This window comes from Dermacentor silvarum, chromosome 2 (genome assembly GCF_013339745.2).
Source record: "Dermacentor silvarum isolate Dsil-2018 chromosome 2, BIME_Dsil_1.4, whole genome shotgun sequence".
NCBI lineage: Eukaryota > Metazoa > Arthropoda > Arachnida > Ixodida > Ixodidae > Dermacentor > Dermacentor silvarum.
This window is the reverse complement of record NC_051155.1, coordinates 186,409,892-186,554,070: the sequence shown is the minus strand read 5'-3', so window position 1 is coordinate 186,554,070 and position 144,179 is coordinate 186,409,892. Positions and strand designations below refer to the sequence as shown.

At 45.9% G+C, this 144,179-nt stretch overlaps 1 protein-coding gene and 1 long non-coding RNA gene across 2 annotated transcripts; both read right to left on the bottom strand.

Moving 5' to 3' along the window:
• Nucleotides 1-41,186: 41,186 nt before the first annotated feature.
• LOC119441185 (uncharacterized) lies at nucleotides 41,187-49,238 on the bottom strand. Its single transcript, XR_005189812.2, has 3 exons — nucleotides 49,041-49,238; nucleotides 48,015-48,096; nucleotides 41,187-42,632 (listed from the first exon to the last, which is right to left on the bottom strand). It is a non-coding gene; the product is annotated as an uncharacterized LOC119441185 (long non-coding RNA).
• Nucleotides 49,239-51,407: 2,169 nt separating this feature from the next.
• LOC119440609 (hemicentin-2) lies at nucleotides 51,408-142,258 on the bottom strand. The gene is made up of 11 exons (XM_049662983.1): nucleotides 142,228-142,258; nucleotides 114,074-114,421; nucleotides 86,755-86,865; nucleotides 77,945-78,157; nucleotides 64,094-64,245; nucleotides 63,032-63,176; nucleotides 61,586-61,879; nucleotides 59,056-59,343; nucleotides 55,825-56,136; nucleotides 54,909-55,052; nucleotides 51,408-51,487 (listed from the first exon to the last, which is right to left on the bottom strand). The coding sequence occupies exons 1-11, from the start codon at nucleotides 142,256-142,258 to the stop codon at nucleotides 51,408-51,410; spliced, it is 2,118 nt and encodes a 705-aa protein (XP_049518940.1).
• Between the last annotated feature and the right edge of the window lie 1,921 nt (nucleotides 142,259-144,179).

Sequence of the window (144,179 nt, the reverse complement as noted above, 5' to 3'; positions counted from 1 at the left end):
GAGGTGGCAGGGGAAGGTCACTGTCATGGTAAAGACGGAGGGCCTGAAGCTCGGCAAGCGCTGGCACGTCGATGTAATATCTTGAACCGAGGTAAGATTTTGAACAGCTAAGGCGTTGAATGCGATGGAGCCAATGCCTTTAAGAATGTGGCGAATGCGTTCGGCTTCCGTCATTCCAATGTTGGCGCGGCGGCATAGAGCCAGGACATCTTCGATGTACGTGTATATGACTCTTGTGGAAGTTGAACACGCGCAGCGAGCTTCTGTTTCTCGACTTCTGAATGGCCAGATGAAGACGCGACGATTTGCCGCAAGCTCGTAGTAAACGCTGAGCAGTCGGCGAAGTCAGTTTCGTGGTTAAAATACCACGTCTTCGCAACGTGGGTCAGATAGAACGCGACGTTAGTCAACTTCTGTGTGTCGGTCCACCCATTGGCCGAACTCACGAGGTTGTAATTGTCGAGCCAGTCGTCGACGTCATCCTTGCGAAGACCCGCAAATACTGGTGAATCACGTTTAGGGCTGGTAATGGTGCACGATGTCAGTGCAGCCGATGTCGTGGGAGTGGGAGCGTTAGGGGTAGCAATAGCGCCAGCGGCCGACGCAGGGGTGCCCATAACTGTATACGGGTGGCGGGGCGCAGGTGGCGACTGGAACGTAGCTCCAGGTAGGGAAGGAACGCAGGAGGACGTCAGGAGGCTTGACGCACCTCCACCACTTTGAAAGACGGAAGACACCAGGACAGACAGTACTGGCAGACCCGTTTATTCCGCCGGCACGGCCCAGGCTTAAACACGAAGAAGAAAAAGTACAGGGATGATGATATGCAATTGAGAACAATGAAGTACGTTAAATGTGCTTACAATATATATATATATATATATATATATATATATTATATATATATATTGCTTTCTCCAGGAACCCCGATAGGAAGCTTTTACGTTTGGGCAGCGCTAAATATTATCAGAGAGCGATTGGCTCGGCGTGAACTACTTCACATATACGTGCTCAGACACCTTCTGCATTCGTTTCACCGAAAATACACTTCTACGCCTGGGATATACTTGCCTTAATCCCTACGACTGTCGGCTCTCTTCCACCTAGTATTTCATGGGTAGAGGAAACTTCATTCCGGAGAATGTGGGCTTGGGCGGCCTTTACACCTTGCGTCGCCTGGACCTGGCGTCCAGCACCTGAAGACAGAATGAAATGCACAACGAACGCTGCTGCCGCTTCTAAAGTGGACATTCACCACCTGTTCTGGCTCTGCCCAGTCACGAGAGATATTCGAGAAAGAGCAGACCAAATAGAGTTACACGCTTGGCTAATGGCGGATAAGTTCGCAAAGGCACCACAGCAATTTCTACGTGAATATTGCCTTCTCGCTTCAATTTATAAACGCATATATATGCCTTAATGCAAGCTGCTCGGGGGAAAAAAAAAGGAAAGGGCAAGTTGGGAAAAAACGTTTTCTACCGAATTCATAAAGCCAAATATTTGGGACGGTTCAATATTATGACTAAAAGCAAAACGTGGTTGCTCCTAGAAAGCAACCATTAAGATAATTCTCATAATTTAGCGCTTTGCAGGCGAGGCATAGATATTGCGGCGTATTTATCCTCCGTAACTCCTCACTCAGCATGCTAGCCAAGTTTCAATCATTTTCATAATCATCTGACTCTCTCTAGCTCGGCTGTCGCGCTGAAGGCTTGTGTTAACTGGTCGATTGCAAAGCCGGCTTTAATGGACGAAAGTTGGAGAGGTCTTCAGAAGTCTGGTACTTCTTGTCGTCTGGTCCATTGCGAATTGACAGAAATACGAGATCTTAAGCGATATCTTTGAAGTGAAAGACGTACCCCGTGGTGATGTCGAACCACAAAAGCGCCACTTCACAATCTTGGCTGCAGTCATGTAAAATCTTGAGTCGTTCCGTTCACAATCATGTACATTTTCAGTTTTATTTTTCTTCGAACTGCTAAATAGTTGTACTGATCTTCACACAAAGTATAGTAATCAGATCACTCTCATAAACAAGATGTCTCTACGCAGATCAGCACTGAACCATTAGCAAGCGATAAGATGGCCTGCTACACCTCACTCACGAAGAAACGAAACGCACGCTTTTATAACCCCTCTACGGAGAAATGTCTCTGAAGAAATAACGAAGATAACGGATGGGTGCACCATGAAATGAGCTTCAATAAACAGGCTACACGAAGCCGCGTTTCAGTCGAATGCCGAGCGCAAGAAGTTCACACGAGATAGTTATCATTAAAGGGGGAACACATAACACATAAAAGCTTCGGATGCCGCAGATCACAGGGATATATATATATATATATATATATATATCACTGCTATACCACCGTCGAGAGAGCGAGACAAAATTCAGCAGGAGAAAGTGGTTTAGGACTACGCTGCTCAAAATTGCTTCTTTGACGATGTCGCTACGCACTTTATTTTTCACTATCCTGCTCCGGCTTCCCTGTAACTTGCTACCGTAATGCGTTTTCCCCCGGATTTTGACGTGGGACTTCTACCTATCCATGTTGCCGCTCTACAGTAAGCGTAATATGTCGGTCATAGCTTTCCGAGATTGGATTACAGGGCCACGGTGAGGTATAGCCGAAGAAGAAATGACTCCGCTTTTCCGACCACGCAGCCAACGCCTGCGGGTAATCGGTGTCTGCTTTACATATTGGCCCCAGAGCGGCGACACACTTTCCTGAGCAACCGAGCTATATTGGCTCGGTGGAAGGAATTTCGTTCATTCTTTCCTCCGCCTCTCGAGAGAGAGCGAGCAAGAAGCGGTGCGGCATTTCCGGGGTAAATAAGAAGTAGTCCTCTTTTTTTTTTACACTTTTTTTTCTTCGCGACGACAAACGGTAAGCGAAGAAGTGACATAGAAGTGGCAAGATAATACTTTGCGAAAGCCTTCTTATGGTTTCCGTATAAAATCTTTTGCGAACAGAGAAGTCCGCAAATAAAGAAAAAAAGTTGGCTGCGTTAGCGCACGAAAGGAATTAAATTTTAGTACGCGCACCCATGGTTGCCATTTATCTTCCTTTCCTTGTGTGCGCGTTGGTTTGTTCGTTTTTATATCCGCGGTTATTTCTCCGTCTATTTCTTGTTTCAATAATGCACGACCTCTGGCAACATTTTCGAGCTCATAAGTACAATTTTTGTAAATTTTCGACGTGGTTTTCACTTTGCCACTTTACGTTACGAAGAACGAGGGCCACATTCAGACAGGTCATTCAGCTGCAATACGACAAAGACGGAGCTATATATATATATATTCCAGTGTGTGTGTTCAGCTTTCGATTAATAATATATTAGAATTGTGCTGGGGCCTTGCACTATTGTGTGGCCACAAGTTCGGCAACCAAAATTTTTGAGAGGCACACCCTTGTGATTGCTGCACTGTCGAAACTTAAGCTGGATCGGCGTCTGCGAGCGACCTTTACAAAGAGACGATCAGCCATATAGCTAAACTTCAGCCAACTCGCACTTTCTAATCAAATGGGATTGATTCTAGGAATAATTGGTAAATAGCGACAGATATGACAGAGTGAAATTACCGGTGAAAAGCAACTCTGGTAGACTCCTCCCGCTTCAAGAAGCAACGGAAGTCGAAGGCTTGAATGGTGAACCGAGTAGGTAGTTCCCAAAGGTTAATCATATTTTATAGTATTTGTGATACGGTAGTCAAACGCATAAGCACATTGTACAACAAGCCAGTGCCTGTGTACGGAAACATGATGCTAGTCCGCAAATCCCACATATGAGCGTCTCTGTGGCAACAACCACACCGGCATTTCTGCCAACGAACTCAGCAACATTGTAGCAAAAGGTGATTGTGTACAAACACCGTCCTGAATTGCCGCGCGCTTTTCGAAGTGTTGCAAAGAATACCTCTTGCATGTATTTGGGGAAGCGCATAAATACCACGCCGAGGCCTCCGTAATGAAATTTATTTGTGGCATAACTAGACGTTGCCGAGGAAGCAAGAATGCACCGATAACTACTGGAGCTATTTGTGCCGACGCGGTAGAGGGCCGGTGCAAGATGTATGATCAACTGCGATCGCAGCTCGTGTATGGAGCATGGAGCGTCTACGCTTTGTTACCGCAGGAATTGGGACGCTCCAGCGTACGTTGGCCATACCTCCGCGCAGTGTATGCGAAGACACGGGTGAAACAGGTGGGGGTACAGAAAAAGGCAGCGTTGTTGTAAAAATGTGGGTCACAAGCACACGCTCAAAATGGCTTCACGTTTCGCCGTGAAACATACTGCAAAACGTACGCCCCTGTCTACAAAGACATTCTGTGTTGCCATGGGAACCGTGCTCTGAAACGTCTACGCTCTACCTCGGTCTTGACGCATATGCGCGTGGTAATCGCCAGCGCCATGATGACGGCAGCTTATGTCGGATCGCAGCCTATACTAAAGCGTGAGGCAACCTTAAGCCGTATGCAAGAAGTGGGCCTCACAAATGTAGCGAACTTCATACCTGCTTTTATAGTGTTTTTCTCAGCATCGGGGACTACACTTGGGGCACAATTTAGAAAACTTTCGTTTGTGCGCTGTTTACTTAGTTTTTTTGGACCACCTTCGCCAATAATAACCCATTCATAATTATTAGCTGGCATACGCTCTTACTAACAGTTTAAGCATTAGAACTTACCGGGTCTTGATCGTTTCACAATCGCAGTAAAGAAAAACGATTTCACTTCTGATCGGAATAGCAAGAACTGGACCGTCAAAGGCCTCATTTCTTCGCAAAGAGTGTTGAACACCACTTGCCCACGTCTATCTACACCAGTACCATGTACAAAACTCTCTGGAGTGGTTCCCTTGACAGCTTCGAGATGTCTGCAGGTGATACGCACGAGCGCCTCTTCTTGGCCGCCTCCGCCTTTTAGTCCGCACCCACGTCACTTGTCTCTACAGTGCGAACTGCCGGTCGACTCGACCTTTTTACTGAATTTTGCGCCGGTGATACCACGTGATATTCTCTAGTCACGTTCTATTTTGTGATGTATATGGTTGTGTACAAATTTTAAGCTGCGTCGTTTACCTGCGCTATAGCTGACAGCACACCAAGACTGCACGGCTACTCGGGTTTTATCAGTAAAGTATTTGAAAACAGGTCCCTTTACGATCTAAACGCATACAGCTAAACATGTTTGTGCAGCACTACATTTATTGGTTTGAGATATCACGTGATATTATTATTTGTGATTACTGAAAAACTTCATGGTCGAACCATAATTGCCATCATCAACGATGGCAGCACTGCGCTGCTCCCTGGGCGTGAGGGTCAAAATGTGTGGCCCGTTGGCGGAAAAATACGGAAATACGATTTCTCGTGCAACGAGCCACCTGGTAGAGCGTTGAATACTTGAACTTTATTAACGTCACTGCACGGAATTATGGCTGCGGTGCAGCCCATGGAGCCATTAGGCCTTACGGACCCAGTCTGGCCGCCGTCACAGCATTGACCTTTTCGAGAGAAGCGCGCGTGGCAGCATGTATTAGTCATAACACTGCTTGGGAACGCGTTCATGTTCGAGATGGTTCTTAGTTGACCTGGACGCGGAAACCAATTAGTGTAATGGCTCTGCCAATGTGTGCAGGCCGGAAAGCGCGCTGGTTATTCGTTGCCTGTCGTGAGTGCGGGCCTGTGCATAAGACCCGCGAGACGCACCAACTACCATCGCCTATAGGGTACGAGCATGACAGGGAATAACAAGTGGAATGCTTTACAGGGCATTAGGTGAACAAAACGTCTTCATTAATGGTCCTGCTTTACACGTTTATCAAACTGGATCCATCCTTCAAGCAGGAAGTATTTGAGGCTACTACAGAGTAACGTTCACCAGTAACGTTCACCAGTAACGTTCAACGCCTAAGTTGCCAGAGTAAAACGCGAAACCACGTCCGATAAGACAAAAAAAAAAAGTCGCGCTGTGCGATCACGTGCTCAAGGTTATATACAAGAAAACAGGCAATATTGAACTTCTCTGCCGGGTATTAAAGCAGGCGGGGATAGTTTTGTGCGTTTGTGTGCGCGAACATGATATGGGCGAGAGAACAGACCCGATGGTGAACGCATGCCATCGCCATATTGTGAAATGACATGGTGCCTGAGCCGCTCATGCGACCCACCCAGAAGTGAATTGAATGCTTTAACGAAGTGCAAGCGTATCATGGCGTTACGAGTATGGTCAATGGACCTCGAGACTGATGCGGGCAAGCTGAACTTTTTCCATGGTCTGTTCGGGTTTCAATAATGTTTTCCCAGATACTAAAATGTAATTATGAAAGAGCTCGTCACATGTATATCAAGTGGCTCGCGCATAGCAACATTGTCAAATATGAGATTGGACTTAAAATACCTTAGCTAAGTTACGTCAAACATTACCTACTTTGCAGAAACTGATAAACAAAGACAACAAAATGCCATATTTAATGCCTATAGTTCTTTCAGGATGCCGTCGGTTCGACATAGGAGCATGTTTACCGTGGGAGACAATTAATTTTCAAAGCGTCTAATGCGGCCTTCTTTTTCGCTTTCTTCCTGTACAGTCTCCAAGTACAGAAAAATAAAAACGATTCCGAGGCACTGTTTGCCTATAGCTTTGTTGCGCAACGTGAACGCGGTGGACCCACAAGGACCCCGTATAGAAAGAGGGCGTCAGATTATATTCGGTAGCACGGGACAACGCTGTCGACATGGTTAGCAAGCAAGCAAGCTCGGCGCTAAACTAGCACGGCAGGCAACTTCAGAGGGGCGATCACCGTAACACTGAAAGCTGGAAGAGTTGAGTGGTCAGTGGGAGGCGGCTATTGTCTTGTACGTAACTTTTAATGCGAATAGCATTCTTTGCCTACTTCAGCTTGTTGCGCCGAACAAGTGGCCCAAGTTGTCTACCTGCTTGGGCCGCTGGGTATGTGCTCCTGGTTGTGATGCCGTCGTGGTCATTCCATTGTACTCATTCCAGCTTCGTGATCACACTCTCATCGTGCCGTGTCGTCGTCGTAGTCATGCCTTCTACTATCCGACCCAGTGGCCCAAGTTATCTAATACCTTGAACTACTAGGCTCGTGGTCGTCATGCCGTCGTGATCGTTGCATCGCCGTCAGTCGTTCTTCTTCATTGTACTGTAATCATACTGTCCTCACTCTATTAAGCTTATGTCACTCTTGTCATAGCATCCTCGTCATACGGTTGTTGTCACGCATTAATTATTTATACACAGACGCTATAGATAGTAAGCAGGCTCCGCTTTTCATTGTGCGCCTCACGCTGATCCCAGGCAAAAAAAAAAAAAAATCTGGCAACAAAAAAGTGCCCTTCAGGTCACGTGACTTCAAATAGTGTGCCGTCGTGAAGGGAGACACGCACAGCAGCAACCGCCGGTATAACCGAAGCAAGCCGAATAACCCCAATGAAGCATTTCTCTTGTTTAGCGCCTGCATTTGAGGCTTGGAAATTAAATTTTCTGGTTTCACCTCCTAAAACTGCACAATGGATTGTGAGGGATGCCATGGAGGAGGGTGAGTGAGTGATTGAGTGAAATAACTTTATTGAGGTCCAGAGAAGACGCAGGGGAGACCCCGCGCCACTCGGCTAGTCCCACGTAGGGACCGCCAAGCCGAGGGTACCGGAACAATTTGGACCATGCGTCCGAGTATCTTTAACGTACACCCAAAGCCCACTAGCGGCTTCGAATTCTATTACAGAGTGTCTGTGTGGGTATTTACCAGGGACCAGATCAGCACTCATTAAGTGTAATCAGATCGTTCAGAACCTTCAGTGACATGCATTGCTATTCCAGGTAGTATGTGTATATATAAATCCTGTCAAATTCAGTGAAACTGTTACTTGGAACAGCTATGCATTTGATCTCATTTCCAGCAAAAGGCTGGCTCACTTCTATTCCACAGTTGCGTCATTTCGCCTAACGTTAATAATTTGAAAGTTAATTACTGATACTTAGTTATTTGTTGTATACAATAGCATCGCTATAGCAATAGCATCGCAAAGCATCCGAGTTTCTCAAATGTGCTTGGTTATTAGAATTATTGGAATAAAGTGTTGTCTCTTACAGTAACCTTTCCCTGCCGTCATTTCCTAGCTTTAATGAGTCTGGGTGTCTTTCGTGCATTTTTCGACAGGTCTATTTTGTATCTTACAACACACAATATTTTCTAGGATGCACTGTACATACAGATACTTATACACGTCTTGTCGACTTTATCATGATACAGATACGAGATACCTGAAGAGGATCTTACGAAAGTCATTAAGATACATGTACATTCCATACCGTCCAGCCCTGCGGTCAGCAAATAAGCGTCCTCATGCCGGTTCACTGCTAGTGGAGACGATGCTTCACAAAATTCTTGAATAACAAGGAAGAAAATAAAAAAAAAAGTTTCGCGATGGGTTTAACAAGAGAGAACACATAAGCATATTTTTAAGAGGTTCCTTCAGAAAGTGCTTCAGATTTCATGTCGCGAGTTTTCTAGGGTCAGTCCTGCGGAAATACGTGACGTCGGTTACTGAGCCCCATCATCAGAAATCTCGAAGTGCAGCAGGCGGAAGTATTAACTTTTACTTACTTCAGATCCCTGGAGTTTTGGATCGTCTTCTCATGTTACCATGTAATGTAGTCTGGATGATGGAAGTACGTCAAACGATTGCGTCTGGAACTGCGCCACCTTGCGCCCGGCACCCACAATGACTGCAGTGATCGCATATCTGCTCAAGATCATGCTAAATGCGCCCGTATTTCGTGCTCAGAAATGGTTTTACGAATTTCCACAACGTTTGTGTTATGGCACGACGTGTTGTTGCTTTACTTCTCGCCGGTGTTCGTTTTCCCCGGGCTATCAGTGATATCAAGCTCGGCGCAAGACGCTCCTGCAGCGTCCAAAATCTCTAAAGTGTTGTTGCGAATTCTATAGCAATGGAGACGCATATGATCATATTGCGGCTGCGTCGCGCATAGTGTTGGACATTCTAGAATGCGCTCTAGCACAAACGATTACTCTGGAATGTCTAATGAGTGTTGTACACACACAGAACACACTTGGCCCGCGAGGTTATATTTGACGACCAACGATGAAGCTCCCCGCTATCGTTGCCCTTTAAACTTTACTTATCTTTCTGGGCACACGTTCGCCTAATAAGCAGTCAAATTAATAACTGACAGTTTCGGCCGCGTGTAATTCTTTATCGTCCCAGCACTCTGTCGTCACATAACTTCTGGCAGTCTCAAACTGTTAGGTGCAGGCCACACCCGAACACGTATTTACGTCTATTTTTATTGTCGCCTTTTTGATGCTACAAGCCATTGTGTCAAATACGGGGTCTGTTGCTGCAGTCGGGACTTATAGCCTCCTGCAACTATCCACGTATTCGCGAAGGCCAGTAGCCCATTCCTTGACAAGCTTACCATAGCCACGTCGTCCATGCGTATTTACTTTCTTAACCCTGATTTCTTTCCTTTGCAGGCCCCTTTATAATTTAAAATGCACCGCTTCGTCTTACAGCCCAGTTAATACGGATACGACGGTGCTATAGAGACCTCATGCGCACATCCCCGTGAAATTACGATTGCTTAAGGGCGCCGTAGTAAAGACAAGTGCAGACTTGCCTATGCATCTCAACTGCTCCCAAGTAATGATGCAAATTCAGATCGATGCCTGCACCACCAAGAGATGGCCGGTGAGTGCGATGAACTTGTGCAAGAAAAGTGGCGCAGCTGGAACTCGAGTTTATAGGCACCGAGTTTTCTTCCGTGCAACAGTTCTCTTCTCTTAACACAGCACGTGCGCAAGCAGAAGAAGCAGTAGAGTGGGCGCTGTATAATGAAAGCACGCTTTGTTCGACTTCAAAGAGTACTTGTTCCGGAAGCACGTCGCCGATGCCTGAATTTCTGCTTCCGTTTTCCGATAAAAGGGGGCGGAGGGCGAAGCTACTTCCTTCCCAGTCTGGGCCTTTTCTGCAGGCTTGCATAGTCATTAAATATTCTGCCCCAGAACATTTGTTTTCAGTCGTGCATGTCTGGCGGTGCCCGGGCATATTGCGGTGCCGGTGCATGCATGCGTTAGACTGAATCTTCCGCCACTTGTAGGGTCTTTTCTTATTTTATCTGCATACACAGAGCGGCTGCACCAAATCGTTCGAAAAGGACCTGCTCAGCTTCTGTCGGTTCTTGTTAGTGGAGTTAACTCGTTCTGCTAGCGGTGTCGTATGTACACCGCCGTCAGGAAACGTCGCAACCACGTGGTATGCAGGCGAAACAAAACCGCAGCGGTATTGTGACCGCGCTGTCTCCATGCATAGAGCATTTTCAGCGGAGAAAAGCAAGCACAGAAATCGGGGCAAACTCAGCGGCGCGTAATAAGGGGATATTGGCGAAGCTAAAAACTACGGTCATCACACATTGAGCAGCCGGGAGTGAAACACTGGACTCGAATAATCTCTTCCGCTGATACCGACGGCTACTGCGGGATATCAGTTGCGTTGCGTAAACAAACATCATCCCCTGTGCTTTTTGAAATTCGAGAAAAACACTAACGGAAGGCATTGCGCAACCGGAGGATGTACTATCAATGACAAAAGCAAGGAATATTTGAGAACAGGTTTTGAATAGCCGCTGGACCAGTTCTTCAAACTTGACTGTCTGAACAAAACTATCTTCAACACATCTCCTACGCGCGCGCAGTCACACCCCTTCTCTATTTCTCTCTCTTTGTTTTATGGCCGCTGTGTTTACTTTTTCACATATTTCTCTCTAACGTGGCATTCGGCCGAACTTTTAGTTCCGCCTATAGTCATTTCTAAAAAAACACTGCTAGTTTAGTGAAGCTCGCCTTGAATTTAACATAATTCGCCCTTGTAAAAACTACACAGCTGAAGTTCTAGTTCGTGGTCTCAACTAACAGCATTAGAATCGGCTTTTTGTCTGCTTCCAAGTCAACACACTGTTAAGAACAGAATAATGGGATATGAGCGAAGAAAGCGCACTGAACTTGCCAGGTTAAGAAAATGACGCGGATTTCGAGAAATTCTCTTGAACCATGCAAACAGCACGTCCTTGAGGTTGCGTTCGTTCTCTTGGTGCCTTCAAATTAGAAGATTTGTCTTATTCTGCTACGTACATAAAATATTCATGCGAAGGGAAATAAGAAAGACATTCTGCATGTTTCGTAACGCAAGATTCAGAGGAGAACAAAGATATCATAGTCTGACACGTGCTTAGAAGCCACCTGATAAGTTTTGAAAGAAGACACGTCTTAATTGTTATTCCCTATTTTCTTTTCTTGTATTGATAGAAATATATAGGCGCACGAATATGGCTTCCCGGCTACTGCTTGTGTCATGAACATGTGGCCTGGCACATGCAGACAGCTCAGCTTTCTCAAATAACAAATACTGGGGTTTTACATGCCATATGTATGATATGATTATGAACCAGGCTATTGTGAGGGTTAATTTTGACCTGCTTAATTTTGACCACGAATGATTCTTTAACGTGCACGCAATGCGCGGTACACCAGCATTCTTGCATTCCGCCCCCACGAAATGCGGCCGCTACGGCCAGGATGTGATGCCGCGACCTTTTGCTGCAGCAGTGCGACCCCATAGCCATTAAACCACCACGGTGGCTGTCTCTGCTTTTTGATCATAATAAATGTATCTCTCTTATACACTTGCGGACATCTTATTTGTAGGACGCATTTATAGTTGTTTTAATGTTAAAACAACAGTATTGGATTACATTAGCAAAATAGCTCTGAAAGCACAATGAGAAAAAAATAACGACACTACCGTACCACTTAAAATACAAGGCGACACGGAGTAAGAAAATCACCAGCCCTTCCCCTGTCGAGAAAATGGGGGTAAACGAAGCTTGCCGCATGTGTGTCTGACCTTCATGATGATTTTCTTTCTTTGTTTCTCTCTCTCCTTCTCCCTTCCTATATCTCTCTATTTGTCTTTCTCTTTTTATTTCTTTCATTCTCTCGCTATCTGTCTCTTTCTTTCTCCTTCTCTCTGTCTTTCTGTCTGTTTCTTTCTTTCTTTTTCTCTCTCTGTTTCTTTATCTATCTCTTTCTCTCTTTCTGTCTTTCTCGTTGTTTCTTTCTTTCTCTCTCTCTCCCTATTTCTTTATTTCTCTCACTTTCTCTTTCTTCCTTTCTCTCTCTCTCTTTCTTTTTTGTCCCTGGTATGTCCCCGCCAATAGCTCCGCGTCGCCGCCGCAGCGACACAAATGCGCCACCGCCACCGCACCGAGCACATCGCCGCGAAGATGGGGTGGCCGTAGAAGCTAGAGCGTCACTCCCGAAGAAGAAGAAGCGCGGAGTGAAAGTCGACGCGCCGCTATTCGAGAGTGTGTGAGACGACTTCGGTCCGATCCCGAGTATCGCGCCACCGAAGCGGCGGCTAAACGTCGGCGATTCGCAGATCTGGAATAACGAGCCCACGAAACCGAGCAAAAGCGTTTGAGGGTCCAGAAGCGTTCAGATACTTTAATGACCGAGTGTTCGTTCCTCTTTGGGCTGTCGATGATTCCGGGGTGATCTTGCGAAAAACGTGGCCGGGTCTCGGAGCATAACCTCTCAAAAACCTGGCCGAACCGAGATAAAGCTAGGTGGGGTCACCAGCTTCGCTATTTGCGCAGTCTTCGCACCACTAGTGTGAATCTGCCCCTAATATTATTTTTTTTAATGCGAAGCATTTCTTGGCGAACATTTGCCACTTTGACAGTATTTATCTATCTATCTATCTATCTATCTATCTATCTATCTATCTATCTATCTATCTATCTATCTATCTAGCCACCTACGTCTTGTTGCTCTCATGGTCGTTCCGTTAACTTGGTAGGTACCAAAATTGGCATAGTATGACAAGAGTGTATAACGAACATAAATGACAGGTCATGGCATGAATATCATGACATCTGTCATGTAGGTCATGAAACAGCCACCTACGTCTTGGTGCTCTCATGGTCGTTTCATTAACTTCGTGTGTAGGAAAATTAGCATAGTATGACAAGAGTGTATGAAGAAAATAAATCATAGGTCATGACATGAATATTATGACATGGATGTCATGTCAGTCATGAAACAGCCGGCTTCGTCTTGGTGTTCTCATGGTCGTTTTGTTAACTTGGTATGTAACTCGGGGGGTGGGGGGGGGGTTGTACATGGGTACTAAGTGAAGGAAACACTACAGGATGATGGTAGAAGTCATAGTCATGAGCATGACGCAGCAAAAATGACCGCGACTCAGCGGAAAAAGATTAACACTCAAAAACCACTGAAATGGGTTCGGACATGGGTGCTAAGTCAAGGAAACACTAAAGGATGATAGTAGAAGTCATAGTCATGAGCATGAGAAAATGACTCAGCGAAAAATAATCAGCACTCAAAAACCCCTGGAATTGGTTCAGACGTTGACACTGAGTGAAGGAGACACTAAAGATGAAGGCAGAAGTCATAGTCATGAGCATGACTCAGCAAAAGTGACAATGACTCAGCGAAAAATGATTAGCACTCAAAAACCACTGGAATTGGTTCAGACGTGGACACTAGTGAAGGAAACACTAAAGGACGAAGGTTAGATGTCATAGTCATAAGCATGACTGAGCTAAAACGACAATGACTCAGCAAAAATGATTAACACTCAAAAACCACTGGAATGAGTTCGGACGTGGGCACTAAGTGAACAAAACACTAAAGGATGAAGGTAGAAGTCATAGTCATGAGCATGACTCAGCGAAAATGACAATGACTCAGCAAGAAAAAGATTAACAGTTAAAAACCACTGAAATGGTCTTGGACATGAATGATAGATCATGGCATAAATGTCGTGACGTCCGTGTCATGTAGGTAAAGAAACAGTCGCCTACGCCTTGGTACTCCTATGGTCGTTTCATTAACTTGGTAGGCTCCCCGTGCACTGCTTTGCATAACTTCGATTCCCACAGGGCGTGGGATCTGCCGGCTTTTTTTTTACTTGGTGGTTTGTTGCCACGTATTTAGTGACAAGTCGGTGTATTGGTTTATCATTATGAGGGCATTCTAGAAAGGGACAAAGCGGGTCTTCGTTTACACGGCTACATTCACACTGTCAAATATAAGTACGGTCAATTTTGGTAATGGGGTCATTATTGTTATCGGGAGAATCCAAGTGATATATAAATAACTTAGTTGAGCTTTAAATGTCTTGACAACTCACATCATGCTTACTTTCTCGCTTACAGCTCAGCTACAGTAAGCAGAATCTCGCTCATTGTTCACTTAGGCCGGCGACGCACCTAAATTAAAACTCTGATGCTTTTGAGTATACCATTGTTCAACCAATATGATATCCGTACAGGTATGCTGCTATGAGAAGCTACTAAGATAACACCACACGCACGCACTCCTTGTACGTCGACGGAATTAAGGCTTTGGTAGTATGCGAGCGCATTAATCAAATCAGACTGGATGAGTGGCCGGCACCTCCTACTGGCAAAAAAATTCTCCTAAACACAGGGTACAATTTAGGTGCGTTCAAAGCACAATACAATAATTGACAAGTTGCTTGACCCCACCTGTGGAACTAGCACCACGGGTGCGCCAGCCACAGCACACCACTTGCTATGGACATGCCCTGGCCTATCCTCACTGCGAAGAATCTGCCTTGCTGGGCTGCAGAGCTCAGTCGTCACACTCAATGAGTGGATCATTCCCTCAACACCGCAAAGCTATATATGACAGCTTGCTCATCTATCTTATAAGAAGCAAAACCATTGACCTAATCTAGGCACCTCACCGGAAAAACCACTGGATTGTCTTTTCATACATGTACAATTTTCTATTTTTTTATGATTTAATAAACGTATTTCTCTCTCTCTCTCAGGGTACAATCAATCAGTCAATCAATTAATCGATCAAATAATCAATCAATCAGTCAATCAGTTGTTAATTATAGTGCCAAGGAACAGCTACAGAGTCTTTGTACAGGTGCACCTAAATAGTAATACACAAGGCACTATTTAGAGAAAATACAAATGTAGTAGACAAAATAGTTTATTAGTAGAGCAACAAATAGGGAAAACGAGAACGAGGAGGTATGCGTAAAAGCGAGTTAACCATACAACATGATTATCTACGCATGTGCAAAACACAGGGAATGAACACTGAAATGTATCAATACAGGCACAATGCATATCATATGTTTTTCTAAGCCAAGCCATAGCACAGTGACTACTGCAACAAGGGTGTGCAGAAAACGCGGAATGTTGCGTGTTCTACTTTTTTGGCAGGGAAAATTATACACCATCAGAAAGCTTTAGGTAATATACAGGGCCAGGAACCATTTTCTAAAGGAACAAAAGGTCTGATTTATAATGACGATTTTAGAGGTGCAAGGTGAGCTACAGGTGAGAGGGCTGGACCATAGTTGCCGGAGCGGAAAAAGCGGCGCTTGAAAATGGACATACATTTTTTCCGGAAGCATTCGATGATTTCAGAATTAAAAGAAAAAAAAAGAAAACCAAAAACAAACAAACAAAAAGTGCAGGGGAAGATAAGGTAAAAATAAATAAAATGAACAATTATGAGAAGAAGAGTGTACATAAACAAAGCGCACGGTAACTCCAAAAGAAAAAGGAGGAGAAAGGCAGTTGAATAGTATGTGATACCATGATACAACGCAAAGCTCAGAAATGACCAATGACAGCTAGTTACGAAAAATATCAAGGTCATGAACATATGCGTTATAAATACTCAGTATTCTGTGGACAGTTCAGTGTGGGTGATCATAGGCAGGCACATGGAAATGTCTATGTTCTCTAGTGACCTTACGCGAAATACGAATTATGATGTAACTGAGGAATTTGGGGCAGCTGATAATACCAGGAAGGAGTTTGAAAAGAAGCCAAAGCTCTGCGCTATCGCGTCGGCAGCGAAGCAAGGGCAATGTAAGTAATACAACAGTACTATAACAAGGTCTAGTATCCGTGTTAACAAAGCGGTGATGATATATACCTTTTCTGGGCCCGATCTATAATAGAACTATTCCATCTAAAAATACCATTCCAGACTACCGACACGCAATCGAGTTCAGGGCGATAGATTGGTTTCTGCAACTTGCAGAGAGGTGTAGGAGAATGTTCCCTCAATAATCTACAAAAAGAGCCCAGACAGCGCGTACCCCGCATTCCAACGCGTTCGGTGTGCGCAGAAAAGTGTAGGTTGTATCAAATGTTTACCGAGATCATTGATCTCACAGACCTTACACTATGGTACAAAATCAACAGAACAAAAAAAAAAAAAAGAAACGCTTGCCATTTTGTGAGTGATAGTTCTTACTCTGGTGTTAGCATCATTCAAGGTGACATAAAGAAAACAGGTCAGACTGCAGCATGTGCCAGTCACCAACAGTATACATTTCCTTAAAAACATTGATGTCATCAGTGTAAAGAGGGAAAGAAGAATGCGGAACAGCGAAAAGAACGTCAATAACAAAATTTTTGAAAAGGAGGGGTCCTTTTTTAATGACACCGCTAGTTACCATGTATAAAGAAGACATTTGATCATTGACGTTAACATAACATTATCTAACAAGACAAAGGCTCAAGAGTTTGTCAACTGTCCAGTCAGCAACAAAGTACGTAAGCTTGAGCAGAAGCAGTGATTGGCTGACTGTTGAGCTTTGTTGAGGTCACAGTAAAAAACTTGCCCCTTCTGAAGTACTCGCGCGGATATCGGCGTCATGAAACTTGCGAGATTTGGGATAATGGAGTGGCCGGTGAGAAATCCATATTGACGCGGAATCAATTAGTTCTTCCCAGTAAAAGACAATATGCTGTGAAGAGCAGGCTCAAGAATCTTGGATGTCACAAAGGTAAGAGAAATCAGGCGATAATTCGAGACATCGATTTTAGAGCCAGACTTAAGTGCAAGAAAAACACGAGCAGTTTCCCACGTGTGAGGGAAAGTGGAAGTATTAAAAGAGTTATTAATTATAAATCGCAATACTGGGCAAATATGATGCTGTAAGCTTTTATAATGCGGAGGCGATGCCATTAGGGCCACAGAATTGAGAAGGCTTCAAGCGCCTAAGGCATTCGCTGATGAGCTTTTCATCAAACAACACCACACTAGATGTAGTAACCGTCATGTTCTGTTGACTGACACAAGCGTTGAAAATTGAAGCTTTACATAAGGATGATAAATGTGCAGCAAAACCATCCGCGACTTCTTGGACTTCTACTCCGCTATAATCCGGTAGTCGAAAATAATCTCTCCACGTTTACTAGAGCACTTCCAAAATTCCTCCAGCCAGTCAGAGGCGCTCTTATTTATGAGGATACAATATGTGAGTCATGATCCCTCTTATAGACGCGTTTGCGGAGAGCTCGAAAAAAGCGAAATTCTCTCAACTCATAAGGCACTGGACATCTAGATTTTCAGCGCGCACGATCTTTATGCTTTAGGGCAATTAAAAGTTCACATGAGGTCCAGAGGAGATATTTAGAGCGATTAAGTCTGTACTGTGGAATGTATTTTCGCATACTGCTCAAAACAAGCTCCGTAAACTCATCTACTTGGTCATTAACATTGGTTTTGTTTGTAACCAGTGACCAATCGGTGGTATATAATTTTTTTTTAGGTCAGTGGGAGTGGAAACTTCTTGAGAGCTTTTTTTATGCTCTGAATGTTTTAGTTCAAGACAGAGAAATGAAAATGGAAAATTTCTTACCCGAAACATATCTACTGAGCGAGGTTGATTTCCTGTTTTTGTTTATAGGGTCGGTAACTACCCCTCGGGCTTGGTGAAAAAACGCCGTCCACGGATAGCACACGCTGCTGTGAACATTTCAGCCAAATCTTGTAGTCGTGCGCAGTGCGAGGAGCTCACAAGCGGAGCGCGCAGTCATATATTTCTCAAACACTCTCTTTCAAACGAGGCCTTCTCGTCACCCCCGTGGAAGCCGCCGGCAGCTTGCATATGCGGTAACATGCGAGATTCCCATAGACGGCTGTTATGGGCTGATATATTACATAAATCAAGAAGTGTGTTTCGATCGGAGCAGTTCTTCCTACTGTCACTGCGTTTATATTTATGGACGCGGTTTAATAAACAGGCTGCTGTAAGCGAAGGTCTGCTTTCGAATTGCGATAACAATTAAGTACTTCCGGAAGAAGCCGACATGTCGTCTGCTCACAGTCGGCCACGGCTGCCCGCCTAAAAACAAAACTTGGCAACCCTGCTTATCGGCGTCGTAGCCATTACGTCTCGCTAATAACGATTAGTTTTGAACACTCTACTAGATTTGAAGCACGCGAAACTAATGGTCGGCCCACAAGCACGCTTGCCAGCACGCGTTCACTTCTGGATACTCTTGGTTAGACACCGTGGCACACTTCGCTTCGTATTGAGCTATTGACAGCGCTTCAAAAGTGCGCAAGTTGGATGTGGCTACTATCCGTTAGTCTAGCTGGTGCAGGACAAAGCCAGCCCGCACAATGCAGCACGGTGAGACATGGAGCACGCGAGTGCGAGCGCGCACTCCAGCCCGGTCGTGCGCAAAGCAATATCGGCTCATATGCACTACAGTTGCATGTAACTGCGGTCTGCTACATAGCGTAATTATCACGACTGTCGCGGGGGGCCCGCTCGCTGAGCGGAGTGTGACTCGCTGAGTACCATATAGTTATTGTTTCAGTATACTAAGTCTATACTGAGTACAACCACGTTTGGCGTGTCATATAGGTTCCAGAATCGCAAATAGTGGCGTCTACATGAACATTCAAAATCAAATTTCAACTGCGCGGCATGGTGACGTCCAGTAGGTCGAGCGTTGTGGCCACGCCCCGCTCAGCCATAGCCTTCACAGGGCCAGGCATTGAAGAACAAGCGGGAGCACCGTGAAGGGGATCAAAGCTGATCCCCGCTTCTACTGAACACATAGAAGTAATTTTTGTTGCAAAGTATTTCTGAAACAGTCCAGTTTAACTTCAAATACATTTCTCGACGTCTTTAAAAAGTGTTTCAGAGTCCCTTTAAGAATGAAAGATGGCGATTTTCAGGCGTCCACCGTATAAAGCTTGCGTGTATTGCGACGGTTATTAGATTTATCAGCAGCTGCTAAAAAACACTGAATAGGCCGGCGCGTCGCTATGGTAACGCGGGCGTCCCAGCGTTGCGCGATTTAACTGGTGGCACAAAAGGCGTGAAGAATATTGCGGACGAGGGGCCTGTTCGATCGTCCCTTTCAACACCAGCAGGCGTACACAGTTTCTGAGCCTTCGGCTGCGCCTCCACATCCCGATTTGCACCACGATTGGAAGGTTGAAAGGGAAAGGCCAAAGCAGACTCAGGCGAAGGCATCGTCTTCTATCACTCAATCGCGGTGGCCTAAGTGACAAAAAAATAAAAAAAATAACTTTAGGAAGAAAAAAATGCTGGTTTCTTTATTCTTCATTCTGTTCTTCCCTAAAAACGAAGCAGGCAGAAGGAGAGAAAACTTTAGATTATCACAATGCCCTTTCCAAGCATCACCACGCAGAAAAATAATAAGTATAGAGGCATTCGAAACCAGCGAAAGACTGATGTCTTCTTCGGCATGTTAGGCACGTACCGCTTGCTGCCAGCAGCAACCGGGCGCAACAAAGGTGGCCAGCGAGACAGGAAGAACCGTGGGCCCTCCTTCTTAGCTTTATACCTGACAGTCTTATGCAGCATCACTTCTTTCTGCAGCCACTTCAAGTGCTTAGGTTCCAGAGCTGCTATAGTCCACCCCTCCCGCCATCTGCCCATCCCAGCACCATCCCAATAATCTTTCAATTGTTGCACACCTCGTTGCGCCGGATATCTTCTTTAGGTGATTGGCGCGCGCAGGGGAAGAAATAGAAAGCGAAAATAGCGGGCGAGCATGAAAATAGGATTGAAGGGAGCCTCCGAACCAAGAAATGCCCGCCGGCGGAGGGATCGAAGGCAATGTGTTCGGCAAAAGCGGTTTTTGCGGTCTTCCATGGTGGCTGATAGAAGACGAGAGCAGATGAAGCACGCGGTCTAGAGCGGGGGCCTGTATAGCAGAGATGACTTGGGCACAGGCCGCATCCATCAGGTCGTTGACCATTGCAGAAGGACGACGAGAGGCCACGAATTGGTACACACTCTCGGGCGCACAATTTTAATGGCAGGGACAATTTCATACAGAAAAAAAGCCAATACTTTTTATTCGAAGTTACAGTAAACGAGGATTTAGTCACCTTACAATGGCTATTTGTTCTAAGTGCGAAGCACTTTAGGGGCCCGGGCTGTCGGCGTGTAATGTCATAGCATGTCGTCGTGGTCACGTCTCAAAACAGGGTCAAAAGAAGTGCGGAATAGATAAAAACTGGTTCAAAATAAGCTGACTTGATTTAGAATAATGAGAAATATAGGAATAATCAAGCATTAAGCGCATTAATTAGCAGACACTCATGAAAATCTTGTAATGTGATCTCAAGTAGTCGTGGTCACGCGCAAGAACAAGCTCTCAAAACAGGGTCAAAACAAGTGCAGAATTGATCAAAACCGGGTCAAAATAAACTAACATCATTCAAAATAATTTAAAAATATGAATAATCAAGCATTAGGCACATTAATTAGCAGAAACTCGTGAAAATTGTTTCCCAAACACCAGTCTGGTACCAGCGCAGCGCAGAAGACGGCGCCACCACCCCACAAGCACTCGATTCCTCCTCACTCCAGCGCTACTCCCGCAGCCGATCAGCGCGCGCCGTGTGGCAAGAGAGAAGGAACAGGGCTTTATAAGCAGTTGGCCCGCTGCGCAACTTGCGTTGTGCCATGGACGCCGAGCTGCAGGCGCGCATCGAGCGACAACGCCGGCGCACCACTGCTTCGCACTTCCCTAGGTTTCACGTTAGTGGAGCTGCATTAGCGCGGGATTTGAACTACACAAGCGCAGGATTTTTTTTTTACTGCGCGTATGCATGAAGTCCGCGATTGTAAGCAACTGGAAGCTATGTACCGCAAAACAAACCATACCACATATTTTTACGTAGCCTTCAGATGGTCAGAAGCAACACAAATTCAGAAAAGCGCTTCGTGGTGTTTTGGTTGTTTCTTTTTTAAATGCGTAAGCATTTCTTTCCTACTCAACGAGGAAACCCGTACGTCCATCACGTAAGATGGATGGCTATATAGAAATTAATGTATGAAACAAAATAAATTCGAAAGGAAAAACGTTGGCCGTGGTGAGTTTCGGGCCTACAATACAACGCGCAGAAACCGGGTGTCTTACCCATTGGGCTAAACACCGTTTTTTTTTTAATTTCAAGCTTGGCTACAAGCCTAAATAGGTGTTTGTGGACACAGATCACACTTGTTTTATATGAATTAAAGCCTCGAACATCACATCTTCATCACAGTTAATCGTCTTTTACACATCACGTACTTTGACAATCATTTCCACAAGGTAATCATGCAGAGATTGTCTTTTAACATCACAGTGTTTATATGCGAACAAACTACGCCATACTGCATGTAGCCTGAGTAAAAAAGTCACAGGCCAGCGCGGCACACGCAGCACAGTCACAGGGTAAGCTGGTTGAGCGGCGCAAGAGTAGCTCCAATTTCGACACCACGCACAACAAGGTCTTCGCGGCAAAGTGTCTTCGCCTCGATTTTGACGAGAACGATCTAAACTGTCCACCCGGCGACGGCGAGCTGCGGCTGTAATGCTCTCTGCACAGCAGTCTGGTGAGCCCGATGATGCCTGGTTGTAGCCGCGCACGTAGCTCTACGATTCGCTTCTTGAGCAGCGGTTCGTAACTTGCGAGGAGACGCCATAACGTGTATCGAAGAGGTACCCAGAATACGTGGTACACATCTAACATCGGGATAACGTTCATTGTGCGCCTCGTCTGAATCGCATCTCGTCGCACGCGGCGGTTGCAGGGACGTTAACTAGATGGAGCCACCATACTGTCAGAGGCTCGGGTCGTCTGCTGCGTCTGCGCGCAGGCGCAGAGGCGCAAGGCGCGTATAAAGGGAACATGTCTTCTGCCTGATAGCAAGCGCTTGCGTGGCTCAGTGGTAAAGCACCCGACTCCCACGCAGCGGGCTTGGGTTCCATCCTGGCCGAGAGAAGGGTACTTTTTTTCGCATTTCGGGTGATAGCAGTTACGGCCAAACACCGGTGGCGGCATCATCGCGACCAGAAACGGGTATTGGAATGAGCCCATAACAGCTTACGCTGTAAAAGATGACATCCATCTGTTGAAAATCACGTTCAGGCGGTAAACAACGAATGCAATGGGAATTGAGGGGTAGGTCTATAAAGTTCTCTGTAATATATCCCAGAAGAATATAGCATTATTAGAATCAATGAAAACATGTTCAATAGTTTCAGCTTTGTTGCACAGAAAACATCTGCTTCCCCATGGCACATAAAACCCTTTTTCTTCTAACCACGTTTTAAGAGGCAAGATGCTCGTGTGAAGCTTGAAGAAAAATGTTTTAACGTATCCACATATTTTAACCCTTTTGAGTGCGTCTTGCCCACGCCCTTCTTGAAAGATTAACCGATACAATGATACAGGGAACACGCTCTTTACGACACCACCTCTGTGCAAAGCTGCACGCTCTATCAACAAGAATGACGAAACCAAGTGGGATGCAGCCCTCCGTAGCCCGCTTCTTGCAGACCAATTCTAGGCTGTCCAGCAGGCCCGCGCTGCGACCGAGAGGCTTGGCCTGTCGGTCACTACGTGGGAGCAGCCCGATTCGTGATGCGTCACGATCTGCAGGACTTCAATAAAGTTTATTCCATCTATCCATAAGAACATATCGTGCCAGCGGCACAAAACAAATGTCAAAGGAGAACATTTTCTGAGAAGGCTTTGTTTAAAGATTTGGTGATGGTGGAATAAAAGCGATCTCTAAGACCACATGTAGAGCCGACTTGGAGCATTGTAGACAACAGGAAAATTCCGATTTTGAGAAAATTTAATGACAAACACGCCACATCCCCGATGCGTTTCTGTGGTCGCGGGATGCACCTTCCGTTGGGGTGTTCCTTCGCTGAGCAAAATGCCACCGATCTCTGAGGGCTCATGCGCTTTTCGTCGCGCAACACTGGCATATAAGCAGTCGATGGGTTGATTAGGATGATAAGGAGCGATGGTTTATATGGGTCTCATCACGGTTGATAATGGTTCAGCGTGGATGAATAGAGAGAGACAGAAGAAAGGGGAACCACAGGGTGGTTAATCAGAGGGGAACATCCCGTTTGCTACCCTAAGCTGAGGAGGGATGGTAGGGGAGGTAAAGTGACACGAAAGCCGAGATAGAGAAAGAAAACGTGCACAGATGCACAATCACAGTGGGTCACTATACCGCATACAATCACTACACAGCAGAGTAGCACTTGTAGCATTCTAAACATCAGTTCATGCTAGAGCCGCTTGTCCAATTCTGCAGTCCTTAAAACTGCCACAGAGCCCTCGTCCCCCTCCGCTGCGACTGCTTGTGATGTAAGCATTCTAAAATGGTTTCCTCTGTTAAATGTCTGGCCCGAGCGCACTATCGCGATTGCGAGCGATCGCCTCTGTAAATTGTAGCGAGGACAATCACAGAAAGGTCTTGAAGAGTCTTCTCGCTACCACAGTCATCACACGAGGCGCTGTTGGCCCATCCGAATCGGAAAGCAAAAGACTTCGTAAAGGCTACTCCTAGCCATATTATACAAAGCAGGGTAGCTTCGCGTCGGCAGAGACCAGCTGGGATGCGAAGGTGAAGAGAAGAGTCCAGGTGGTGCAGCCGGTTGCTTTGAAAACTTCGTGTGTTTCAGATGCAGAACGTGATATCCCGGGTGAGTATTCGAAGTTTTCTAGCGGAATCTGTTCTTGATAACCACATCGACTCTTCTTTGTCTCCTTGTACCGCCGACCATGCAGCGTTATCGGCGTGCTGGTTGCCTATGACGCCGCAGTGACTTGGAAGCCACTCAAATGTCACGTGGTGTCCTTGCTTAGCCAAGGGATGAATTAGCTCTCTAATTTCCAATACCAGTCGTTCGTGTTGTCCACGACGCAGAGCTTATAATAAAGACTGCAGTACTGCCTTCGTGTATCTGAATGTGAACCATCTTCGAGGTTGTCCTTCAGTGATTAGACAAAGTGCAGCTCGAAGAGCTGCAAGGTCCGGACGAATAAGGTGCTAAAGAGCTATAAAGGTTTTTCATAACTGCAGAAATTCTGATAACAGAACGGAAAATTGTGCTAGTTGGTTTACACTGAGCATTGTATTTTTTATTGATATGATATAAGGAGATGTTGACGCACAAATAAGGCGCCGGCTACTCCTTAGCTCTTGAATGGGTCTAACCTACAACATACAGGGTTCAACATACAAGATAACATGTCAAACAACCGTCTCATACAAGCACTGAAACATAAAAAAATACTTCTCAAGCAACGTTTTGACAGTAACACGACAACGTAAAAAAATACGTGGTACTTACAATGAAGAAGTTGAATAACTCCAGGGCACTGAAGAAGAAAGTCTCAAAAATACACGTAGTAAAATCACCTACCAATACAGTCTCTATTCAGCGGGTGGTGCACACATCATGTAAATGCATTAACACATATAGCCACAACAGAATAGTCAACATAACATAATCCACAATCACATATACATATAGAGCGACGTTGAAAAAAAAGGAAAATTATAAGCGTTAATAACGGCCAACAATGCCGCTGTCCTCGAGAAAAGTTTTTAACGCTCTTAAAGCGCTCGTTTGCAAGGCCGTTGTTGACCCAGGGCCCAAAAGTTTCCTTAAACTGAAAGGTCTGCGGTCTAATGTCATTAGAGTTAATTTAAGTCGGCCTCTTGGTGTGTCGTGATGTGGGCAATCAAAAAAGAGGTGATGCACATCTTCATCTACAAATCCACAATCAAATTCGGGGGTTTCCGCATGGCCAATTCTATGTAATAAATGTTTTGTGCAGGCAGTGCCTTGCCTTAATTCATGAATAAGGGTTTCCATATTTCTGTCTAATGACAATGGAAATTTTAATTCAATAAGCGGATCGATATGGTACAAATTAGAGTTCTTCGAATTCTGGTCAAACCACGTATTTCTACATATACTGAAAGATGTTGCCCTTATAATGCAGCGTAATTCATTTTTTATATTGAGAGATAAATCGCATCATCTTTGAGGTGTGCTTGTCGTGCTGCTGCATCGGCTGCTGTGTTACTAGGAATGTTACAATGTCCAGGTATCCACTGAAATCTTATTTCATGCTTCTCTTGGCTTGCCTTTGTGAGGTCTCTAAGTGTTTCATATATCATACTATCACTGACTGTTTTTGCTTTTGTGCTGCAGAGTGATATTAGTGCCGCCTGTGAAGCGCTGAAAATTACCCATTTTTGCGCATCTCGTACTGAAGGTACAAATTTTTTTACCTCACATAGGATTGCGAATAGTTCAGCCGTTGTGGACGAAGTCGCGCGAGATAGCTTAAATGATTCGTGTTTATTGAGGTGCGGTATATTGAATGCTGCAGTTGACGAGGTTGCTGCACTGGAGCCATCTGTGTAGACGTGTATGTATCCCGAATACCGCCTATATATCTGGTAAAGTGCTAGTTGTTAAGCAGCTTGAATGCACATCTCTCTTTTTCTGAATATACCATCTACTGACAATTCGATTTTATTGCGATAGCAATTATATGGGCACTCCAAAGCAGACTTCTGCCGTCGGCGTCGCCATCGTCGTCGCCGTCGCCCTGAGGTTCCGTATGACGTCAACGGCGATGAAATCGTCGCCGATGATGATGATAAGTGGTTCTTGAGGGAAAGGGAAAGGTTGGCGCTATCTTCTGCAGCCCTTGAGGGAGCACGGCTCAGCGCCAACGGGGAGGGGTAAGTGGGAGCGAAAGAAGGGATAGAGTGGAGTCGCCATGGCTGGGCGAAGCAAAACCGGCAGGCATAGGCGGCACGTATCAGGCCGAGATGGAAGGCCTATCGTCGCCGCGCTCCGGACGCTGTATGTGCGAGTGAAAGGGCGCGAGGGACGCGCGCTTTCACGGGGAGCGAGCGCACGTCGGAGAGCAAACGCGCGTTCTGCGCCGTGCACCCTGAAGGGCTGCAGAATTAAGCGTCTCTTTCCTCCTTTCCATAGATAGAGAGCAAACGCAACTTTTTCCGCCGCGCGAAAGCTTGTGGGGGGATGGGAGGGAGGGAGGGTAGGCGACGTTTAGCTGCGGCACCAAATGCGTATTTATATAAAAACGCCGCGCGCGTTTGGTGCGAAGGCGGGCAAAACGCCGACGGCGTCGACAACAGTTCTGCGCGGTGCTGGTGCTGCTGCATGTCCAAGTTTATACAGCTGATAAAACTACTATCCTTACTCCGTATAATTCTCTTCTAATTTGCTATCGCAATTGGTGCTTCGCCTTTCGGGTGAAACTGCGACAAATGTTTTGGACGAGTAAGCAGCCATGGAGGATATTCGACATCTGAGTTCCAAAATTAATTTTCTTGAATTTCTTTATGAACATAACTTCTATCTCGTTTCATTATGTCTAGAGCCAATGGGTGGCTTTTATGCTGTGTTTTAAGACAAAAATAATGCCGGCATGTTTCTGTAGTTCTCATAACTGAAAACGGTGATCGACGAACCTCAGCTATTAGAAGACGGCTAGAAGTCGCCCGTGGAACTCCTAGACATATGCGTAGACCTCTAGCTAAATGGGTTTGAAGTCGCTATTCTGACATGTGCGAAAATCCGTACAAGATGGGCGCGGAATACCCAATTTTTGTCGTATTAATGCATTGAAAACCGTCAGCATGGTCGATACTCATCCACCCCATGATGCGCCAGCAAGTCTGCGAGGTAGTCACTATCGCATTCACCTCGTTTTCGAGTTTTTTTTTTTATGTGGGGTGACCAGGATAGTTGCCTATCAAGTATTATTCCAAGAAATAGATGCTGTGTGACTATCATTAGAGGTTATCCTTCCAGATTAAAAGTGAAATTTTTTAACTGCCTCCGAGTGAAGGGCAATACAGCTGTTTTCGCCTGTGGTAGAACCCTTCCTCTCTCTCTTAAAAAGAGGTTTATTTTTTTCTTTGTCGCTTCTAAAGGTTGAGACCTGCACATCCTCGCCTTTTCAAAGAAACTATACATTTACGTAACTTGGGAATTCGTCGTAGCAGCAGTGCTCAGTATTGTTTGCTTGAAAAAAAATGCTTACTGTATAACTTCCGTTGCCCTGCGCGTGCAAGATAGTGAAATCATTTCGGTTGCCTAATGTTGAAAATCCCTGCTGCCTTACTCAAAGCTCATGTAAAAATGCCGAGCAATACAGGCTTACCGCTTACCTTACGTAACACACTTGTGCATTCATTACACTGATTTATTGGCTGTTTACGCGTCACGCAAATTGTTCATCTAAAACCTTATCTTCCTTAGTGAAAATAGAATTTCCTAGAATGCACGCCCACTCTGTGAGCTCAAGCGCCTCACTCAAAGGTGTTGCAAGTCGAACTCGTTTCTGCAGTGACGCCTGTTTGATTGGTTGGCAGCGGGGATTTTGCGCGCACGAGATGAGTGAGAAAATGGATATGAGACCAATGAAATAAACAGCACCTAAATTGAACATAAAGACCTCCTAGAGTCTGTGCTAGCCAAGCACAGCCCTTCACAGAGGAAGCAAAGCTGTGTGTGTATTTTCTTGTGTTTTACTCAGCAGGAGGTAATGAAAAGTAAACAGCTTGCAATTACTGAATGCATAATAAGATCAACACGTTAATACTTTTTCACCGCGAGATCTAGTGCTGACGTTTTCATTAATTTCGGCGCGATACTTCTCATAACATTCGTTATTATTGTTATTAATACTGCGTAAACATCAATGTCGTCACCTTGTAATCTCGTATTTGCAGACTATGAATAATACACTGAATATGAGAAGGATGACACGTTCGCACAGACTCTTGGAAAAGTGGATGTGGCTAAAATGTTCGCCGCAATAAATTACAGTTAGCCTTAAGGAAATTCTGCATGTAATGTTTGTTTTAACTTAATTTTCACGCTAAATCTGTTCTTGTTGACTAGCGTTGCCTCGAAGCAAACGCATGAAAAGAGTGCTTAATTAATTTCCTTCCTTTTGTTCAAAACATCTGAACAGGGCAAAGAAAGACTATATTCACAGCAAGATCGAAGTACTATAAAACTAAGGCAAGTGCTTTTATGGAGAACGTGTTCACCAGATGCCGTTTCATAGTTGACAGTGTGTGGCGTACTGAAGGAGAAGGAGGAGAAAAGAACACGTCAATTCAACAAACCAATATTTTTTTACTTTTCTAATTCATTTTCTCCGAACCGCCCAATTCTTGGCCGCTCCCCCACGGTGGTTATGGGCCATTTCTACAGAGGATCAGCTTCATCGTAAGGGGACGCGAGTCGGCAGCTTCGTCTTCTTGCTTCTGAGCCGCGGCAGGGGGGGGGGGGGGGAGGGGGGGGGGGAGGGGGGGGGCAGGGCTGGATCTATATATTCACTGAAGCTTTGTCTCCAGTCGGTACAGGAGATTAATCAGAGGGCTGTTGGGAGATTACCATCGCGTGCGAATGGGAAAAACGCCTAATAAGACATAGGCAGGGCGTCATTTGAAGTATGCGAAAGTCAGAACAACCACACTTCGACTGACGAGTATGAACTAAAGCAGATGGGTGACTCAGTGATTTAGTTACCTGAAAATGCTCGTAGATAAGATCATTGCTTTATTTACAGGCGTCCGGAGCGATCCACCTGATAAAGAGACAATCTGAGCGCTGATGACCAATCGAAGATGGCACTCTCAACGGGAACTTTTTTCCTGTTTAAGTACGACCCCACCGCCTATCACAGCACTACCAATGTAACGCCCTTTACTGTTTTTTTTTATAATGATTACATGTTAACACCTTCTCTATAGTAGAACATGTTTTAACCAAATACCAACTTTTCTGGCAGGTGGCCCGTATGCAACCAGCAGCTCGGATGAATTTATGTTTATATTAAATTCGTATATTTATTTCAATAAATTGCAGGCCTCCTCTGCTACCAACAGAAAAGCACTGTAGCCCATTTTCTGGCACACGGAGCGCAAGCACTGGCATGTAAATTGGCATGTAAAACCCACGTGTGGGTTTTGCAAGTTACATATATTGAATATTACAAACTTGGCTTCAATTTCAATAACATTGAGTGGAGACCATTAATAATCTGGATGAAAAATGAAAAGAAACGTGAATCACTCAGACAGCACCGGCATATCTGTGGCCAAAGAGCGATCAGTGGTTAGTACGGGCACAATCTGCATAATATTATGCAGGTAGGCAAGCATGTAGGCAAGCATGTAGGCAGAAACCTTCCGTCCCTCCCGTGTATGTTTCTTTTAGGCATCGTCTTGCAAGGTAGTAGAATGATTGATGGGCGCAACTTTTGCCAATGAAGGCGTCAGAGCTTTAAAGGGCCCCAAAACCACCTCAGGTATTTTTTGAACATTTCAAGTAAACACGCCCATTGAGTTCAGAATGCCGTCACGATCAACGATGCCAAACGCTGCAGCGCTACGCGCCGCTGCGCGCCACACACAAAAAAAAAAAAAAAAAAAAAAAAAAAAAAACAATGCCGTCCTCCTCTCCTGGCCTTTCCGGTATCCCCAGCGGTCGTCACGATGTCACCAGGGCGCATCTGGTGATGTCAACCGGGTCGACGATGTCGATTGGTCGAGCAAGAACCTACGACTTCCGGTTTCTATGCTAGCATGTACGCGCGCTCCCTGCTCTTCCTCGTCGTGTTGTTCGCTTTTGGGCCCTTGCGAATCGGTATTTATAGCCCGCAACGCAAGTGCCATATCGCTCGCGTTCCAACACAGTCGTGCTTAGCGGTCTGATTAGCTGCGCGAACAGAGTGCGACCATGTTGGCCTTTCCAGACGTGCGCGCAACACAGGGCTTATATAGCGGCACGCTTCGCATAACACGGGCCGGCACCGCAGCAACAGCGGGTAGCCGAGAAGCGCTGAGTCCACGTCCACGTTACCGGCACGGTAACTCGCCGCACGCCGTTTGCCATTCGCGAGCCGCCGTTCCACGGCGGTTTTCCTCGCGAACGGTGAGATTTCCTTGCCGCACAGAGGATGAGACCGGGATTCATTTGTGCGGCATGCCTCACCACCGCTGATCGCTCGACGGCGCCGACATCGTCGCTAGGCCTTTTCCGGTTCCCTTCAAAGCTAAAGCGGACGGTGCTTCGAAATGAATTACCGACGCTCACAAGCCGCGATATTTTCTTATCGCTTTTCGCAATAATTGTACAGAAGGAAGAAAAATAGGCTGATATTAGCGGCGCCGTCGGCTGCGATGCGAGCACAGCCGAGCCGGTCGTCTCCAGTCGGTAGCCGTGCACTGCAGCTGAGCTGCAGCCGATGTTTTTGGTGCCGGTGGCGGAGGCGCACAGCTTCGCGGTCGTCGATTGGCCCGTTGATCGTGCAGCAGGCGGGGCGCCGGCCGAACTGCGGTCTACTTTGGACACTTCTCGCGCGGCAGACGTTCTACGGCACTGGAGGCCGGTTCGCCGTCAGTATATGTGCCGCTAGTGTGGACGTGCCTTAACCGGAAGTAGGCAGTCTGTTGAAAAGCGCGTTGGTGATGACGTATGTCACGTGACATTTCGAGAAGCTCTCGGCGAGGAGGAGAGACCAGCCGACGAGGAGAGTAGTGAAGGAAAGAGCGAAACGAGCGAGCGCCGTTTTTTCGATCATCAAATCGTTCGTTGTAGACTCGTGCACAACTGCAACACCACAACTAAATTTCAACCTCTGGGTGGTTTAGGGGCCCTTTAAGATTTGCTGTTCTTTGCTCAGCCAACACAAAAACGAAGGTGCTCACACCTATGCAGAAACTTTAGTATAAATTTATGCGAACAGATCGCGCTTCGACAGACTGGTTCCTCACATAGCTGCATGACACCGGTGTAAAGAGTTCAGTTGCTGATTTATTTCGTTACATATAAGTGCAAGAATTGGCAGCTATTTTGTAAGTCGGCTTCTGCTCACGCAATAACTTTTTTTAATTATAAACGAGTTTATTCGTGAGCTTGTAAGAATTAGTGAGCTGTGTGCCTGGGTGACAAGTTACTGTGGCCCCTCCAAACAACGCATCTAATGAAAGCCTACTTTCGCTTATCCAATGAAACAAAAAACGAAAAAAAAAACGGCTTACATTTGATAGGTCGAGGCAAATGCAACTTCCGCAGTCCAAGACCCGTGCGCTTGTCACGCGCATGGCTTGCAGTGTGGAAAATCACATGTGTGGGTTACCGCGGGATATACGCGAATTAGGATAAAGTAAAAGTAAGTTTTGAAGTAAGAATTTATGAAATGCACAGAAAAAATCAAATGTGGACACGACCCCGATTTGTAAACAAATATATAGGTGCACCAATGGTGGATTGTAGCTGGACAACAACAAATTGTATTGTATTGTATTATTTTGTTTTACAGTGTAAGCTGTTACGGGCTCATTCCAATATAGCCGTTTCGGTTGGCGATGTTGTTCGGCGCCACCGGTGTCCGTCGCAGCTGTCGCCAGGAATGAAAAAAAAAAAGAAGAACCCTGTTCCCGCCGATATCGAACACTGGCACTCTGCGTGGGAGTCAGCTACTCTACCACTGAGCCGCGCCAGCGCTTAGTGGCTGCGGCGGAGACAAGCCCTATACACGCGTCCTGGCGCGCGAGGAGTCGCGCGATGTCAGAAGCGCGCCGCGTAGTGACGATACGTGCACACTTTGCATTGCACATGCACCAGGTGACACGTCATGTAGCAATTGCCTAGGTAGTGGCATAAGGTAGATACAAAAATGCTAGAATGAAAAACATCTATAGCATACCCGATTAAATCAAGTAGGCTAGGTGACCATTTCTCACTGCACACTGTTTCAAAGGGGATGCCAAAGATCATCATCATTAGCAGCAACAGCAGCAGCATCGTATATAGTGCCAATTGTCATGATGATGATGATGATGATTTAATGGCATCCCCTTTGAAACGGGTCGTCAACAAATGGTCACCTAGCCTGCTTGATTTAATCAGGTATACTATACGTGTTCTTTATCCAGCATTTTTGTATACGTCTCATTAATCTTTCCTTTTTTTCCCACAAAAAATTTACCTTGTACCGCTACCTATGATTTTAAGAGATCAGGTCGTATCAATCTTTTCCATGCTTTTTTTCCCCCAGTACTCTTATCGCCTCTTGCTTATATCCCTATAGCTGATCTGCTGATGTTTCCTTCCACTTTAAACCCAAGTGCTTCTTGAAGTTGTACGTTACCTACGGTTCTCGCTGGGTGAATCCCGTCGCATTCCATTAGGATGTGTTGATGGTCTCTGGATCTTTACTGCAGCATACACATACCTCATCTAGTTCCGAATATTTGCTCCGCTATTTTAACACGAAAGTGTTTTATGCCGGGGTCCACCAAGACTTCACTGACGTATTTCCGTCACGGAAATACGTCAGCTTACAATGTACACGAACATAATACAAAGAAAGAAACCAGAAGAAAAGGTTCCACAAACATGCAAAATTTGGAAATCGAACCCACGACCTCTCGGTCCGCGACGATAGATCGCCGAGCGTTTAACCCATTGCGCCACAAACGCATTTGCAGAGAGCTACACAGACGCGCATTATATATCTAACACTCCTCCGTGTACCCGCGCTTTTGCTCGGGGCGGTGCCGCCGCCTACGAGCAGAAAAGAGAAGTACTGCATTATGACACTAACGCGCACCGACAGTGAACGCTTCGGTGGTCTCAGCACTACGACGCCTCGATGCCAGCATTCGAAGGGACGCTGGCATCAAGAAGCACTACCAACGCCACCTAGGTGGCGTTCACCGTACTCAGCACAGCGGAGCGTGGCCTCCGCAATTAGCTCTGAAAATGTTTCTGAAGTTGATCGCGGAGGCTGCAATTACGACGCGCTGTACGCGCTGATTTGACTCGGTGACGATTCAGTTACGTGCTTTGTCTTGCGCGTTGTATTAGTGTGTCAGTTACGTGCTTCGTCTTTCGCGTTGTGCTAGCGTGTGCAGCGTAGTGCAGCTTCCATATGCACGACGGTTGCTCATGGTCATCGACATTGGTAGTCGTGATGGAGGAGACGTGCCACCAGGCGTCAGCGTGGGTGCATCAACGCCTAAGGGCGCTTTAGCCACAAAACACCAATAGACATTATATATCAATGTGCAATAAACATTACACTACTTCTGTGAAGACACGTTTCACTTTCGTGTTCTATACCGATTCCTATATAAGAGGGATCAACCACATTTTTTTTTTTGGTCCTTAGGCAACCGGCTCGAGCTTCAAATAGCAAGGCACTGCCCTTTGTGTTATCGTACAGATTTTCCCTTCCAATTTCATTCTTCTCATTCGTGTAAATCTCCATGTCTTTTTTTGTTTGTTTCCAATTCTTGCATCCAATTCACTGTCTCTATTTCTCTCACTTTCTTTCTGATGACTCCTGGTTGTCTATTTACAGTTTCGATTATCTTGTACTTGGTTGTCAACTTCTTTGACCTCTTCCTTCATTCTGTGTCCACGCTTTTCATGTACAGATTCTTGTGCGCTTTAGCGGCCCATTTATTTTTATTCATGTTCCTTAGTCTTTCTTCAAAGCTAATTTTGCTGTGTGCTTCTCTGACTTCAAAAGAGGCCCAGCCCATGTCCCCCTGCACTGCCTCATTTGTGGTTTTACCATGGGCTCCCAAAGCCAACCGGCTTACTCATCTTTGGCTAAGTTCCAATCCGGACAACATATCCGATTTTAAGCCCAGAATGGCATTTGCGAACGTTAGCGCTGGGACCATTACTACTTTCCAGATTACACGCACCACCTCATACTTATACTGTGGCCCCACAGTGCTCTGTGTTTCATTATTGCTGCATTCCGCTTCCCCTTTATTTGCAGATTATCTTGGTCGTTGCTTGAGTAATTCTTTCCTTCGTTTATGTGTACGCCGATGTACTTTTATTGCTTCACTATGGGTATGACTTGCTGTTGAATTAACACAACAAAGTTACTCGTCTCTTCATTAATAGATCATAATTGCTGATTTTTCTGCGCTAAACTTAAAGTCTACATTGGTCGCTGCGTTGCCACAGATATCTTCAAGTATCTGTAAACCTGTTTAACAGCGAAGCTGTTTAAGACAGCCGTAATTTGTGGTTCGCATCAAGCAACTATCAAGAAATAAAATAAACTTTCTTGCCGAGGCGGCGATTCGAACCCGCGTACGTGCACGGTCCCAAGGCGCGAGTCGTAACCACTAGGCTATACAGCCACGCTTGCAGAGCATGCATTTATGCGAACCATATGATTGCGTTCGAGCGTCGTCGTCTTCGTCCACAGTTGGCGCGTTTGCATGTGCGCACTCTGCGAGGTGAACACGTTTTGCGCGCTATGAGAGGGACACATTCACGGAACGGGTCTGCTGGAACGCGTTGTCGACATTGCAACGCGGTGTCGATGTTGCAAGCTGCGCTATGCAACGCGCAGTGACGGCCTTAAGTCCGAGGCGCGCGAAATAAAATTATCATCATCATGAGTAAAAAGATGAAATGTTCGCGCGCACTTCCGGAAAATGCTGGGCTACGATCGCCCAGCTTCGCTGTTTCAAGCGTTGTGTGGCCGAATGTAAGGTTAAGAGTTTTTTTTTTATTATTGTCCGCAAGTAGCACAATGTCGTCTGCGTACATCAGTACCGGGACATTCTGTTGCACCATTTGTCCATTGCGCATGTAGGATAAATCACACCCTAACTTGCTGGTGTCCAGTCGTCTTTCTATACCCTTAACGTAAAGCGTGAACAACAAAGGAGACAAAGGACATCCTTGCTTCAATGCTTGGTGAATTCCCACCATTTCATTACTTTTTCGACCTTCTCATACAACTTGTACTTGGTTGTCTCTATATATTTCCCTCAGCAGCTCCACGAAATCATCATCTATGCATTCGTGCTTAAGAATGTCCTAAAACAATTCCCTGTCTACGTTGTCATAAGCTCCTTTATTATCTCGAAATGCTATCGATAAAGTTTATTTCTGAGCTACTGAAATCTCTATGCACTGAGTTAGTACAAACATATTATTCTCTAAGCTTCTGCCTGACTTGAACCCATCCTGCAGTTCCCCCAATACATCGTTTTTCTCCACGCACTTCAACAGTTCTAGTTTTATGGCTTGCATTGCCATTCTATATATCACCGACGTTAATGTAACTGGCCTGTACGAGCTCGTCTTGTCCTTATCTCCTTTGCCTTTGTAGATGAGGTTCATCTTGCTTTCACGCCATCCAACTGGAATTTTTTTTGTTCTAATCACTTCCTCTATGGCATTAGTCAGCAGTGGCTTGCTTTTTGGACCGATGTTTTTGATTAGCTGTCTTGGGATTTCATCGGGTCCTGCTGCCGTTTTATTAGGGACATTTTCTGTTGCCTTTTTCCAATAAAAGCTTTCTATGCTAAATTTTAATCTCTCAGGCCTCTCTGTTGTTGCTGGATGTGTTGTCTCAACTACGCTTTTTCTCATGCCGACGTTATCCCTAATGACGTCTGTGATGCACCGCAGCGCATCGTCTCCTTCGTAGATGTTACCGTCTTCATCCCTTATAGCCGTTTGCGAGTTTTTATTTGGAGCTCCGAGTGCTTTTATATGGTTCCAGAATCTTTTCTGGGGCGCCTTTGTCTCTTTTGTGAATGTTATACACCCGACGTTCACTTTCGCATTTAATTTTCTCTTACACGAGCTCACTCGCCACCCTTTTCCTTTCACTGTATGTGTTCCATCTAAGGAGCACCTCTTCTTCGTGTAATCCCAACTTTTTGGCTTCTCGATGAGCCCTAGATGCCTCTTTACGCTCGTCTATAGTTTGCTTTATTTCCTTGTTCCACCACTTACGTGGTTTCGTCTTTCCAATACAACAGTTGTTTTGGCATGTCTGCCTTATTTCCTGCTGTAGAACGCCCCACAGTTCCTTATATTCCCAGACTGCCGTAGGAAAGCCTCAATTTTCTTCTCTATGTTTTTTTCAATCTCTGTTATTTGCTCTTCATTCAATTTTAAAAATTCTGAGGCTGTTGGTTCGTGTTCTGCGTTGGTATCTCTCCCAAACTTTAATGCTAAACGTCTATGATCGCTACCCAGGCAATTTTTCCATTTTCGTCTATTACCATTTGGTCTAGTTGTTCGTAGACCATTTCTGAGACTAAGGCGTAGTCTATACATGACTGCCTATATCCGCATTGCCATGTTACCTGTCCATTATACTTAATCTCTCTGTTATCTACTATAAGGTTCTGTTCATCACACAGATCCAGCACTAGAGAGCCGTTGTAATCAGTATATTCATCTAAATCGTTCTTGTGTGCGTTCATATCTGCCACTAATATCACCTGGCCTGATTTACTGAACTCATTAATATCGCTTCTAATGCAATCAACCAATTCCTATTTTATTGCGATAGCAATTATAAGGACAATCAAAGCGGATTTCTGGCGTCGGCGTCGTCGTCGCCTTGAGGTTTCGTATGACGTCCAAAGGCGATGAAATCGTCGCCGAGCGCCGTATGCAGTATATGCATGTGAAAGTGTGCAAGGGACGCACGCTTTCACGGGGAGCGAACGCACGGCGGAGAGCAAACGCGCATTCTGCGCCGTGCTCTCTGGAGGGCTGCAGATTTAAGCGTCCCTTTTCTCCTTTACAATCACCATGTATATAGAGCAAACGCGACTTCTTCCTTCGCGCGATAGGCCGTGGGGGGGGGGGGGGGGGAGGGAGGGAGGGGAGGCGGCGTTTAGCTGCGGCACCAAATCCGTATCTATATAAAAAAATGTGGTTGATCCCTCTTATATAGGAATCGGTATAGAACACGAAAGTGAAACGTGTCTTCACAGAAGTAGTGTAATGTTTATTGCACATTGATATATAATGTCTATTGGTGTTTTGTGGCTAAAGCGCCCTTAGGCGTTGATGCACCCACGCTGACGCCTGGTGGCACGTCTCCTCCATCACGACTACCAACGTCGATGACCATGAGCAACCGTCGTGCATATGGAAGCTGCACTACGCTGCACACGCTAGCACAACGCGAAAGACGAAGCACGTAACTGACACACTAATACAACGCGCAAGACAAAGCACGTAACTGAATCGTCACCGAGTCAAATCAGCGCGTACAGCGCGTCGTAATTGCAGCCTCCGCGATCAACTTCAGAAACATTTTCAGAGCTAATTGCGGAGGCCACGCTCCGCTGTGCTGAGTACGGTGAACGCCACCTAGGTGGCGTTGGTAGTGCTTCTTGATGCCAGCGTCCCTTCGAATGCTGGCATCGAGGCGTCGTAGTGCTGAGACCACCGAAGCGTTCACTGTCGGTATAGTGCCTAGAATATACTTACTAGTGTGCCGACCGACGGGCGTTTCCAATGGGAGACGCTGGCACCGCCGGTGATGCCTTTCGCTGGAGCCCACCAGACGGCGACACTGTTTGGGACCGTGCTAACCGAGCGGCGCATCACGCGTCGCTTGCGCTTCGGATGCACTTCGGATGCGCGTTCGTAAGCGCAGTCGGTTGCGGCGCGTTGTAGCTTTCGAGCAAGTAGCATGTGGTGCCTCCGCATGTCATTGCTGGGTTTCTTTTCTGTGCGCGTGGTTCGCACTTGTGTCTGTTCACGGACGGAACCGAGATGTCGTCGCAGAAAACGAGGCGTAAACACAGCACCTGTTTTGTCCCATATTGTACAACTGGATAGGGCTCAAACAACGAGCAAGTCTCATTATTCAGCGCGCCTGCTGACCCAGAACGTTTTGCCGAGTGGGAGAAGAATATAAGAGGGCAGATCGAAGGCTAACTCTGGCGGCTGTCGCTTGTGAGAAACACTTTAATAATTGCTACATTGAGCGCTCGTTCAAAATTAGTCAACGGTTTTTCGCCGCCCATGAAAATGTGCCCTGTTTAATTACCGTCATTTATGGTAATTAGTTACAACTTGGTGTGAATTTAGCATTTGTGGGCATGTCTCGCATATAAAGCTTTACTGTGGAAAAAGGTTACACTTCTTCGGAAACCACATATTTATTTATTGGCATTTTTCGCAGAAACACCCGGTATCGTGTAGCGTTGTAATGATAACTGTGCGTACGCTCGTTTGTAAGTGCAACGAAATCATATTCTTTCGATTACACTTTGCACCTCAACCAACGTTCCGCAGAGCGAAACGGGCTGGGACAGCCCATTGGCGTCTGTCGCACACGCGCGCGTTGGCTAGAGACGCCGCTCGGCATAGCACGGTCCGTACGGCTATCGCCGTCTGGTGGCCGCCGGCGGAAGGCATCATTCTCCGTGCCACCGGAAAGCCCGCGGTCGGCACACTAGTAAGTATATTCTAGGCACTATACTGTCGGTGCGCGTTAGTGTCATAATGCAGTACTTCTCTTTTCCGCTCGTAGGCGGCGGCACCGCCCCGAGCAAGAGCGCGGGTACACGGAGGAGTGTTAGATATATAAGGCGCGTCTGTGTAGCTCTCTCCAAATGCGTTTGTGGAGCAATGGGTTAAACGCTTCGGCGATCTATCGTCGCGGACCGAGAGGTCGTGGGTTCGATTTCCAAATTTTGCATGTTTGTGGAACTTTTTCTTCTGGTTTCTTTCTTTGTATTATGTTCTATGACGTATTTCCGTGACGGAAATACGTCAGTGAAGTCTTGGTGGACCCCGGCATAAAACACTTTCGTGTTAAAAATTTGTCGCCGTTTCACCCGAAAGGCGAAGCATCAATTGCGATAGCAAATTAGTACAGAGCTATACGGAGTAAGGATGGTAGTTTTATCAGCTGTATAAACTTGGACATGCAGCAGCACCAGCAACGCGCAGAACTGTTATCGACGCCGTCGACGTTTTGCCCGCGTTCTCACCGAACGCGCTCGGCGTTGGTGACTGTTGCCGGTGCCTCTGGGGGCGTCTAGGAGGTTTTCGACGAGATCAGAATGGGACACTCGTCGAGCAGCGTCGGAAATCTTACCCACCTTCGCTCATATGCTCCGGTCTGGCTGTGCTACGTGGTGCGGACCGGCTATGTCCTGCACCAGCTTGACCGTCGGAAACCGTCAAATGTAACTTGCACATTTTAAAGCGCCATCAACAGCTGAATAGAAAGCGAAGTCTACCAAGGTATCTAACAAGGAGCGGCCAGGAGTGAGCGCGCGCCGGAAGGCGTGCGTGCGGTCTGACCTTAAGTTTGGCGTGGTTCGAAGCTAGGTGAGTGTTCAAAACTAGTCGAAGTTAGCCAGACCCGACGGCTACGACACCGATAAGCAGGGTGGCCAAAGTTTAATTCTTTACGCGGGCTAGATGGGGTAGCGCGGGCTTTACATGGGGTAGCGCCCACATACCGGAGACACGCCAACATGGGTTAGTCAGCATCGCAAGGAAACTCGCATGCGTTTTCTAAAGACGGGGGTTGTAAGTTAGGATTTTCAAAACTTTATGACTTGCACCACAATCTCTTCTTTTTGTCTTCTCTGCATTTATGCTCCTTTTAAGCGAAGCTTTATAGGCTCACAAGTTTCGGTGGTGGTGGTGGTGGTGGCGGTGGTGGTGGTGGTGGTGGTATATCGCGCTAAAAAGTGGGACGATCCTATAGCGATTGTGCAGGAAGGGTCCAAGCTCAATGGCACATGCTACTGTGGGCTCGGGCACCTGTAACGCACTCTTTAACTACCCTTGTCACACGTGGGACCCGAAGAGACAAAATCACCAGCCCTTCCTCTGTCGAAAAAATTGGGGTAAGCGAACCCTATCGCCCGATTCCAGCGTGAGGGTTTCCGAAGCGCAGGCGAAACGTCGGCCAAGAGCCGCGGACCCCGAGTTGCGGGAGCACGTTGTTGAGTCCGAATGTCAGCGAAGAGCCGCTGACCCTGAGTTCACGGCAAACGAAGCCGAATGCCTGCGACCATGTCGTCTTGCCACAAGCTGCGCGTACTCCTGTTTTCTCGACAGGGGAAGGGCTCTGAATTTTTAACGTATTGCTGTCGGGGCCATGCTGCCCTTGTAGCGCGCGTAGAGTTTCCAACGATTATTACAGGGAACTAATGCGCTGCTATCGTTCAGCTACCGTCAGAAAGATGGGTAGTACATGGATTTGTCCGATATTCGGGCTTGGGGCTTCAAACGTTCTTGTGGCTTCGTTTATTGCGCTTTATCTGGGCCTAAACTGGACCAAACTTCAAAGCAGTTTATACTTTCCCTCTGCAGCAGGTAATAAGACCCTGCAAGCACTCCTAATCGCTGCTAATTTCCGTGGTTCCGCTTGTCCTATGCGTTCGTGAAGTAATGGTTTCAATATCGGGCTTCTGGGCCAGAGGTCATGTGTTCGAGTCCTGCCTTCGGACAATTTTAATAATGCGTATTTAATTATCTATAACGCAGTGCTTTCTTGAAAATGACCCGTTTGCAAAGTCGCGAAGACATTTAAAAGCAATAAGGTCGAAGTTTAGGCAAATCCTTGCACTACCCATCAGTGCAATGCTGGCTGAACTGCCCTGCTAGCAGCTTTCGTAGAAACCAGGGCCACAGTTCCCTCTAGTAATTGTAAGTAGGTGTTCATTATTTTTTAGCTGTACCAAATTTTGAATGATTGCCTTTGAGAAATAGCTCTATTCTATCCCTTCAGCTATATTACTCGATGAGGCGTCGATTACTTCTACCAAAAATCAAAACGCTTAATTGAATATTTAAATTATTTACATTTTAAATAACTACAAATTACGGCACATACTTTAGTTTACGAATTGTAGCCGGTGAGTTCGCGAGCCGTGTCCACTTGGACACGCTACTACACACGTTTTCGGTGTCCTTGTTCAACATCTTCCATTCTCCGCACAATTTGTTTCATTCTTTTCTTTTTGCTGAAAGATTGTCGCCACAAATGTATACAATGCTGCACCTACCTCTCTATACAAGACGCCGGAATGCTTGATGTGCTGGTGCCTTGCTGCGTGTGATGGACAAGAGAGAGTTAGCGCAAAAATGAGAAAAGAACAGTATTTATATACTCTATTTACATTTTGAACTGATGAGCCGAAGCAATCTTCGTGTAAGTCCACAGCAGATAAATGCACCTCGCCCTCCTCTTGACGCTGAGATTAATCCTCGAACGTGCCTGACGACAATAAGTTCATGAACTCGAATTCTTGATTCAGCGTAATATTGTAAATGAAGTAGTTTGAACCTGATTTGAAGAAATCCGCGGTCTCTTTAAGTGGACAGGGCATGCAGCTGACACCAATATATGCACATGAACACACAATGCACAAACAAGTGACGGTAACCGTGACAATAAAGGTAGTTTTCACATGGCCCCAACCACACAAGCACACGCACGCAGTTGACTGTTCGAGTAGCACGTTCCTGGTTGACATAGTTTCTTTTTTGTAGGTCTCATGGCGTTCGCCGATACGTTGGGTCGGGGTTCTTTGCGTCCAAGCGGCAAACAAAGACGATGTAGAAGACGCCTCTACAATGTGTAGACGATGAAGCTCGGCAAATTAATTGCCTTAGGAAACTCCAAATTGCAGCCTCCACAATATGTGTTGGTCTCGCAATAGCAGACTGACGACACTAAAGCGAAAGCGACGGCCAGAGCCACCGAACGTGTACTTCACGTGCGTGCCTGCGGTTTCAAAGTTTTCTGTTATTAATATTTGCCTTCTCGCGCTGCTTGCACATGCTCTTCATACGCGCAAAAAAGTGTCTACATTGCGTATTCTCGACACTGGAAGCACGTAAATCAGCTCTTTTCTTGTTTTGTTTGGCTGTACACACTGTTGTAACTTCTTTAATCACCTGCTGTCATCATTGAGTCTTAGTTTCACAAAAGCCTTACGCCATGTTCCTTCTTCACCGCGGCTCTTCTCAACGGGTAAGTTTCCGCAGAATCGTGTCTAAACAGGAATCATCGGTGATGTCCCGGCATAGCGTCGGGAACTAAGGTGATGTCCTTGCTATCTCCTCATCGCAAGCACGGCATCAGCTGTGCCTTTGTTGGGTTTTCTTGCCCTGAAAAATGAAACAGGAAATGCAGCTTCTTGTGCTCCAAAAATGTTCTCGAACGACCGTGCTGAGTAGCCGACCGGAATTTTTCGAAATTGCTTGTGTATGATAGCGTCCATGATAGCGTTGCGAGAACGGCCCTCAACCGTTGTCTCCTGGGTCACACTGGTCACGTATGCGGAGTTGAGCGTGTAAAGCACTGGCTTCGATGCCCACTATTATCATTCTCGAACAAAGAACTTCTTTTGTTGCCGGAATCGCTTTAGGAGAAGGCACTTGAGGTAAAAGGTCCGTGCAACCAGAGATGCTCGGTCGTCGCAAAAGCACCATATTACTGAAAGCGTAGCACGATGTGGGTCTTGGTGAAATTCCAGTAGCTCAGGATGCGCACTTCCGTATCTGTTTTGGTCACATCATCCGAAAAACTCGAACCTGCAGGTGCGAAAAGACATTGTGAAAAAAAATTAGGTCGCAGCAATTTTTTATCTTCATTACTCGCTGTATATACTTACGCATGTTGTTTTATTCACTTTGTTTTTTTCTCCTCCTTGTTCATAGCCCATAGGTGAAGAAATTATCTTTTCTCGAGTACTGGCACTCCCACATTAGTTTAAAATACCTCGCATATATATGTGGGTACAGAAACAGTACTGTCTAAAACAGTCATTCGATAACCTTAATTGCTTCAAGTTGCAGAACACAGGCAACTGTTATTGCTGCTTACACATTAGTATTCTAAACCGTGTAACTTAGTTGCTAGCACAGGGCATGTTTTCATAAAAAGGATAGCGGGGAAAAGCCAGAGCACGAAGCCAGCGAGGCAGCACTAGTTCTGATGCAAGAAGACAAGACATGCAATTCTCGCACGATATTAATTGACAATCCTTAGCTGTATTTACATGCACTTCTGTTATAGGGTAACTAATATACCACCTTCACGTAAATTGAGCCGCGGAATAGCGTGAACATTTTCCAAGGGCAACACTGAGGCGGCATTCTGGAGCTCTTAATTCATCTGTATATAATAATTATAGATTATGTACGATGCGTGCTTACTTTCATATATGACCGAACTTAAACCAACACTGGAAACCGCAGTTAGGCTTTCCTGTCTCTACACTTGAAATAGCAATTCAAAACCGCGTGAATGCACGGCTGCTGCAAGTGTGCGCGCTGTTCAAATGCACATGTTCTGACCATTTGTGCAGATGATACTTGGCGCTTGATTATAACGAGAATTATTAGTTCCCGCTCCGTTCATATTAGTTCCCGCTACTAAAGGTCGTATTTGATGATTGGAAAGCAAAGGCAAGTGTACCGAACGTCCAAAAAAGCATCCGTAATGTGATTTAAACACAATACATGTACAGGGTGTCCCAACTATCATGCACTAAGAGTTAAAAATATGCAAATGACACGTAGCTCGATAGAACCAAGGTAATGATGTTTGCCATCACTTGGAGATACTCAGATAATTTTTTGCATTCCACCTACTGACATCATCACTTCTTAAATATTTTAATCAGATGAAAAGTGCCCATGAGAAAATTGTAGAGCAACTTGAAAAACTCCCGATACAGCTTTCTGTTGCTCGATACGTGCTGCACAAAAGTGTTCTGCCGATCGTGAAAGGAGCCCGCGAATACACGCAATGGGCCTCGAACGGCCTGTCGGGCGGTAATCTTGCGTATATTCGCGGTCTTCTTTCACACTCGGTAGAACACGTTTAACGCGATAGCGTTAAGGGCCCCATGTCGCAGAAAATCCGGCGCCGGTGTCAGCATTGGCGCCGGCGTCCGTGGCCGAGAAAATCATCCCCAACCACGCTGTGCCTCCGAATATATTTAGGTATATGTATAGCAAACGCCTTCTTATATGAAGTGCGATATATGTGGGTTATATTGCCACACAATTTTATCACTAATGTTGCTCATACCTTGTCTCACATGCTTGACAAAGCTCCTCCCCATCTTTCATTCCCCCTCATCCCACTCCCATGTGTAGGGTAGCAAACCGGTTGTGCTGAACTGGTTAACCTCCCTGCCTTTCCTTTTCAAAAGGTTAACCTTCTGCCTTTCCTTGACAAAGCTATTCCTCGGATTTTTGAGAAGGACAAACGACAAACAAATGTCATGAAACAAAACACCCACAGCGCATGTTTTTATGTTAAATATTCTCGGACTGAAATAATAAAAGTACGAAGCAAACACGGAAACTTGAAAATAATGTACACGCGGTTGTGCACAATGTCCAGGATCGGCCCACGCAAGAGGTCGCGTTTTTACTAGAAAGCTCGATCGCCTACGTGCTTAGCGTTCGCCGCCAGTGTTTGCCAGTAACCATTATTGTTGCATAAGCTGCAGTCGTCGGGAACTGTGAGAAGCAGTCAGGGATCTTTAAATGCTATCGCGTTCCCCTCTTAAAAGCGAAGCTTAAACCTCCTCCAATTTTTTTTATGTAGCACCTTTTGAGCGACAGGAAGCTGTATCAGTTTTAACGCGGCAGCGTCAAGGGCCCCGTGTCGCAGAAAATCCGGCGTCGGCGACCGGCGTGCGATGTCTGCTTAGTGGCGAAAAAAATCATCCCCAACTACCCCAACCACCTAGACCGCGCAGGCCCCACACGTGGTGCAAGGTTTTGGTGAACAAAAATTGAATTTCTCACAGTGAAATCCGTCAGAAAAATGGTAAAGTACGACTTTACCATTCGGCGTCGGATTCGCCGTCGGATTGTTTATCAATCGGCGTCGGATTGTATTTTGAATGTACGACACAACCTAATTCTTCTACGTGGAAATTCAAACACATACCAATTTTCCAGCATTTCTACCAGACCTACTGCCGCGCGTTCGGGTACCTTACTTGCGAAAATGATATCCAGATGGCGCTCGCATCCTAGGCAGGTGAAATTGGGACTTCACCTGCTAATTCGTTTTGGACACGCGCGCGCGTTGGGGCAATAGCAAAAAAATAAAACAAATAATAAAATTGTAAAGAAAAGCTGCTAGAGCCTTCACATTTCATTATAAGACCACTTATATTGCCATGAAAAAAGTCCTCCCAGCAATGCATGTCTTTTTAAAAGTGAAGCCGACTCCAAGAGGATCGGTGTAAGCTTGGTCTTTGTAAGCTGGCTTTCCCACGTTAAGTGTTGCAGTGAATGAAGCCTACTTGCCTTATGCGAACGATGCGATGCGAACGGGTCCCGATAACACTATCACGTTCTACTCTTAAAGGCGAAGCTTAAGCGTCCTCCGATTTTTTCATGTTGCTCTACAATTTTCACATTGACACTTTTCATCTGATTATATTATTTGAGAGGTTGAATAATAAATTAAGACTGATGATGTCATTAGGCGGAATACCAAAAATAATCTGAGAATCTCCAAGCGACTGCAAACAACATTACCTTGGTTCTGTCCAGCTACGTGGTATTTGCCATATTTTGATACCTTGGTGCATGATAGTTGGGACACCCTGCATACATTCACGTACCTTTATTTGGTGTTAGCTGCACTCAACAGGGAGACAGACAGAATAAAGTGGTAATCCCTCTATATCACGTCATAAAGGAGAATTTTAAAGACCACCCTCAAGATTTTTTCTTATGTTACGGAAGAATGCGATGTTCGCCTGGTCAGCAATGAGTGCGGAAACTTCTAGTCATACAATCCTTAACGCCACCCAGTAAACCAGCTACGCCATATACGGCGTTGTACATCTTCCGAAACATCTCAACCCATTGCTGCTGACAGCGACGAAGGTGTTACTACAATTCCTTAAAGGCAACAAACATGCAACAACAAACCTTAATGGACAGCAAAACATTAATTAGTGTTCATTGTGATAGGGTGCGGTGATCATGTGCGGGGGCATGCGACGGGCTGTGGTTGCGTGCATGTGTTTCATGTCTCTCTCTTCGTATTTTCTGCTTAGGCTTATCTCTCTTACTCCCCTTCCCTATCTCCCTATATAGGGTAGCAAACCGGATTTTCTGTTCTTGTGTACCTGCCTGCCTTTCTCCTTTCCTTCGTTTCTCTCTCCAAGAATGCGGATTTCGACTTCGTTCTGTGACAGCTAAATTTAATAGCACTAGCTCTACAGTGACTTTGTACCGTAGCCGCTATGGGCCATTTTTATTCCTCAAACAGCCTCATATTTCCAAAGAAAACGGAAGGTGGAAAGCGAGAGGTGGCGCTCACCTCCTGGCACCCTTGAATTTGCGAGCGTAGGTTTCAGTGTTGAAAAATGCGTACCTTTCCCTGCCTTTCACATATTTTGATAAAGCCGACGCAATCATACAAGTGCATAGACGTTTGACCAGTCATTGGGCTTTCTATTTGGAGTGCCCTGACGAATCTGCCAAACCAACTCCCCAAGTAGCGAGCTATCGCCCAGTTTTACGCAGATACCATTTACGTATGGTACAGTACATGCGCATCGTGTGCCATCAGAAGGTTCAGTCATGCACGTAAATATTTTAGGCTGTATGTGGTTCACAGAAAAAAACAGTACTATCATCACTTAATGCAATGTGACTTACGACCAAAAGTAACGCAGAAGTAAAGGAACCTTAATGTCAAGAAGAAATTATCGCGCATGTGCAAGACAAAAAAAATCATCGATGATTACAATACTCCCTAATACGAAATTTGAGCGCAGCTCCATACGTGTTTTCAGTTCGCAATATATTGGCTGGCACTGACAATCTGTCTCGTGCAGCCACGTTTCCAACGGGGCTAAGTGTGGCGCGACTGCCTCGCTAATCGGAAGATCGGGAGAGGCCGCGCGGGGGTGACGCGTCGGAGCGATTCACATCAGCCGCTGAAGACAGACCTCCGCTCATGGAGCGCTATGTGTCCATACAGACGACGCGCGCTACTCTGGCGCGATCTCGTAGCCATCGTCGCCGCATAGCCCGTCTTGCGCGGCACTACGCTTTTGTTGTCATGCTTTTGCCATACCCTCCTCCTCCGCTTTCCGACTCGCGCTCGTTTCGCTAGCGTTGTCTTTCATCCTCTGCTGTGTTACGAGGGACAGCGCCGACTGCTCTCTGCAGGAACGAGCACTAGCTAAGAGCTGCACTCCAAATAAAATCGTAGTTGGCCGGTAAAGAACAGCGCAACAGCCATCTAGATGCTGCTTACACTCAACAGCTTGTTCTTGCGAAGGGGTTTGTCGTAGCCTGCCAATTGCCTTCGCGTCTTCTTGATTGCAGTTTTAAGAGAGACTGATTTGATCGACGTGTGCTCAGCGTCTTTTACAATGACACTGTAAAAGACGCTAAGGCGGAGCAATTGCCGGCCTCGATCGCCAGGCTAATAAAGCCGCCTATTGCTACAATCCATCGCCACTATCATCCCGACTATGCGTCTATGTTTGAGGCGTCATAACGGTTCACAAAACGCAGTAATAAGCAGTGCATAATGTTGGGACGACGCACTGCTGTCTCGGAAGCCGCAAAGTGCGACACGCAGGATGACGACATGGCATAATGCGTAACGCTGTGGTTTCGGATCCTTGTTTTGTAGCCAATAATACTGCGCTGACGCCTTGACGCGTTCCAGTATACAGCTCAGCTGCCTAAAACACTGTAGCCACTCGACGATCACAGGCAGCATGGTGCTTACATCTGCACCTATGCATTTCACGCATGTAAATGATGTAGACTCTGTTCAACTTGAACTACTTAATTTCGAACCTAAACAATGGTGGATAATTATTTGCAGGTGTATCTGTAGCTGTAACGGTCTACTGTCTGTTGTGATGGTTCAGCTGAACGCACCGGTCCTGCGACATAAAGATATGCACTTACCTTCTATTATATACACATATAATAGACTTGCTTCGCGCACTGTTCCTTATGTAGCAGTATCCAGTTTGGACATCGATGATGGCTGTAAATAAAGAACGTTTGTTTCGAAGATTTGCGCCTGTATTCACTGTAAGCACTTACATTAGAATTGTTTGTAAGAGAAAGTTTGAGCCAATGCTGATTCTGGACATTATTAGAGAAGGCAGCCGGCCCATAGCAAAAAACACTACAAATCAAAATCTTTATGAATGAGGCCTCTGGGCCTGTATTCACAAAAGGTTCTTACGCTATAGTTTTTCGTAAAAACAAATTCCAGCCAATCCTGTTGCTGGACATATTATAAAGGAATGGCAGCCAGTCAATAGCTAATATCTTTTGCGAACGAAAAGCTTTGTGAATTCGGCCCTTGTTTACTAGACTGTGGCATGTCCTTTCATTCATCTAACATGTACAATATGCTAGCCAGGGCATTAAGGAAAATAGGTGCTTATTTCAATACATACGTAAACCACTAAACACCGCATTAGCAGCAGCATGAATTCGGCTTTTTTAACACCTAAAGCTTGCTTTATTAGAGGACATATACTGAAGATAAATACTTATTATGTGCAGTTTGCTTTTGGATGATTCTGTAGCCATATGGGGTAAGAAAGTACACTCAAAACAGTTTAGAGGAATAAAATTTGTATAATAATAATGTACAGAAGGCGGCTTTGTCAAATGAATGACATATTTAGATGAAATAGTATTCCTCATGTGCACTGATATCTTTATAGGTGGTTCCCAAGTGCTTATCTTTCATTTCAGTCTCTGTCAGACCAGCAAAAAAGAATAGTATACGACTCCACAGCCCGCGTCAATGTATGTACTAACCAACTCCTAAATACAAGAGGTGCCGAATTCAATGCAAGCTATAATTTAGTTTTTACTTTGTATGCGTACACTCGTTTTGGATTTACAATTTTTTCTTTTTCTTTTTGTTAAATATGGATTGCTGACGAGTTATAGTAGAAAATGCCGAAGTACCTCCTTTCCGCTGCTTGTTTGGAGCTCGTCTAGATATCAGAAGTCCACAATCTTCTGGCGGCAGAAGTACGGCGTGTGATTGTTGACGTTTGTTATGTAGTCGGCGTGGATCGGCGGCTTCACTGGTGACGCCTCCAGCGCGGTCGAATGGAGGTCGTTACCTTCGACGGAATGGAAGGTGGTCATGTCCACCGATCCGTCGCAGGACGCGAGGAGACCTGTGAAGTCATAAGCGCAATCGTATGATCTTTTCGCCCTACTCAAATCAGGTTGCACAATAAGCCATAAATGTTTACCATATATGGCTCATCACTCTATACCTTGCCTGTGCAACAATGCTGAGGGGGCAGGACACAGAGTTTCCGCTCTATAAAAGCTGGCCAGCAGCTTCAAATTGGTCAGTAGCTTAAAAATTTGTCAGCTATCGAGGCTGTCTGAACTACTTGCGGTCGTGGATGCAATTAGCTGGAGACTATAGGCGTACGAAAAAGTGATATAAATACGGCATTATAGATAATAGCACACATGAGTACTGAGGATATTCTCTTTATTTCCTTAATTTCCACGAGTAAAAGAAGCGCAGTTGGGCAAGCCATGCAATGCGCAGAAGAGATAACCAGAGGTCTATCAGCATACGGGAAAACGTTCCAAAGTACGCGAAACTCAGAAGAGGGCGGCACACGATTAGATAGGGCAATGCGATGAGGAAATTTGCCGGGAAAGGGTGGGTTCGGGAGCACACAGAACCGGGATAATTGGAGATAAATGCCTTCGCGGCGTTGTTACCAAGAAACATCTCTGCTCTTATCACTGCCCTGCTTCAGGCCTGTTATATACTTGCATGTCTCTCGGTAAAAGTGTGCGTAACGAGGCACAAAAGGAAACTTACGTTTTTCCGTTCTGCATAACTTTATCACCTGAAAGAAAAGATGCTGTTGGTTGTCACATAGAAATAAATCACATAGCTACAAAGAAGAACGCGCTCATGTGCAAAATGGTAAAGTTTTATTGCCCATAGCAAAGCTTCACTTTCCCAGTAGAAGCCTGCATTCGAGTACAGGTCCAAACAACTGAAATATCATATCTAAAAAAATATGGGGGCTGAGAGAGAGAGAGAGAACAGTCATAAGGGAAAGGCAGGGAGGCTAACCAGGCTGAGCCCGGTAGGCTACCCTGCCCTGGGGAAGGGGAAAAGGGATTGAAAGAGGAGAAGGAAGAGAGAAGTTCACACCCAAACTTCCACCCAAGTGCCCCAAAGCCGTCCGAAGGGCACTTCTCTCATCTTCCTATCTGGGGCAGTCACATAAGAGATGTCTGGTGGTTTCCTCAACACCACATGTGCTGCAGTTGGCACTGTCCGCTATTTCAATTAGGAATGAATAGGAGTTTGTAAAAGAAACTCCTGTTCGCAGGCAGCACAGTAATGTTTCTTCTCGTCGGTTAAAACCCGGTAATAGTTGTAATTGCCTCTGTGGGTCCATGGCATATAGGTGCCGGTTGGTAAACTCTGGTGTATTCCATTTTCGTAGAGTTATAATATAGGCAAGACTGCTGAGGTGCCGCGCTGCATCCGTTCCTGACAATGGTACTGAGATCCTTTCACATTCTTTCTGTGCCTCACTGGCAGCTTTGTCGGCACATTCATTGCCAGTGATGTTGCAGTGCCCAGGTAGCCACTGAAATACAATGTCGTGACCTCTGACCACCGCTTGATGGTAGCGTAATCGTATCTCTGCTACCAATTGTTCATGTGCGCTGCGGCACCGAGCTGATAAGAGGGACTGTATGGCTGCCCTTGAGTCACAGAATACAGCTCACTGATTTGGTGAATGTTCGTGCACATAAAGCAATGTGTTACGGAGTGGGGCAAGTTCAGACCCTGTCGATGATATCACGTGGCTGATCTTGAACTTCTTGCAGAATGATGCCAACGGAATAGCTACCGCACCAGTAGCGCTGGTCAGAGTCGAAGAGCCATCTGTATAAACGTGAATTCGATCAGAGAAGGAATTATGCAGCAGATGTACAGCGGCTTGATTCAGGGCACAAGTAGGCAAGTCGGACTTCTTTGTAACTCCTTGAATAGAGAGCCGCACTTGTGGCTGTCGGAGACACCACAAAACACAAGGTGGTCTTGCTGCAGGCGTAAAGTCTAATGGAAGAGAAGATCGATAGGGTACAATGCCCGAAAAAATTGCATCTGGTCTACTTTCCGAGAGAGAAGCAAGGCGTTGAGACTGTAGTCGGGAAAGGTGTCGATGATGATTTCGAAGGATCTCTGTATCGACATACGTTCTGACGGGATATTCCCTGGCGATGGCAAGTGTTGCGGCTGTTGAAGTGCATCGCGGTAGGCCAAGACAAGTTCTAAGTCCTTGAACTTGCATGCTCCCAAGAACTCTGAGTTTCGTCCTCCGGGTGCTTGACAACACCGGAGTGCTGCAACTCTAGAAATCCACGAAGAGCGCTTTGTATAGTTGCAGCATAGAATGCGCCGACGGTCCCCATACTTTTTCGGCGATGACTTTGAAAAGGTGACTGATCGAGAGGAGTCTCTTCCTTAGGTAGGATACATGGGGGCTCCAGGAGAGGTCGCGGTCGACAGTTATTCCGAAAAATCAATGTTTTCTTTTGTACAATATAGGCTGACCATTATTAGATACAGGGTATTCAGTCATCGATTTTTCCTAGAAGGTGGCTAATGCGCACTTTTCAGTTAAAACGCTGAGGCCTTGTCTCTGAAGATAAGTAGACGTCATCGTTGCAGCCTTTTGTAACCTTGCGCGAACTTGCGGGCGAGTTACTCCAGAAGCCCAGATGCAGATGTCATCTGCGTAAATTGACAGACTGACAGACTGTGGCAGGGCTTCCTCCAGCCCAATCAGAGCCACGTTGAACAAAACTGGGATTAAAACGCCACCTTGTGGAACCCCACGGCTCGTGTAGTGGTTGGTAGTTTGACCATCCCGGTGAAAACAAAGAAGCTCCTTTGGGTCAAGTAGCTCCGAATCCACCGAAAGTGCGGCCCTCCGATTTCATCAGCCACGAGCGTGTCAAGAATTGCTTCATGGGAGACAATATCATAAGCGCCTCTCACGTCTAAAAATAGCGCCACAGAGAGGCATTTGAATGATTTCTGTTGTTGAATCGAAGACACAAGATCAATGACGTTGTCGACCGACGAACGACCCCGTCGAAAACCTGTCCTCACGTCTGGATAAACATTGTAATTTTCAAGAAACCACTCGAGGCACGTGAGGATCGTCCTTTCCATCAACTTGCCAACACAGCTGGCGAGAGCAATAGGCTGATATGATTTCAGTTCAAGTGGAGACTTTCTTGCTTTAAGATTGGTACAACATGGCTACGCTTCCACTCAGAGGGAACAACACCGTCACTCCATGAGACATTGAGATGATGCAGCAAGATCTCTCGTGCTTCATGGTCAAGGTGGCGGAGAGCAGCGTACGTTATGTTGTGGGGTCCGGGCGAAGAGGAACGCCTGCAAATGGCTAGAGCAGCCTCCATTTCTTCCATGGAGAAAGGTTCGTCCATAGCCGAAACTTGCATGAAGGGAACTTCGTACAATTCAAGATCCTTTTTAGCACTCTGTCACCTTTTCTTACAAATTTCCTTACAAAAGTCTTCTCCAACATCCACTTCTCGACAGCCTTGGTGGAGAGCCAGTGCCTTAAAGGGGCGACGTTGCTGAGGAGATGAACGAAGGCGGTACAGCAGAAAAAAGCGGTATGCATATAGCTTGGTAGGCATGGACAAATAAACGCTAGGAATGGTGACGAGAACGAGATGGTAAGGGAATGAGCCAGTGTAAATGGATGAAATTTTTGTTTAGAAAAAATGTATTCTGTTTAAGAAAAAGTCATTCTACCCTTTGTTCATTTCTTGGTGGCTTTCCCAGAAAGTACTTTCAACTCCCATTCCTTTCATTCGCACCGCGACTTTGCATGGCGCTCTTCATACAACTGTCCGTCGTCTGTATATTTTTTTGAAGGAAGCAGTGCTAAAGACGGGACTGGCAAGTACTTTATGATGAGGTTCCTTGTGTGCAGGGTCCATAGATTGGTGGTGTTGCCGCTGTTATTTTTTAATTTCGGGGCCTTCAAACGACCCCTAAGTCGAACTGATTGTGACATGTGTCGCCCCTAATAACAGGCATTGTCACTGGTAAAAAGAAAATTAGAAAGAACAAGCAATAGATTGGACTGCACATATGCGCAGTGGCTTAAGTTTTGCTTGTGACTGTTTAAAAACAAGTCTCTTGGTGGTATAAACTAAGGCAGTAGTCAGTGCTCAGTGTATGTTTCTGCTTTAATAATTGTAACATATTGGAGTGTTGAAAACAGATAGGGCGTGATATCCCAAAATTATACGTAGGAAAAACAACAAGGCAAAAAAGATAATAAACAGTACCATTTTGTCATTGCCCCTCGCCAAGTCCGCCTTTTGCCCTGTTCCTTTCAAACATGTTACATTATACCAACTAGCTCGAATCCAGGACTCACTCCACTTAATCCTTTGCAATAATGGACAGTTTTTAGTGATTCCAAGGAAGCCCTTCAGTGTGTACAAAGCCCAATGGCGCCACTGACCCATTGAACAACTGGCCTCAGAAATACGAGAGATATGTCATCGCCGCCATGACAAGGGACATGACATAGTCTTTCAATGGCTTCCTGGACATTGCAACATCAGCGGGAATGACCACGGCGACCAAGCCACCCGATATGCACATGAAAGTGGTCAATGCGTTTTGATTTCACTTTCGCGAAGAGACGCAGTGGCTGGGCCTGCAATTGATGTCCGTGAATGTACTTTGCCCCTGTGGTACTCGAACACTTTCACCATGTGTCGTTTGCGTTCTTTGTCTCTGGATATATGCACGCATCAACCGCTTGGATTACCACGACGTGAACAGACCATGCTGTACAGTCTCTGGCTAGGCGCCTGCATTTACGAACTCATATGCCTTCCTCATTGGAATGGCCAACAGCCCCACGTGCGATATGTGCAACAGTGATGAGACGCTCGCGCACATTATCTGTGTCTGCCCGAGGTATAGTGCCGAAAGACAAGTGTCGAGCAGAATGCTGGCCAATTGCACAATCGTCCATTAACGGAACTAAAAGCTTTTGGTCCGTGCTCGGATAGAACATCCGCGCTGAAGACCTTACTCACGTTAATAATGTTCCTGCGGTGTATACGGGCCTTCACAATAGACTTTAAGAACGCCGCCCCCTACCTCTCTATAGTGTAAGTGGTTTGTTTGTGCTCGTCTCTTTTTTTCTCTCTCTCCCCCCTTTCACTCTCTTTATCTTTTTATCCTCCTACTCCTTCCCCCCGTGCTGGGTAGCCAACCGGAACTACCTCTGGCTAACCTTCTTGCCTTTCTATGCATCCTTTCTCTCTCTCTTAACATCACGTTTTTGTAATTTTTCTGTAAATGGCTTGACTGCGCAGATATAGCGCGACCCTATAACGAATGATAAGCAAGCTGACCGTTCTAAAAACCACCATAATCCGATCAGGAGCCTGGGAATTGATTATACGCGGCAGCAGCGCGAAAACGTTCTCCACGTTGACAATAAGCTAGTACATCATGGCCACCATTTAACGATATACTTCGATAATTTTCTTAAAAAATGGGAAAATGCGCACTGAGTGTCGCCCTATAGGGGACTTAGTTCGCACTGCTCTAAGCAAATTTTATGTATACATGCTCTTTGTATAAGTGAGGACAACGTAGTATTCTGACGAGGCCTATATTGTAGATATATTAAACTAGAAATAAACCTAATAAAACAACGCTTTGACAGAATAGGTAATAAATCAAAAGGGCAGGTGGCTTACCAGTGCTGGCTTTTAACCGCTGCTTCTTCGCCCGGCAGCGAGCAAGAATTACGAACAACAAGAGGAAGAAAATGGCAGAGAACGTGCCACTGATCAGGATGACAACGAGTGAGTTGCTTGGCTCGCAGCTGCTCCAGTCACCAGCTACAAACCACAAAATTAGCAAAGTCAAACATAGCAAGAATTCAAAGCAAAAAATAAAGTGATAAAAGCACTTCACTTGGCACACTCTTTGATAACTACCGTTTCTTGACTCTCAACAGTAGTGGATACTCCGGTGTTAGAGTAAGGCGACTACTGCACAATACTACGGGTGCAATTGAATGTTTGCAAATAAAAGCACCTACGCCTACTAAGTAATGGGCATCCTGCGCGATCACTTTCGCTGCCGCTAGCCAAAACATTTTTTTTTTTCTGGCAGGGACACTCAACCGTTCAGAAAACATGAAAGTTACCCTACGTGCAAAGCGGGCAGCCGTTCAATTCAATCAGAACACGGTTTTGTGGTGGGTTGAAATTGTTCGAAGACGTCCTCGCAAAATTAAGCGGGTGATGTAGGTGGGTGATCGGTGCTCTGTCAGGCATTATGTGCTTTTACGCCGATCCCCTAGACAACTATGTGTATTGGTTGTCTGAAATCAAGTGTCTTGTCTTGTCTTGGAAAAAAACTCACGCGGATACTACCAAATGCTTCGGAATAGCTGTTGGTGAGCTCGCAGCGCTCTGTTACGTCTGCGATTGTTTCGGCAGTTGTATTACCAGCTTGTATTTCGTCGACTAACATGGCCGACCTCTTGAAGAGAGTAGCACTCGTGAGGATAAACAAAAAATGGCGAAACGACATATGTGACAGATTCGGCAATGCACGATGAAATAGTTGGTCGATAGGCCCTCGATTCCGATAGGCTTTACGTACCGTGATGCAATGTGCCATCCCAGTAGCGGTCGGGGGTCTCGGCGCGCAGAAGCACTGGCTCCGAGCGTCCCATCTCGTTGACGGCGTACAGCACGAGCACGTAGTTCAGGCCCGCGGGCACATCCTGTACCCAGAAGGCGGGCCTCTCTGCGCTCAGGTTGGCCAGCAGCCGGCGGCAAGAGATGTCGTGCACTTCGAGGCTGTACAGCTGGCGCAGTCCACCACCATCGCTAGGGTCTTCCAGGCACTCCGCCAGGAATGCGTCCTCCGTCTGGTTGCTTAGCGTGCAGTTGTAGGGAGCCTTGGGCGGACCTGAAGCGCACATAAGAGTTGACTTAGTACGCACTCACCTCTTCGTGATTTGCGACCTCGTCGGGCGTCGTTTTAAGCTACGTGCCTTGGTCAGTATTGAAATCGCCAACAATTTGGCCGTCAGGAGACCGAGTAGATCTTTTTCTTAACGTGCACTCGTTTCTCGCGTCTTTAGAATAAACGCGTATTGGTGCGTATTTGGCCACATAAGTGGACACGCTACCGAGAGTACAGCTGTCAACTTAAAATGTATTTTCTCACGTATTAGCCCACGATCACTGCGTGAAATCGAAACTGAACCTGAACCACAATTTGTGCCCGCACCAAACTATTTGTTGACTCGGAACCCACACTGATATTTCTGGGACATGCGTGAGCCCAAATTGAAGCTCGATCGAAAAATATTTACACAATTAGGCAAGTAAGTGGGAAAGAGGTCAGTATAGAGAAGTTGAACGTTTTTGTGGTGGCACTGTGACAACGTGAAAGCTTTAGAGGTAACTGCACTCTAGGGCAGAGAAGCAGGAGAAATGCGTGGAGAAGCTAAAAATTGCAGCACACTTGTTTTCCACTACTTGCACTTAGGCTTTTCGAGTTCATGCTGATTGACACCTATCGATGCGTCAGTAAACAGCAAACCAGGCATGGTCGTTCAATTGGTTTGTTTGTGTTTCTTGTGTTCACTATGAACGAGGACCAGCAGAGCCTTATTAGTGCATATAGGCTGCGACGTGCGCTTCGCGTTCCTTGATAGAGGTTCGTCTATTTGGATTCCATGGGAAAAAAAATGACAGAGAAGGATTTGAAAGGACCGTAATGTACTAAAATATCTAAAGTCACAAACGATGGCGAGCTTCCTACTGTTCATGCATGCTATATAAAAGAAAGAAGAAATTTCCCCTTAAATATTAGCCAGTATGGCGGTGTCTTTGCGGAACATGTCTTTACATTTCGTAATATTTAAACCAAGGTTGCGGAGGCGTAACACATGGAGCAAACATTTCGAGTTGTTGGTGAGCAATCGCAGCAACTCGTATTTTTTTTTTTTGCCGTTTTCTTTTTCTATGCACTTACAGGTTGTTCTAGGAGACTGAACCACGCCTGTCAGGTACACACGTGTCGGCCTATTTTCCCTTCGCTCTTTGTTTTCATACAAAAGGCTGAAACCATTACGGTGACCCAGAAATCATTATGGCGAGGAACAAGCAATGGTACACGGCGGTTACGCCCTGTCGTGAAAACGACGCCAGCATAACAACGTAAGTAACGTGCGTCTGCGGAGGAAAAAATGACAAACACCAGACGCGTGGCGATATCGACTCTGGTAACGTTAAGGATAACTCGAAAGGTAAATTGAATGAGTCAAAGTAAACACAGTGTCAGGCACGATCAAGCGACTGAGCATTTCTGTAAGTACAGATAATCAAAAAACAGCGAATAAATCGGCGCACATGGCCGAGGCTCAAAAACGAAGTAAAAAAAAAATGGTCGCCATCCCGCCCTGAGAACGTGAATGTCCCACGAAGCTCTGTCAAACACTACACATGCTCGAACATATAGTATTGACGCTGTTCTTCTGGTGTCTTTTATATCCGTGGTCTACCCATGGCAGTCTTAGAATGAACTAACTGAGTTGCCAGGCAGGTCTCCCTTTCATGTATGAAAGCATGGTGACGTCACTATATATATATATATATATATATATATATATATATATATATATATATATATATATATACTGTATGCCTGATTGCAAAGTAAGATATCCCGTTTGCCTTCAATTGTTAATCTGGAGTTTTGTGTTTACGCCCCGAAGTTTATCGACTAACGACAGGTATATGGCTTCGCTGTAATAAAACATTTACTGTGAGTATAGCAGTTTATTTTAACCCCCTTTGCTTTAGCTATTGTTGAGCAGCAGAATAGTAGGTGAACACGCTTTCGTGCATCAAAACGGGAAATGCCTGAGCCTGGAGACCGCCGTAAATGTCGTGGCAGGTATATGAGGTTGCAATAAAATGTTATTTTAAGTCCTACCATAGTTCTTTTTAATAATATTGTTATTTTTCACAACCATCCTGTATAACAAACAAGTTGGAGAACATGGAAGACCAACATCGACCGTAGTAGCCTTACTTTTGCGGATGTAGTCGTTTCGTTCATTTCGTTGACTAACACTTAATAGACACATAAACCCGGTGGCGAAAATAGCTTTGTTCTCCAATATGTTTGTTTGCTTTGTTCGAGCTGATATTTCACCACAACCTTTTATCCACAAATTTCAGGGGCAGCTAAAACCAGTTTCTCAAAGGGACTACGAGAATATTACGCCACATCGCTGGTGTCGTTTAGCCTAATTGCCACCGACCCCTTTGTCGACCAAATGCTTTGTCTTGTGGAGAGACGAAAGAGCAGGAGAAATGATGTATGTAAAGGCAGGAGGGTTAACCAGATATAGTTGTGGTAAGCTACTGTGCACGGGGGGAAGAGTGTAAAATAATCTAAAACGAAAGAGAGGGAACCACCTACGAAGGAAAACGTGTAGGATCCTAGGAATATTATATCCTCGTAGGAAGAATCTTGTTCACTGGGAATTGTTGGTGCATATTGTGTAAAACAGCGCAAAGACGCGGATAGGCAAGAAATGAGCGTTGTGTAAAACATGGTGGCCTTGGCATGTTTCTGACTCTACAATCTCTTCCGGCGTATACAGCCCGCAAATGCTCAGCCTTTGAGGTTTGTGTCTGTCAACCAAAGGGAGCCGTCGCTGGGGCCTGGATTTGGACACCACTTATAGGAAAGGCATCAACGCTTCGACGTGTCGGTTTCCTTTCTCTCGCGTCCCGTCAAGAAAGGTTCGCTTTAGAAGATGGTTTAGTTTGCAGCAAGAGGGAGAATGTAGCGGAGAAATTCACTGACCCATTGGCACGATCTGGAAGCGGCAGGGCTCCTTCTGCCGACCAATCTTGTTCGTGGCCCAGCACAGGAGTGTGCCATAGTCTGATCTATCACGCGGCACGTAGGACACCACGCTGTGGCTGCCCTCGGACACGAAGCTCTGAAGCTCATGACGGCGTAGGCTGCCGTTGAAGGCCCACTGGAAGCTGACGGCCGATGGGTGCGCGTCTACGTCACACGAAACTTGCAGCATCTCGTGCGCTGCAGCCGGGTACACGATGCGCTGGTGGAAGGTGCACACTGGTGAGTCTGTGAGAGAAGTAGCGACAAAGATTCAGAGCCCTTCCACTACTGTGAAGATGGAAGCCAGTAAAGCTGTGACTATGGTGGGTCTGCGAGAGTGAATGTTGCTATAGTGAATTTATATACTACCATTATTGACTATATTGAGCGTCTTCGGCATGTTCGTCAAAGATCAAGGACACCGGCGTCTTGTTTTCGCCCGACGCGATGGCCAAGAAGTGCGTTTGCTGCGCCAAGTCCACCCCATCGTCATAGACGTATGAGCCACAGCGTTCATAGCGCCGCCACACTGCATGGCATCGTCAGGATCCCGGAAGATGTGGTTAAACGAGCGTCCGTCCAATAGCGAGTCCAAAGGGCAACTGCTGATAACAGTGCTAGTGCGATCTCTACGTCACGAGACAAAGGGGCGCAACGATTGGTTAGACGTGCCGCCGCCGAGTATCGCGACACTTTGAAAGAGGCATCGGCGGTGGCGAGGAGTATAACAATGGGCCATCCATCATCCGTTTTGACACCTGTGCTAATTAAGGCACAGCTGGCGGGAAACCGCCACGCACGCGCTGCCAAACCACCACTCACATCGAACCGAAATTGTTGATCTACTTCCGTTGCGGGACACTGTCTCCTGGAACCTAGCCTATAACAGCTTCAATACAAAAATTTTAACAAAATTCAGTAAGGTAAGCGTTAGTCATAGCCATAACAAAATTCGTGATCGTGTGTGAACCCTTGTGTGTAATAGTACGCGAGTCAATGTGCGCCTACCTGACACTGGTTTTCTTCAGTGTGAGTTCTGATGAGCTAGGCGAGGTCTATTAGTTACCACGGTCTGAAACACCGCACAGGCTTGGGCCGGTTTATGTAAATTCTTACTTTTCATCGTAAGTCTGAGTCTTGAGCAGCCCAATGTTAGATATGTTGAATGAGTCTAGAGCTCTGTTTATTTTGTCAACCAATGCTCTTCAAGGTTCGCATATTGTCTGAAGCAAACGCAGTCAGTCAGGTTGATTAATTTATTCAAGATATTAAACGTGGAAAAGCAACACTGAAGCTATGAGTCACGCCGTAGTTAAGAGCTGCGGAACAGTTCTGACGGCCTAGGATTCTTGAATGTGTACCAAAAGCCCGATTGGGGCATAATGCAACCGCACGAGCACTTTTCTCTTTTCCCCCCCATCGTAATGCGACCGTTGCGGCCTGCAATCGAACTTGCGACTTCGTGCTCAGTATAGCATAACGCCATGGCCACTGAGATAGCTTAGCGAGTAGTGCAGTATGTAAAAAAAAACGACTTGCGAGAGTCACGCCCTGCTTGAGAACTTAGAACAGAAAGACCTCCCAGATGCGTGTCTTCAACACCTGGTGTTTGCGGAAGGATAGGCGCTTTATTTTCCCACGAAGCCATTTATATCATGCACTGACATAGCGGGCAGGAAGACATCGTTACTTAAGGAATACAGGCGTCGTTACAATAACATGTTGCACTTGGTGTTATAGGACTACAATGAGGCGCCGAGTTAATATCCCTGTTCTACTTAACTGCGAAGCCTTAAAGTATACTTAAATATTGTGGCAAGCTTCAAAAATGCGTATCTATAATCACGCAGCCTTGGTTACGTGTGCAAAGGTGGCTTAGTTGCACTCAAAATTGCAAGTGAAGGTGGCTGTCTAGACTTCAATCACTGGGCCGTGGAAGAGAACGTATGAGATACGTCATCCATTTGCCCTTTCAGCACCTTTAGAGGGAGAGGGAGAAAGCAAGGAGATGAAAAGTAGGGAGGTCAACCAAACGAGCGTTCAATTTGCTACTCTACACTGTGGTTATCGGAAAGGGGGAACCGAAAGAGGAAAAGAGGAAGAGAGTGAGCACTGAGTGTAGTGGGAGGATGCACAGGAGCACGATAAGCGGTCTCTCAAACCGGAGCCCGTCAAGTACTGTACTAGTGCACGAATCACTTTTTGTGCCAGTGACGAATGTGGCCACGGTCCGAATATCTTTGACTCAGATTACGGTCTCGAGTCCAGTCGGTTTAAAGTTGTCCGAGCAAACCGTTTGACGCCGTAGCGAGAACAGATACACAATAGGTTTGTTCAAACCATTCAGCACCTTCTGGCTTTTTTATTGAATGACAGACGCATAAGTCACGTGTGCAGGTTCCGCACTATAAATGAACATAAGCGAAAAGATTTCAACTCTATGTCACATTGCTATATGAAGAACATAGGACGGATAGAAGTGACTTACACTGCACCCTTAGATGGAGCTCGTTGCTGACCGACTCGCCTTCGCTGTTGGTGGCGACGCAAGTGTAGCGCCCGGCGTTCAGGCGTTGGATAGCCTGGAAGACGAGCGACTGGTTGCTCGTGATCACCTTGGCTGCTGGGTTCGAGTGGACCTCGTGGCTGTCTTCGAAGCGCCACACAACCTCGCTCACACGCGGATTTGCGTCGATGCTGCACTCCAAGTACACGTCTTGGCCCTCGAAGATCTCTTCGAGCCGCAGTCGCTTTCCCAGTTGAAGAGTTACAATAGGCTTGTCTGCGCCGTGCCGAAGAAAGATGTTCATTAGTAATGTACAGCACTCAATAACCCTGCATGGCTATTAAAGACGAGGCGCACCGATTCTCTGCTGTGTATTTCGTGCAATAAGAGCGGAGCTCATCGAGTGCTTTCTGTGTCTGTGCCTAAGCTACGGTGGTGAAAGGGCCGCGCTACGTGAAAACTTAGAAAAGAAAGGCCTCCCACATGCGCGTCTTTAACACCTCGTGTTTCCGGAAGGATTCTAGAAGCAGGCAAGGAAGCTTCGTGCCTTCTTCTGATATTTTTAAGAGACGCTCACCTGTTCCACAGATGGTATACCACAGTGACAATGGAAGAGACCCTATGGCGGAGCAATTACCAGCGTCGATCACCAGCTAAATTATTTCTGTAGCTACCACACCCCAAGTGGCACAGTCGCCCCAGCCGCACCAGTCCGAGTCAATGCTGAACCGCGAATCTGGTCGCTACTCACCGGAGGCACTTTCCTGCACCAATACGATCTCACCCTCGCGGTATACCACGATGCAACACCTTGCTTCCGCGAGCGCCTGCACATACCCGTTGACGAACACCACACACAAACACACACAGACACACACACACCCCACACACCACAACACACACACAAACACACACATACACACACACGCGCGCGCGCGCGCGCACACGCGCGCATACGCACACGCATACACAATTATAGATTCGGCAACAAAATAATCTTTCGTTCTCGACATATAACGTCGTCTGATTTGCTGCCGTCGCTTAGACAATAACACTCCGGTATCTGAACCCCTTAACAGCGTGCTGTAGAGATATACGGAAACAACGCCGGATCTGGTAGTGTTCGCTTCGTTTCGGGTAGACCTGTGCTCAATCGTAAGCTTGTTATTCATTTCTCTTGAGTTCTAGAGGTATTCGTAGCTAAAGGGCACGCATGCTGCGTGCCCTTTGCGTCAGAAGTCTTGTGGCTAGGGGCTCACTGAACCCAGCCTCGCTCTGAGAAGGCACCATTCTTTCGCTGTTCGGTTTTCTGGTGCGGCAGTTATTGAGAAAGCACTGCACGACTTTTCAAGTGGATGATGGGCACACTTGGCAATGGCGTAAGACGAAATACATAATCGGCGATGCGATTAGTAGGACTGCACTTACAATGCACGTCGAGGCTGTACGATGCTTCGAGGAAACTTCCATGCAATACCGGGGTTTTCGGCGACGCATCGGAGTCGTTTTCCGTTGTCCTCTCTTCTGGGTGTGTACGTGACCACCGAAAAACTCGGTTTCCAATGGGCATCATCTACGTATTTTGAAATAACAAAATAAGGGTTAGAACTGCCTGTAAAGACCTTATTGTGCGTATGAGTGCACAGCGGCCTTCTCATATCAGATTTTGGCAGCACATTCTTTTGAAAAACGATTGTGTTTGATACGTTTACACTTGCACACCCATGGTGCTAAAAGAAATTATTAAGCAGGAGCGCCGTACACAAGTGAATTTTGAGTGTTGCAAAATGAATTTTTCATTCGACAAAAAAGAAATGTCATTTGATTTCTCGAGCCCCGTAATATGAGTGGGCCAACTATGCCAATGCTGGCGAGAACTCACGACCCTGAGGAAGTCGATTCGGGTCCGTGCTCATAGACCTCTGTCAGCGTGCGAGCCTACCGCGTTAAGCTATCGCAAATAAGCAGAAAACTAGCAGAACACTGATCAACTGATGGCCTGCTATGCTAAATTTGAGGCATTACTTGGTTAAGGGGTATGATCATACAGCTCATTGCTCAGACTTAGGTTAAATATACTGAGTGAGGTCAACAGGACCCACAGTTCAATGAAATACTGCGGTTGAGTGACCGGTGCGAGTCTGGGGCAGTAAGACCACATGAGGTAGCAAGTGATCGATAGCATGTGAAGCTCGAGTAGAAGTGATCCTTGGCTCTTGCGACCCCCCAATTCTTGACAGATGACTTAAGCCTGATCGACGCTATGATTTCAAGTATATGTAGCTCAGGTTGTCTTCTGTCAGGTTGTTTTTGTCCCCCACAGTTTAAGGTGCTTATTTTAAGACTACTTTTCTCGTTCTTTTCTTTTTTTTAAGAAGGCGCGGCAAAATTTGTCAACGTTTGACAGATAATTGACAAGCGACAATGGAAAGACACAGGAAAAGGGACGCAACACTAGAGCAGGCACTATAGTGCGACGCGTAAACCAACCTTGACATTGTCGGCGGATATCTTGGCCTTCCCACTCCACCATGTGATCACAGGTGCAGGACGGGAGCCGGCAGCTTCGCACTCAATTTCTGCCGGCAGGCCGGCAGCCAAAGGGCGCTGCTTGGAACGAATGCGCACCATGGATGGCTTCACTGCAACAAGACACAGAGCTCAGAGCGCAGACTGGAGGCAGTGACGCCACTAGAAACTTCTGACGCATTGCTTTATTTAGCACAATTTTTTTCCTACGAATGAATAGCTGGTTAAAGATAAATGAGCACAGAGATATTGAACAATCACGAATATCCCCTTCAGTCACAAATTATGATCGAACGTCGATAAATGTATGAAATTTACATAATTTTATGCCAAGATGTTGCAGACTCCATTAAGAGCAAGTCAAGCTGGTAGAATGACGTTCTGCTTTTTATGATGAGTCACCATAATTAAAGAGTGATTAAGTATATAATTACTGTGCACTCCATAATGATACTTTTCATTATAAAAAGAATTTATTCACAAGTGTATTATTCACAAGTGTAAATTACCTGCACAAGTAAATTATTGGTTTCAAGCTTTACTAGAAAGAAAAAAATGTCACAGTTTCGCCCTAAGGGCGAAGCAATGAATGCGATAGCAACACAGCAATGTCATACGAAGTAAGGTGAGCGGCTTTGGTAGCAATATGAATTGTAGTAAACATGAGCTGATTAAGTAAGCAGGTGTGCTGCGGCGTAAGTAGACCGACATGAAGAGAGACTCGATGACCACTAGAAGGCGCGTGAGAAACGGTGGTGTTGCTGAGAAGCGCTTCCCGTGGGTAGCGCGTGCGAAAGGACACACCTGTAGAGCTGCACTGCCGATCCGGGCAGCATTGCATGTGTACCGTGCGTTGGAAAATGTGGCCCGACTATTACTAACTGAATGAACAAGCGTGGTGTGAGCGCGCACAAGCAAACATGAACAGATCACACTGAATGACTGCAGACAACGACTGTCAAAACGCTGGCAGCAAGCGCATACGCCACAGCGCGAGAAGGTACTACGTGCGGTCTATCGCTTCAACGGAAACTGAGCGGCGAATGCAGCGCGCATACAAAGGTCAAAGCCGTGTGGAGATAAGAGACGGTGCGGGCGAGCGACGAGCGCGGTTGTTGGCAGAGTAGAAGTGCCCCCCCCCCCCCCCCCCCCGGCTTCCTCCGGCGCTGGCTTCCCGCTTCCTTGCTTGCGCGTGGGAGATTTGGGAGTGGAAAGTTCCCCTTCGCCCGGTTGCAAGATAGGCCTTTGCAAGATAGGTTGCAAGATAAGCGTGCCGTATGCCCGCACGCTTCCGCTCGGGCATACCGCGCGCGGCGAAGATTTTATCTATACGGAACCACACGGCGACGGCGACGACGACGGCGACGGCGATGACAGAAATCCGGTTGAAGTGTCCATATAATTGCTATCGCAATAAAAAAATATTTCGCAATTGCTACAAACTCCCAACGTCACACCTCTCGTCAAACACTGTAGTGCCTTCTCCAAAGCGATCTTCGGTAGCGATAGATTTCCCTCAGAAGTAAAATTAAGGTACTTAAGGTAAGCAGAACGTTTACTTTACCCTGGGATTAGTTTTTTTGGTCTATTCTTGGCCACAACTGCACAGAAATGGCAAAAATGTGGTTGATCCCTCTTATATAGGAATCGGTATAGAACACGAAAGTGAAACGTGTCTTCACAGAAGTAGTGTAATGTTTATTGCACATTGATATATAATGTCTATTGGTGTTTTGTGGCTAAAGCGCCCTTAGGCGTTGATGCACCCACGCTGACGCCTGGTGGCACGTCTCCTCCATCACGACTACCAACGTCGATGACCATGAGCAACCGTCGTGCATATGGAAGCTGCACTACGCTGCACACGCTAGCACAACGCGAAAGACGAAGCACGTAACTGACACACTAATACAACGCGCAAGACAAAGCACGTAACTGAATCGTCACCGAGTCAAATCAGCGCGTACAGCGCGTCGTAATTGCAGCCTCCGCGATCAACTTCAGAAACATTTTCAGAGCTAATTGCGGAGGCCACGCTCCGCTGTGCTGAGTACGGTGAACGCCACCTAGGTGGCGTTGGTAGTGCTTCTTGATGCCAGCGTCCCTTCGAATGCTGGCATCGAGGCGTCGTAGTACTGAGACCACCGAAGCGTTCACTGTCGGTGCGCGTTAAGGCCGGAATACATGGAGCGAATAACCGGCGTCCGAGCGAAGAACTTCGTCGGGCGGCGAACGTCCGACGGCCGGCGTCAAGAAATTTGCCGTCCGCAGCCGATCTGCCTGTCCAAACATTTTCGTCGGGCGAACGCCGCCGCCGGAAGCGTCTAGCGCGCAGCGGTGGACGACAGCCAATCAGGAGGCACTAGTTCCGGTCGCAATGCATGCTGGTGTTTCGCGCGCGCGCGCCTTTTCGCGTCGTCTGCAATCGCGTTGGTGTTGCCGTGTCTGCATGTCTCTGCACCGATTGAGTAGTTCCTAGTATGATCTCTCAGGAATCGCGTTGTATTTGTACATCCCATATCCGCTGATCTGCGAGGAAACAGACAAGCAGTGCAAGCTCTCTACAACAACCTTCAACAGAAATCTTCTGATCTCAGAGGCCACATGCTGTCGTCATGCCTATCTCCCGACTTCCCCGATAGATGGCGTTGGCATCGGATATTTCTTTCGCTAGGCTTAGACGCGTTCGAAACGAGAAGCGATCTCGAAAACTACTCAAGGTTATCCATAATACTCTGTCGTCGAAGCGGCCTGAGACTAAGCGAAAGCCGTTTACGCAGTCATTTGCTTCCAACTAAGTGAATTCTACAAGGACAACGCCAAATTCAGTTCGAAGCGGGCGGCCGGGACCGCCGCCAACACGGCGGCCAACGCGCGGCGGCGTTCGCCGCATGTATTGCAACACAGCAAACATCCTGCGTCGTGTCGCCGCGTCGTTACTTGACGCGTGAAGTTCGTCGAGAAAGTTCGCTCCATGTATCCCGGGCTTTAGTGTCATAATGCAGTACTTCTCTTTTCTGCTCATAGGCGGCGGCACCGCCCCGAGCAAGAGCGCGGGTACACGGAGGAGTGTTAGATATATAAGGCGCGTCTGTGTAGCTCTCTGCGAATGCGTTTGTGGCGCAATGGGTTAAACGCTCGGCGATCTATCGTCGCGGACCGAGAGGTCGTGGGTTCGATTCCCAAATTTTGCATGTTTGTGGAACTTTTTCTTCTGGTTTCTTTCTTTGTATTATGTTCTATGACGTATTTCCGTGACGGAAATACGTCAGTGAAGTCTTGGTGGACCCCGGAATAAAACACTTTCGTGTTAAAAATGTGGTTGATCCCTCTTATATAGGAATCGGTATAGAACACGAAAGTGAAACGTGTCTTCACAGAAGTAGTGTAATGTTTATTGCACATTGATATATAATGTCTATTGGTGTTTTGTGGCTAAAGCGCCCTTAGGCGTTGATGCACCCACGCTGACGCCTGGTGGCACGTCTCCTCCATCACGACTACCAACGTCGATGACCATGAGCAACCGTCGTGCATATGGAAGCTGCACTACGCTGCACACGCTAGCACAACGCGAAAGACGAAGCACGTAACTGACACACTAATACAACGCGCAAGACAAAGCACGTAACTGAATCGTCACCGAGTCAAATCAGCGCGTACAGCGCGTCGTAATTGCAGCCTCCGCGATCAACTTCAGAAACATTTTCAGAGCTAATTGCGGAGGCCACGCTCCGCTGTGCTGAGTACGGTGAACGCCACCTAGGTGGCGTTGGTAGTGCTTCTTGATGCCAGCGTCCCTTCGAATGCTGGCATCGAGGCGTCGTAGTACTGAGACCACCGAAGCGTTCACTGTCGGTGCGCGTTAAGGCCGGAATACATGGAGCGAATAACCGGCGTCCGAGCGAAGAACTTCGTCGGGCGGCGAACGTCCGACGGCCGGCGTCAAGAAATTTGCCGTCCGCAGCCGATCTGCCTGTCCAAACATTTTCGTCGGGCGAACGCCGCCGCCGGAAGCGTCTAGCGCGCAGCGGTGGACGACAGCCAATCAGGAGGCACTAGTTCCGGTCGCAATGCATGCTGGTGTTTCGCGCGCGCGCGCCTTTTCGCGTCGTCTGCAATCGCGTTGGTGTTGCCGTGTCTGCATGTCTCTGCACCGATTGAGTAGTTCCTAGTATGATCTCTCAGGAATCGCGTTGTATTTGTACATCCCATATCCGCTGATCTGCGAGGAAACAGACAAGCAGTGCAAGCTCTCTACAACAACCTTCAACAGAAATCTTCTGATCTCAGAGGCCACATGCTGTCGTCATGCCTATCTCCCGACTTCCCCGATAGATGGCGTTGGCATCGGATATTTCTTTCGCTAGGCTTAGACGCGTTCGAAACGAGAAGCGATCTCGAAAACTACTCAAGGTTATCCATAATACTCTGTCGTCGAAGCGGCCTGAGACTAAGCGAAAGCCGTTTACGCAGTCATTTGCTTCCAACTAAGTGAATTCTACAAGGACAACGCCAAATTCAGTTCGAAGCGGGCGGCCGGGACCGCCGCCAACACGGCGGCCAACGCGCGGCGGCGTTCGCCGCATGTATTGCAACACAGCAAACATCCTGCGTCGTGTCGCCGCGTCGTTACTTGACGCGTGAAGTTCGTCGAGAAAGTTCGCTCCATGTATCCCGGGCTTTAGTGTCATAATGCAGTACTTCTCTTTTCTGCTCATAGGCGGCGGCACCGCCCCGAGCAAGAGCGCGGGTACACGGAGGAGTGTTAGATATATAAGGCGCGTCTGTGTAGCTCTCTGCGAATGCGTTTGTGGCGCAATGGGTTAAACGCTCGGCGATCTATCGTCGCGGACCGAGAGGTCGTGGGTTCGATTCCCAAATTTTGCATGTTTGTGGAACTTTTTCTTCTGGTTTCTTTCTTTGTATTATGATCTATGACGTATTTCCGTGACGGAAATACGTCAGTGAAGTCTTGGTGGACCCCGGAATAAAACACTTTCGTGTTAAAAAACTCTCATTGGCCGTTCGCTCCCCGTGAAAGCGCGCGAGGGCGAGGGACGCGTGCTCTCACGGGGAGTGAACGCACGGCTACAGTGGCACGGCGGAGAGCAAACGCGACTTCCCAGTGGAAGGGGAGCGGTTGGCGAGGAGGGCATCGAGGTACTCTAGACTGTGCGTGCCCACTCTCCCACTGCAGCGCATGAGCGCAGCCCTGCCAGCCTCTGCCGCCTGTGCCGCCGACTTTCTCTGGGCTCTCGCCCGCCTCTCCCCTAACAGTGTCGACAACGACGTTTAGCCGTTCCGTCACGTAGTCATCGTTTTGATAGCGGTTGTGTGCGGTCACACAAACAACGCACACAACTGTTGTCGACGGCGGTGGCGTTTTGCCCGCGTTCGCACCGAACGCGCGCGGCGTTGGTGGCGTGTTTATGAAGAACGAGCCAACCTTTGCCGCACACCCTATGGCGGTGTACCGAAGCGACCATAAGGTCATGGTCACTGTGGTCACTCAATAAATGAAAACCACCAGATCATATACAGGGTGTTTCAGCGAACACTTTCAAAATTTATTTAAGGTTGCCTGTGGCAGATATCCCAATTCTAGTTAATGAGCTGATCTACTCGAAGAGGCGGACATTACTTGCACAAAAAATTGAAATGCATAATCGGCTAATTACCGATAATTCACTAATTCAGTTTTTAACTAATTACCTGATGGCCCATATTGCAATTTACAAATTGTAGCCGTGGAGTTCGCAAGGCGGATCCACTTAGAAATAATTCTCAGGATGACACCAGTTTCGAGATATTAATTCCCGAACTTTGCGGAGAAATGCATTGCCGTTCCAGTTAGTTTTGGTCTTCAATGCATAAAGCGACATTTTGTTAAGAACCTAACTGGAACGCCAACGCATTCTCCGCAAAGTTCGGGAATTAATATCTCGAAACTGGTGTCATCCCGAGAATTCGTTCCAAGTGGATCCGCCTTGCGAACTCAACGGCTACAATTTGTAAATTTCAATGTGGGCAATCAGGTAATTAGTTAAAAACTTAATTAGTAAATTTCTGTTAAATATTCGATTATGCATTTCAATTTCTCACGCAAGTAATGTCCGCCTCTTCGAGTAGACCAGCGCAGGAACTAGAATTGTGCTATCTGCCACAGGCAACCTTTAAGAATTTTTGAAAGTGTTCGCTGAAACACCCTGTATATTTCTCATTTTTAATAGTCCAAATAACCAATTACACCATCAGATCTTAATAATCATAATTGGAAACACATAATTCCCACCATAGTACAGCTTCGCTGGTCTTCCATCTCCATCCAGTGGAAGGGCTGACAGTTTTTATGATTTTTTATGTCTTATACGGTAACGACGAGATGACACTAAAAGACAGAGATCGCCAGAGCAAGATCTTGCTGATTATCACTATCATTTTCTGCAACGATAGTTGATGTCCCAGTCCACTTAGCGCTATCAAAAGGGATTTTCTTTGCATGTAGCTTTTGGATAGTTGACAAACACCTGCTTGGGTAACTAGTTCGAGAAAGAATATGAAAATAGCCGAAGCGGTCTTGACAGCGTGCTGCCTTGAAATAACACTCACGTGGTTAATTATATTATCCAAACTTCTACTTGTAAATAAATGTGCACGGGCACTGACCACGGAACTAAATTTTAACGGAAACCAACGCTCCGGCTTCCGCACAGGAGCCCTGTTAACAAAACTTCTCCTTTTCTCAACATGGCAGGAACCTGATGTTGTATGCGTGCTTTCATGGTGGCACAAGTGTGAGAGGGAACATATATACGAATAGAGGAAAGGGGGCTTTGTCCTGTTCCCATTTCCTTGCATTTGTTTTGTCCAGCACTTTTTATGGTTACACGTGAAAGGAGGTTGAAAAAGTGTGTCCTGAACAAGAGATTTAAATAAGGCTGAAAGAGTATTTGCAGAGCGTTATACAGGATGGAGAAGTACACAGTTTATCTCTCGTTTCTCTCTGTCATTTCCGCTTATCTTTTTTCTTTGGGCAGCAAAGGCTTTCTGACGCCCTTCGGTCATTCATCAATATAACTTCAATGGCATCACACCCACGTGTCAACGACTCATATGACCCAACGAGCGCGACGTTGCCCCTCCTTGTGCTGAGGCTTTAGAAAGAACAAAATTCCAGAAATGGTGAACTGAATTCTATAGAGCCCAAATCAAACAAATGACATGAAAAAAAAGAGAATCAACAGAACACAAGAAGCGCGAACTACCAGGGAGGCAGCGTAATATTGCCATCTGTCATCATCGTGGTCATTACTTTGTCATGTGTGGGATCCGCATGCTCAAGCGACCAGTAGTTTGTGTTGAGCGAAGTGGCACTTTGAACTGGCACCTATATGCCACTGATACATATATGAAGTTGCAATATTTACCCCGTTTTACTCGACGGAAAGTAACGTTACTATGGCGCCCGCGAATAGGCGTTTCCTTTACGAACGCCTACTCATTCTTAATTGGAATGGCAGACAGTGCAAATTGCAACACACCTGGCGTAGACGAAATCATAAAACACCTCCTGACTGTGATGAGAAGCTGGCCCTACGGATAACTTTAGGACACTAGATGACAGGTCTTCTACAGAAGAGAAGATCATGGGAGCGCGACCTTGTGAAACTGCAATGTACGATGCCTAAAAAGCGCTGAAGCGCTTATCGACTCGTATGACCACTTGCTATGAACTGAACGAACAATGAACACTTCATTGTGTTGTGCAAGGTTGAACGTTTTTCCTCTTTCTCACCTTGCAGTGCCTTTACCGTTTTCACAGTGCAGGGTAGCCAACCTGGCTCAGCCGTGCCTTTACTTTGACTTCTCTCCGTCTCTCTCTCTCTCTCTCTTTGTCATAAAACTGGTCAATAAATAAGAAGAGAGTTCCTCGCGAGCACGCATGAAACCTTTGCCTGAACGTTCTGATTCACACAGCGAATGGGATCCGCTTTTGGTTTTCACCCCCCTCGCACTATCAGCCATCACAAAACATTTTCCGTGTTTTTCTTTACCCTCAATATCTCGAATTAGATGGTGTGGGATCACGGCGGAAAGTACGCCTGTCCTTTGTAGATAAAATGCTTTCCTAGGCGTTATTTTCGTTGTGTTTAACCAGCGGATTTGGAAATTCTGTCGTCTCGCCTGCAAGTCTGCGTGAGACAAAACTGGTAGACTTGCCTAAAAATAAGGAAGCTTCGTGTAGCAAATAATATAGAGAAATACGAGCTGCAGACTGCAGCACATAGGCTTTTTTTTTTTTTACAGTGAAGGAGGTGTTTTCAAGGAAAGTATGAGTAAATCTGTGGGCTTTAGAGGACGTGGTTGTAATAGGAGTGGTAAGAGGAGGGAGCGGGTAGAAGAAATCTGAGGGGGGATTTCTCTGCGAAGGCATGGCTTTAGGAAGGTAATCAACGTGCAGGGTCTCGGGCAAAGCCCCCGACGAGGCCTGCTGCTGAGCGCGTGTCTCTAAAGATCGATGAATGTAAACAACCTGAGTGTAAAAGAGCAAGCCTGTGCGCATCGCGAGTGCATGGGGAAAAAGTGAAAACTCGCGTTCCTTTGGAAACCTCTTATTGAAGAATAATTGGTCATACATTTCTTTCGAGAGAATTAACAGAGGCATCAGTCCTTGCGTCCTGAACGTGCTGATCATTCGGAAGATTAGTCTGTCTTGGAGGCAGGTGACGCAGTCATATAGAAAAACAATGCTAAATTTGTGCTATGTCCTACTGCTACATTTCTCGACTTCCACGACACACGAAGTGCAAAGATTGCGTATGTGAGCATATCGCATAATGGTCCTTCCTAATAAACCAGAGTTATGCAAATGGATGAACTCGAGACAACTGTACATAACGGCCAACTGTGTGAGGCCGTAGCTTTGTGTTAGAGTGAACTCTGAAATGAAGACAGTGTAACCGGTCAGATAAAGCTACATTTGTTATTATCTCACCATTTGCAGCCGTTTAATTTCTTCGGCTGAGCTCTTTTGTTAGTATCTGTATTCCGAGAAACGGTATTCGTGTAAACACAAGAGCCAGGTGCTATCTGGGGATATGAATTTAGGAGCAGTACTGGTGCCAAGAACCGGGCTCGAGAAAAGAAAGAAATGACGATGCAGCTCACTCGAAAAGAAAACCGGCTACTGCTTGATGTGCGAATGCATTGTTTTAGACATTCCATCTTGAATAGGCATCGCAGCTATCCCTAAGTCACAGTTTGCGTGCACTACTGCTGTGTTAGACCTAACAATAGGACAAGGTGAATGATCAGTGAAGAAAAGCTCGCCATTATTATTGATATAGTGTGCTCGTTCTCGAGTATTCCTCACTAGTTAAGCAATTGGCTCACTGTGAAAACGACGCCTGACGCGTCCCCCATTCGATCGAACAGAGCCTCCGTCTATACTAATTCATAATTAGTTATTGCCGGCTAATTGAAACACAAGGTGTTTTGTACCCGCCACGTCCCGATTCTCCTTTCGCAACCACTCCCCTAATGCAAACGAAGCCTCTGATTCGTTTTCTTTGTTGTCTTACGTAAACAAGCCAGGACACCCTCCGCTACAACTCGTGTATAGAGCAACCACCAACGGTTACGGTTGAGATTCCATGCTCTATGATGTCGTTCCACGCGAATGTCTGCAGGCACTAGGTCTCTGAGCGGTCCCAGATGCACGCACGTAATTGGTAGTCTCGAGCACGTGTATGTGTGCACGCGCGTGTAGTTGGGATACTAGGACAGCACAGCCTTGGATGACACGAACATTCATGAGATCCAAGAAACTGGGCGAAACAAACAACTATTGCTCTTGAATGCGTGTAGATGGAAAACGTTAAAAATGTGTGCATATAACCCAAGCACAAATCAGAAGCCGCGTTCTTCTCTCCAAAATACGATGCAGACGAGCCTCACGCGAACCTCCTCTTATGCGTCGTATAGGAGCCGCCATCAATTGCGAGGAACTAAAGTTGTGCCTCTGTATCTTTCAACATGAAGCGAGCATTCGCACGCAAACGAAATCGTGCTATTGCCAAGCTTCCCAAACGCTTAATCTTATCCGTTGCAGTTTCATATAATACATAAAAATAAAATAACATGAAGAAATCGAGACACATAAAACAAAGCAGCGCAATAAAGCACGAAGAAGAAAGCTGTGCGTTCAATGGGCTGCAAGCATGCATGGACGGCACGCACTATTCGCCGTGAATAGCAATAGGGCGTGTTGGCTTCTCGTATACGATGTGGACGGGCGCCCTTCTGCGGTTGCCTGCATTCCCTCTCAGGTAATACGAGTTGGGGAACTCCGATTGCGGTCGCCTTTTGCATATACATGTCGGCGTACGTAATAGCCGTTTGCAGCAGCAATTTTGGGCTTGGCTCGCATTCGCATGTCCCGCCTGCACGTATTGAAGGGTACTTCCCCCCGCCCTTCCTCTTCTATCGTGTCAGCCAACACTTTCCGCCTCTCTTCACTCCCATTTATGTTTTACGGATGCTTTTTATAACTTTCCTGTACTGTCTAATGGGCACCCCATTCACATACGCATTTTTTTTCTACTACCCCCCTTTACCTTTACCTCGTACTTTCGGCTATGTCACGAAGGGTGGGCGACCGCCGAGATGATTGCAGTGCGGCTTAAATTACGCTTGGCCGCAGGAGGAAAGGTACAGACATAGCCACGAATAAAAGGCACGCCGGCAGACAGGAAGGGAATTGGGGACCACTCCCTGCAAATAACTAAAGCTCCGCTGTCACATTGCGCTTGCAGCTGTCGCACGTAGCCCTCTTGGGAAGAGACGCGATATGGATGAGCGTCGCCGACACAACAGGAGCGGCGCACGTCAGAAATCACTTCAGCTGCCGCGTACTCTCATGCGAGTTTGCTTTATTTTTTATTATTATTACTTTTTTTAGGCTGAGATGGGACCGTTCCCCATACGACTCTTCGCTTGTGTGAAGATTGTTCTTGACGTTGCTAATATCGCTTCCAGGTAGAATCGAAAGTGTCTCGTTGCGAAAGGAACAGCGTGCGTCAACAGCCCGATGTGCCTTGGGCGAATATTCCCTTGTAGCAATGTGACACCATACAGCGCGCGGTTACTGAAAGATTAGAAGGAAATGGAACATCGTCTTGCCATTTACATCAAAACGGGAAGCCACAGCGCACTTGTTAGAGCTGCTAGTAAATGCTTCACTTATGCTATCCCATCTCTGCACGGAAGTGACCAAGGTAAATATGAATGCGTCAAGGATAATATCGGACAAACAAGCCATTACTTCTGCGGTTACTTTCTATTCCCTCAGGCTGCCTGGCGTTTTTTTTTAGATGTTTTTTTTTGTTTTTTTCATTGTTGGTAGTGCTAAATAGCAAGAAAAGTGGTAAAAATCAAAATAATTAACGTCTCGTTGACGACATGCAGGTCATTTATTTACGGCTAAACTAACTTCATCTCTCAGGTCACCTACTTCGCTTCACGTGACCTCAAATGGAGCACCGCATCTGTCGCATGCATGGAAAAGAATGCCGATGCTTTAAATTAAGTAACGCGGTAGAGAGGCGAAATTCCACTCGACATAAAGGTCCGGAGAAGCTAAGCGAACCACCTTCACGACAAACACTTCAGTTTTAGTTTTACAACAGCAGCAGGGAGAAACTGGAAAGCGGGTTTGCTTTGTTCGTTGGTTCATCCGGCTGGTGACGACCGTTGTAGTCATCGACGTCATTGTATTACTATCCGACTAGTCCTTAATGCTCATTCGCGATTGGCATAGGGCGAAAAATAAAAGAAAAAAAAAGAACATAAGAAACCTTTCCACAACCGTCACTACTTTGCTTGCGTTACATACAAATGAAGTCCCGGAAAATTGGCTTATATACATGGGCATTTCGATTCGCAGACTGCTAGTCAGCGCATGTCTGTTCTGCGTAATCAAACAATAAATCCCGACGCAATACACGCGTAATGTCCTATAGTCGGTTCATATGTGTCCCGAGAACCCACAGGCCAGTTAATATACTTGCGCGTGATAATCAACGTTTCCTGGATAGAGACGGAAAGCGGAAGTTCTTGCAACAGATCAGGCGGTACATACGAACGCCTGCCAGACGCGCCGAGGGTAGCCTACGAGTCGATTAAGGCGAAACAACAGTGCAGAAGAACCTCTCGCAGTAGAACCAAGTATAACCAAAACAGTGCAGTGCAAAGCGCTCAAGAACAAGCAACCATCAACGAAGCAAAAAGACTGTACCCGCCGTTGGTGCTTAGTGGCTATGGTGTTGGGCTGCTAAGCACGATGTCGCGTGATCAAATCCCGGCCACGGCGGCTGCATTTTGATGGGGGCGAAATGCGAAAACACCCGTTTACTTAGATTTAGGTGCATGCTAAAGAACCCCAGGTGGTCCAGATTATTTTGGAATCCCCTACTACGGCGTGCCTCATAATCAGAACGTAGTTCTGGCGCGTTATGGGGGTCCATAGCCTCCTTAAATCTTATTCTCTGGGACTGCAGAGAAGATCTCCCCCCACCAGATCTCCTGGCCGCTCCCTCGCCTGAAGCGTGGGAAGCGATACTCATGAACCCGAACTTGGAGGTTCAACTTCGAGCCATCAAAAGAGTTGAGGAGGTGGCTGTAAAGCACCACCTGGTAGCCACTCCTCACTAAGCAAATTAACAAAATAAAGTTGTTTCCTCCTCCTCCACATGAGAGCCCAATTAGCTGAAGAATTTTCTATCTAAGTTGGCGAGAAATGAGGCACTCCACTGCGGAGCGATGCATGAAGAAATAGAGCCAGATCTTTATTGAAGAAGCATTTCACAATTCAGAAAACCAACGTGGATGAGAGGTAACGAAAGAACAAGTCTAAGGTTCCCTGAACAGACAGACGAGACTTCTTTTGAACGCTAAACCACCAACTTGATGATTACATGGTTCTTGTGCATTGTAATACCACCTCGCTCGACTTGTCTATGCAGAAAACACTGCACTGTTTGATGAATGGTTTCATGCGATAAAACTAACGTAGGACTTGTTCGTAGGACTTGCTCGTAGTTCGTAACGTAGGACTTACAAGTCCTACTAACGTAGGACTTGTAAAACTAACGTAGGACGATAAAGTTGCCGTAGGACTTGTTCAACACAATTTCTTTTATTTGACTATTTTGTTTTCAGTTTACCGGCAATAGTAACCACATGCCAAGAAACCGCTTGTGCCGCGCATGCGTCTGCACACAGCAAATTGGTTTAGAGAACCATTGCACAGATATGGAACGCGCTTAACAAGTCAGGTCACCATGCGATCATCAGTAGTTATTTATTGCAGACAGCCCCACTGGACAAATCAGAATACCCGTGTCACGTGTTCTTCATTTGAAACTTATCTGGCAGCGCTCCAGAGCCAAGGCAAGTATTGCGGTCATATCGACGCATAAATAATCAGCGTTATAAATAAATGGTCTTCTTGGGAGGCGTACTGGTAAAAATATAGTAGGGAGTTGTCATAAGTATTGAAATTATGTATCTCTATTATTATCAGTTGTTCTGGCTGCTTTTTGCAACTTTCGTTATGCAGCTTAATTGTAGCTTCAGAACTCCTAGGAAACTCATTATATTTTGGTAGAAACATTAGCGAAGTATCTCCACGATACCGTGCTGGTATATATTTCTTGATAAGTATTTCTGAGCGCGCAGTCGCTTAATTTCTGCATGTTACTGAGAGAGAGAGAGAGAGAGAAAAGCGTCGCTTTAAGAATATGTGGCTGCGCTTACGGTACAGGTCGATCATGACGCTGTTTGTGACCACGTAGGTTTCATTGTGGTTGGACGCCTTGCACACAAACGACACGTTGAGGTCGTGCCGGTGCAATTGCGGCAGCTCCATTGTCGATCGGGTGACCCCGTGGGACGAGCGGTCGACTGTGTGGTGAAGCTGCTTTGTGTTGTTCCGCCACCACGTCACCGTCGGTTCTGGCACGCCTGCAAGGAACACGATAGCAATGCTTAGAAACACATTACTCTCCTTTGTGTGTTGCATGCAGCGAAGGTAATTCACACTGTGTCGAGAGTCAGACATTGGCATAGGGAGATATAGTCTTTGTCAATAGAGAGAGAAAGGAGTGATAAAAAAAGTCAGCAGGGTTAACCAGGCTAAGCTCGGTTGGCTGCCCTTCGCTGGGGATGGAAGAAAGGGGACTGAAAGATGAGAAGGAGAGAAGAAAACTTCACAGTATGCACGCACGCGTGCACAAGTCGTTAAGTCAGTCACAAGCGGTCACATCGGTTGGTAGATATCACGAAGCGCAGTAGCGCTTTCGTAGCTTTGTACGTCACAGACGTACGAGGCCACGTTCCCAGGACCTTGTGTTTAGTAAAAGGCCTGTCATTATAAAAGTTCTATGGAAGTTCTACAAAATCCTGCGTTTGTGTAGTTCAAACTCTGCTCAAATCCTGTGTTTGATGTAGCTCCAATCCTGCTCAAATTCTGCGCTTGTGTAGTTCAAAACCAGTGCTAATGCCGCTTCATTAGCGTGGAACCTGGGGAAGTGCAAAGCAGTGATGCGCCGGTGTTTGTCTTACGTTATTCTTGTCCTATTCTTGAACAAGTGAGGAGGAACCGAGCACTTGTGGGGTGGTAGTGCCCTCTCTTCCGCTGCGCTGGTACCAGACTGGCGTTTCGGAAGCGATTTTCACGAGTTTCTTCTAATTCCCGAATATCCCTGGCTCATACCCGCATATCCAATGCGAGTATGCGCCACACGTGATTTTATTATCGTTAATTGTGACGAAACTGACGAGCATGTGTTTTTATTTATGCCATGACCTATCAGTCATGTTAGTCATACATTTGTACCCTTTCATGCCAATTTCGGTATATACCAAGTGAACGAGACGCGAGTTTTCGGCAGATCTTGTTTTTGTGCGTGACCACGACGACGTGACATCACATTAGACGCCGACAGCCCGGGCCCCTAAAGTGCTTCGCACTTAAAACTGTGATGGGAAGGACCTGCCAAGATAATGTCCGGTCTCTCATGCACACAATACCGCCCACCGTACGTGCTCTTGGACGTCAATCACCACTTCAGGTGCCCGGGTTCAAGTTGTACTAGCAAGACGAATATACTACATGTCTTGGTGCAGCCTTTGTGCTTGTTTCGGCACGTGAATGTGTAGCCAGCAAGCGCACAGTCATCGAATTACGGGCCTTACCTTCGTAAATTTTGGGGCGCACTTTTTCTGTTTTTTAACCGCATATCGTTTTTTTTTTTCTTTGCGTGGTTAGATGATTGCTACACACGAGGCACACAAGATAACATAAACCAGTGCGAAAACTGAGTACAACTCGCCCATAAGTAAATATTGCTTGATCACATATCTATGACATCTACAGGACACAAGAAAGGCTTCAGACAAGAGGATTCGCGAAATAGTTGTGTAAATAAGTTCCTCTTAAAATTATGTTGAAAGTTGCTATAGAAACCTGTTCAGGCACTGCCCATCTGTCACTGATTGGCTAATTCAGACCCATGTTTTATTTAGTAATTAAGTGAAATACATAAAAGAAGATACAGAATGAGGGTCCAGCGCACAAGGGTCTAAGGGGGCCGCCTTCCATATCTTAAATAGCTATATGAATTGCTCAACTTCTTTCTTTATTGAGTGACAAAGTGATGAATTTACTGATTTTGTTCATGATTTATTTCACTAATGTATGAAGTGAGTGAGGGAATTATATAAACCTGCAGACGGCCACCAAGTAATTCTATGAGACTCTACTCAAGGAAGAAAGCCGTGAGCCTCCAAATATGCGTGATGCACTCATTTGACTAAAGAAAAAAAAACATAGCGAAGAGTAACGCATGCACGTTACCTGAAATAAGATACACAAATTACGACGCAAGCGTCCCCAGACGAAACATCAAACACGTAAGCCTATAAGCAATACGGGTTCAGGTAAAAATAGTAGTTGATGGTATTGAGGGCCCTCTATAAACCCCGCTTCAGTGATTGCTCAATCCTTTATCTTAAGAGACCAGCGTAGGACTACGCATAATAGCAATTAAGATCCACTAACCGAAGGTATTGGCTTAAACGCTTGCAGCGGAGACATTTTAATTGCTAACACAAGATGTTGCCCCAGAGTAGTTTCAGGTGAAATAGACCGATTTCGCGACGAGTTCCACTACGCCACCACTGTCGCAAAGAATGCTGGTTGTATTAATGTTTAGCGGCTTGAAGGGGAACTGTGATATGAAGCATGCTGGGTTTGTATTATGATAAGCCCGCTTTGCTGTCGTGATCAAAAAACAGAGATATAATATCCAGTAGGAGTGGGGTTTAGCCGGCGCACCACCAAACTTCCCCGTAAACTTTCCTGGGAAAATCTGCAATGGCATTCTCCTCGACATTCCCTTCAACGTTGCCTTCAACCTAAAGTACAGCGGGAAAGCGGTGATGACTAGTGTCATGATTACGCATACAGGGTCGCTGCGCATGCGCTCTGAACCTTATGAAATTGGTCTATTCACAGCAAAAGAGCGTCGCTTACTCTCCTGCTCAACCTACGGTTGATATAAATGGGGTGTTGTAATAGGTGCTTGTAAAAGTGTTATCAATTTAGTTTACGGACTCTTACATCTCTTAATTGCGACAGCCGACTGGTATGAGCCACCTAATGCAAGGGGAGCACCATTGCTGCTATTTTCTAAACCTGCAATCGCTATAGGCGGGAATAGTGAGGCGACGTTCATTCTCCATTCCTTACGTTGGACGTGACGAAGCTTTCTATGAGCGAGGAGGAGTTTCATAAACAATTGTTCAGTATTAAGGCTTCATCTCGTTCAGGCCAAGCCTGACGCATGACAATAGGCCGGCGGCCGGCCCACCCATCGGCGACAGCGCTGTGCATACGCACGCGTTGCAGCACTGACTGACGGCATATCAAAGAAGGGCAGTGAACGCAAAGATTATGGAAGGCGTTCCTATATTACCGTGCATGGCTGCATAAGAATACGTGGCCAGTTGCACGCCCGGTAATTGGTATTAACGAGCGTTCCTGCTGCGCTGGAGGCGATGGGCGTCGACTTGCAACCAACCGCTTCTCAAGGAGGCACAGCGAGGTGGAAGGAGTGGGCAGCGGAATTGGATGCCTGTGGCTTTGCGACGGAAAAGCCAAGCGATGCGCGCAATAACCAGCCTGTTTACGCCTATATACGATCGATGACACGCCCTTGCCATGAATGGTGCTTGCACTGTATGTGTTGTTTCTTTGTGGCACTCACGCCTCCTCGTGCACTATTCTCTGCGGTGGTTTGCTGACCTCGTGTTTTTTCTCGTTTTTTTTATCTATAACGAAAAGCGCGTTTATTGGCCCGTTCTCAGGTCAATTTCCTGCCAAAGGCTTTATCACCATCATCAGGGGCGAATATTTTAATAATTAAAGAAATAATTGAAGAGAATGCGGATTCTAAATTTTGGTTTCTAGCCCCGTGCTAGTTTTTGTGACATTACTGTGCTGCAATTAACGCATCCCTAGCGGCCGTTTTACTCAACCATGTGCGGACACCACCCGTTGGCCCTCGATGAAGAAGTGTTACATAGCCCGGCCGAAAGCTCATCCGTTTCAATCTTTCTGCGGTGCCTGTCGCGTACAAACTACGGTTGAGGAGATCACCTGAGGGAGTGGGTGTTCGACCCTGTCGAGGCATTAGGTTAACGGCCGGGAGCCACGAAATCATATAAATAGACGTTAAGTGGTCAGACGTGTATAGGTGTATACCACGTCGCATATGACATTGCATTCAGCCAACCGACTTCCACAGTTAAGGGCACAAATGGAACTAATGGAACTACGTGAGGACAGAAAATCGAGTCATGGCTTTATCTCAAATGTAATACGAACATATATTGCATTCACTCAGAGAATGTAAGGAGTTGAAAAGCAATATCAGGAACGTTTTGTCACCAACGAATGATATGTACACTCTTGCAGGAATTATAACACTTGTGTTATACCCATACTCCTTCACTCTGTGCACACTGTAAGGGTACGGAAGCGATGCTCCATAAGAATGTGAAGTATACTAACCGATACCAAGCCTCCTTCCACGGCGTGCGTTTGCAACATCTGAATTTATTTTCGCCTTTAGACGAATATCGAAACACTTTCCCCAGACTGAATTGGGCAGAATAAAGAGGAGAATTAAGCGGGAAGGGAAGCATCCAGATAAAACGCTTCCCATCAGAGACTTCATGGAGTGTTAATAGTATGTGGAAACTGTATTATCCCAAGAGGCCTGCTGCGGCATGCAGGAGCCGGCAATTAGGTGAACCACAAAACGAAAGAAATGGAGAGAGAGAGAGAGAGAGGGAGAAGAAAAAATGTGAAGAATGGCCGATATAAATGTATGAAATGCTGAAAATCACGCTAACTCAACGCCAGACCATACGAGAAGACGGGATGCAATACGCAGTGGCACAGCTATTAGTTTCCACGCTGACCGATCCATCCATGCACGTGGAGATGGTTTGAGTAGTTTACATACAAGTGTTGAAACACCGAATGAGTAGTAGACAGATTGACCCGTGGCGACATACCAGACACGGAAAAACAATTGGTGGAGCTATTGCCGGCCAAGCCTGCCATGCTAAACCAGCTCTTAGCAACATCACCAATAGCTCTACCTCAACGCAAACATTGGCCGAAAGAACTCACAAAAGACGCGAAGCTTAAAACCAGGGATCATATAGAAAGCCGGCAAAAGGGATCTTATTATAGCAGTGAGAGGAAATCGTGGTGGGAGTGATGTGTTACGTTTGGCGAAAAAAAAAAAATCCGAGCGTTACTTCGCTGGTCACAGACAGTTACATCATTTTTCTTTTTCCGCTCTCTTTTTCTTTGCATCGCCTGCAAGACGGCAGCCACTTTCGCTCTTTGTAGCGTGTTGTCGCTTTGGTAGAACTGACAATGGCCATAACACAGCCTTTTGTAGCATTTCGCCTTTCCTGGCAAGTGATGCTAGCTCCACAATAGGTGTTTTCTTTTGTGCGTTTAGCTACTAGTGCTTTTGTATTTCTACCCACAGCGGTGGCTCAGTTAGCTAAGGCGTTTCTCTGCTGAGCACAAGGTCGTGGGATCGAATCCCGGCCACGGCGGCCACATTTCGATGGAGGCGAAATGCGAAAACGCCTGTGTGCTTGCATTTTAGTGTACGTTAAAGAACCACAGGTGGTGAAAATTAGGCCGGAGCCCTCCACTACGGCGTGCCTCGTAATCAGAACTGCTCTTGGCACGTAAAACCCCAAAAGGAAGAAGCTCTTGCATTTCTTTTTTTTTTTTTTGCAGTTATCATGGCACAGCGCACATACAAGTCGCTCCTTCTCCATATCTCTTTACGAGGCGGAGTAATATTGCTGAGGGTTCCTCAATAATATGCATTCCTGATTGATCACTATTGGTGATACCATTATTGATTAGGCTGGACCAGCGGAAATTGATTCGAAACATTTGCACATCTATGTGCGTGTGTTTTTGTCCTGTGTACGTCATCATCATCTGTGTGCGTCTTGTGTGATGGAGCCCTCTCTTGCTTGCTGTGTCTTTATGCGCGCATTATCTCTCCCGTGTCGTTTCCTCACCTGGCAACGTTTACGCGTGAGCGTATATGCCATCCCACTTCGAAGATTCGCGATACTGGTGTATGAAGCTCGGAAAAAAAAGTTCGGACAACGCCAAGAAGGAGCACAGCGACGCAGCTGTCACGGCGGATGATGGATTGTCTAGATAGAAATAGGCGAGCGCCGCTGCAAATTACATCATCGGCGGAGCTGTCGCGGTGCCAACTCACACAGGTAGCGCGGCGCGGAAGGCTTCAGCGCTCGACATAACTCGGCCCTCAGAGAGGCACATAATCAGTTCTGTATCGGCGCTTGGAAAAAACGGATCCTAGTGAATGAGATGTGAAATAAAATATAGTTATTTATTATTGTAACGTAATGTGCCGTCTTAAAGTGTGCTTCTTTTTAAAAAATAAGGTGAATAATTAGACAAACAATAAGATAAACAGTAAGATAAAAATTAAGAGAATCATGAGAAAAAAATGGCGGCAGAAATGAGAGAAATTAAGCTCACGTGAAATACGGGTTCATTTCGTGGATCGAGGGTTGTTTTTTTTTTTCTTCTCGGACCGCATCGCGGTCTCGTATGGCTGTTTGGAACTCAACGTATATATGGTGTGTGGTGCAACTGGTCCTTGCATCTCGTCCTTGTCCATTTCTATCTTCATGCTGCAATGTATATCATGCGATATCGAGTCCTTGTTTACTCTCTGAGCAGTCACGGTGGCTCAGTGGCAGGACGAGGTCGTGGGTTTGATTCCCGGTTCGCCGTAGCCGCATTCAGACGAAGGCGGAATGCAAGAACGCTCGTGCGCCGTACTTTGGGTGCACAATAAAGAACCCCAGGTGTCAAAATTAATCCGGAGTTCTCCTCTACGGCATTCCTTAAAATTCGTTGCGGCGTCTCGGGGTGTGATACGCCACATTTGCACTTTTCTGCAATTTTTTAAATACGCAATGGATAAATTATTAGACATATCACACATTTCATTGGAGCCGAATAACTAATGCAAAGCCATATTAATTTTCTGCGCCGAATTTGCTGTAAAACTGGGCGAAAGCTAGCGCAAATGACAGCAATGGGTTGTTTCAAAATGACTGCAGAACGACGGTCTTGAGGTGCGCAAAAGTGGCTGCCATGGTTTTGATGAAACGTGACATAATTTTTTGACCTTACGAAGGATCTGGGAAAGCGTGCACAGAAACAAAAATGACATGAAATATTATTTTATTTTATTATTTTATTTAACACCAAGTCTCCCATAGTTTCCGCGCGAGTGCATTCAAGTGGTTTTAAAGCTACGTTGTAAGGCGGAAATGACAGAAAGTTCAATTTTTACGCTTCTACGGATTTATTCTGTCCACTTGTCACATTTTACTTTTATCTTTCTGACCGGCTGTGTGTGTTTCAAATCAGCACATGCATCTTAATCTGTGTTGAGCGCTACGACAAGACATCTTAATCAGTAGCGGATAAGTTTTGCTAAACAGCACAGGCCGTCTTTTCTAAAGCACGAGTAAAGTTTCTTTCGTTTACATAAAATTAATACATGTTTGCCACCTCCTGCAAGTAAGTTTACATGAATTAGGACTGAACATCTGTAAAAAAAAGGCCTGCATAGGGTGCCTTCAGAATAGCATATAATTGCGACTACTATGCAATATTTTACTAAACAGCTCGCTCTCAGCATGCGTTGAAGAGCGGAAACGCAACGAGCATTTAAAAAAAATGAAAACAAGATCAAAGCCCTTCCATTACTGTGAAGATGGAAGCCAGCGAAGCTGTGATTATGGTGGGTCTGCTATAGTGAATATTGCTATAGTCAATTTATATATTGCCATTATTGACTATATTGAGCGTCTTGGGCATGTTCGTCAAAGAGCAAGGGCACCGGCGTCTTGTTTTCACCTGACGCGATGGCCAAGTACTGTGTTTGATGCGCCAAGTCCACCCCATCGTCATAGACTAGCGTACGAGCCACAGCGTTCCTAGCCATGGCACATTGCACGGCATCGTCAGGATCCGAGAAGATCTGGTTTAACGAGCTTCCGTCCCATAGCGAGTCCAAAGGGTCACTTCTGATAATAGCGTTAACGCGATATCTACGTCACGAGACAAAGGGGCGCAACGATTGGTGGGATGTGCCGCCGCCCGAGTATCGCGACACTTGTGAAAGAGGCATCGGCGGTGGCGAGGGTTATAACAATGGGCCATGCATGATCCGTTTTAACACCGTGCTAAGGCACAGCTGGCGGGAAACCACCACGCATATGAAGCCAACCACCACGCACATGGAGCCGAAATTTGGTGGTCTACTTCCGGTCTATCTATCTACTTCCGTTGCAGGACGCGATCTCCTGGAACCTAGCCTATAACAGCTACGCCGTAAAAAAAAAAAAAAAAAAAAAAAAAAAAAAAAAAAAGATCCGTAGGAAGCGACGTGACAATAAGGTGCAGTTAAGGTGAGGGAAGTAACATCATCGAAGCGCTTTTGTTCGTTGCAAGTTGGCAGGTTCTGTCAGATGCCGGTAAAGATTTTAGGGCGGTGGTTATATAGAACGTCTGCATTGACGGCGTCGTATGTGCCATTCTTTCCAATGTGTGCTCGTTTGATGGCAAAGACATTGCCAATGCTATAGGTTTTCCTTCTTCCGAACGCGTACCTTTACTGCGTCTTTTCATTACGTTTGCTTCACACATGGCAACAAATCATGCAGAACCATTTTTTGTTAATACTTCCTGGCATTTATCAACTGCTTCATTCTTAAGCTTACAGTTTCTCGATGTTTCCGGACTAACCAAATAGTTGCACCATGCGGCAAGCTTGCACGACGTCGAAATGTCGACATAACAACCAATGGAGCCTTCGAAGATTTTATAAAATATCTTAAGCTTGCTGTGGAAGCAGCTTAATATGAAACTTTAGTGCAATCACATGTGGAACATATATACTCACCGCCACTGACTTCGCATGTGAGCGTCAGTGATTCGCCTTCTCGATAAGGACCGGCCACCTTTCCCAACTTGTTGCCAAACCTGTCCCTGATGACGGGCGTCTCCGGTGGAACTGCAGAAAAGAAGTATACACAAGTAATGAAGAAGACAGTCAAGGCAAAGAAAGAAATGCAGCAAGAATGCAGAAGCTAAACAAATAATTTAATACCTACGAGACGTCTAAGCACTCGCAATATTATTATTTTACCATGTTTCTTTGTAGGCGATCACAACATGGTAGCAAAAATGTCTGTTTCATGAAGCTGAAGTAGACCTCGTAAGGACTTGTACGTATTGCGCTGGTACTTTAAACTGTAGCCTTAATTTTGACCAGGTGATCTAAATCGATAAAACGGTTCCACGTAATCTCATCTAGGCGTGGGCATTACCGGGAAATCAGAAAAGTATAAACTCTCATAGCGTGAGCCTCTCGGAAAGTTATTAGTGAGTTAAAGCTTGCGACAACCAGTTAAAACTTTACCTGTTGTTCAGTGATTAAAGCATGATATTCCAAGCGCATGGCTACCGGCGTTTTCTGCGGCCCCGGTGGGCGCTGTGGACACCGAGCTAATTCATTTTGATATATGATGAGCGCGAAACCCTTTGTGATGCATTGTGATTGTATTTGGCCATCCAGCAATCACGTAGCACTCACCGAGGGCGCTAACCCGCCGGCTGACGTGAGGTCCAATTATCGCGCTTGAATCGTTCAGCATTGTACAAGCACCGGATTTCTTTTTTCTTCTTTTTTCCCCCTCTTTTTTTTTTGCTTTATCTGACGGACCTTTAATCTTTGGTGTCGTTTTCAAAACGTTTTCTATACTTGCATGTGTTACCCCTCTTGGCCAGAAGTAACATATATTTGAGTTTTACCAGTCTCTCCATTGAAACTATAGCATTGAAGTTTGCTATTATTTCTCCGCCATTAGTTTATGGTCTGGACAACGATATTTCTTTAAATCAATTCTGAGAATTTGCTATAAACTTGGTGGTCTATAACACGGCCAATCACAATTCTTGTTCCACCACGTGCCAATAAAACCGCTTCATTTTCTCTCCGGGCTCAGTTATGAACTTACGCTGTAAAAGAAACAAATGGGTTCATATTCCGTTTTGTTTGCCTACACAGCCATGAGCACATGAGCGCTTTACTCACTGCTGAGGAGAAACAAAATGAGTAACGAAAAGAAATGTAAAGGGGCAGGGCATCATTACACAACATTTTGTCTCACTGCTGAAATTTAAGCTGTAGCGTGCTGCTGTTAAATAAAAAAAACTGCTCAAGAAAAACCCGCGTAAATACAACACTCTGTTGCTGTTCTCATTTCTTTCGTGTGTCCCAATTTACTTCCACCACTCGATGACACTAAATATTCCGTTCATAGGCAACTCCACTAGTGCTACGCCCTACGTAATAAGACATTTTATCTGGTGGCCTGAACGTGCATTGGATTAGCATATCCAAGCTAGAGTGAAAACTAGGGGTTCAAAACAACATCACACTACTGGAATAATCTTGCAATTCTATTGCAATTCTATTGCAACTCTTTTCTATTTCGTGAAAGTTATTGTCTCGGAAGCGTCCCGTCTACATTATCACTTGAACTGGTATGCTGTGAGCGGCGCAATAATGGAATGCAATCCGCCAGAAATGCAAGCAGGCAATATACTAGCCTAAGTTTTTAGAGGCCTTTAGGGACTTAGATGAATCACACAATACTTCTCTTGAGTCGCCAGGTTGGCCGCGTCTGATAAAGACATTGAAGAGACGGCCACAAGTCATATAATGGGCACGAAGTCGCACAGGAGCCGAGCTGCAAGATAAGCATTGCAGACCAAATAGAATACACTCCTGCGTGCAATGGCATGCACCGCAGGCTTAGTTACGTGCACACGTTAAGTGTGCACGTAATTTACATTACTTCTCCTTTCATTTTCCCCCTAATTTAACTTGCAGCCTACTCTAGCAGTTTAGCGAGTGATTTTCTCAAGTTTGGGGACAAATATTCATCGATATTTCTTGAAAATGCAGCTGTGAAATACCATAAGTAGCCAGAAAGCAACCGAAGCAGAATGCTGGCTGTTGATGCATTTAAAATGACACACTGTTATAAGAACTATCAATGTCGCCGCACCTCTTCGACTTGAATACTTGATTCTCTGTATGGTCCGCAGCGAAGAGAGCTAGCGCAACACTGACGAAAGGTCGGCATCTAATAACTGACACGTATTTGAAAAGCCCTATAGAAGCCTGATCTTTCTGCAAAACTCGGCAACACCCCTCCCCCCCCTCTCTCTCCCATCATCCGTGATCAATATTATAATCCCACTTATCATCCTCTAGAGGTATCACAGCAGATTGACGTTCGTGCTAGTTTTGGTATATGTACTCCTGAATGATACTGAGTTCCTTATTTGTTTTCCGCTCAGAAGCAAAGTGTGCAAGAGGAAAGACGAAGAAAAATTGCTCTGCCTCTAATGAATTACCACTATCATTGCTTTTTGCAAGCGTAGCGCTGTCGCTGAAAACACGCGAAAGAATTTAAAGGCGGCGAAGCCCGTTTATCGCTAGAACATCCAGCTCAACGACCGGTGGTGCTCCTCGATGGGGCATGGATCAAACTTTCTTTAGCAGTAATGAGGCGTGGAGAATCGTTCTGCAAGAAGATAGTGTCGCTATGCATTCATACATCTCTCTCTCTCTCTCTCTCTCTCTCTTTTTTTTTGTTTGTGACGGAGACCGTTCTATTCGGTGATCTTCCATTCAAATGTATCTTTTGAAGTTTAAGCCATTGTTGCGATGTCGTTATTAACGGAACCACCTGCGCTTTGCATTTGACAGATTTTCTACTTATTTTTGCACTTCGCAGTTCAAATTCTTTGTGATCACTGTGCGTAGACTTGAAGCAAAGAGGAACTGCAATTTAAGGCGTACGTTGGCAGCTGCTTGAGTGACGTCTCGAACGGAAACAGCTCTGATTGACCATTCTTCTTGTAAACAATCTTGCAAACAGTCCCTTCGTGGATTGTTTGATTCTCCAGACTTCCCAAATGAAGAAAGCTGGAGCGCCGTCTTTGCGTCATTTGCGTCTAGTCAAGAAGATTTTCACAATGATTTTTGCTCTCCTCTGCCGTTCTTGTCTTTGGGTTCTCTCCCTCAAAGTAACATGGTCTGCTTGACGGCGTCAGAGACTAGAAAGAGAGAGAGCTTACCGATATATAAAAGCTTTCCCGAGAGGTGCCCTCTTATTCCGTAGTTCACGATCTCTTTGAGTGTCTCGAACAGCCGATGTGGATCATTTAGAAAAACCGCTTTCATACCTCATGGTTCTTAAACTATTCGTATAGAATTAAGGGTGCGGATGAAGGTGACAAATGAACGAGAAAAAACAGAGAAACCACGGCCGTGCCATTGCTGCTCTGCTGCTCTGTGATTCTTCAACAATGGAAGCATTCGCCCGTGGAACAAATGCCACAGCATATCTGTTACTTCTGATATTCGGAAAGCACGAACAGTCAGCCAGAAATGTTTACGGAACACGGTATATAGGAAAAAAATCTGGACTCTCACGATAGCCTGAGCGCGTAGCCTAAATTTCAAAGCTAGTGGGCAGTACCGTTTACGACTTACCCATTGAGTTAAATTAGAAGCGTACGGGCTTAACTGAGCAGAAATTCACACTTGCCGTGCAACCCGCGTACCATGATTTTTTTTTACCTGATGGCGTCTTCGCGCTGATATATAAAGATGGTACCATTCCAATATAACAAAAAAAAAACAAGAAGCGAGGACATGGGGCCGTTTGAATGACAACTGGAAAGGGTAGGTTCCGAAATATTTTGCAAGCACAGAAAGCTTAATACCGACGACCTGATGACCCACTCATGGCATTCTAATTTACTGAAACTATCGAAATATACGGATCATCCGGCATTCCCAATTCAATTGATTACGTATGGTTCAAGGAAGAGAATTTACCTGCATGTCAACAACATGGCGACATGTTACACATGTTTCAGAAAGTGAATGCAACTAAGATTCTATTGCCCGTTTAGCACGAGCGATATTCTGGCTTTCTCTCTCTCTATCTCTCTCTCACTCACTCTCTCTCTTTTATAAAGCAAATGCTTTCGTTAATGCGACGTATTGTAGTGGGGGGTTAGAAGAAAGTTTGCTTGGCCAGGAATGAATCAATGAAGCAGCGTACTAAAGTAGCATCAACATTTCTATACGTCAACTTGAGCGGCCAAATACACGCCAGGTGGACACCATTATTACCACTCTAGGAAACCAGCTTTTCTGTTCGATATTAATTCGGGATATCGCCACACCAACGTAGCGGTAACAGGGCGAGGTTACGATAATAAACCTGCCTATTTTACGCACGTCCACACCTGCCATCCCACTCGTTCTCCCCCCTCCCGGTATGGTTTGCTCCAAGAAATGGCAGATGCGATGCAGAGCAAAGCACACCGTGCTTCTTATTTCGCAAAGTAAAGGTGAGACCTCGTCGACGGTCAGTGTTGCGGCATTCTTTGTCGACGTTCCCTCTCAGTATCGACGTGGGAACGCGGAAGTGGCTGGTTTTCTTGCATTACGCCGATTACCTCCGCCCCGTCGAGCACAGACGGAGAGCGCAGCCAGACAACAGTTTTCTCACGCACATGCGTCAGCGCTTATCAAAGCACCGTACGAAAAGACAGCGCAGCGTGCGCGAACAGCAGTCAGTGGCGCCTCCAATGCTTCTTTTTTTTTACCCTTTATTGTGGGTCCAGTAGGGTTGCAGCGCAAGCCAGCGAGACATTGGCCATCGATTCTGATCACCAGCTGGCCGTTACTATACACTTTCTTTTCTCCCTGGTACCGACTTTTGTTCTCCGCGTTTCCTTCTCTGTCTGTTTTTTTTCTGTTTTTATCATTTCTATAGTGTTTAGTTTCTTCTCCCTTTTCTCTTCCAGCCGGTGGAAAAGGCGGCTCATGGTTTTCGTCGTGTGTGTGCCCGCAGGTAGAATTCTGGACCACGCTTTCGAGCCGCAAGACAAGTTCCTTGAACGGAAGCTACAGAATAAAAGACTATGGCCTGCCATCGAAGAAAAATCGCGCGCTGTTGGCACCTCGGCGAATTTACTTATACCGACTTTCTCGAGCCAGAGGCTAAATATTGATGATAATATAGGATAATATGAGCCAAAAAACTTCTTTGGGGTGAGGGGGTGTGGGGCGTACCTTTAATCGGCGCATAAAGAAAACTAAACAAAAACCACTAAATCGTATTAGCAATGAAATCACTAAAATGAATCAATGTAATAAACGCCCAATTTATACATTATTTATTTCAGTGATCGTCCCTTTCAAGGCTTCCAAAAAAAGATACTGAGCTGGCGTTATCTTTGAAGCAATTTCGGAGTTGTTACCGGTTTATAGGGATTAACAATCACAGGATCCGTAGCTTACCGCGGAGATGCCGCTATCTCAGAGACGCTACAGCCACTATTAAGATTAACACATACCTTGGGTTTTTCTGAGCAGGTGTCCTGTGAACAAAACATGAATCGATTCATCCAGCTTCCTTCTATGCCTGCAAATTTACTAGACTTTTCACACGAACTGATTACTTTACAATTTCTTTTTTTTTACTTAAACTTAAAGGTGCTCGCATTATAGAAGTGCTTGGTATATCTATCCGCGGCTTCTTAGGCTTTGTAATATTCCTATCAACTGTACGTATATTTAGTGTTTGATATCAGGATAGCTCGAACAACGACATTCGGGTCTTACGCATACAATAGGGTCGTTTTGAACACTGGACACACTCTTTTCTAAGTAACGCGGCTGCACATGGGATGCTTCTCCTGATTTGTTTGTTTGTTCTTGTGTTGGGGTTACATTAACGTTTTAATGTGGATTCAGTATGTATGTTTGCTCGTGATATTTGTGTGCGTGTTTATGGAAAAATGTGCTTCTATTTGTCTGCAGTCATTAAACAACAACAATAACGTCGTGCGTGGTTCAGGGGCACAAATCAATCGATGCCAGAGTCGTGACTTCGTGTGACTTTCCGTGTGACGAGGCATATAACAAACATCCAGCCGCCTTCGCCGAACGATCCTTGCGGCGCAAGCGCATCAGTCATACGCGCACCACGGAAGGCACATATTGGCTCGACCGGAATGCGCTTCAGAGAAAGTCCCATAGCGAATTTCACTCTCTCCTCGTCACTGCCAGCAGTCGAGGCTGGCATCCTCTGTGTGCAGTGCCTGTCGCTCACTCAGTATATACATCTGCGTTGCTCAACCGCAGCCTGAACCACATCGCCGTCTCTTAGAATACAGAAAAGGAGCAACAGCAGACGTAGAAAAGTTGTGGCAATTAAGACAATCACTAGAACACACTCGGCAATTATTAACAGCGAAGCTGTTTAAGCAAGCCGTAATTTGTGGTGCGTAGCAAGACACTACCAAGAACGAAAATAAAATAAATTTTCTTGCCTAGGCGCGATTCAAGCCCGCGTACCCCCGCGCCGGTCCCAAAGCGAGCGTCGTAACCACTAGGCTATACAGCCACGCCTGCAGAGCATGCATTTATGCGAACCATATGATTGCGTTCGAGCGTCGTCGTCTTCGTCCACAGCTGGCGCGTTCGTATGCTCGTGCTCTGCGAGGTGAAGAGGTTTTGCGCGCTATGAGAGCGAGAAGGAAGGAAATAAGGAAAAACTTTATTATTTTTTGAGGGAGGGAAAAAGGGAGAGAGAGATGCAGTCACGGATAGAGTCTCCTGAAACGCGGTGTCGGTGTTGCAAGCTGCGCTATGCAACGCGCAGTGACAGCCGTAAGTCCGAGACGCGCGAAAATAAATTATCATCATGAGTAATAAGACGGAAAGATCGCGCACACTTCCGGGAAATGCTGGGCTATACGATCGCCCAGCTTCGCTGTTTCAAGCATTGCGCGGCCGCGTGCAATGTTAAGCGTTTTTATACTCGCCCACGCTGCGGCATTGTAGAGTTTGTTGCCGTATTTCTTCAAGCTTTTTTATTTTGTATTGTTCGCAGCGTTCAGTGCTGAAATATTGGAGGGGAAACGTTACAGAAAGGATCGTCCGTATAAAGAAGCAGAAGTATTAGACGTAGGAAAATTATATGCTTATAGGCTACAATAAGGCCGGCTGATAATTTAGATGAGCGACATTAAAGGTGTCCGCTTGGCACAAGTGCTTCCTAACGTCGAAGGCATCAGCGGAAAGGTAATTTTACAGACAACTAAATTAGCTTGGGCGAACCGAAGAGCTAACTACACTTGTGTGTAAGTGGATGGAAATTATTTTAGAGCGACAAGAAGAAAAAAAAACGTATTTGATGAGTAACTCGCACTAAAAGGCAGCGCCAGTTTATGCTACGCCCACTGCAGTATCAAGATAGCAGAGATATCGGTTCTTTCGAATATAGACAAGGTAATGGACAATTACTAATATTCATTGTTGACCGAAGCAAGAAAAGGAGACATGTCGCTCTTAATGACAAAATACATTAGCTATCAACTTTTGTGCTGACCGAAGCAAAAAAAGGAAAGATTGATCTTTAAAATCTTGATATATTCGCCCATCGCCAAATTCCTAATTGTGCAAAGCTGCCCACTGAGGATATATTCATGTAATGAAAGGAAGACAAGCGGAGGGCTGCTTCGCTGACACCCGAAGCTGCTAAGACTGGTTGTTCTCCTTGTTGTTGTTACTTCCACGCACTGTTCACGCCTGAGCAATAATATATGAAGAGTACTATGTAATTATTCTTTTGATTTTCCATTCTCCATACCCATCGGCACTAGCTTGCATGAAACCGCGCAACTGCCGGCGCCGGTATTGGTCTTATGAGACGGATGCTAATAAACAAATTGAACCGGACCGAAAAAAAAACTTTTTTTTCTGCAAAATTCTGCTCTCCGTTTGCGAAAAGGATCAGAAAAGCAACTAATACGTTAGTGGTTCTAAATATGGCGTCTGGCCACAAATATTCTTGTATAATCTGTGATGGTGACAAGTTTCTGAAAATTAGTTATACTGCTGACCTGCACTTAAAAAATATTACCAGAACATAAGAGGAGTTGCATAAAAACGCCACAAAGTTACATAAAATGCTTAATATATACATCGGGCAATAAATATCAAATATAGGGCAAATACGTACAAAAAGAGGCTTCCTGTAATTTGAGCAACGAACATTTGTTTGGAGGTCAGCAATGAATCACCTTGATGACCGTCCTTTCAGTATTTAAAAGTTGCTTGGCATTATGTAACACGTCATTGCTGAGATTTGCTCTATAGGTCTTCATAACTTTCTTTAAAAAGTGAAAAGAAGCCTATGTAATAACTCATAGAATTTATTATTTGTAGAGATGCAGGCGACAAAATAGTTGCCAAGATTTCCAATTTAAGCCAAATAAGTCACTCGCACTCAAACTTAATAGCGACGGAAATTGTGAGCAGGTAAAATAAGTTGCACACAGCAATATTGGAACAATAAATAGATAGTGAAAAGACTTCAAATAAAGAAAAAAATATTTCGCAGTTTCGCCCGAAGCGAAGCATCAATTGCGATAGCAATTTAGAAGAGACCTATTCGGAGTAGGGATAGTAGTTTTATCGGCTGCATAAACTTGGACACATTCGCGTTCTAACTGAATTGACAAGCGGGGTGTCATCGCGCAGAAGCAATAATGAATAGATCACACTGAATGACCGCAGACAACGACTGTCAAAACGCTGAGCGCAGCCGCCGCAGCGGGCGAAGGTTCGTGCAGTCTATCGCTTCAACGGAAACTGAGCGGCGAATGCACAGCGCATACAAAGGTCAGAGCCGTGTGCAGATAAGAGACTGTGCGGGCGACCGCCACCACAGCCAGTACAAGCGTAGTTGTTGGCAGAGTAGAAGCTGCCCCCCCCCCCCCCCCCCTGCCTCCCGCGCTGCCTTCCCGCTTTCTTGCTTTCGCGTGGGAGATTGTGTTGCCCGTTCCCCTTGCTCCCGATTGCAAGATACGCATTTGGTGCCGTAGCACAGCGTCGCCCCGCCTCCCTCCCTCCCATACCCCCACGGCCTTTCGCGCGACGGTCGCGTTTGCTTTCCGCCGTGCGTTAGCTCTCCGTGATAGCGCGCGTCCCCCGCGCGCTTTCACTCGCGCATACGGCGCACGGCGACGATTTTATCGCCCTTGGAGTCTATACGGAACCTCACGGCGACGGCGACGCCGACGGCAGAAATCCGGTTGAAGTGTCCATATAATTGCTATCGCAATAAAAAGAATTGGTGTGGAGTTTGTTAGTCAAGATTGATATCACCCAGCGGAGAAGCTCAATAAACTTCGAGTTGTTTCTCGGCAGGAGTCAGCGGGGTAAACTGGAGCGAAGAAAACAGAGCTCCAAGGTCGATACTTGACGAAGCTTTCGTCAACCACCACCTAAAGACCGATCGCGAAAGTCGTGTAATAATCGATGTCATAGCTTCGGGGTTGTATGAACTGGCAAAGTGTCCTCAGGATAACTTAGTTCCATCAGGCTTGGTGCAGCTGCGCATCGGCGTTCATGTCTTTTGGAAATGGGGCCTTGGTGGGCCATTGCCTCGAGTCATGTGGGCAGATGCTCCTCTCATTCATTGTTTTTTTTTTAATTTTAAATGAATGTACTTCGTATGCTTTAGACATGGTGCTCTGTTATCTTGTTCTGCCGTTCTTCTAGCCTTCCATTTTTCAATTTTGTTTCTTAATGCTTTTATTTCTGGCTTCCTCAAGCGTCTAGGCACGCTTTGTTTCCCTTCCGGGGGCGCTTGCAAGCCTGATAATTTTGTTCTTCTTGGTCTCTCTGTCAACTGCGATATATTTTCAATAATGACAATAATGATGATAATAATAATAATAATAATAATAATAATAATAATAATAATAATAATAATAATAATAATAATAATAATAATAATAATAATAATAATAATTACACCTATTCGTTCATGTCGATTCTTGTCCTTCTCTAGCCATTTAATAAGTGATCATTTGAAAGGACGGACAAGCGACAAATCACCTGTTAACAGTGTTTTAAATTTCATCTAACTCAAACTCGATGGCGAGATACATCTTATCAGCTTCATTAGAGGAACAATATTTTCCTGGAATAACAACAAAACAGCCGAGCCTTGTGTGGTATGTTACCGGCTGTTGTCTCACCGGCGCTTTGACTGCACAAACCGTCCAGCGCTTGCTGCGTTTAGAGCTACAACGCCGTTCATTCGCCGGGCCAGCCCGCGACATTTCTTGAGCCTTAAATCTTAATATATGATGCGTTTTCACAAACGTGGTGCCTTAATACGGTAACGGGAGCACAGTGAGACAAGCGTATCAATGATGCGGCAATGGACAAGAGACAACGAGGCAGGTAAGCAGGTAGGTGTTCCCTAAAGCGGGCCACTGGCGTTGTCATCCGAGGCTTCGGCAAAACGGCTGTTTTTCATCCTTCCCCCCACGCGCGAATCACATCGACTCACCCATGACCGATGGGAAAGTGAAGTCGCAAACCACAAAATTGGCAAATCTGGATTACCAAGTTGCTCAAGTTGCTCTATGAATTGCCATTACTACGATAACCACGTCAGAGCATGCAAGGCGACGATAACCACGTCAGAGCATGCAAGGCGTATGCTGAAAAGAACACAGTTTCAGAGCAACGAACGAGCATAGAAATTTGGCCACCCTTTTCTTCTTCCTTTGGGGTTATTTTTTCGTGCCAAAACCAGTTCTGATTATGAGGCACGTCATAGTGGAGGGCTCCGCATTAATTTTGATCACCTGGGGTTCTTTAACGTGCACTACAACGCAAGCACACGGGCGTTTTTGCATTTCGCCTCCATCGAAATGCGGCCGCCGCGGCCAGGATTCAATCCCGCGATCTCGTGCTCAGCAGCGCAACGCCTTAGCTAACTGGGCCACCGCGACGGGTCCAATTTTGGCCACCCTTGTGCGTGTGCTAAAGTACATGATGCTAACATACATTTGGAATACTGTAGACACAAAGACACGTCAGCGGTTCCTGACATGGGGTTCGCAACGATCAACAATCAACGAAGCAGATTGACACTACTTGATGTTGAGCCACCAATGACTAGCGCTATCGACAGCGTAAACTTTGCATAAGCGTAATCTTTCTTTTCGTGGTTGGCTCTTCAGAATAACGTGAACGCAGCGAAAGCGAATTGTTAAGAGTTAGTTCCACACTAGTACCCACCTGAAAGGTGTTGCTTGGTTGTTATTTGCAAAAAAAAATATTTTAACCCTAAAACATGCTTAAACAAATAAAATAGCGAGAGCAGAGAATCCTCTTTTCTTGTATTAAGCACAGTACTAACATGTTGCTGCCATAGCAACGCCAGATACTGAAACGCGCCATTTTAGAGCAATGCACAAAACTTGAAAACCACAAGGTTTGCAATTTCAAAGTTGAGCTAATGTAAAAACTGGATCCACCTTCAGCGCAGACCGTTTATTGCGTGTACTCTGAACATTGCTGTACTCTGTGAAGTCAGAAATTCAAGTTGCCGACGTCCCAAGAGAGAGAGAGAGAGAGAAATGAGAGGCCAAATGCACGGAGGTTACTCGGAAAGCAAGCATCCGGTTTGCTACCTTGCGGTGGAGAAAATGTAAGAGACCACAGAAAGATGAAGAGGAAAGCGTAAAAAGTAACACACGCACAAACACACAAGCACACAAACATTCACACGCACACACGCACGCACACGCGCACACACATATACAACGTATTACGCTAAAGGAGGTTTAAAGAGGTCTCTTGTGCTTCGATCACTACATCTTCATTAGGCCAATTGTGTATGACGCATGTTGCAGAAGTCTTTCTTTTTGTTTCTTTTAAGTCCATGTTTATCGTGAGAGAGTTTATTCAATTGTAACTTCCTTATAAAACCCACAATTGAGGATACAGGCAATCCAAGCCCTGCAACACGTGAAATAGCGTGATCCATACGCCTGCTGGTTTCCCCATCTGTGTTCAAGTTAATGATGCGCAGAAGCACCACCCAATACACGCGAGTAGTCAGTGAATCATACGATGAAAAGCTCAGCGAACATTTATTATGCCGTCTTAGAAAATGCTAATTTGGGTACGATTATGCAAATAACCCTTTGGTATAGCACTTCAGGGTTATTTTGAATATCGCCTTGTTTTGCTTATTAATGAGTCAGCCAGTCAGTCAGTCAATCTGTCGGTCGGTCAGTCAATACTGCATATGATACAAAAATTGCTAGGAGAGCTAGTCACAAGCTTCACAAATGGTGGCCTGGCATATTAAAATACACGCTGGCAAACAGCAGCGGTCGCGCATGGACAAGCACAAGATGGAGTCAGAAAATATCTGACATAGTAAATAAAGTCGCAGTTTCGCACGGAAGGCGAAGCATCGATTGCGATAGCAAATTAGTGGACAGCTATACAAAGTAAGGATAGTGGTTTTATCGGCCGCATAAATTTGTAAACATAGGCACACTAACTAAATTAACAAGCATGGTGTCACGCGCGCACAGCGCATCTCATTCGATGACCGCAGAAACCCGCTGTAGGCAGAGGCAGAGGCGAGCGGGAAAGACGTGGGCGTGGCGAAGGGGAACCGCTTGGTCGTGCGGGCAGAGATATTGGCGCGTTGTCTTCTTCAATGTGTGTCGGCGGGCGGGGACTGCCAGGTGGGCGCCGGGTATTTCGATAGCTCGGCCAAGGCTGCGTGTTCCAAGAACTGCGACAGTGGCGAGAAATATGTACGATGCGTCCACAGCAGAAGCAGATAGGCCTGTCACCAGAGGTGCGCCATTCCGCCAGGTTTCGATAAGGAGGACGAGCGCACGAACTTCGTGGTAGATCGGGTACGCCAGGTGAACGGTATAGTCGGGTCTGTGGACTGGGCTAAGTAAGTGGAGTCCGACATTGGGCAACTCTTGCCGTACAACGGCCTGAATGAGAGATATTGTTGCGTGGGAATCGTCTGGGGCGCGAATCTGGGAAGGAACTGGAGATGCAGCTTCAATCTCCCGGCGGACGATGCGCACAATACTGTCGGACGCAGCCGGCGCGGGTGGGAGTCGGAGGTCCTCGCGGGTAGATGTTGCAGCCGTATTAGGAAGGCCAGAAAAGTTGTGAGCATTATGACGGTTTTTGGCTTCTTCTAAGCGGCGGCATTCAGCAATGATGTCCTGCACTGTCGAAGAATTCTTGAAAACTAGGAGACTAAACGCGTCGTCCGCGATGCCTTTGAGGATGTGTCCGACCTTTTCCGTTTCCGGCATCTTCTCGTCAAGCTTGCGACAAAGCGCAAGCACATCATGAATATAAGTCACATAGGACTCCGTGTAAGTCTGAACTCGGCAAGCAAGGTCTTTCTGCGCTACACGCCGGCGGCCAACAGGCTTGCCAAAGAAATCAGTGAGCTTTTTTTTGCACAAGTCCCAGCTGGTGAGCTCCTCTTCGTGGGTCTAAAACCAGACGCGTGCCGTTCCCGCGATGTAAAATAGCAGGTTAGCGAGCACGACGGTCTGGTCCTAGTGATTGCTCGCACTCACCCGTTCGTAGAGATGAAGCCAATCTTCGGCGTCGGTGTTCCAACTAGAGTTCCTGTTTAGAAAGTGAGGTCCTGTAGTACCAACACTGCACTTCTTGCTTATTTCGTGTATGTATTTTGACACAATAAAAAAAAAACATTGATTTTACTACTTAGGTTGCAGGAAGGCTCCATAGAAAGAGGTGATGCATGTCTTTACGGCTGATTTACGGCGTCTCTCTTTCTCACTCGGTCATTACACACAAGTTTATATAGGCTTCCCTAAACAGGCGCATGTAAAGGACTAGCCCACTGTCTTAACTGATGATCAAACTCATTTTCATGCATCCTTTCTCAGATGTCTCGCATCTCTCGTGGAACTAGCGAAATCCTTTCGAAAATGAGCCACCGCGGATTCCACAAGCCTTTATGGTCGCTGGGTGAACGCGCTTAGCGGCCGTGCGAGTGTTCTTCGTGCCCGCTTACCACGGTGAAAGCCCACGCCGTGCGAATGAAGGGCTTAGTCAAGCATCTGCACCCTCCCCTTTTCTTCTTTATCTCTCTTTCCCTGAGACATGAATGCTTGCGAGAGGTTTTGCTCTAATTCTGGTGTTGCGAGGCTTAGCGATGCCGCACACGGGAACTGATGAGAGAGGCATCACGCGGCGTTCTTTTAGCATGAATTACCTGCGATATGAGCACTGCATTCCATCGCTACCGCAGTTCTTTGGCTGAAATTTGTCTGGCTATGCATGCGGACGTGAAGGCTTCGCGGTGATATTCATGAGTGACGGTTAATTTTTAACGCTCCGAGAAGATAGACAGCGTCTGAGCTTAAATTGTACCGCAGCAAGCAAATTTATTTCTGCAATGGCGAGTGAACTGCACGTTGGGGTTAAACTGCACGCGAAGAAAAATGAGAGTGAATGAAATATCACACAATGTAGAACATTTCCTTAAAGTTTCCATAAAATATTACTAGAGAGAACTCAGGCGCTAGTGTCAACGTTACTTGGAAGTATAACACTTCATCCAACAAGGGAATGTTGGGCAGTATAGGGATGGACTTGCCTAGACTTCGACCCTGTATAGCTTCAAACGGCATTGCGACTTTGCAAGGTGATCATTATGAACAACATATTGCGTTATAAACACAACATTTAGAATTGATTACGCATGTACGCAGAAAGTTATTGTCTTTCTGTGTTTATAAAACTATGAATGTTTGAAAGTTTATAAAGATAAAGCGTGATAAATAACGTCAGAAGAACGTTTGAAGCCTCAAGCGCGAAGATTAGACGAATCCATGTACTACCCATCATTTCCCCTGTATCTTAACTATCGCAGTGCCTACAGAGTTAACTCTAGTAATTCATGTAGGAACCTCGATGCTTTTCCTCTTCCAGAAATGTTTCTTAAAGTGATAAATAGAGGACTGATTTTTAGGCATTAACAATGTCGGTTTTACACGTCTAAAACGCATACTTGAAGCCTCATTTCCTGCACGCCTCAATAGGCACTCTAAAATGTTTGTAAACGACGACCTGTTTTATACGTTGAATGTGTGTAGCTCATTAGAAACTGTTGTACATATACTGTTCGCTTGTGACGTCTCAAAGGCAGCAAACACAGGGATTACCTTCGCAGGGATTAACTGGGCAGACGAGAGGCCACTTTTTTGCCAATCCGCATACTGCAGCCAACGCGCTTAATACAATTGTTCAGACACAATGCGCAGGCAGTGTATATTTTATACCATACTTCCCTGCTAGCAAAGGTGCATCAAATGGAGCAACAATGAATAACAAAATACGCTAGAAAAACTGCTAAATAGTTAAAGGGAGAAACTAAAATCTGTGCCTAATAGATTGAAGCCAGCAAATGTAGTAAAAAAGGAGAGTTTCAGAGCATATTTTTACAAATATTTGTAAAAGTTCGCACTGGGAAACATGATTATAATCTTGAGGTTTTCGGATTCAAGATTGTGCCTCTTCACTTTCAGAATGAGCTTGCAAGCTGAAAAATTGAAATGAGCGCTCAGCATCGGTAGAGGTGAATGGAACGTTTTGCACTTCCGTATTTTTGACGGCTTCACGCACTCTGCGATTTTTGAGTGGTTGCCTATATGAACCGCTGAAATCCTCTTGAATAGAAAAAAAAAAAGGTGAATGCTTCTGTTTGAGGTCGGGTGAGACTTTATTTGGTCCAAAAGATCGATTTGGTTTATTTTACCTTTTCCTGATAGTGCATGTCTTTCTCTTCCAATATCTATCGAATAATATATATATATATATATATATATATATGCATACGCGATCTACCTTTATATTGTCGCGAAAACGACTATATATAAATTTAAGCCTCTGAGGAAATTATGCGTATTGTTGATATCAGAAAAGACGTAATGATTTTCAATCACGTTCGCATTTACTTTCAAACAACAGTTTTTATTGTTTCACCGTCGACACGTGTCATCTCATTCCCAGTATGGGCTTCCATTCCAAAGGTTAGCTACATATGACAACGTACAAATCACAAGGCACTTTTTGCGGCCGTAAATTGGTTTATTGCTTAATTCTTTCCGGTGTTATCGAATGGCTTGTCTTGACTCTGCTCAGAGCCAAATTGAAAAACAAGAACGAAATCCGTGCGCCATATCTCCAGAATACGGCAACTGCGTTTTTCCTGACTGCTTCATTATGCGGCATTAGATCCGTAGTTCGTAAGCAAGGACATAAAAAAAAAAACGTCACACGCGCGAATATCCTGATGGTCATCTGGCAGCGCTGCTATTACACGCTCTCGGGTATTCATTATATTAAAGCTTTACTGCGCTAAAAGGGGACAGGTTGGCTCAACTGCGAAATCCCTATTTCATCCAGCCTCCTCAGGCAGAATTAAGAGCACAGGACTGAAAACACAATATTCCACTGAGGACGTCCGACGTTGGGCAAGAGTACTGTTTTCGTATAGAAGCAACACATTGGTGTGTTGTTTGATCAAGGTTATAACAGCATAATAATCATGGTTGCTGAGCACTGTCAACGCAATGATATCAACGAGGCAAAAAGCTATGTCGTGTTTTAACGCAGTGCTAAAGACCAAGTTGGCCAAGGCGTTATCAAATTGCCTGCGCTAAATTAACCGACTAGAATTGCTCGGATATTCCCAGTTTTTCGGTTTTTTTTATTTATTTTCATGTATGTGTTCGCTTTCCTAGTTCTTTTTTTTCTTCTCTTCTACTTTTAATCTACAATAATTCCCTTCGAGTGTAGGGTAGCTAAACATATATTTCTCGTCTGGTGACCATCCCTGCCTTTCTCGTCTAATTTATTTATCTCTCTCTCTCTATGCTAGATGTTACTCTGCATTGCCATCAAACGTACCTCGCAATAAAGGGGGAAAATGGGGAAAAAGTAAATGTAACACATCACCACGTCCTCTAATATACTACTACAATGCACACCATTCCGAGCGAACATAGGGCTGCTGAAGTCGGTAGAACGGTTTCATGTTAGAACTTCTCGTAACGTCGAAGTAGGGTTCAGGCACGTATAGCAGAGACAACGCGCGGATCAAAAAGGCGTGAAATCAGGCATAAAGGCAAGCGATGGGTACCTTAAAGAGAAAGAAAGATGGAGAGACAGAGAGAGAGATAGAGATAGTGCAAAGTACGAAAAAACGGGACAGCGACAAAGTGAAAATTGTAGCCTGGGAGTAATACATCAGACCATTATGTACCTTGATTTATGCCTCGGCGTTTCCCTCGCAACACCGTAGAAAGGAACTCGTTAGTGGCATGAAATATTCACTGTCCTCGAGGTCATTCATGCTTAGTTTTGTATACTTCCCATAGAGGTCAAACACTTTTTTTTTTCTTTCAGTGTCATCTTAGTTTCTTGTACTTACGCGTATGCTGGCCATGTGCACTGGCGGTCTTTACAAGCACTGATTTAGCAGAAAGAGCTGGTTTAAAGGCACCAGAAAAAGTATTTTATACATCTAAGGTTTCTTTATAAATTTGCTTAAGTATAGCGTCTAAATTAGCCAATGCGACTATATTTATCGCGAAACAACTATTAGAAGTATCCATTGTAGTGCTATGTGAGGTGCTGATGTACAGCCATATGTCATTGCATAAGATTTGGATTTTCTGTGCCGTTACCTTCGAATTAGTTCAAATAGTCTTGTCTGGATCATTTGCGTGTTTTTTTTTTTGTTTTTTGTTTTGCTTTGTTCAATGAATATTCCTTTCTCGCTCAGTCGCTCACTCGGTTGGTCGGTAGGTCATAATTGATGGGGTATTACGTGCCAGAACGGTTCAGCGGACTAAGAGGGGAACGAAAGCGGAGGTTTCCAGATTCGTAATTTTCCAATTCCACCCTCATAAGGAGTGGCCGCATAATCAGGAATTTTATTCTCAACTTCAAGCTCATCCCTGCGTCACCTTTGATTACGCGCTACATGCTGTTGTGTGCGCGCGCGCATCAATTGTTCTTCCATTCTTTCTCCCTTTCTTATTTCTCTACTGCCAACTTCCCCTACCCCTGTGTTGGGTAGGAAACCAGACGCAACCTCATTAACATTTCTTTTTTTCTTTCTCTCTCTTGAGCTCATCAGGAGTACGCAGTAGCCACTGAGCAAGCAAGGTGTGTTCGCTAGCTTGGTCAATCTCTTGATGCACCAATAAATTCCTTTTTTTCCCGCGCATGATTTCCGAATAAAACGCATTACAACTGTTGACTGTCCAACGGTTTCATGCTTTCTTTCTGCACATTGTGAATAAACCATAGCGTTCATCCTTCGTCTCTACCCGTCAAATCATGATTGTGAAAAGGTTTCTCTTGTGCTGTTTGTTATGCAGATTCTTGTTCAGTGTCTGCTATCTTGTTTGATCTTATTTCATACTTGTGTTTTGTTCCAAATGCCCACTCCTGCCTAAGGCCTGGTAACAAGGCTTGTAAAATAAATAAAAAACAAAATATATAAATAAAAATGAGAAACTTCGCTGCTGAACCAATCAGCTGCCTACTTCTGCTTCTTTAGTGAGTACGCAACAGAAAGCCACACACCAACGTTTCTAAAGGGACCGCCAAGAAATGCCCGATTATAAACTGCTGTTAGAAAGCGTCACAGAGATCAATTTCATATGAATAAGCTGGAAGCGTGCATTTCCCGGCTTATCGCCTCACTTCGGTTGCCACGTATAACGGGTTGTAATAACTGAATCCGAACGTGGGTAGCGATCTTCCGCCCTTTGCACATCGTCATACATACCCCTGACCCAATTATTGTGAATAAGGTTAACGTGCTGGTCAAGGCGAATAACAACGGTGTGCTTGCGCAGAGGTCAAACGAAATGTGGCCGGGAAGCACTTGGGCTGATTATGCCCAATAAGTGCGGGACAGTAGCACACCCACATGCTTGGTTTACGGCGGAGCTTTCTCGCACCGAGCTTCGATCAAGCGCGGGGTCGCAATTTTCATCGGCTCGCCATAATTTCCGAGCCGACACCAAAGACGACCGGCATATGTCCGCGATTGGCGACGTAGGGCCCTAGTTTTTTTTGCCCCAATTTTCTGCCGCGGGGTACAGCAGAATAATAATGTGCCATTGTAGGTAGTGGATTCTTCTACTGGCTGAATGCAAAAAATAAAGGTAGCACAAACTTAACTTTTCTTCGTTATATTGTTATCAGTAAGCAGACGTAACCCACGCCGTAAGTGGCATCGAAACGAGTGTAAGTTGGTGAATCTAATACAGCTCCTGTAAATGAGCAGCGTGAGCCTTCAGCCCTGCAGCAAGCCACGTGTAGCTGCATGACGCATGCACTGTCATAGTCGTTGCATGGCATGCATTTGCTTTATGGTCTGTTTCGCAGCATAACGCATAATGACTAATATTTGCCTGAGTTGAAAAGTGAACTAACAGATTAGCTATAATATTTTCACGAAAGAACAGCTAGGGGACGTTCTACAAAATTAATAAAGTAAGTGAAATATGCAGAGAATGACTGCTGGCCAACACATTCTGTGGAGAACAAGGCCTTTTGCTTTGAAATATATTCTTCGAAAACAGACAATGGCAGTTAGTGCGCAGACGTTTTGACGTTGAGATGAAACGACAAAGGCGCTCAGACTCAAACGTTGGTTCCCACACTGCTCCGTGGATCTGGACATTTCTGTTAATTTGTAAAAGCGTCGGCGAGCGGCTGGGTTTAAAAAACTGCTCAATGGGCCATTTTTCGTCCGTCGTGCTTCAAGAATACGTTGTTTCTCGTGTTCTTCCTAGTCTATTTTCTATGATACTCGTCATTTTATCTGGTTATCATACGCCTTCTTTCTCTCCTCAGTAATATTTTACCATCGTTGTCATCATCATCATCATCATCAATAGTGTCCATCACTAATTGTATACTTCCTGCGCTGTCTCTGCAGTTGCACACGCCAATTTAATGCCTCGAAACAAAAGCGTTGGTGAGAATAATGATTAGAACGTGTTTAATTAGGACGGTCAGCGTCAAAATGTTAATGTTATGACCTAAATGAGGCAAATTTCTGAAGTTTCCAGGTGTTTTCCTGGCACTTCAGAAATTTGTTTTCCATCAGGTGTTGTTTTCAGGTGTTTCTCCGTCCATACTGCGCATTAAATGGTTGTTTTCGTTCGTAGATTTGACGTTTATTTGAGAGTCCACATCTGCGAAATGAGAAATGACAGCTGAAAACGTAAGACATGCTTATCTACATTGCTGCTGTGCGTTTTTGATGGCGCTGAAAATGCTAGCAACGCGTTAAAATAAAATTTTAGGTGGATAGGTGTAATTGACGCTTAAGAGGCATAAGATGACAGTTGCTATGTGGAACAAAGGATAAGCACTTTCTTCGGGATGAATGGTGACAATGGCAGGAAGCATCGAACAAGCGAACAAGCCTGGTCTTATTTCGCAACGCTACACACAAGTAATTGCCTGTACATATAGTAAGCATTCATTATCACTTGTTCTACGTGTACATGTGTCCTTGTGTTCGTTAATCATGAGTGTTCAATGCATCCAAGTGAGAATTGACACGGTGTACGTTGAGTCTATGGTGTTCGGAGGACACGTACAACTCACACTTGATATTATAAAATACATGAGGTAAGCACCACATATAGCGCATGTAATGATCTTTAACTCGCCTGCTCCAAAATGCTGCACGCAATGACAGTCCACACGATTCGCGACCTCATCAACACCCCATGCGAGCGACATGTGGGAACAATTTAGAATATCGACTTCAGACGCAAGAGCACATCTGCAAGAAAGATGAGGGCACTAATCATGCTTTCACTTCTTCATATATTTCCCTCAAATTAGTTGTTAGACGCCGCATAATAACTACGTGCTTGGCGTGCATTTCTTCATGGGGGTGGATTTGATGTGAACGAATTCGCTCGACTTGTTTTAATTGCAATATTGTTCATTAATGCTACCCTATCCTAGGGAAGGAAGACCACAATATCTCTTTTTTTGTTCTTGATGATTAAGTTTCTTTAGCAGTACGAGTGATAAACAAAGAAAAACTTTGCGAGAAATATAGCCCCGGATTTGAACTACTTATTGAGCCCCTATATAGATAATCGACACCAAACAAGAAGATATGACGTAGCTATTAGTGTGCTGCGTGGGTCACATGTTGTCTTAAAATTTTATTTAACAGGGCAGGTCTGGCCCCTTCACCAATTTGTTCTTTTTATAAGGAAGATGTGACCACTAAACTTTTTTCTTTCTCTTTTCTTGTTGATGATGCTTTACCTCAAAAAGAAGAGCCTTAGAAATACCGCTTCTGATTCTTGGGTTAGACTTAACTCTTCGAAATTTACTATCCTTGGGTGCTTCGAGTCTTGAGCACAGCGATGGGAAGGTTTGTACTGCCATCCAGGGCTTTCTTGTAGGGTCAATCCGAGTTAAACTCTAAATTCAAAATTTGAAGTTTCCGTTCCTTTCATCAAATTGAGTTTGACTTGTCTCATTTCTTGTTTTTTTCTCTATTTTCTCTATCTTCATGAAATATTTCTCTCCAATCCTACCTGGTCTAAAATATAGCTTTCTTATTTCTTACATTACTTATTTTATTTTGAGAGAGAGAGAAAACATTTATTGTTCATGAGGTGGGGTGACTTCCTCGTAGGGTGGAGCCCTTGGTTCAGGGCACCATTGGCTCGCGTCAACCCGCGTTCCCGCTGGATCAGCCATCGCTGCTGTTGCAGGTCTCAGCTGGTCAGCTCAGTCTCGCAGGAGGAAGGTGAAGGTGAAGGAATAGGGCAGTAGCCAGGAGAGTGTGAGCACTCCCAGGTGCAATAATATACTGTGAGCTTCGCTCCATAGTATATCATAATCCACAGTAGGGACAGCAGGGACAGTATGAGGGATATTGTGTGGGGTGGAACAGGTGCAGGTAAAAGGGACAGGGGAATGAATTGGTCTGTAACAGTCGCCAAGCGACGGCATCTTCTTGGTTAAGATACTTGTGTGGTGGCGGGAAGTGTCTCCTGCTATCTCTGTAATGTTGCAGAGTTTCAGTGCATTTCAGTGGTTCCGTCGGTACATCATCTGGGTTGGACAACTCTTCCAATGGCGCCCGGTTAGAGAGCTCTCGGGCTACCGCATTAGCGCGTTCATTACCATGGAGATAGGCATGTCCAGGTGTCCAGACGATACGCACCCTGTGCAACGCTGTGGGGTATAATGATGTAAGGATGCGGTGTGTATAGGGTGTCACCATCCTTTGTGCCAACGTCCTGCACGTGATTTGGGAATGAGTGACCACTGTGATGAGTCCATCCGGTGCCGGTATGGAAGCGTGTACAATGCCTAGGGAGATAGCAGCCTCTTCCGCAGCGCCACTGTCCACAGTGTTGAGCGTTGCCGAAGCTCTCAGAGTGTCTGTTCTATCTAGTACGACTAGCTACAAAGCACGTCTTTGTGGGTACCGGGCCATGTCGGTGTAAAGGACCGGTGTGTCCGATGTGCCATCGGCAAAGATTCGAACCAGGGCTTGTGCTCTTGCCTGTCTCCGGCCTTTATGACGGTCAGGGTGCATATTTCGGGGAATTGGGGCTACGCGAACTTTGTTTCGAATGCTAAGCGCCGAGAAGTGTGCGGTCTTCCTGTTGTGGCTTTCTTGGTGTTTGGTATCCTAGGCGGGATAGAATGAGACACCCCTGCCTTGTTCGTTAGAAGCGTTGTAACGGGCTGTTAAGGTGCCTTCCACTAGTTCTCGGATGGTGTTGTGTACCCCGAGTCGTTGTAGGAGCTGCGTGGACGCATGTTGGGGTAGTCCGAGCGCCTGCCTTTATTGCCGTACGGTAGAGGGTGTCCATCTGGTTCGTCTCAGTCTGAGTCAGGTTATGGTAGGGAGGTGGCAGGTTAATCTGCTAATTATGAGGGCTTGCACGATTCGGAGTACATTTTTTTCAGGAGTCCTTGTCGGTGGTTCGTAATGCGCTTTATCATGTGCCTTACTTGGGTGATTTGTTGGCGCAGTATGTATAGGGTATGTGTGGCCTTCCCTACGTACCTTCCCGTTGTATTGTATGTGAAGGCCTAGCACACGGAGTCTGTCAACCCTCTGAATAAGGTTGGCATTGAGATGCAATGTGATGATTGGTGGTATGTCGGCCTTATTGCGTTTTTTGAACACAAGCAGGAGCTCCGACTTCTCAGCTGCGCAGGTGAGTCCTCCGGCTGTTGCATACTCTTGTACTATATTTACTGCTTCCTGTAGTGCGTCTTGAACAGCGCCGTGCGACCCTGTGGTCACCCAGATTGTCACATCGTCGGCCTACAGGGCGTGCTGCACGTTCGGAACTTTCTCGAGGAGCGGTGGTAGCTTTGCCATGGTCACGTTGAACAGGGTGGGTGAGAGAACCGAACCCTGTGGAGTGCCTCTTCCCGAAAGTTTTATGATCTCTGACCGGATTTCACCTAGGCCGATGGTGGCCGTGCGGTCAGATAAAAAAGCTCGACGTAATCGTAGATGCGTTTTCCGCATCGGGAGGATGCGAGGTTGTTTAGAATGAGGTCGTGTGAGACGTTGTCGAAGGCCCCCTTCAAGTCTAACGCCAGAATTGCTCTGGTTTGAGCTGTACTGGGAGCATTTATAACATCTTCCTTAAGTTGAAGCAGTATGTCCTGCGCAGAGAGACCTGATCGATAGCCGAAAAAGGTGTTGGGAAAGAACTGGTTTGCCTCGAGGTAAGGCTGGTGGCGCATAAGAACTACGTGTTCGAAGAGTTTGCCGATACACGAAGTCAGTGAAATGGGTCTGAGATTTTGGAGGGACAAGGGTTTCTCCGGTTTCGAAATTAAGGTAATATCAGCGTGTCGCCATTCTTGTGGAAGCGTGCCGTTTTTCCAATTGTCGTTGTAGTATGCAGTGAGTTAATGGATGGCCTGATCATCGAGGTTGCGTAGTAGGACATAATGAATGCCGTCTGCTCCAGGCGCCATGTGACGTCTTATGCTGTGTAGGGCTGCCCTCACTTCTGTCTGTGATATCAGCGTCCAAATGGGTTTCTTTCTCTTGTGGATAGTCTTTGTACTCCGGTCGGTGACCTGTAGCTATATATCTCTGTTGCAGTGTCTGGAGGAGAGCGTCATCATCCATTTGTTCTTTGCGGATGATAGTGTGGACGGTGTTGGTCGTGTGCGTTTTTGTGTTCGTTGAGTTGAGTAGTGCTCTGAGGAGGTACCGTGTTTTCGATGTACTTAGTGTGCCGTTAAGGCGATTGCAGAAGTTGTGCCAATTGCTATTAGTGAGGTTGATGGCACAATCTTCCGCTTCTGCTGTGATCCGTGCGATTCTATGTTTCAGCCTACGGTTGTTCCGCTGCCTCTTCATCGTTTGTTCAGGCCCCTTCGCGCTTCCCAGAGGTGAAGCAGATGTCTGTCCACATCCGGTGTCTTTATTGTTGCAGTGAGTTGCTTGGTGGCAGCTTTAAAGTCTGCTTCTAGCTGTTGTATCCACTCGTGTAGGGAGGGTGTGTCATGTTGTTCAGACTTGGTTCTGTTGTGTCGAAAGGCGTCCCAGTTCGTTATTTTGATTGCACGTTCTGGGGTGCGTATGGCCACCAGTTGAACTTCTGTGGCTAGAATGCTGTGGTCACTGCCAAGGCTCTCCATTAGGTTGCTCCAGGAGAACTAAGTCAACCCCTTGGCCATTGTTAGGTCGGGGCAGGTATCTGCTCACACTGTTACCCGTTCTGGTTGGTGTGTTAGGTTCTGTCAGCAGAGTGAATCGATGAAAGGTTATGGCGTGGGCTATAGGGCGGCCTTTTGGAGTTTCTGTTTTGTACCCCCAGGTTGGGTGGGACGCATTGAAATCCCCCAGAATGATCAATTTCTTGGCTTGTTTGTTGGTGGCCGAAAAAAAGAGGTCCGAAGTCCTCCTGTCGCGATTTAGGTGCACTGTAGATGTTCAGCAAAAACAAGCTGGTTTGATTTCGATTCCTGGGTACAATTTCTAAGAGCACATGCGGAATGTTGCCAGCCTTGCTCCTCGCTTTCCCTTTCCTGTGTATATGTTTTGAAATCAAATAATAATAATATAGAGGGTGGCAGTTCTTTAAATTATTGCTGTGCATTTCCGCTTCCCAAAAAGAGTGACAACCAGACTATTTTTACCGGTAATATGCCCATCAAACTTTAATCAACTAGTTTGATAACAACCGTGGTAACAAGAATATAATGTGATTTTAGAGTATAAATATCCATGCATGTCTTGGGAATCAGCGTTAGCGAAGCTTTGGTGAGCTGCTATGAAGAAATGGCCCATCACGATAAGACATGCGCAGCGAATTCCGGCGACGAACGCGTCCCGCACCCGTCCGCGGAAACGACGGTGAACTTTTTCTGCACAACACAGTGCCATCACCGACCAAAGTACCTATCTTACAGAACCCATGAAGAAAGCCTCACTAAACTCGCACATCTCAAAGTCCCTCTTCGGCCTCACTAACTCAACTGTTTTCCGTCCAACGCCAGCTGACACAAGCCAGACTGTAGTGCGCAGCCGTTCAACTCCATCTACACGCTACGCTACCCTTCGGCGTGCGTTGGGAGTTTGCTCAACCAACGAAGATGCCACCTTGTGCAATGAGCGCATTTCGTGCTTCCGGATATGATCAAATGGGTTGAGCATCCTGTCATCGGGCTGGTACGCTGAAGTACCCATGTTCAAATTCTGCCGGCGGACAACCTTTCTTTTATTTAATAACGACGACGCGTCTAGCCGGCAAGAAAAAAAACTATACCAGAGACCGACCAAGCCAGGAGAAACTACTGGATGGTCGGCACAGGGAGCGCCGCTTTAACAAAATCGCAGCAGATGCTGAAAGGATCTGTTGCCCCGTGTAGCTTAGTCATGACTCGATACGACGCATGCCCACTTTTCCCGTATGGAGAGCACGTGGCTGCAATGCGCTTGTGAACTACACTTGTCCTCTTTTCAACCTCAGATCTCTCTCTAACTGGTGTGTCGTTATATATGCTCGTGCGTCTGGCCTTCGAGCCTCCGGATGTGACCGGAAATGGCGATTTGCAAGCTACAAATTGGACCAGCCGGCGCCGGGTCCCTTCCACACAAAATTAAGTTCGCGCCACGAACGTGGTGCTCGCTCGTCGCACGTACGCTGCAGCGGCAATGCGGGAGCGAACGTTGCCGCCAGCGAGATTATAGCATGCCGGGGAAATAAGTTGGTCATAATTAGGGGTGGTTACTGTGGGCATTCAGCGGTTGTAAGTATCGGATGAACCAGTGACTGCATTTGGTCACTGGTGTCGCGCGTCAGCGCGCACGCTTTGGTTGGCTCGGCTGCTCGCGTAAGTGCCGAACTGAATCGTGAAAAGGGCGTGTACGAAGCTACACAATTTTTACAAATATGTTTTATTCTCCATTGAATGCCGGGCAATTATTTTGTAACGACAGCATAACGGCCAGTTGGCCTATCTATTTAGTAGAACTGGAATGTATGCAAGCTGATTTTTAACGCGCACTTGATTTTATCTGCTCCTCTGCCAGGTGGGCAGAAATCGCAGGGCAGAGAATGAGTGGCCCCGCGTTGCTTCTTCAGAAGGTTTGATGAGAGAAAAAGTGTGATCTCTCCGGAGCTTTACTTTACGTACTACCACGGAAAGCAAGCAGAGCTATACTTAGAACACGCAGTCTTTCATTGCTCTCTGAACGGGTGTGTACAGAAGAACAAAAAACAAAAGACACTGCATTCGGTTGTTTTCGACATGAACAAATTAATGCATACATAGTTGCTGAAGTTGCTGGCTTTTGCTAACTATCGCTTGTGTTTAGTTACATGACCAACACCGGTATGAAATAGGGTTTATTTGCGCAAACGTTTTCATATGTTGATCCTGGGAAGGCACTTACATGCATATAATACGGTACTCATCGAATGTGGCAATTAAGATAAAGGGCTTCTCTGACGAACCCTTTACATTACACTTTTGAGGGAACTTTATGTTTGGTTCGACAACTACTAGAAATCACTATTCAAGCGTGAGATATAGACTTGTGATGGAGGCTATCAATATAAAGAGCTATATTAGGACGGATCTAGGGCGACATTAGAATCGTTTTACAAGTGAGCAAAGTGTGGGAAGGTGTGGTTCAAAGGATGAACGTTGGAGTACTGGATAAAGTACGTACCGACTACGACGAAGTGGACGGTGGAATTACGCTCGCCCCCGTCGGGGAACAACGCCGAGCAGACGTACAGTCCGGCGTCGGTCGCAGCCACGTCTCCGACCATGAGGAGCGCCGGCTCGTCGGCCGAAGAGAAATAGGCGCGTCCAGCCCACAGGTGCGCTGGCCGGTGCCTGGCCTGCAGGAAGTTTCCCGAACCCATGTCGATCGTGTAGACGGGTCCCGAGAGGCCGCGCTTGAACCACGATACGGACACGGCCCATGAGTCTTGCGTGACGTGCCGGAGGTGGCACGGCAGAGCAGCGTCACCACCCACGTGGCTGGTCACCACTGAGGGGCCACCAGCAGCCTCTGCGAAGTTGCAAATTCGGCTGATCAGGCAGCCATTACCTTTTATTTACGCTTACTTCTAGTGAGGTAAAGAGAACAAGAATAAGTATAAAAATATTAAGTACTGCGCACACACAAGGTGTTGTGTAGGCGACCTCGTGCAGATGAAGCCAAGGTCAACGAATGAGGACAGAGAGTCGCCATATTCGGATAACCACCATGTCTCGCCTGGGTGTTTCAAGACAGCATTTGATTGATCCAACAGATTGGCTTAACTGTGTTGTGCATCTATAATAAAATACACGTTGCGCAAAGAAGCAGTAATGCCGCAGATAGAGAAAACATTTATTGCTGAAACGACCCGAGTCGCTAGCTGTAGCATTCTAACTGAGTCACCGGTCTGGGTGCTGAGTCCGTTTCCCAGGACCTACTGACGTGTTTAATGTGGGCCACCTGCGGTGGCCGTAGCTCGCGGCACGCTCCGGACGTCGCTCCTGCGGTAGCATGGTTCAGCCTTCCCAGGTGTAGTAAAGGGAGCGCGGAATGTTTGGGCGAATTAAAGAAGCTGGAAGGCGATTCAACCTCTAGTTGCCGTCGGTGAGAGACAATGACTTCCTGGACGAATTGGGAATGAGAATGGGGTGCGGAACCGTACAATTTATTCTGAGAGCCGCGCTTGAGTGACAACGTTTATTCGACATCAAGCAGAGATTGAATAGCGTTCCACCTTTTTGTCACCAGTTATTACTATCATTCTCATCACAATAATAATAATAATAATAATAATAATAATAATAATAATAATAATAATAATAATAATAATAATAATAATAATAATAATAATAATAATAATAATTTGCGCCAGAATCCATCTATACTATGAATGTTGACGTTACTGCTATTAGCATTGCAGCAATGTAGGCACTATGTTGCCAAGGTCGAAACATGCGTGCCGCCGGGCTCCTCTTTCGTGCCGTATAACAGCGCCACCATATAACAGCCCGCGCGAGGCGCGTGGCTTTGATTCCACCGAGCACCGGAGAAATTTAATCTTTTACGTCATCGAGGAGCGGCACATGCGCAGTGGCACACGCACAGTTACCCAAGTCGGCGTCAAATAGGTTCATTGCAAGGCGACACATAAATTGTGTGAAGTACCCAGTGATACAAATGGGCATCAATAAGATTCATGGAAGAACGGCGCAAACCCAGAGCCACACACCCAGTGACCCAAGTTGGTCCAGCGGTTGGTTTCGAACCCTGTTCCTCAGCACAGCAGCCCGATGCGCTGATAGATAGATAGATAGATAGATAGATAGATAGATAGATAGATAGATAGATAGATAGATAGATAGATAGATAGATAGATAGATAGATAGAATAGATAGATAGATAGATAGATAGATAGATAGATAGATAGATAGATAGAGATAGATAGATAGATAGATAGATAGATAGATAGATAGATAGATAGATAGATAGATAGATAGATAGATAGATAGATAGATAGATAGATAGATAGATAGATAGATAGATAGATAGATAGATAGATGCGCGACAGACAGACCCCGGCTTTTTCTGAGAGCATAAAATACAGGAAAATAAACGCAATTTATATTATTTCCAGCTTCCACCTTCCCGCTTTGTAATTCTAAGAAATCTGCCCAATGATTCCACCTGCAACTAAGACAGTTTTTCAAAAGCGAGTGACATTGGGACAATTTTTCTCCTTTCTTTTCTAACATAAATTCATTACATTTCAGGAGTCTATGTTGCAACGCGAACTACGAACATACGTTGCGCTTTCTATAGAAAAAAAAGCAAGGGAACTTGCTGAAATTCCTTTTCTTACCATGTGTAAAAATACCGCAATTACGCTTTTGTCCCATTAAAAGAAACAGTGCTCGAGAAGAAGTCCTTTATTTTTCAAAAAAGATCTGCAAGCCTTGTTATTTTCAATGACAAACCATGCAGTGTGTACGAATGCAAGAGCGTGGCGCTTATAAATATAAAAGAAGGTCTCAAGCCACGCAAGACGCAGCATCTACGAGAAGTTACATCAGCAAACAAGGTGGATACACGAGCTGCTGTAGGCTCAGTTTATCAAGGCTAAAACTAGCCGCCAGTGAGTAGTCGTTTTTTCCACTAAATTATGATCCATTGCTTGTTTTAAAAACTGGCTTCAGAACGCCTACACATGAAAAATACACTAGTAGAAATGTGTTTGGTACTGAAGAACTACTTCTAATTCACTACCGGCCTATGCAGCATCCGAGTGGCGGGGATGGGTGAATTTTCTTTTCAAGCATTCCCGCGCTTATGTGGCTACCCTCCGTGAGTTTTGCCGACGTTCTTACGTAACAACTGGCTACATATTTACAAAAAAAAAAACTCTTCCACTATATTTTGGTCGTAGGAGAAAAATTTCAGCCAATCCTGATGTTGTAGATATCATTAGCAAAGGCGGCTGGCGAATAGCAAAAAGCATTTGCGAAATAAACGCATGTTAATTCGGGGCCTGACGTGAATATCTGATGAGATCAGTTGATTATCGTACGATCTTTTATTAGCAGGTCTAAAGATACCGATGGAGCGACTATATATATACATATATACACACAAGTATAAGGTCATGGTTTTTTGGTTGCTTATGCAGCAATGAGGTGCGTCTATTGGCACTTCTCTGTGGCTCAGTATTCCGCGCTATATAAGCCGCTTTGCTCGGGATCGGACTGTTCCGCTGCATGAGCAATGCAGTGGTGGTGGTAGAAAAGGTTTTATTTTCCTTTATCCCTGTAGCGGGGGTGAATGCGAGAACGAGGAGGTGGGCGAACGAATACTTGACAATGACGACTACGGCCACCGTCGTCGGTGGGACAACGGAAAGAATGAACCGACGTACGGAACAAACCTAGTTTCGGGATTCTAACTGCTTTTGCAGTTAGGAAACAGAAAAATATAACATAACGGCCAGAACCTACGTTACCGGTTTTCCAATTTCCCGAGCTTCACCGACTCCATGCAAGACTGCTCTAATCGCGCCGCAAAAGCGTGCTTCTCCGCACGCACACTAGTTAGGAGGAGAAGCCACCGTTATAGGAAAGGAGGTGGCTTTGGTTGCAGGTGTGAATTTTAACAGAGACAAAATTAGAGAAGACAAGAGGAACAATGAAAGTGGTCGCTTGCCTTACAGCCAACAATAGAGACACCCCACACCCCCCACACCCTCCTCCCGGCATGTTAAATAGCTCTTGTCGCTAGGGAACGATCGAATAAGGGATTTGTAGCTCGCCGTTATAGTGCGTTATCTACCAGCAACGCGACTCCTCCATCCATGTCTGTCAAACGGTCGGTCGTGATGTGTGGATTTCTGCAAGTGAATGCTGCTTGAACGTGACACTCTGGCTGGCGAGTGAAGCTGCTGTCTCGAACTGGCTTACGTGAGCACTTGCATGATCTTGCGCAGTCAGCTGCTGTTCGCTATATTATGTGCTGTATCAGTGCAAAGAAAACGCGTGGCAGGCGATACGAACTTTTGCTGAAGTGGGTCAACAGTGGCGCATCCATCGTCTTTCGGCGTGCTACTTCAAAGAAGAATGAATATATAACTCAATAGATAAACAGTGACTCCAGTCACTTGTGTTTCGGCGAATTTCGAGCATTGCATACCGGAAACTATTTTTATTGCTTAAAATTTTAAGAGCGGAGCTGTTTAAGCTTTTCGTTTCCCCACGTAGCGTTCGCAAAAACTCGCCTAGCGATGACGTCACTGCGCACAGCTGCGCCTCGCTTCACCTTGCGATAGCCAATCGATAGCCAATCAATACCTAATCGATAATCGATCACTAATCAAGAAATTTCGGAAAATGCTGGCGTTGACTAGGTAGTGCTTAGCCTAGCCCAAATACGTGTCCAATACCTTGCAATACCCAATCGACAGGTAATCAGTTGGTAATCAATAATCGATCAATAATCAATAAATTTCGGAAAAGAATAACCCGTAAGGCCAGGAGCAGCTAGGTGCCGATCAGCTCCGCTATTTCTTTAGCCTTGCGCCGTGCAAACTACGCAAATATTTTTATACATAATTTATTTCTTATCATAGGCCAACATAGATGAGTGTGCTTTTTGTTTCGTGCATGACAGGTGGCACATAAAGTGTTACTATATGAAAAATATATTGTAGAATGCCGATGTCACATCCCTTGACAGATATTGCTGTGATACCATGAGTGGCGAAAGGAAGACAGTGACGCCTATGTTTCACACCACTGATGTACCTTTGCAAGGGATGTTTATGCTTAGTGTCACAATCTAATAAGAAGATATTTTTAACAATAATAACAATCAGGGAAAATTATTTGCGCTTTAGTTAACTAAATAAAAAAGCTGTAAACTGAAAATAAAGTTCAAAATTACCTCTTTGACATCCTAGAACGACGTTAGCAAACTTCGTTTCTTTCGATAGTAGAAAAAATTTGATTGACGGTTTAAACGTTCCGCAGCTGCGCATTGGACTGTGAGGGATACACGAGGTACTCGAGGGCTGTGCATAGTTTTGACCATCTCGGATTCCTTAGTTCAATGGTATAATGCTTTACATATAGGTATGAGAGACCTAGTACGTAAAGTTTGTGATCGCGTCATGCAAAACTAATAGAATAAACGTCAACACGTATCTGTAATTCTACATACATATGTAACCCATATTTCAGCTAGCATATTTACAGCACACCAGTAACGTAAAGTGAAATATAATAATTCTTTTCAGTGTTTGGAATATCCTGTAACCGCCTGGGGGGGCTGTGCGTCTCATACTAAAGATATTTCTCCATCATCAAGCTGGCTATATTACCAAGCCTGTCATTTGGCTGGTGATTGCTTTGACGCGATTGTCAACGTCATCTCATTATTGCTCTCGCGCAAGACGTGCCTGCTGTACCCAAAGTTCAGAGATCATTGTGTCTAATCAGACTGTACGAGAAACGCGAATATTGCAGTACAAATTTGCACTAGCATCAAATGACTGCTGGGAAATGATGGCAGTGATGAATGTGAAATTGCCCATGGACTTGATAAGCGGGATGCGAACTGTCAACCGCTCGCCCGGCGCGCAGCTGTCATTGCCGTCTATGCATTGGTTTCATTTCTGCCACAAGTTCGCGTGATGACGCGTTCAACTCTTCAATTTACGCATTGCGGTATAGTTTTATTCTTTGCACGATCACTATCCCGATGTAATATTTTTCAAGAAACCATCGTATTTCTAACCACTTATTGTGTTCAGCTTTAATCTCAGCAATATTCTTTCCTTCTGTGCACATCTAATGTTCAAAGCTTGCAGGCTTGCTGATAAGCATCAAATAGATTTATCTTTTATTCGGCCTCCTTGTCGGACAATCTCCAGTTGGGCTTAGGCAGGCATGACTTAACCAAAGCACTACAGAGTGCAACTCTGCAGCCATTTACGAGATATAGGGAAAAACAAGAAAAGGCAAGAATATTAAGAAGGCTTATACTGGTTTCCTACTTTATGCCGGACAAGGAGCAAAAGCGACGAAATGAAACGACGAAAGTCAAGTGACGACAGGGCTCCTTAAGGAACTCTGGAGAGGTCTATACGTGGCGGTGTGCCTAGCATGCTTCTTGATGTGGGAAAAGAAATGATACACACACTGCACGCCACACACAAAATATGCGAGACAAACCACATCACGCAAAATGCGAGCCAATTTAGAGTGTGCGTCCGGCGTAACAAAGGCACTTTCAACCTTTATGAGAGACACTGGCGCCAACGAGTGACGAGAGATAATGCGCTCGCATACGAGACAGCGTTCACTGCTCATTCAAGGGCAGTGTTGCAGCCCAGTCATCTTGGCAAAGCGCAGCAGTGCTTTAGTAGTTTTTTGTGAGGATGACGTCCGAGTCCAGGGTTTCAAAATGTCCACCTTATTCGGTGGCCCGTGGTCCAACTGCAGTGTAGCACACACAGATTGACTTTGGCGCCGCGACAAGGCCGGTGGCCATTTCGAAGATTTGGCAGGAGCCGCAGAAGCTCAACAAGACTTTGCCCATCATGCCTTTATGAGTACAGCATGAACGCATAGAGTGCCCAGCCACAGACGATGTGGTGAAGACGCCCCGCCACAAAATAGGCCAAGTGGACGGTGAAGGCGCCGACTGTAATTAGCCGGACACCGATGAATTCCAGAGCTCCGATGTAACGCGACGAGCAAATACTTGATGTTCTCACGCTATATCCGGTCCTGATAAAGGCACGGAAGCAAGGTGGACTTGTTAGCGGGCTTAGCGCGGTGTTTGGTCAGCACTGTTGTTGCCGACTATGCTGCAATAGACCAGCAACACCTGAAATTTGACGGCGTGCCCATTTATCACAGCGCGACGGTAAGTGTATCTGATATTAGGAAGCCAGCTATTTGTTATGTCTGTGATGTAGGGCTGATTGTAGATTGCGACAGGCTGCCTTATAGAATCACAGAATATAGCCTACCGATATCCTGACTCTTTATGGATAGATTAGCCCGCTGGAAGCATTTTCATGTTAGAAGTCCGTTCCAGTTTCGTCGTGTGTCTCTATGAACAACATTATTGACTACTTCACCATCCATAGTACATTGTCTCTGGCAAAGTGGGAGAGAACAATGATCCTTCGAGTTGCACAAAAAATGCTAACTATAGTGGGTTAAGTTTGTATTTTAGCGTATTACTCCATTTCAGCGCATAGCTACGCATGATTATTTATGGCATTTAAAGCTTATTGCCCAGCATCCACGATTTGCACGCAAAGCCACTTACGCAAGAGAGCACATACATGTACGACTGCAGAAGAGCTGCGGAGTGAATGTTTTGCGACACCTTAGTTTCACGCAATCACTGAGGGCTATCTACTTCGATCGATAATTCTTATTTGAGATGGTCATTGGTATTTTGAGAGCGTCACTGACACCACGACATTTGCAAATAAAAAAATTATGCCCGATCCAACGCACATGCAGATATTTGTGTGAAGCTATAATCTTCGCAGAGGAGCAAAATAAATGCTATAAAGTTTATTGCTATGTCTACAATTATATTTATTGCCATCCCATGGAACAAGTAGTCTCATCCAATGTTTGCGTTCATGCACAACACAAATCACAACTTTACTGTCATGCAATGCTTGTGTTTATGCACTCTACACCATTCACAAATATTCAAAATATTGCACGATTTTGTAGCTTGTTCAATTGCTCACGTGATGCGTCTCTGCAACAATACCGTTTTGCTTTTAATCTGTCTCATCAGTGTTGGTTACATTTGAATTTCATGAAGGTCCCTAAATTACAGATTCCTGTAGCACTGTCGGGTGCGGTAAACGCGCTTTAGAAGTAGAATTATTGCTTCAAAATTTAGATGTCTTAAATAATTCAAAACTTCGGCACCATTCTAGCACCACGCTGTACAATAGTGTCCATGCTATTGCAGACACAGCGGATTCAGGGCACCAGTCTTTGCCGTACTTTCTCAATGACCCCTGGGTGAGTGCACTCGCTCGTCGAGTCCCCATAAAAACGGCACTTCTCAAATACACGGGTAGTTCTGGCGGTTACGCAACAAATACCCACCAAACATAGCCTGGGAGACATCGATCGGGGCGTTCTTTTTTTTTTTTTAGCCTGTATCAACTCTTTCGAAACCCCCGACACGGCTAACTTTGCAACTATATCATCCTTTCCTACCTCTCATATTACCGTCGCTCGAGCCATTCGATTCAAGCTTGACCCTCGGAAAGCTAGTGTCGCCTGACCTGTACACCCTTGCCCCGCCCCTCTCTGCAAGCGCGCACTGGGGGCGGTGGCACACACACAAAAAAAAAAAGAAAAACAGGCCATGCCTGGGTCACTGCACAAGAGTCGGCCGTCATGCGACACATTAGAGATAATTTATCACCGAGTTTTACGAGCCGCGTTCTTTCTGCTGCGCGGCGTAGTCATAATAGTACTTCTGTCTCGGCGAAGCTGAAGCAGAGGGCTGGCGACCGTGCGTATGAAGCGCACCCAGAATTCGCGAGCGCGCTTTTAATTAATCCGGACGTCGCGGCAGCGTCAGGGCTTCCGGGCGGAATATATTTAGCATGCAAATGTAGGCCGTTTAATAATTGGGATAGCTCTCCCTTGCACTGTCTTTTAGGCGATTTCTGGCGGAACAATAGTGCGCGGAGTCGTCGTGCCGTGAGGATTTTCTTCGGGTTTCGAAAACAGGCCGACAATGGGGCATGTGCTATGCACATGGTATTTGAAAACTCTGTGTGTTACAAGAGTCATTGTCCATCTCACAGAACCCGCGGAATGATTGAAAAGACACATTATTTTTGTTTTTATTTCCAATCTGCTTGTTTGCTCCCTGAAAGGCTGTCTAACTTAGCTTGAAAACTGTTGAACGTTAGTGGCCAATGAAGCACCGAGATCTTTAATGACCTTAGGCACAATACCAATCGATATTAAAATGTCAGTGTATCGAGTTGCGAAGTAGTGGATGGTGGTTACGTTGCAGTTTACGGTACTCATGCCTAGAAGCTGTGAACAGTTATATATTAGGCCATGCAACAAGATACGTAGATGGTCGCGTCGACAGCTTTTACGCTTGGGAACAATTGTTAATTCATTTGGTGTCGTATAAGCGTGCCTCATACTAACGCATTCCCCGCTGTACCGCTTTCCCGGAAATTAGAACTGCGCATATTCACAGGGCATGCCAAAGCACTATCTGCGCTTCACGCGACACGAAGGCGCTTACTAGTGCTTCTGAGATCCACGGGCCTTAACGAAACTTTGTAAATATCTCTATCGTGTATGTGGTATAAAACTTATAAACACGAATAAGGTGCCTCAGAAAAGCTGTGTGTGCTATTTTTGTGTATGTGTGATCACTGTGTATAGCATAATTGTCATCCAGCACCTGGAGTAGCCAGCCAAGCGACAAAGCAGGTTAAAATCGCAGGATTATCATTAAAGGTTTTTTTTTCCTCTCTCGCCCTATACTACAATATAGCCATTAAATAAGTAGCACGAATGAAGAAAACGTACGTTAGCCATGGTATGATCACGTTGTCGCGAGAGTGTCCAAAAATGTTGACAGATACTACACAGGCTTGGAAAGATAGTTTTTTGACAATGAGGCAGCCTATCACCCAAAACTCGTGAAACCAAAATCGATAAACGACATCTACATTTGGTATTTCACATTGCAGTCATTGTTGTAAAGTTTCCAGGTTAATGCACTGTTCTCCTTACGTTTCGTTTACAGCTAATTGTATTAAAAATTATTTCTGCGCCTAATCACGTATCGCAGCAGCGTTTTTCAGTATTTGTATTCCTGTTCTTTTCGCAAAAGTACAGAAGCCGCCAGAACAACTACGGAGGTTGTATAAACGGGTGCATTTCTTAGCACAATGGGGTCAATAGGGTGGTTGGGACCAGTAGTACCACTTAAGTGACTATGCCATAACAAAACAATAAAATATTTTACTGCTTTTGTTATTTTTTCTGTCTGCAAGCATTCGTCTGCAGAAGCACCCACCTACGACTCTGATTCAGAGGTTAACACATTCACATATTCTCAAACGAACTTCGTTTCTAAACTTTTCCTCGACTGCACCGAGTGGAGCAGAGCGCCACCCAACAACCGAAAAAGACACCGCATATCCAAAAATGCTCCTCGGCGATTCCTGGGATGACGAATACTTATCTAAGAAGCACGTTTTGACTGCGGTGCATTTGTGTAATCGCTATGCACGTCTGCCTAATTTTCCCCCCTCAAGAATGAACGTGAAGTGTCGTCAAAGCGCTGTACCCAGGTAAGCCGAGGGGCACCGATACCATCAACTTCACGCAAAATGCAAGACTGCAGTAGATACTGCAAAACCTGATTAGCTCAAGCACAATGGGTGATTAGTTAAAATACGTAATTGCCTTCAAATAAGACACGCAAAAAAAAAACACAGACGCATGAACGACGTCACGGACGGCACTTCGCACCACTGTGAGCTTTGCGAAGTTGTCCAAGGGATTGGTTCCACCAGTACTCTGTCATGTGCCCGATGATGCGTCTTAAAATCGTCAGCTTCGAAAAGTTAATCAAACAGGACCTTTCCCAAAATGTACTACTGAAGACGTCTGTCGTTTTGTGCGTGTCTTGTTTGCGGCAATTATGTCTTTCAGCAAATGCTAACTAGGCCAAGAAGCAGTTCTCTATAAGGCAATTAGTTGCCACCACCTCGTTTCAAAGAAACTGTCATCATCATCATTGACTCGTGATGGAGTCTGAAGTAAATGATTCGTTCTAGAATACTTGGGTCATTTCTGGCAAAGACGTTTGCTTCGGTTGTTTTTCGTGTCTCAGTGTGCGAGTGCGATACCGCGAACAAGAAAATGGCGAGTTGGGGTTACTGGTTGCCACTTCAATTAAATGTGACTGTTGCCGCGCAATGAACAATAAAATAACGAACCATACTTGATATCCCTTCTCCCTGTTTGCATGTGTGAGTCAAATCTACGGTATTAGCACGTGCTTAATAAACGGGGACTTAATCGTTTTGAGGTGCTTACACCGTCCTTGCATGTATATACAGGGTGCGGCTAACAGTAGACAGTGAGCCTTGTGAGCATAGGCCAGAACGAATTACGGAAGTAGCTGTTGACGCCTTTCCAAACAGGGCCGGTCTCTGAGTCAATGACCGGGAAAGTTATGCACGCGCTCTGTATCCTCGGCATATCGGTTGCGGCGCCAAGCGACAAATCAGGGAGATGCTCGCACCAATGGAGCATCGTCCGTGTTGTGCCCACAACACTGTTGGCGACACACATTTGGCATTACGTGCTTACAGTGCTCCACATTGATCACAGGAAATGATGCCCATAATACTCAGAAAAGAACTTGGGCGCTCCTGTATTCTACTGCGATGCGGTAAGTATCCGGACGTGAATGAAGACCTCGTTGGGAGGCTTACTTTTTTTTCGCGCAGGAGTCACACCTGCCATCAAGCCCCAGCCCCGCTACGTATACTGTACAGACCTCGAGAGCTGACGTCACTTCTCTGAGTGCATTACCCACCTGGACAGCTGATCGTTTACGGAGGCGATGACCCCTGAAGCACTTCCTTACTACTATAATTTCCCAGAGGCTCGCAACCATATAGGTTGAGTGACCGCCCATTTGTATAATCCAGTGGGAACCAGCCACCTGCTATCACGCCTCCTCCCTTTGTCATATATTTGTGTCCTTGCTACTCACTTGTCTCTTTGAATACACGCACTCTGATATATACGTGAGCCATCCAGACGTCTGCCTAGATCACCGTTATCTCTTCGGTCTTCCTCTCCCTATACTTGGCTCATTCGTTTTCTCTAAGAAGGTACACCACTCTGGGTGTAGGTAGAGGAGCAATATAGGAAGCTTGCGAAAGGATCGCGGATGCTATTACTACGCTTTTAGCTTATTGTAGAGTACTCAACGACACGCAGCATTCTATTTTGTCTTTCTGGCGTTTCCGTGCTAGCAAGAAGCAACTGCTTGACGAACTGAGAAAGCGAAGATTTGCGCGCAGTGCGTGTGCAGCAACGAATGTTTCCGGATAACCAAGGAGATTGCTGAATTATGTCCTACACTTTCCGCTGTGACGTTGATTTGATAGACACTAAGACTGTACATTTTCGTGACTGGTACAGTGAACATATGGTGACATCGCCAAATATTGCCGGCGGTTTTCTCACCTGGATGTAAGCGGAAGAGAGCCGCGCTATAGAGTCAGATATTTGTCGCACACATCTTAAGGCTAGACAGAATATTTTGATTTGGCGACACGACCACTTAGAATTAGGAGATACGTTTTAAGGTAAGCTGCAAGTACAAGAAATTCACTGGAGCTTTGGTGCTTGATAGAAAGCAATAGGTTAAATACACAACATTAAGTTTACCAAAAATATCTTGCGGACAGAAAGCCACACCATACCTTTTTTCTTTATGTCAAAATTATCAGAATGGTACCCCGTCTACGTCATCTCAGTCATCATTTTCTTTTCTTTTCTATTCGTTATTAAACATAATTCCCCGCTTAGCGTGGTAACCGACACAAGACACTTGTATTATTATTATTATTATTATTATTATTATTATTATTATTATTATTATTATTATTATTATTATTATTATTATTATTATTATTATTATTATAATTAGTGTTGTTGTTGTCGTTGTTGTTGTTGTTGTTGTTGTTGTTGTTCCGGGCGCTTATATTGAGGGGTTGGAGGAGGTGATGCAGATAGAGCATTCCAACCAATGTAGACGGCCAGACGCAGAAAATATCCAGTGGAAGCAAAACGCCATAGGGCGGTGTTTATTTTATTTTATTTTTTTTCTGGGTGGCGTGTCAACACGACAACATTCTTTGTGGCCGTATGCAGACAAGCCATTGCGCGCAGATGTGCAGAAGAAGGCCGTAAAAGCCAGTGGGGCACAGTGAAGCTCACAAACCTGCCAAGACCCTGGAACCGGTAAACGCATGTTTCACAACGCTTATTTGAGAGGCCACGAGCGCAGGCATCTTTTTTTTTTTTTTGAACCCTTGTATAACCTTACACCGACCATATCACACTTTGATGCGAACGCGCGACAGGAATGGCGCCCTTCTTCTCGTTTTATTACTTCGAGGTCTTGGGAAGGCAGTCATCGCGCCGGGATCAGTTTCCTTCTGCGGAGGACGCGTGCTCTTCCGGGTTTGTACCCGGTATCCTTTCCTCCCTCGATTTCGTCCCGATCCATTTCGGCGCTTATGATGTGCGCAAGCGAGGGCAAGATCCGGCTGATTGCATCGCGTCGTATTTTCCCCTCCCCTACGTGAATTTCGATTTGGAAACGGTTCATTAAAAACCGTTCTGAAGGCGGCACGGGGGCTATCACGACCAGTGCTGATGGTTGGGAGCATAGAACACGGAAAGAAGTGCTTGGCGGCGAACAAGTCTTAAGTTGCTTCTGAAGACCCCAACGAGTCCATTTTTTTCCCTTCCCTCTTATAGTATACTTTGTACTACGTCGTTTATATTGTGTCTTCTTTTAGGAATGTGTATTTACATGGCAGCTGTCTCCCTAAGGGAATAAGGTAATGTCTGTTGATGATCCCTAGCGCTGCAGTGTCGCTATATCTTTTTCATGGACTCCTTTAGTGTTTCCATTTATTCTCTTCACTGCTTGCCGGCAATTTTGCTCAGCTCCCTTTCGTCTTTGGAAACGATCCCGCTGTTCTCTCGCGCCATTACGATAATTACGGGGCTTAATGTCCCGAGCCGAGCCAACTCATTCATTGCGCTCAATGTAAAACGGCTGCAAATCAGATCTTAGGCAATTCAGAGAAACGGTAGGTGGGAGCGGAAATTTGGGGTGGAAAGGAAGAGATGCTTCGGAAACAAGAAAAACACCTCGCCAAGAAAGTGGGACCATTGCACATTCAAGCGAGGTTCGGCAGTCAGGTTGGTATCCAGATAGAGAGAGAGAAGGATAGAGAAAAGCAAGAAACTGCAGGGAGGTTAAGCAGACGCGCGCAGTGATTTGCTGCGTAGCTATGACTCTAGCACAGGCTATTACAGCTGATGCTGCTCCTATAGGCCACGCATTTGGTAACTTTTCGCGAGATAGGTCAAATGTGCTACAAATCAGTGATACCGCCTTCGAAAATCGCTTACCCTTCTGACTGTCAGCTTACCCTTCTGAACACGTAATGGCAGCATTACATGTATAAACTGTATATACGTATATTGTTTTCGATACTGTTGATTTCGTGTGAAGCGCCATAAATTACATTGCAATGCGTGCATTTCCCGCATTCCCCGTGTTTTCCCTGGATTGCAATACGTAGAAGCAGTGTAATTATCGGCAAAAGCAGATGCTTGTTTTGGCGTATATATGCCCAGTGTGTTTTGAATGTCATGAGTTTCGTACGCACATCACTGTATAAAAGGCGAAAAATGAAATGCTCTTACCAGCAGCTTATCTCAAACATTTCGGGATACGAAAATGTTCTTCGAGATACCCTCTGATTATGACTACCAATGAGAACAAGTTCTCGAGTAGTTAAACCTAGGTGGTCGCTGACTCCAGCAAATTAGATGGGCAACAAATCAATTCACGGTACATTTCCTCACCTAAATTTAACACCTTTCGTTCTCACTTCATTCAATCCAGCCCTTGCGATCTATATTATATATTGTGAGCGCAGCCCATGCCTGACTTTCATATTCATCTCTGCATATCATCATCCATTGCACATCTTCCTAATCTGTATATATCATCATCAGCTACGCAGCTTGATCTTCGTGGTGGCAGCACGAGCTCGGTTGGAATAAAGCGGTTCCTCATATTATTCAAAATTCATTAAATTCTGGTATTTCACGTGCCAAAACCACGATCTGATTATGAGGCACACCGTAGTTGGAGACTTCGTATTAATGTTGACTCCCCCCCCCCCCCCCCCCCCCCTTACACGACTGTACACCCAATGAAGGGTACAGGGCGTCCTTCCATTTTGCCCCCCTCAGAATGTGGCCGCCGCGCCCTAGATATAAACCCGCGCCCTGGATATGAAGCCATGCCCTCGTGCTTACCAGCTAAACACCACAGCGGCTGCACACCGCGTCTGATATATGCTTAAAACAAATTTTTCTTTTGCAAAAAGCTAAATGTGCCCTGCGCTGGCCTACACTTTTGAAACTTACCATTGTTAAGCCACAATCCTTCAGCTCTCGGGCGTAAACCCTTTTCCATCTCAGCTTTTTTTTTTCATCGTCTCGTACACTCCCTATATACACGCATACATATTTATACTTGCTTGCGGACCTTCCGCGTCTCCAACAGCCTTCGTATAACAGAGCCGGCTCAGGCCCTAGACCACGACGCGGGTATAGGCAAATCAGGGCCGGCTTCCCATTTCCCCGACGAGGGACATTTCCGCAGATTCATTCGGCCGTTTCAATCTGGCCAAGACTCTGGAGACGGAGGGGGATCGCGCGGCGCACCACCTCACGCCAACGCACTGCAGCTGGGCGCCGGGGCGAGCCTGGCCAGCAGTTCCGCGCGGCCGTGAAATGCCTCTTCTTTTGTGCCCCCGAGCAAATAACGTCGCCACGAATAATGGAAATGTTCGTGCGGAACCCCGCGCAGCAGTACACGTTCACGAACGTAAACGTATAGACGAGAACGCGCCTGCTCCGCTCGAGTTCCGCGCCACCCTTTGATGCTTCTTTTCTTTCCTACATGTATTCCATTTTTCTTTGGTTGGCTGTTCTTTGCACTTCGCTCCCTTTATTCAATTGTAGGTTCGCGCGGGCTACGCCGCAGATTTATTTACGTACGGGCGATTTCTTATTGGTAGGTCCTCCGACCAGGAGGTTCCTGCGCTTCCTTAAATCAATTACTGCATTTCCTTTTCGTGTTATGGAATTCTCATTTCTTTTCCTCTTTTTTTTCTGCGCGTTATGCGCATTTACGCCATTTTCATGTTCGAATATAACACGTTTTCTGCCGGTGTACATTCTCCATCGTACAACACTCCGCCTCAGGGCCTACTTCTTCAAGCCCGCCCAATTTTCTCATTCTTTATGTTCACGCTCTTATTGCTTCACCCGCAATACGTTTCATGGCAAGAAAATATGGCTGTCGGATGTGTTGCCGGATGGGATTTTCTGCGGGCAGCGCACTTAATAACAGCGACTGGGTTGAAGCTGTTGCGTAACATTGTATTACGTTCTCACCATTTCGCTTCACATTGCCATGGAATTACGAAACGAGGGCACGTGCTAGCCAGTTTCCTTCAGTGAGAAAACACAGATGCAAGACAGCTACGGCGCCAAATTCGCCATTGTGTGCTCAATATCCTAAAAAAACAACTAAGAAGATAGATTCCATTTTACGAAGCAGCGTAATCTTCATTCGAGTATGTGTTCTGTACGTGCGCGCGCATGTGTGTATGCCTACGAGCGTGTACTTGCGCGCGCTGCAACTTTTCACTCTAAGTAAATAGCGACCAACTGAGGCACCCTGTTCGTTTTGATGAAAACCTCAGTAATACTCTAGATATTTCAGCACCATGCAGTGCACGTTATTGCGAGCTCACTCAATTCCAGCGACCAAGCATTCGCAGTGCTGCCTATTGCAAACTGAAATGGTGGCTATCTAAAACTCGGGTGTCGGCACCCGTTCAGTAAACATTGCCTGAAATGAGTGCCGACAGCCGCGTTTGCTGCTTATAAGAAAGTATGTTTTCAGCACATAAAAATACAAGAATAACAGGAAGGGTCGTAAAAAATCAAATGGTCTCTTTGCGGGTATTGACAGGACTGTCATTCCTGCGCAAGGCTATAGAATACATGACACTCGTGTTAGTTTCTGCATAATCGGAGCGAGGTAGTAGAATTTGTTTCACACATGTGACTTCATTCACTTACTTGTTGATGCTGCACAACCTCATAAAAATTAACGAACCGGTGCTCTTTGGAAAATAATGATGCGTTTTCTCTGTTTCTTTTTGTTGCGATAGTAACAAAAATAATCCGGGAATGGGTTATGCGGAAAGGACGCTGTATGCCCAATATTATCACACCTTACGGAAACGCGTTGCACGAATGGCAAACGAAGTAATGGTTATACCTGCGTGTTCGTAGCGATTTGAAGTTACTTATCTGTACAAAGTATTGAAAGAAACGCTTCCAGACCAATATATACCCTGTGGTTGCCCTTTAACCAGGTATGGTTGGTTAATATTTTAGTGTTAATAGATGGTCGGTGTAGCACGCCATTTTGTGCGTTAAACTAGATACACGAGAAGTCAATTGCGGATGGGACACGTTAAAAATTTGGCCTCCCTCACTTGCATTTTTGTGTAATTTTGCACATCCTTCTGCAGGGTACCATACATTGTCTCAGTTTCAGTGGTGTCACCAAGATTTACGGAAGTTATTATGCCTAACTGGTTGGTACCTGAGATGAGCTACCTCGCCGGTCACCCAAATAGAAAATTGTGCGTAAGGGAGCTTTTTCAGGCCTGACTAAAGATCAGGACCACTACTTGGAGATATATCCAGGTCTTTAACTGGTGCACTCTCTATTCGAGAGATTTAAATCATTCTAAGAGAAGCAGGTGTAAGCATTTTTTGCAGCTGGGCGACACCTTTGTAAGGAACGCCACACAAATATAACATGATCTGAAATAAGTTCCTAAGCCCTGTGCACAATGAACGGCATTCAAAGACTGGTCGTTTACAGTGGGCACACGTTCTACACGTGGCTAGCAAGACTGGCCAAGTTGGAAAGGGAGCTGACCCAAGACAGATATTAAAGTGCACAAATAGCGGGCATGGAACGATTACCCTTGCGTTTATGCTTTTTGAGTTCTCGTACTGCCGGCGGCAATGAAACACAATAAACTGTTTTTGCTGTGTCCCCCCATCCATGCGCCTCTCCGTCACGCTTTTGGCGTAATCGTCAAGTTTTCATCGTTAGGCCACCTTCTCAAGCTTAGCTTCACCCTTGGCTTACAGCGAAGGACAAAAAATGTTTGTCCAGCACCTTTTCCCTATGATCGAATACATACTAAATGTGAAAAGGCAAGCCGGCATTGAACAAGAGAAAGGTGCCAAAACCGAAAAAAAAAAGAGGTGACATTGTGCACTAAGGACAGCTGACAACTGAAATCGCGTGAAGTAGCGTCAGATGGCATAAATATACTAAAGGCAGCTCGCAGCAGATGTCACGTAAAACTCATCGGAACGTTAAGTCAGCTCACGAGATGCTCTAAAGACCGAGAACATGAAGTCAGGTCACAGAAATACACCTGCTGCTTATTTGCAGCTGCTGTCTGCTGCGTATTTCGCAGGTCGCAATAGGTGCTACTGTAGCGGACGAAGACGAGGTGGTGTGCATTGCAAAGAGCTTCTTAATACGGTGCCAGTATTTAGAAGGACATCTACATCTACAAATATTGTCTCTGCTGAGACAACCTCCTACAGTCGTAGTAAATGAGTTCAGAGCCGAGGCAAATCCCTGAAGAGTGCAGATTTTCCCAGCGAAGCTGTCTATGGCTAGAATCCCGGGATTTCTTCGGGGCGTAACGTCGACAGAAAACGGGGGAGTGACGCCCCTAGCCTTTCGTATATAAACTAACTATCCTATCAACTGATTTCAATGTTGTTGCAGCACCGCTATGGGCGGCAGCGTGCTGTCAAAATTACCGTCACTACCATTACTCTAACATAGCATTGCTACCATTACTCTAAAGCCATAAACATTGCATTACCCCCCTCAACAGTTGTAGTGGTGATTTTCAACAGCTTCGCTGGACATCCCCTTTCGCAGGACCGGGATGGCAAGTCAGTTTTTTTGAGGAACTGTCCACTTCAAATATAGTGTTGCGCTGCCATGATTTAGCCAAGTACAGGTTATGAGTGTATGACGCGCCGGCGTTGTAGGGTGACAGCACACGGAAATTCCACGCAGCCAGCCGGCGCTAACAATGACAGACCTCACTCGACCTTTCTACGAACGTCACTTTATTTTGTCCTTCCACAGCGTCAGTGAGCAAAGAACGACGCAGTCCCGCATCACGCAACAAAGACGCGCGCATGCAGCCAGCACCGAAATAAAATAAAGGCAGCAATGACCCGACCAGCCCACTTCTCCCTGTTTTGTAACTGTCGCAAGTGTCCCGTAAGTGATCAAACTAATTGCACGCAATAGCCGACGTCTTCGTATAGCTGAGAAACCCAAGTGAAATGAATGAAATGGAAAGATGCCGTGACAGATGCCATGAAAATTGCGGCTGCGCGGGGTTAATTCCTTTTGTGTCGCCAAGGTTCTGTACTAGTTGGCTGACTGATTGGATCGAGGCGGCGTGCAGAACCTCAATTTGCAGGGGAGCAATTTACAGAAGAAATTATTTACAAGAATTATCCCGTGTCTTCGTAATGACAAGCTCAAAATCTAGCCATACATTTTCACCGAGTGTCAGAGAGGAGCCTCGGTTGCCGTACACACCTCATAAATGACGTGTCTCGGCGGTGGCAATAAGTTGTGTCGCTACATTGGTTCAATGCTAATCGCATTAGCGTCGACACTCATCCTGAGATGGTTGCTGCCAGAATTCTTTTTCTTACCTTAGAGGCGTGGTTCTCCGATGAAAGATGTACACAACACATACATGCTGATACAACGCACACATCGCACTAAGTATGGAAATAAATGGCACGACTTACTGGACCCGGCGCAGTCTCAAACGCGCTACTACAAGTTTCTGGCTTTCGCAACAAATGCAAGAGAACAACGCAATACACAAACAATGAAGGGTCCTAATGCAATTCGAAGAACATCTCCCGAGACAGAACCAATTTCAGTGGTCGTGAAAGTAAGACAAGACATGCTGCCGTGTTTTGAATTCTTCTTCCTAAAGCCGAAATGGGACGAAACAAGTGCGCTCCGAAGAGCGCAAGCCAAGGTACAAGTTGGACGTGACGGGCATTTGGGATGCTTCGTCCCTGGCAGTATGCGTCGAATTACATAAAGTGTCCCGTTTTGTCTGTCCTGTGTTGTCCAGGTCGGTGCTTTCGCACCGAAGGCTTAACAACGTTACGTCCTTTTTTTTTTTTTCGAAGGCACGATCTTCGTTTACCTGTGCCCCCTTTTTTTAACCTTGTGCCGGGCATCCACATGTGCTACTATAGTGACTTGCGCGTCACATTTCTCGCTTTTTTTTAACACGAAAGTGTTTTATGCCGGGGTCCACCAAGACTTCACTGACGTATTTCCGTCACGGAAATACGTCATAGAACATAATACAAAGAAAGAAACCAGAAGAAAAAGTTCCACAAACATGCAAAATTTGGAAATCGAACCCACGACCTCTCGGTCCGCGACGATAGATCGCCGAGCGTTTAACCCATTGCGCCACAAACGCATTTGCAGAGAGCTACACAGACGCGCCTTATATATCTAACACTCCTCCGTGTACCCGCGCTCTTGCTCGGGGCGGTGCCGCCGCCTACGAGCAGAAAAGAGAAGTACTGCATTATGACACTAACGCGCACCGACAGTGAACGCTTCGGTGGTCTCAGCACTACGACGCCTCGATGCCAGCATTCGAAGGGACGCTGGCATCAAGAAGCACTACCAACCCCACCTACGTGGCGTTCACCGTACTCAGCACAGCGGAGCGTGGCCTCCGCAATTAGCTCTGAAAATGTTTCTGAAGTTGATCGCGGAGGCTGCAATTACGACGCGCTGTACGCGCTGATTTGACTCGGTGACGATTCAGTTACGTGCTTTGTCTTGCGCGTTGTATTAGTGTGTCAGTTACGTGCTTCGTCTTTCGCGTTGTGCTAGCGTGTGCAGCGTAGTGCAGCTTCCATATGCACGACGGTTGCTCATGGTCATCGACGTTGGTAGTCGTGATGGAGGAGACGTGCCACCAGGCGTCAGCGTGGGTGCATCAACGCCTAAGGGCGCTTTAGCCACAAAACACCAATAGACATTATATATCAATGTGCAATAAACATTACACTACTTCTGTGAAGACACGTTTCACTTTCGTGTTCTATACCGATTCCTATATAAGAGGGATCAACCACATTTTTTTATTTTTTGTGCCTCCTGCGCTAGAGGCCTCTATGAGTAGTCCTGGACTACGTGCATCGTCTGATGGGCACTGATGGCGTAGGCGTGGTTGGACGGCTTTCATTTTTCTTTTGCTAACTACTCTGGGACGCAACAGGGACGAAACGAACACTGGATATGAAGCGGACACGAAGTGACACAGGGGAGCGCACACTACCAACTGGTTTATTGTCAGATCATACCACAGTATTTAAAGTACACAACGACGTATTGCGACTGCGTGAGCTATGGTTATAGCAGATACTCTCACATCGCGTTCTCGCGTTTCTGGTTGTTATTATTCTATCGGTGCGTTCTGCGTGTGTATGCCTTCCTTGCGTAAGTAATTTCAGCTTTAGTAAGCATGACTGAAGGCGTGCTCACGCAGTTGTATTTTTCTTCTTCTATTTCTAAAGCCTCTCGGATTTCCCTGTTGCGTCCTACAGCATTTAGTGCAAGAAAAATGAATGCACACTAAATAGCCCATTTCATAGCTCTTCTAAATGGTTGGACGGGCAGCAGAGCAATGGTAAGCGTGGCGCTTCCAGAAGGAATTGAACAAGACTCATGAAAACCGAATTTAAAGAAACGGGCCTGTTCGGACATCGCGGCAGAGACGCTTTCCAGGGCTTGATGATGTTCGATTTGGTACTGCGTCCGGTAGAGGGAAGAGGCAGAAAAATACCAGGACGCCACTGAACTTTAGGGAAAAAAGAAGAAAAAAAAAACATGTTGAGAAATGTGCCTTCGAGGCGTGGATTCTGAGCCCAACGTTGTCAGTGTGATTTTTTTTTTCATTTTTATAGCATGCCTACCTGAGTGCCTTTGAAACACTTTTCTTTTTACACGCTTCCTACGGGTTTTGCTTGTTGCAGAAAAATAGAGGAACAGGAAAGTGGTGGCACATAGGGATGTGCAAAGTGGAATATTGCAAGAAAGAAAGACGGCGCAAAAGTGATTTGAGAGCAGCGGTATTTAGTGTATGCACAGGGACCTGATTAGGAATCAATCAAAGGTTTAGAGACTCAAGTGCAAACAGATTGGGCAGCTGAAAGTTAGAATTCAAGGGTGACATCGTTTATTGGTGCACATCCTTCCTTCCTTCCTTCCTTCCTTCCTTCCTTCCTTCCTTCCTTCCTTCCTTCCTTCCTTCCTTCCAAAATTCATTATTTCTTTAGTACAATGATGCGGATCCCACTATTGCTCGGTCAATAGCAAAGAATTAATGTCGTCTTTAACGTGGCTGAATAAATTAAAACAACTTCGAAATAGAATGACCAGCCCTATTCCTGTCCACTGCATAACACCTTCCAGGTCGTCACGGTTTTCAAACAACCCTTGTGTTTATACCTGAATGAAACAAAGCAGAAGCTTTAGCTAACGTGTCTCGCATTTAAGCTCGACTTTCCTAACTTTCACCCTCCATTTTACGAGTATTGAATAAATTATGCTTCGAAACACGATTACTCTCCCAGAGCCCCTAGGGGGTCGGGACCTTCGGCTTGAAAGCCGTCAGTTTTTCCAACTGCATTAATTTACTTACCTCGCACAACTAGACGCGAGCCAGTGGGCAGGTGTGCTTACCCCATTGGTGCTTACGCACAGGCGCCAGCAGTTTGTATGAAAGATTAAAGCACGCTAATCCTCTTATTCTTGAGGTATTTCGCGTTAGCAGATACGCTGGGTCAGGTGTTGTTTCTTTTTCCAGTGCTGCGTACGTCAGAACTTCGCAACGAACTTCGTAATACCTTTGGAAATTTCGGTGTAAAAACGCCTGGATACAGCATGGCTGATTCGCATCAAAGGAGACAAGCGGCTTGGTCCTGTTTTTACAAGACCACGGCACATAGTACACTTATGCGTCTTCACTAGCTTCAATAACCTGGTACGCTCGTTCATTGGCACATCTTAAAAACCACAGAGGAGTTCAAAGGTGGTCGACTCCACTTGAAACGTTGCCCTGTAAACAATAATTACGTGCGCAACAATATAAAGTGGGACTAAGAGTGCGTTCACCCCGGCGGCTGACGGAGGTCGCGCGACCGACCACGAGTGCCAACCAAGTAGCGACTCATGGTGACAGATATTCACACCGAAGTGCGCGACGATCTTTTGCCATTCCTAAACAGTTGCCACGCTACAAATTGACTATAGCTTTTTGCAAGTTTTGCTTTTTACATACTTCTTTGATATTGTGCTATCTATGGTTCTGCTGTGAGCTGCGGCGGTCCATCCTCCTCTCCTATTTTCGTTCTTCTTTTATCCCTATTGGCATAGATGACGCCCTTTACGTGCTTATCTGTAAATGCGTGAGACTCCCGCAGTACTCGCTCCCTTCTAGCGCGCCCTATTTCTTTCCCAGATTGATTTCCTAATCCCTGAGTGACCCAGCTGTAAACAGCTACTTCGGTCGCACTTGCCCACAAATTGACGCTTGGTCGATGCATTGCACGTTGGCAGCGACTTGGGCTCGGCGGAGCGTCAACTTATTTAATCTACTGAAACTTCAGCTATATAGCCCTATAGCCTATGAGACAAGTCCAAGTATAACTGATGACTAAATTCTCTTCGTGCACACAACAAACAAACAAGCAAGCAAACCAAGCGCGACCTCCCCGTCACCGCATTGAAACACCTGGCGAATAATGCTGTTCACGTCTGCTCACACAACCATCGCCACGTAAAATAACCGTCAGCATATTCGATTGTTCTGCTCCAGCACAGCTCAGGACGCTTTGAAACACCGGCCAGGGAACTGCAAAAGTGAGCAGTAAGCAACTGGACAGAAACGGTCGCTTTTTCTACGAGAACGACCATTTGTGAACAACTCGGTCGTGCGAACTCCGGGACTCACCACTGTGACCGCTATCTTAGTTAAACTTGTCCTTTAGCTACTAACAACCCTTGAGAGAAAAAAATTTGAATTCTGGGGTTTGACGTCACAAATAAACATGCTGGATATGAGAAACGTCTATGTGAAACGGCCATTTCCACCTAAAGGGGTTCTTTAACGTGTGCGTATATCTATAGACAAGATCATTGTGCATGTCACCCCTGTCGGACTGTGACCTCCGCCGCCGCCCGTAATCGAACCCACCGCCTTATGCTCCCTGGCGCAATGCCATAGCCACTAAGCTCCAGCGGTGGGTCACTCAGAAACCATCGCAGGCAACAATAAAACGCAAGTAAGTGGTAGTTAAGTTCCTACTGCTCTCATTAGGTTATAATTTCTCACTTATCCAGGACGAGGATGAAAATAATGAATGAAAGGCAGGAAGGTCGACCAGGTGCGGGTCGGGCTTGCTACCTCACACAGGGGAAGGGGGTTAAGGAATGAAAAGCAAGAAATGAGAGGGAGGGGGGGAGGGAGGGACGGAGGTACTAGCAATGCGTGCACGTGCGGTTGACCATCGCGCCTATACAATCGATCACTGCGGCCAGTAGATTTCACAAACAGTATATCAACGCTGCGATGCGTGGAACCTTGGACCACGGATCTTTGTCTCTGGAAATGGTCGGTTATCAAGTCGGTTTACCACACTCCGATGAACGTCGCTTTCGATGTCATAGCGATCACAAAAACCGAACACGTGTTCGATCGTCTCTTACCAGTTACTTCAGTCAAAGATAGGCGTGTCTGAAACTTAAATAAGGAATGGGTAGGCGTTGGGTAAAATACCCTAACCAGAGGCGGCACAGCAAAGTTAGACCACGGCAGGAGAAGTGCAATGGAACCTGCAGCTTCAATGAATGATCAAGTCTGTGTAGGCGACAGTTGGAGACAATCGGGGTGTTGCGCGAAGTTCGCGTCTTGGTGTGAGCGAGTGAAGGAAGACTTCTCGCAGCACCTACACTTGACAAGGGTATGGGAACTGGAAAATCACATCATGTCCCTTCGCGAGAGCTTCATCGAGAACTTCTTTTGTCTCACCTACCAGTGGGCATGAGTCTTGCGTCGTAAGGCTTGACTGCACACATTGGAAAGGCCTGCCTTGGAGTCACACAGCAAGGCATCCCAATTACCTTAACTCGGGTGCGGTGACTGCAAGCAGTGTTTTCCTCATGGCTCGCATTTCCACCATATATTTGATGGCGTTGTCAGAGCTCATCTTTCACGTTCTCTACGAAATAAGAGTCATTGTTTCGGTGCGATGTGCCTTTTAGGTAAAACGAAGAAACAATATGCAGCGCAGTTTTGCCACAACTTCAGTGTGTGCATCGTGCGACGTGAAACAAATGCGCCGACAAGCATCGCGCGCACGTAGTTCTCAGTCAGCATGTGGAACAATGATTAATAATGTTACTATTCTGTCTGTGAAAAATATATGAGAAGGTATACAGAAGCAAGTTGGGGGAAGGAGCAGGCTGGCAACTGCCACCGAAAGACGCATAACGCCTGACTGCTGTTTAGGAAGTAGGGGATAAATAAATAAGTTTAAGATAGTAAGAAGGGAAGTAAAGAGGACAGAACGAGCAGAAGCAAAAGAGGAAGACAAAGATGTTAACCCAGAAAGCGTCTGGTTAGTAATTTAATAACGCCCTGTATCTATTGCTTGATTGTTTAGAGTGACGCTTACTATTCCCCTTTTAACGTTCCAGATTTATCTATGGCTATACCGGATAAACTATTTTACTGTGGCAAAGCCTAATTTACAAGAACGCTTGGCGCAGCGGTCATTTTCCTATAAAAAAGAGCAACTATTGGCGGCACACTCGCGCGCTTTGTGTGCCGCCAATGGCTAGCACTTATTCTTCTTAGTGCTTCGCTTAACCAAGTTTGTTCCTTCTGTCGGGAAACGGCTACCTTGTTAATGCCACAGCTAGCATAAATAAATGGCATTCATTCGATAATCTGAAAACTTGCGTGTGTTCTAAGTATAAAAACAGCGTTGTTCTGGGCTTTGAACGGGTGTGATAAAAACGAGAGCCTCTGCAACCTGCAGACACGGCAGAAAATGAAGCCCGTCCACTCAGGTGCACCAGGCTCTACAGCGGAAATAAAGAAAAGAAAGAAAGAAAGAAAGAAAGAAAGAAAGAAAGAAAGAAGAAAGAAGAAAGAAAGAAAGAAAGGAAGAAAGAGAGTTACATTCTGTCAGAACGCTAACCTCAAAACTGTAAGAGCAGGATAAGAGAAGAGGAGAAAGGAATGACACAAGCTGCTCGTGGCAGGAGTAAAGAAAATAGAGGATATCGTTAAGCTGACAGCTCGATAGCGCTGAAGGAATACGTGGGAGTCGTTGTAGCGCCGTTCTTTCCGATCTTGTGGGGAAATTTCCACGGAATTCCCCCTGTAATCTGCAGTCATGCTTGATATAGATATAAATATATAGATAGATTATAAAGGCTGGCGGGCGATAGAATTGCCGTTATAAGCTGCGGCTGTCAAAAGGGCCTCGAGGAAAATGCAGGCGCAGTGGAGAGAAATTTGAACGAATGGTTGGTTATCAGAGCCCACGAACGAAAAGTGCATGAAGGCTCTTTCGTGCCACTTGTGCCGCTTCCATCGGCATAGGGGAAGAACCACCACTTTCTCTTCTGTCTTGGTAACCATGGCAACGCTAGTCTAAGAAGCAGCGCTGCAGCTTACCCTGCACCGTTTACATGCCCAGTCCAATGCCTTAGTGGCACGAAACATATTGGAGGCGCCACGATAATTCTTCTCAAGGACAGCTGCCCCGGGATGCTAAAGATGGTTATAAATGCTTTAGAATCTATTTCTGAGAAGCAGTAGAGGGCCTTATTCCGGGGGTATTGTGTGGTCCGTACTACTCATTGAGGTAACCGTAAACTCGCGCACGTGCATGCGTGGGTGTGTGCGTGCGTGCTTGCGTGCGCGTGCGTGTGTGTGCGTGCGTGTGCGTTTCACTTTCACCCTTAAATATGGAAAGTGCCTAGCAGCGACAAGGTCGACATCAGGTGAACATACTCTCTATAAGCAACAACCGAATGCTAATTTGGGCCAATTCATATATACTTACGCGAAGGAGACCTTTAAAACATGACAGGGCGCTCTTATCTGCCATCTCCGGTTGTTCTGCTTCACCGCGTTCTAACTACGCGTTCTAAATAACGCGTTCTAAATGTTTTTCGCGTTCTTAATACAAATGGCTGAATATGCATTGAAGCGACAGAGTAGCTCCTTCTTGCTGGCTGCTAAATTTGAACAGCGTTTATTTATCTTTGCATACGATCTAATGCAAACGTTAACTGTTGGAGGTCTCTTGATTTGTTCTTTGGGGTACAAGCAGGGTTCTACAGCCTGGCTGACAGGTTCTTCTTTTCCAAGAATGGCGTCTCTCCGGCAGAGCGGCACATCCCTGTTCGTGCCGCCTCGTGGTCGGTGTGACCTGCACGTGACCTCGTTCATCCTGCTCGCCGAAAATAAACCACAAACGGCTTTGTATTCGGCTACCGACATTCGCGCGGGGAACGAAGACAAGACTCGCAGTAAAGGCAGAAGAAAGCGGCAGTTTTCAACTCGTCACCGTAATATCCGACGCTGCAGTGCGCAATGCTCCATTGCCCCCTCCAGAAGTCAGCCGTCTGTCAGGAGGTCTCAAGCTGCTACAGACGGGATTAGGAGGCAGCTGTCGGGCTACGTAGCAGCTTCTTCTTTCGACCCAACTCTCATGCTACAATGCACTCAGCTCCTCCAAACCCTCCTCTGCCATCTTCAGAGCTCTCGTCCGGTGTACTGTGCTGTCGAGCTCTGCATTTATTGCTAGCATACTTTGTTCGTTCATGTTCCCTCTTTACCTCCTATTGTTTCATGTCATGATTCTTTTTTTGTGTGTGTGTGTGTGTCTCGATCATCCCCTGTACGCCTTTCTTGTCTTCCAACGCTCGTCTCATCGTGACCATTCTTTCTCTCGTCGTGCCTCACTGTGGCGTTCTTTTGTACCTTGGCATGTATTTCTTAAGTTTCAGGCGCGCTATTGCTTTTTAATGCGAAGCATTCTTCACCTCATTTTCGGCACTTTGCGGCAGGTAGGTAGTAAGCTAGGTAGCTATGTACCTGTCTGTCCTCGCTTAATTGAAAAAGAAAATAATGGAACCTTTCCAGTCGCGCACAGTAGATAGGTGATCTAATCACTAGGCTCCGATCGCCCGCATGCTTGTCTAGTACCAAAGCCACCCACCTCTCTGAAACACTCGGGGCATGCGCCCCATGCCCCTACCTCGTCTTCTGTCCATATGACAGCTCACGCTCTGAGGCGCCAGGTTAGACTGCACTATCTGCTGAATTGGCCCACCGTCATCAGTACTTCCTTCGTAGCACACTACGTATGAATTCTGTGACGTTGCACCAACTTCGTGATCGCCAAAGGTAATCATGCTTTAACATTTATTCGAAGGAGTGCGATTGGCATCGTCGTTTTACAGAGACCACATGACACAGCCCAATACGCACGATTGCTTAACACATAGTAGCCGATGACATCGTACTTTGTGTTTCCTAAGTTTAAGCTCGTTCACTAGCTATTTAGAAGCCTACAATCGGCGTAGAAATCTAGCCGTTGCCGCCATACGGTCATTTTCCACGTGGTCGTCGCCTTGCTGAACTCGTCACAGACACGTCCGCTCACAGCCGATACACACAACTATTTGATCAATTTTTAGGAGCGAAGTTCCTTAGGCTCTCACGATGTTCGTTGTCGCCGTCGTCGTCGTAGCTCTCCGTCGCGCACGCAGCGCGCATACCGACAGCGCACAGGTGTTGCGCTGCGCCGGCGCCGTTCCGAAACCCCTCTCCGAGCAAGCGCACGACGTCATGCGCAGAACCGTTCGCAGAGCGCACGCAGCGCGCATACCGACTACGCGCAGGTGTTGCGCAGGCGCCGCGCCGCTGTCTCTACACTTAGCACTGCAGTATGGAGGAGCGCGAACGTAAGCGCAAACGTCGTGACTCTGATCCTACACTTCGAGAACGAGACGCGGCAGCCCAACGGCAACGCCGCGAAGCTAACCTCGAGCTACGAGCACGAGAAGCAGCAGCACGCCGGCAACGGCAGCAAGACCCCGAAGCGAAAGCTCGAGCAGCAGCCGTAATCGTCCAAGGAGCTTCTCTCCATCATCAGCATTCACTTCTAGGATCGGCTGCCAATTTTTTGATCAACGCCAAACAATGCTGGATAGCCAGGTACCTACAAAATGCTTCTCATAACATCGTTTGCCAGAGTACGTGTGGGATCTGCACATTTCATTTTCTTGTTATTGCCACTTCCATCATTCATTGCCCTTAATCCTGACTTTATTTCTGGGCTGCCTTTGGAAAAACAAGCACTCGTTGACATAGCGCTACTTCTGCCTTCATGGCGTTTGTATATTTCGTCTCTTTTTCTGTCTCCTTCTCTATATCATTGCTTCCGGTGCTGCTCCGTAGCGAGAACAGTGGCACGATGTAAATAAAGCAACGCAAGTTGAAAAATACACGTATTGTTCGTGAAGAAACAGTAGCGAAACTTCGAATAAGGCGAAAACTTCCTTCATATGTCTGTACATCAGCCCTGCGTCCGTTGATGTGGAAGGAAGGTTCTTCCACATCCATCGTGAATTGAAATAGCATCGTGTTCGAGCCCACTCCCACCCCCAATGCAGTTTTTTATTGTGTTTAATATTATTATTGTTATTTCATCCTCAGTGTCTTTCTTTTCTTGCGCGCCGCGCTTAGGTGCACTCTCAGAAATGCGTGTGCTCTAACTTTTTTTTGTTTACTCTTTCGTGTGCTCTTTAAAATACGAGATTGTCACAGCTGTACTTTCTTTATATTGCGATAGCAATTATATGGACACTTCCACCGGATTTCTGCCGTCGTCGTCGTCGTCGCCGTCGTCGTCGCCGTGAGGTTCCGTATAAAGTCCAAGGGCGATAAAATCGTCGCTATCACGGAGAGCGAACGCACGGCTGAAAGCAAACATGACCGTCGCGCAAAAGGCCGCGGGGAGGCGGGGCAACGCTGTGCTCCGGCACCAAAGGCGTTTCTTGCAACCGGGCGTAAGGGGAACTTGTCACGCAATCTCCCACGCGAAAGAAAGCGGGAAGGCAGCGCGGGAGGGAGGGGGGGGGGACGCAGTTTCTACTCTGCCAACAA

Excerpts from the sequence above, each read along its gene's own strand:
- LOC119440609 (XM_049662983.1), bottom strand. The coding sequence starts at position 142,258 with ATGGGGCGCATGCCCCGAGTGTTTCAGAGAG. Across the intron at positions 64,246-77,944 it reads GATCGACCTGTACCGTAAGC|TGAAGCCATCCATGGTGCGC; the intron begins GCAGCCACATAT and ends GTCTTGTTGCAG. Across the intron at positions 61,880-63,031 it reads GTACAGCCTCGACGTGCATT|ACAAGCCTATTGTAACTCTT; the intron begins GTAAGTGCAGTC and ends GGCACGGCGCAG.